Raw genomic sequence first — 121,896 nt, 5'->3', positions numbered from 1 at the left:
TCAGAGCCCCCGGGAGGACATTTCCTCCGCCTGTTGTGGCAACACCGAGCACAAGGCCCATAGGGGCCACGTGACCAGCGAGAACGCACCCTCGCCCGGCAAGGTGAGGATCTGCACCAGAGGAGTGTGTGCACCAGAACCTGCTGTAGCTCCCAGGGGCCGTCCGCACTGGAGAGCTGAACCAGCAGGTGCAGGAGGGCTGGGGGCGAGGGGGCTGAGGGAAAGGTACAGGCTAACAGCAGCCTTCCCCCGCCCCCGAGGTGGGACATGTGTGATATTGCTCGGACACCCCTGTCCCCCCCAAGAACAAAGGAAAGACGTTTAAGTGCTTGCCGTGGCGGTGTGGGAAACTCAGGCAAATGAAAAATTAAATTCCCTTACTGCCTGCAGCCCAGTGACGAGTCCTTGAAACAGGCAGAGTGACCTCCCTCTAGGAGCTCAGCTGCCTCGATGATGACACTTCGCTAGGGGCAAAAGGGAATCTTGGCTCACCATTATGCTGACCCCCCAGGATCCCATAAGTCCTACTTTAACATACAAAAATTCCTGTGGAAACTTCCCTTATCTCAACTCCCCCGAATATATGCTGGCATCATCATCCAAGCTTACGGCCCCTGATCGACATCTGAAGGGTCTCATGACTGAGGTTTTACTGAACGGTGATAAATGCTGTTTTCCTAACAACCCCAGCCCCTCAAGGTCCTGGAGACCTCGCTTCAAATATTCCTTAGAGACTTGCGCTATCCTTGACCCCCTCCCAACCAGAGGGTGTATGATGAGTTACCCGTCACGACCCCAGGGCAGCTCTTCCTGCCCACGGGTCCTGTCCCCAGGCTTTAATAAATTCACCTCTTTGCACCAAAGACATCTTCAAGAATTCTTTCTTGGCCGTCGGCTCCAAACCCCACGATCACCACCATCACTCCCAGACCCCATCGAGGGGGCCTGGGGCGGGCGTGGGGACCTGTGCTGACAGCTCAGAGGTGGGGTGGGGGCGCAGGGATGGGGACGAGGGGGCGGTGACCGGCCCGGCGCACCTGGTCACAGGTGCAGGGGTGGCACCTGCAGGGTGGACGTGGTCTCCAGGCGACGAGGCCGCACCTGCTGTCCCCGTGGGGCGCCCGGGCGGCAGGACGGCACCAGAGGAGGCTGGCTGTGAAGCATGGGGCCGGCGGTGCTGTCCGTGGCCCTGCTGGCCCCGCTGATGTGGCCGGTGCGGGCCCTGGGTGCCTGGGACCCTGACGTGCTCTGCGGAGGTGAGTGTGTGGGAGCAGCTTGGGGCACCCGGACGAGAAGGCCTCTGGGCCCTGACGAGGTCCAGGCCCGGCGCCTGCCTGGGAGCTGCCCAGGCCGTGACTGCTCCGCCCGCTCTGGCTCGCGGCCCCGGGGCAACCATTTCACCTCTTAGCCCCCTCTTGGGGTGGGCTTGGGGGTGCTGGGTCAGCCGTGGGGGTCGCACTTCGGTGACATCTCTTACAGCCTGTTTCGGGGATCCCTCAGCTGGCTTTCTGGCTGCAACTCTGGCCTCCGGACTGTAGAATCCATAGGTGGGCTTAGGCTTCCTCGCGTCCAGAGGACGCCTCGTTCCAGTCACTGGAAGGGGCGTGATCAGAGAGCAGCGGGTGACCCCCTCGGGGTGGGGACGGGGCCCTTGTACCAGAGAGGCCCCCAGGGCTGGGGCAGGAGCCCTGGGTGCTTCCGCTTGCCTTCTGGATTCTGAGTCTAGCTTTCTTCATGCTTCGTGGCCCCATCGCGTGGCCCTCGGGTCTCTGGGTGGAGACGGGCTGGCGGTGCCTTCCAAGCTCTGCTCTGACCCGCGAGGGCCCCCCTGGCCTGACTGTGGGGCGGGGGCTGAGGGAGAGGTGGGGAAGAGGCGTGGGCCAGGGGCCCTGCGCGGAGGGCCCATCGCCTCACCTTTCGCTGTGGCTTCAGGTTGGCCCTCTCCCCACCCCTCATACAGTCAGCGCGCGCCCCTGAGGGGGGGGGGACTCACGACGAAGTGAAAGATCCCCCTGACCCAAGATACACCGTCCTCTGTCTGGACCCGGTGCCTGACGTCATTCACATCCTCTCCGGAAAGTTCCCACTAAAGTGTAAACCTGCAGCTCAGCCTGGGAGGGACCACGTGCGCGTCCTGAAGGGACACAAAGGTAGCTTGCCCGGCGGCCCGGGGCAGGGCGGGGGTCCCAGAGGCTGAGGCACAAGGTGAGTGAGCTCTGACCAAGAGACAGGTTTTTGGACCCGTCTAGGGCTGTGGTTTTCAAACTTCTCTTTAGCAATAGGTCCCTCGTTTCCAATGAAATTGTGCCGCGAAGGACGGACGAAGCGGGGCCCCCGGGCCTGGTCCGGGGTCTCCAGAGAAGTGCGTGCTCGCAGAGAAGGGCTGGGCGGGGGGATCAGAGCTTCTAGTTCTGTACGTCTTATCCTAAAACCGTGCATAGTGTACGGGGCGCCTGGGGGGCTCAGTCGGTCGAGGGTCCGACTTCACCTCGGGTCACGATCTCACGGCTCGTGGGTTCGAGCCCCGCATCGGGCTCTGCGCTGACGGCTCGGAGCCTGGAGCTGCTTCGGATTCTGTGTCTCCCCCTCTCTCTGCCCCTCCCCCACTCATGCTCTCTCAAAATAAACATTAAAAAATGTTAAAGACCTTATCTTTTAAAAAAACACTGCATGGCGTATGGAAGTGTTTTAGAGCCTGTTCATAGAGACTCCCGTAGGCACGTACTGGGGGTGCCCCACACGCACCAGTGCCGGCTTGGGGACGCCAGGTAGGAAATGGGACGGGGAGTGAGGAAGTCTGTCTCCGGGCTCTGGGCACAGCTGTGGGTGCTGGGGGGGTGGAGCTGAGGCCCCCAGGCGTGGCTGCGGGTGGCTCTCGTGGGCGTCAGCGGCTCCCCCAGGCCAGTCCAGCTCCACTCGTGAAATCTCCCCCCGTGGCTGTCTCTCTTTTTTCTCCTCTCTCACTCTGTTTTGCTCTTGGAAAATCTCATTCAGAGTCTCCTTCCATTTGGAGCAAACTCATTTAGGGAGACCTGGGAGGGAACGTCCCCTTCCGTTCGGCTGAACCCCGTCTCTCTGGCACAAATGGCCCTGAACACTGACAGCTGACGCCGCGTGGCTGGTCTGTGCCCTGAAGCGATTCTCCTCGTTCCGCGGTGGAAAGACGTAGAATGCAGAAAACCTTCCCCAGCAGGGGGACAGGAAGCCACCTGCTTGCCCTCATTCTAGGAGTAATACTAGCAATAAAATGCGCGAACCCAGCATTCTTTGCCGCTGTCCCCCTCATCATTGTCCCTTCTGCCGGGAGAGGGGCTGTGGGCGGAGCGGACTGTTCCAGACTTGGCCTTGGTGCTCGAACGTAGGACTGGTGACCTTCCCCTGAGACTGTGCTTGGCGGGCTCTGTGGGAGAGCCACCAGGATGGAGAAATGAAATTCTGTCCAGCCTCTGTGTCCAGCATTTACATCCTGCCAGCGAGGCTTGGCACGGCCCACCTTACTCGGACCCGTCACGGCCCTGTGGGCCGGTGGGGCCGCCGACCTATCGGCAGGTACCCTGTCTGGGCCTCCGGCCTCTCCCGGCATCCACGTCACAGAAAACACGCAAACGGTGGGGCATGTCCGTGTTGGAATAAAGCTTTATTTATAAAATCAGGCGGCAGGCTGGATTTGGCCTGGGGGCCGCAGCGTGCCCGGCCTTCTCTCCACGGCGTCCTGGGGTCTCAAGGGATCCAGCCCCGGCCGCCCACATTGAAGCACCCTGTTTTCTCAACCCTCCGCTCTGCTGCCTTATTCCTTTATTTGGGGGGGGGGGGGGGGCTCGGCCGAACACCGGTGGGTGCAATTATTATGCTCATTTGACACAGGAGGAAACAGAAGCAAAACGCAGGTGTTTTTGCCTAAGGTCACTCCCCTGGGTGGGCCGGGCTGGGCTCGAACCCAGCGCTCTGGCTCCGCCCAGGTTCTTAGGCACCAGCCATCTCGCTCGCCAGGTGACTCAGGCGACCCACAGAGGGGCACCTCTGGGGACCGCACAGATAGGCACCGTGAATCGCTGTGGGGAGAAGCCACGGCTAAAACAAGGTGAACCGGAACTTTGACAGGTGTCAGATAAATGGAAAGGAAGGGACTAAATTCGGAGGCGGCAGGAACCCGTGCCCCCTTCCCCCACGGCTACCATGTTGCCAAATCCCGTGGGCCGTTGACCGACGGCTCAGCCGGGCTGGCAGAGCCCCCTCCTGACCTCTGCACCCTCCCTGACTTTGCTGTCGTGCCCCTGTTTCCTCGCCAACGCCCGACTGCTCCTCTCCCACTCTGCCCACCTCCGACGCCGGGGGCTCAGGCTTACGGCCTCTGGGTTCTCCACCAGCTTGGTACAAGGCGCTGGGGAGACAGTCGCCCTCATGGTGCCTTGACCTCTGGAAGCAGAAGCCACTTTGGAGAAGTAAGACCTTTGTTGACCAGACGACCCCTCGGAGCGGTGGAAGCCTGAGCCCTTGGCTGTAAAACGGGCTGATGCAATTTTATCGCAATACGACAGGGCGAGACATGAGTGTGGTTTTTAGTTTTTATTTATTTTTTACTTTTTTAAAAGTTTTATTTCACTTGGAGAGAGAGTAAGCGAGCACGAGCAGGGGAGGGGCAGAGAGAGAGAGAGAGAGAGAGAGAGAGAGAGAAGCCCAAGCAGGCTCCACACTGTCAGCGCAGAGCCCGACGCGGGGCTCCAGCTCACAAGCCCTGAGATCGTGACCCAAGCCGAGATCGAGAGTGAGACGCTGAACGGACTGTGCCACCCAGACGGCCCGCGAGTGTTTTGTAAATATTTGATCGTAGGCTGTGGTGCTCCGAGCCCTGAACGCCAGGACCCTGACAATGAGCTTGGGTGGCCTGACCCGGAATGTCCCGTCACCTTGGTGTTTAGGCTGCCGGCCCCCCACTGCTTGGCCGCTCAGGGTAGAAGGGAACTACGCCCGGCTGGCCCCACGGGGGCGGAGGGTCGGTGGTGCCCGCGGCCTCTCTCCGGGCCGGGCTGTGCCAGCACCACCCACAGCCCGCCTGTGCTGAGCCAGCGCTGCTAGGAGGGTCTGCCCACCGGGAAGGCCCTGCCTTTCTGCCGCGCTCGTAAGACGCCTCCCCTCCTTTCTCCAGCGCCAGCCAGGCCTGAGCCCTGGCCCGGATGGTCCGAAACTGTAACCCCGAACTCCCTCCTTCCCCCCCATCCTTGCGGGGTGCAGGCAGGAGCAGAGGCCCCCGAAAGGCTGATGCACCTCCACGGGTCTGCACAGCCGGGCTGTAGGTAAGGACGCCTCTCCTGGGGGGGGGGGGGTGTGGAGCTCACTCCTTTCTTCCCTGGAACCAGGAAGTCCTTTCTCAGGCGAATCCGTGCACCTGCTCCCTTTCCGTGATCCCAGCCAGGTCCCCGGCGTCGTTCGTCACGTAGATGCAGAGGGCCCCACGGTCCGCCTCCACACAGCCCCTTTTCTTGCGTTGAGAGTCGCGTGCACAGCGCCCACTGGGATTCCCAGCCCTCACGGTTCCAAATCGGACCTCCCCGCTCTGCTCCCGCCCACGTCACCTGCTGTCCTGTCTTCTCATTGAACGGCCCCACCTGCCACCCAGCGGTAGGAGCCAAGAACCAGGTGCCACCGCCTGTGACTCCTTCCTCTGCTCCCCTCCCAAGATTCACTCCACGGCCAGGGCCCGATGGCGCTGCTCCAAACGCGTCTGATGCCGGAACCCAGTGAAGCCACCCTCATCTGGCTCCTTGTTGGTCCCTGACCCGCTTTCACTTCCCTCCCTGTCCCTCCAGCCCACTCTCCACACAAAGCCAGAGTGACTTGCTTATATTTTAAAGTCTTCGATGGCTCCCTATCGCTCTTAGAATAAAGTCCCGTTGCCTGCCGTGGCCCGTAAGACACTTCATGACCTGGCTCCTTTGCTGTTTGGCCTCCTGTCCCGGCCGGGGCTCGGGGCCAGCCCACGGGGCCTGTGGAGAACGTCACCTTCACCACTGCTAAGCCTCGTAGCCAACAGCAAGCCATTCGTTCGGTTCCATTTACTATGTCCTCGGAGAGTTAAGGGTTTTCGTCGCGGATCCTTAGCACTGGATTCCTAAAGGGTGGGGTCGCTGCCCTAAAACGCTTGTCTTTCTGTTTATTTCTAGCTGGAGTATCTTTTTTGTTATTGCCGGGTTCGTGAGTTCTTTTCTTCCTTCGTGCTTTCTAATTAGTTCATATTAGTCCTACTTTCTTGTATAAACTTGTAATCAGCCGCTTTGGTGAATTCTCTGAGCGTCCTGGCACTCCTCTGCGGGCGGGTTCATTTGCATTTTACAGGTGTCATCTGTGAGTAAGTGTCAATGTGCTTCCGTCCTGCCAATGGTTCACACTTTCTAGATCATTCTACTTCTCCAGATGGACCTTCTCCCACTCTGACTGGGGTCCCAGCCCTTCACGCCCTCATCTACCCCCTTCCGTGGGTCTCCAGACTCACCCACAGACACCCCCCCTGCCACACTCTGACCCCAATGTCTTCCACGCTTCTGGCCCCATGACGTCCCGTGGCGAACTCCTTCCCACCCCGTCCTGCCCGCAGAGCGCGCGTGATGGGTCTTTAGGGCCCTAACCCTCCCGCAGACGTTGGTGTTCTTGTCATCGGAGACCAGTTCCCCTTCCTCCCCAAAAGCTGGGAAACGCGTAGCGGGACCCAGTTGGAGCGCTCCTCAAAGCAGCCTCCTTCCAGCGGGTGTGTTGGCCGCTGCCGGGGGGCCTGCCCTCGGGGACCGGAGCCCCACAAACGGCTGGCTTTCCAGTGGCACCCATCCCTGAGGCTCCCACTGGGCTGCCGCCACAGGAGTCATTTCTGCCCCTACTTTCTTTGTTCGACTCATTTGGAGGAGAGACAAAGAGCGAGTGAGTGGTAAGAACCCTACTGGGTGTGAGCGCAGAGGCACAACAAAGACCCTGCTCCTCCCGCCCTACCCCTACTAACCCGTGCCAGCCGGCGCGTTTCCTGACGAACCACCTGCATTGTCACCCCACTGTTCTCAGGACACCCGTGACAGTCTCCTCTTTCCCTCTTCTCCTGGGCGGCAGATTTTTATCTCTCTCCGCCCCTCCTTCCCCGCAGCTCTGCAGAGGGCAGTCCTCGGTCTCTACAATTGTCAGCAGACCTTCAGGCCCGCGTGTCAGCCGTCAGCGTGATGGCCTGCGCGGGCTATTGATTTAATGACAACTATCAGCGCTCGGAATTGATCTAATGTTTTCATTACACTAAAAATGCTTTAACAAGTTCATTCAGTATCGGGAGATGGTAAAGATCTTCTCGGGCCTGGCTGTGTCCCTGAACAAAGGTGAGTCGTAGGCGACCTTCTGGGACCGGAGCCGCCCCCCGTGCGGTGACACACAGCTGTCGCTGTACAGCCGCCTTCCCGAAAGTGACCGGAGCCCTCGCCGTCTCCGTCAGGACTCCACGTAGAAATACTCAGTGCGGCTGCTGGGACAGAGGGTCCTGGGCTCCCCATGGTCCCTGTCCTGGGGGCCCCGCCTCTTCCTCCCCCACCACCCGCCCCCCCCAGCAGGTGCCCCATAAGTCACTGCCCTTGAAAGAGCTCAGCTTCCTCCTCCGTCTTGCTGTCCGGCCTGGATATTCTGCATGTGGGGACTTCAGCCTTTCCTACCTGGTTTCCTCCTGCTTCCCACCCCAGCTTTGCCACTGTGTGTGGCCGTCAGTCTGAGCCCCGCCTGCTTCCGAGCCACGGGACTCTGTGCCCCAGGGCCCCATAGAGAACTGTGGGTGCGAGCACGTGTTCATAGGGCGGCCTCAGGGGGCTGGCACCCTGAGTGCTGGGGGAAACCATCCCTCGCACCGCCAGGCCTCACCTGTGCCGGGCTGGCGCCCCTGGCCGCGGGATCCCCAACTGGCTCTCAGGGCTGACTGCTGTGCACGGCCCAGAGCCGCGGCTCCCGCCTCACCTGGCCTCGGTGCCCTTCTCCCAGGCCCAGGTCCCCAGCCTGGCCTAGTACAGAGGGCTGGCTCTCCACTCAGACCCCCTGCTCGGAGCTGGTGGTCAGCTGTCGGTCACGGAGGCCCCACGACGGGCCCGGCTGTATCGTTGGAGAGGCCCAGCGCGCAATGGAGATGTAGGGTCTGTTTACAAATCAGTAAGGGCTACGGGGCGCCTGGGTGGCGCAGTCGGTTAAGCGCCCGACTTCAGCCAGGTCACGATCTCGCGGTCCGGGAGTTCGAGCCCCGCGTCGGGCTCTGGGCTGACGGCTCAGAGCCTGGAGCCTGTTTCCGATTCTGTGTCTCCCTCTCTCTCTGCCCCTCCCCCGTTCATGCTCTGTCTCTCTCTGTCCCAAAAATAAATAAACGTTGACAAATCAGTAAGGGCTTCCAGACGGCAACAGCAGACCGCTCCCAGGCCGCACCTGCCCCAAGGCCCTCCCAGCCTGTGTCCCAGGAACCACGGTGGTAGCCGCCTCAGGGGACGGGTGTCCCGGCCAGGAGCCATAGTAACAAGCGACTTCCTTATGCACGGGGCCGGTGGGGCCCCTGGTTCTGCCCAGTGGGGTCTGCTTCCCTGGAGGTCCCTTCAGTTGGGCAGGCCGGCGACCAGACCCACAGATCCACCTGCCAGCTCCGAATCGCACGGGGTCTGAGGTAGGTGACACCCGCGCACCAACGACCCCTGAGCCCCACATGCACGTCGCGCGGCCACCCCCAGGGTTGTGGGCGCTCAGAGCTGGGCAGGTCCCGGCCAGGACGCAGGCCGGGGCCCCAAACGACACCGGCGCCCACGCTCACAGTCCGCGGGCCAGGACGAGAGGTTCGCCGCCACCCAGAGCGGGGAATCAGGGAGCGCCGCCTCCCCGGGGGCCGGGAGACAGGCGGCTCGGGTCCCAGCGCCCTCCCCAGACGCCAGCCAGCGGGAGCCGGTGCAGGACATCAACATAGACCCGCCCCTTTAGCTACAGGAAAAGGCAAGCATTTGGGGGTCTTTCTAAACACCCGTCTTCCCTGGGCTGCTCCATAGTCTCCTAGACCCGGGAAGCAAATCGCAAAAACCCCAGCACCAGCCTCCAAGGTCTCGGCTCTTCCTTGACTTGGACACACATTTCAACAGAGAGGTTTTCCCAGACGTGACTGATGAGATGTCGGAGCTTCAGGGGCACAGATGAGGCTGTATGAGCCAATCCGCGTTCGTAACCCGACCTCCCACTCCTCGCCCCGCTCACACGCGGGGTCCATCAGCGGTTGCTGCCTAATCGCGAGGCTAATGGCGCGGGGCCCAGCAGGCGGTTGCAAGGGGCAGGGTGGGTCCACGTATAATCCGGACGTGGCCCCTTCTCCTCTGACCCACCGGCCGCCTGGGGCCCGTTCTTCTCCCGCAAGGGTCACGGGCCAAGGGGAGGCAAATGATGCCTCGGGGGCGCAGGCTCAGAGCCGACGGCTGTTGCGCCTACCACAGTCCATTGGCACGTCAGATGTCTGGGCCAGCGGCGAGGCGTGGGCCAGGACACCGCAAATGTACGCAGCAAACGGCACGGACAGAGGGCTGAGCGAATGGGGACGATAACCCAGCATGCTACGTGACTCGCCTCCTTCTCTTCAAATACCCTTCGCGGTTGACGGCGGGATCCCTCCTCGCCTGATGCTAACCTTCAGGCTTCCCTTTCGCCGACAGTTAAACCAGGGCTTCGCCATGTTGTCCCTGTTGCAGGGCCGCCCCTTCCTCACCCCCCTCTAAGGAAGACCGCATACTGGGTTCTGCTTACTTTTCACACCCCTTAGTTCCGGCAGGGGCCAGTCTCGTGTTCTGAGAATCCACACGGTGGGTACTCAAATAGCAGCGTGCATTAGTGTGGCGGCCGTGATTTGTGGGTCTTTCTCTGAGTCCTTGGCACCTGGTCGATCGATGGATTGATTTATCTATTTTTAAATCTTTATTTTTGAGAGAGAGAGAGACAGAGACAGAGCAGGGGAGGGGCAGAGAGAGAGGGAGACACAGAATCCGAAGCAGGACCCAGGCTCCGAGCTGTCGGCACAGAGCCCGACGCGGGGCTCGGACCCACGAACCGTGAGATCGTGACCCTGAGCCAAAGTCAGACTCTTCACCGACTGAGCTGCCCAGGCGCCCCTCGGCACTTGATTTAAAAATGTAAACCTGCTTTTACCCGGGTTTGCCTGTGGAATACACAAGAGACAAAAGCTGCCTGCTTTTAAAGTAGCTTTTTCCCTCCGATTTGAATCCTCACTTAAAAGCCGTAACGATGGCGTTTTAAGAGCGGAGATATAATAATGGTTCTTCACCCTGGTTGAAAAAAGAAACCTGCATGATTTTTGCTTTGTTTCGTGTTCATAAAGGGTTGGTAGTGGTGGGGTGGGGGGAGTTCCCTAAGGTTCTCGACCTACAGAGAATGTCTCATGAGGGGCTGGTTTGGGGAGTTAAGCCGAAATGCTTGGTGCAATGGCTTGCCCGTCCCCACCATCCCTCACTGTAAACCTTCGTCCTCCTTCCCTCTGCCCTCGGTTACCTGAGTGGACTGAGTTTTTGGTATCAGTGGAGGGTGGCTTTGGGCTGTGGGCTGTCGCAGGAGTTGGCTTCTCGTGCCGTTTGGGGGCAGACACGTCTTCAGCCAGCCTCTGTGGCCGGGGCCCCCGTGGATCCCGGACGTCTTCAGCGACGCTCACGCAACGGCCGGCCGGGAGGGTGAGTGGTTTGACCGAACGGGCACCAGACGCCGGCTCGGGGCCCGGCCCCCAGGGCACCTTAAAATGCCGGCATCGCCACCAAAGCGGGGCTTAGGAAGCAGTGGTTCCGTGGACCTCCTCCCTCTGCCCTCTACAGGCGGGTCTGTGCCCACGCGGGGAAATCAAGCCTGAGCCTTCGAAGAGCCGTGCACGTCACTCTCTGGAAATGCCAGCTCTGCAGCGGCCAGGTTCCTCGCCCCAAGTGGGACCGCCGAGTGGGATTCGCTGACGAGTGCTCCCTGGCTTTCTCCGTGGAGCCAGAGGCCCCCCTCCCGTGGGCAGGAGAGCCGTGGCCTTATTAGAACCGACGGGGGCATGTTTTGACTCTTTTTTGGGAAATGGCTTTCTTCCTGGGAAGAGCAGACATCTTTAGACGGAGGCGTGTAGGTAAGACTCCTGGCAGGACCGGAGGGGCCCCTGGTTACGGTGGGTCGCGTTGACCCGAGTGCTGGGGCTGGCCGTGACGAGATGAAGTCAGCCTGGGTGATTTCTTCCTCGGCTCGCTAGAACTCACGGCGAGCCCTGCCTTTCGGCTTCTTTCCACACCAGGCCTTTTCCAGTGGAAACGGTGGGCCTCGCGACGGGCTTTCCAGAGCCCTCGGGAGATGGTGTGGCCAAACGCAGGCTCGCTGTCGGCCTTGGAAGGCGCCCCACCTGCCGGCTGCCCCCCAACCCCAGGCGCATTAGTGCCTCTCTGCCCAGAAGGCGTTTGGGTAAAGCGGCGCTGAGCTCCAGAGACGTACCTGGTGTTGAATCTTGGCTCTTCAGGAGCCGAGGCACTTTCCAGTTTCCCCCTCAGCAAAACGGGATGACAACAACATTGCTCCGTGGGGGTCAGCGTCACGGCCTGTGGAGTGAGCGGCATGGCGTTGAGGCCGGAAGCGCCCCACGGACGAAAGCCCGGCCCCCCCGTGGATGGCTCCAGATCCGTGGCTCCAGGACCACGGTCCCCGGTGATCCTTCGTTCACGTGTGCTGGGTTTTAACTGACAGCGACCCAAAGGACGGGAGCCCCGCTCAGCGAGCTGCGCCGCATCACAATGGCCTGTTTTAAGCTTCTTCCAGACTCTTCCTAACGTTGCCAAGTCTCACAGAAGGAAGTCAATGCTCCAGAGGTGTCCGGTGGAAGATTTCGAAGAGCCGTCCGGTGAGAATCAGCTGAATCAAAGAAAGCGATTTTCTTTTTTTTATTTTATTTTATTTTATTTTATTTTTGGGACAGAGAGAGACAGAGCATGAACGGGGGAGGGGCAGAGAGAGAGGGAGACACAGAATCGGAAACAGGCTCCAGGCTCTGAGCCATCAGCCCAGAGCCCGACGCGGGGCTCGAACTCCCGGACCGCGAGATCGTGACCTGGCTGAAGTCGGACGCTTCACCGACTGCGCCACCCAGGCGCCCCAAGAAAGCGATTTTCAAGTGAGCCTCCGGTGCTGTTCTGGTTGGTTGGATCTCTGGTTTCTGAAGGCCGACGGGATACCGGTGTGCTGCTACTTCCAGAAATCTCTCGGCTGTGTGTTTGCCCACGTTCCTCCCAGGGTAAACAGCATTTGATGCTCTTAATTAGCTCTTCCCTTGGTGACTAAAGGCCATTATCCCGAACATCAAGGATGACTGAGTAAGAGTGTAGGTAAATAGAATTACAGCGCAACTAGAATATTCCCTGGAAAACAAACACCAGCAGTAACGAAGTCTAATATCGCGTCTTTTTCTTAAAATCATACAGATGGAAAACGCCTGTGGGGTGGGTTCTGAGTAAAATATTGTAAGATTTGCCTTTTTTTTTTTTTTTTTTTGTGCCATTGATCTCTCTTTGCCTCACGTCCGGAGCCTCCTAAAGTTGTTAGCATGAGTTCTCCTTCTCACAGAGACGCCGATTTTAGGCCTGGAAAATATAATTTGGGTTAAAACTCGATGGGGAGTCGCTCCCGCGGATGGGTTGCCGTGGAGATGTGCTGGCGAGGGGAGCCGGATGGCCGGCGGTATTTGCATGAGCCTCCGGGCTGGGCTTTGTCTCCCAGCCAGCTGGTGGGCCTCCTCCTCCCCTCACCCCTCCCCACCTGCTGCCTCCCTGAATCCCTGCCCGGTACTGACACCAGCCTGGAGTAGGAGGGCGTTTCCGGCAGGGGTGAGTGGGGGGGGGGGGGGGGGCTCTGGGCGGGGCATGTCCTCGCTAACAGAACCCAGATTTTGTGCAGCAACAGAGCGGCTCGGTCCTTGCTGGGACAGCGTCTCGCGGCCACGCAGGGGAAGCCAGAGCCTGGCGAAGAACCAGACCCGGAGACAGATGACCTTCGAGGTGCTGAGCTAACTGGTGCCGAAGCCGCTGCCCCGTGGCCGTCCTGGTTGTGGTAGCAAAACCTCCCGCCTTATTGCCGAGCTGTGCGCCCCCCCAATTCGTCGGCTGCGGCCCTACGCCCCTTGTGCCTCGGAAGGAACCCCTGGAGACAAGGTCTTTAAAGAGGTCTTTAGGGACCGTAACCCGAGTGAGGGTTAGGCTTGTGATTAACGACCAGTGAATCGTAATCGGTAACTCACGGTCCAGTGTGGCTGGTCTTGTAAGAAGAGGGGCTTTACACACAGACATGGGCCCGCACAGAGGAAGGACCACGAGGGGCCACGGACGGGCCACGGAGGGATACCCGGCCCGGCTGGTAGCTGATCGTGGACTTGTGGCCTCTGGAACCGTGGGAGAGGACTCTCTGCTGCGGGAGCCCCGTCCGCGGTCGTTACGGCCACCCTAGGAGACAGGACAGGCGTGAGAAGCAAGCCAGCGACATTCGCCCTAAGTCGAAGTGGCTTCACCCACGAGGAGAAAGTTGAGCGAGCCCGGGAGTAGAGCGACTCGTGGCGGTCTCCACACGTCGTTAGACAGCCAGGCTCTCCACCTTCCTGCTGGCCCCCTTCCTGCTGCACGGCCCACACTGCCTCCTGTGCAGCGGCACGGACGGGGCCCCTACGTGCCTGCGCTTTGTGAAAGAGAGGAAAGTCTTCTCCCCGGGTCTCGGCCAGAGCTCCTCCACGGGTGCAATCCCAGACCAGCAACTGGCAACACGGGTGGAATTACTGCGGTTGACCCGGGAGGGAGTCAGTTTTCTGACACAGGTGGCTGCCGGTAACCAAACAGGAATGCTGTGTCACCACCACAGAAGAAAGTGGAACGGAAATCCCACTGATGCTGCCTCCTACAGACCTCTCACAGTCGTCCACCTCTCAGCGTCTCCTCTGCGCTTACTGTGATTCCAGCCACAGTCATCCCTTGCTGGGACTGGTGCAGTAGCCTGTCAGCTGGCTCACCTGCACCCACCCTGGTCCCCTCCGCCTCTTCCTTTTTTTTTTTTCAACGTTTATTTATTTTTGGGACAGAGAGAGACAGAGAATGAACGGGGGAGGGGCAGAGAGAGAGGGAGACACAGAATCGGAAACAGGCTCCAGGCTCTGAGCCATCAGCCCAGAGCCCGACGCGGGGCTCGAACTCCCGGACCGCGAGATCGTGACCTGGCTGAAGTCGGACGCTTCACCGACTGCGCCACCCAGGCGCCCCCCCTCCGCCTCTTCTAACGACAGCCTGAATCGTTTCCGGAAGACACAAATCACGTCAAGCCACACCTTACGATAGTGCAGGGGTTCCACGTGGCTGAGGACAAAGACATACTTCCTCACCTCTGCCCGAAGGGTCTGCCTGGTCCCTGCCCACCCCGGCAGCCTCATCAGGCGCCGTCGTCCTCTGAAACACTCGGACTCAGGCCTCGGGCCACCGTTTTTGATCGTTCTTCAAATTCACCTTAGGCTCTTCCACTGCGGTGCTGTGGTGTAGACACCCCCTCTCCCGAGGACCAGCTCCCTCCACTCTTCGCCGGGCAGGTGTATCCTCACCCCCGCAGGCCTTCCCGCTCCCTCTGTCAGGGACGCCTCCCATCTTCCCCGACGGGGACCGCTGCACCGTGTCACCGCCCCACACCGGAGGCCTGGACGTGACCCGACTCTTCCCACAGACACGAGTGGCTCCCTGCCTTCGGCTGGCCTCACGCGCGGTCCCCCTGCCACGGCGGCTCCCCACCCCCCCGGGGGCCAGGATGCTCCCTCACCGTCTGGGGTGGGGCCCATGCTTCGGTTCCTTTCCCGGGAGGCCTCTCCTTGTTCCCAGACCGCAAAAGTGAAAACTGCGAGGCCCCCAGAACTTCTACGGAAGCTCCGCCTTGGGCGGGTCCCCCCAACTCGGGGCAGAATGTGGTGGGCGTGTCCTCTTCTCCCGCCCCCTCCCCGCCGGTCTCGGGGCACGGCTGCGCTCCTGTCTCCCGGACCCCGTCGTGGGGACCCTGGCCGTGGCCGTGGCCGGGACGTGGCTCTTCCCCCTTCTGTGTCCTCCCTCCTCCCCCCCTGCACCCTGGCCCAGCTCCTGGAAGAGAGTCAGGACACAAGTGTTTTGTTGAGCGATGGCTCCGGGTTAACTGGAAAAGGCAGCTGTGTTGCAAAGGAAGATAATTTTTGAGCCCACGTGATGCATTTTTAGACACTTGGAGCACCTGATGTGCACAGAGAGCGGAGAAAGCACATAGGAGAGCAGAGAAAAGCACGGTCCATCTACTCGGTGGGGTACGAAGCAAACATTTAAAAAGTCATCACAACGCGGCAAGTGGAGATAATGCTTAAGACATAATATGGAACGAGAAACAATGAGAAAAAGAGAACATCTTCTTATGATAATGTGTCCCCATCGCCCAAACACATCCCCCCCGGCTCACCTCCTCCTAGAGGTGGACGCTGGGCCTCCTCGGGACGGGCCCCTCTCGGTCCAAGCCTGGCCCGTCCCTGTGTGTCCTCGGGGCGTCTCTCTGAGGCCCAAACTCAGCACGTCCTGGTTTGTTCAGGCCTCGTCCCAGCTTCTGGCGGTGGCTGGGGACTGTTGGCTTACAGACCCTGCGTCTGTCCTCACAGGTGCCCTCCCCATATCTGTCTCTGCGTCTCTCCTCTTATAAAGACACCAGTCACATTGGGTTAAGCCCCATGTTTTCTTATTAAGAAAATTTTTTTTTTAATTTTTTTTCAACGTTTATTTATTTTTGGGACAGAGAGAGACAGAGCATGAATGGGGGAGGGGCAGAGAGAGAGGGAGACACAGAATCGGAAACAGGCTCCAGGCTCCGAGCCGTCAGCCCAGAGCCCGACGCGGGGCTTGAACTCACGGACCGCGAGATCGTGACCTGGCTGAAGTCGGACGCTTAACCGACTGCGCCACCCAGGCGCCCCTTATTAAGAAAAATTTTAATGTTTATTCATTTTTGAGAGACAGAGAGAGACAGAGTCCAGCAGAGGAGGGGCAGCAGAGAGGGAGGCACAGATTCGGAAGCAGGCTGCAGGCTCCGAGCTGTCAGCACAGAGCCGGATGTGGGTTTCAAACTCATGATCTGGGAGATCGTGACCTGAGCTGAGGTCTGACGCTTAACTGACTGAGCCACGCAGGCGCCCCGGATTGAGGCCCCACCGTAACGCGATCGTCCGCAGAGGCCCTATCTCGAGTTCCGTCACGTTCACAGATCCCGGGTGTCGGCTGTGGACCGTCCCTCTTGGAGCCACGATCGCACCGCACGGTGAGGAGCAGGGGAGGAGGACCCAGGAAGGAGGCGCGTGGCCGGGCCCCGGGTCGCTGTTTCTACGTGGGTTTGGCCGGGCTGGTGTCTCCTCCGCTCCCGAGTGGGACTGTCCAACACTCCACCACCCTCTGGAGGTCTTGGGCCCACAGCGCTGCGTACAGAGTCAGGTATCAGCCACTCTGCTCGTAGGAGAACGAGTGTTGCTGCGTCGGCGGGATGGGGGTGGTGCTCCCTTCTCCCCGACGTGTCCTCCCCGCCGTGGGGAGCAGCGGGCAGGGCTCCGTCTCCCCCTAAAGGCGTCGGGCTCCACTAAGCGGACCCGGGCGCCCCGGGCGGTCTTTGAGTGGCCGTCGTGTGGTCACAGGCGCTTGTCAAAGAGGCAGGCCACACCCCCAGCAGCGACCAAGAGCCTGTGACCGGGGCCTGCGGCTCGGCCCCTCCCAAGGTGGGTCTGGGGTTCCCCGGCACGTGCGGCTGAGGGACGGGCTGCCTGGCCCGGCCTCCCTCACTCGCCCTGCCTGCTCGAGGCGTCTGCACGCGTGTCCTCACCAGTGCTGCTCACGGACCCCCAGTCAAGTGTGGGTTCCTTCCAGGGCCTGGTCTGTGACCTCTCCCTCTCTGCTCCTTCCTGGTACCTTGCGCTTGTCCTTGAAGACAGCAGGAGCCCGAACACCGGTTGGTCCACGAGTCTCCAGGGCACGTGCAGGGCAGGGCCGGGCGGAGAGCGGCCGCGATTCCTGATTCGCGGCCCTTGCCTGGTCCCCTGCATAAACGCCCGCATCCAGGCGGCTCTCCGGCTCCCTGTGTCACGTGGCTCACTAACCACACGGCTGGGAAGCTGTGAGGCGATTCCAGAAGGCTCCGGCACCTGAGCTCCTCCGGGATAGGCTGAATCTGCCGTGACATCCACCAGCACCTCCTTGCCATTGCCAAATCTCACTCCGACAGAGAGAGAGAGAGAGAGAGAGAGAGAGAGAGGAAGGACGGGAGAAGGGAGGAGGCAGACAGACGGAAGAGGCTGGCGGGCCCAGCGGGGAGGAGGGCTCGCCCTCTGGCAGGCAACGTGACCCGCCAACCCCCCCATGAGGCTCACTCCTGCCGCCTGCTCTAATAAACCCAAAACTCCAGTGACTTAAGTGAAGATTTCAGATTAACATTTAAATTAACACCGGACTGGAAATCTGGAGGCCCAGGTCGCTGATGTGACTCTGTTAACTTGTTCTGTGACCTGGGGCAGAAATCTAAAATGATCTTTTCTCATTGAGCCGCCCCTCCATGGGGAGGCCCCCCCGCCTCCCTCCCAGCCTGTCCTAGAAGCTAGAGCCTTCCGTGTCGGGGGGGGGGGTCACCTCTGACCCTGGGATGCTCTGCTCGACCAGTGAGTGTGGCCCCTCCCACCGCACCCCCCACCCCAGGGTCAAGGGGGCAGAGATGCAGGAGACACGGGCCTCCCTGACACCAGGGGCCCGGCCATCAGCTCAGCCCCTCCAGGGGCCCGTCCTCAGGAGACATCCTTTGCATGGCTGTCTCGGTGGCCCCGAATCTTGGGCACTGAGTGGAAGGGAACAGGTGTTAACATATGACCGATGGCCCCGGGGGGGGGGGGGCCAGGCACACCCCGTACCCGCCACGTCCAGCCTTGTGGGCTCTCAAGAGCCACGGCCACCTTTGATCAGGCTGGACTCTGAAACCTGGGCCTGTGACACAGAGCAGCGAGACCTCAAGGATCCCAGGTGGGTCACCAGGTCAGGGTGGGATTCTGGGAATCGGGACTCTTCCAGAGGGTGGGCGAAGGGGCCTTGCAGGTGCCTGACGCCTTATCCCAGGTCGAGGGAATAAGCATACATCGGGCTGGCGTGTGACCATCTTCCCCGATTCCTGCCCAGGAGGCACAGGCTTACGTTCGCCTGGGATTTGGCAAACTCAAACCAGTGAGTGAGCACTCTCCCAGGGGATGGGGAATCGCTGTCCGGGTTGGCGGGGGACCAGCCCCTGCGGCCACTCACCTGCAGTATCTGTGGGCTGCCTGGTCCCCGTGGCCTGGCCCAGCTCATCGGGGCCCCCGTGGTGGGAAAGGGAGGGGACGACCCCAGGGCCAAGGGCAAGCACCAGCTCTCTCTTCAGGAAGGAAGGTCATGGAACACAACTTCTAGAACCGCCCGGGGCCGTACAGGTGCCGGAAAGGACGCGCGTGTTGTCTGAGGCTCCGCGTTCTTTCTCCGGGTGGGGGGAGACCCGCCGGGGGAGGCAGAAAGCGCTGAGCGGACGGCCTAGGCAGGGACCCACACACCTTCCATGCCCCGCTGGTGACGGCCTTGGGGCTGTTTTGTTGGGGGAAAATTATGCCCGGAGACTGAGACGCTCTTTGCTGGTCATCTATTTAACACAGGTTCATGGCGGGCATTATAATTTATAATAATACTCTTTCACAAGCCAGCAGCAAAGCAGATGACGTCTCCTAATAAGCCGATGACGAAATAACGCACGCCGAACCAACGACAGATGAATTCCACGATCGTTCCGGGGAAAGCGGGAGGAAGGCCGTCAAGACCAGGTTCAGCCAGGGTGCACTTTGCTACCGGTTGTTTCTGGGGAGTGTGAGTCCGTGCGGCCAAAGCGGGGTGCCAGCCACCCGCGTAGGTCCCTCGCTGCCGGGGCGTGTCGCTGGGGGTGGGGCGGGCTGGGCTGTTCTGGAGGGCGTTTCTCCAGGGGCCACAGCACACCATGCACCAGTACCCACGAGCAGGAGCCCCTCCACGGCCAGGCCGGGCCTCCCTCCCCCCGAGCCCGCTGCACGGTTTGACCCCACCGCCGACCAAGAGCGGCCTGGCCACGAGGGCACAGGTGTCCAGGACCTCCGGAGAGCTGTTCAGATCGGCCAGGAGCAGACTCGCCAGGCCGGACACGCTTCCCGAGTCCTCTCAGATTCTTTGAAGTTTCCAGAGACCGTGTGATGACGGCCCCTCCCTGTGCTCATGTTGACAAGCCCTCCTCAGCCCCTCGGTTTTGATGACGTCCCCCTGACAGCCTCCCCAGTGTCCGCAACTCCTTTCTTAGATCAAAACAGCCATCAAAACAACTTATGCAAAACGGGTCCAAGCCACCCACAGTTTGCCCCCCAAACGAGCTGGCAAAACACTTTGAAATCCCCGCCATGAGACGCGTGTGGTCCCAGGGACCCAGGAGGACTGTTGCGGTCGCGGGCTGTGCGCGTGGGAACACAGCTCGGTCCGCGCCAGGAGGGCGGCGAGCCCCCGCAGCGTTGGTGTGGGTCACCATCGGGACGGTTTGGCCTTTGTCGTCGTCATCGGGCCGCCTGGGCCCTGGGCCATCCCGGTCCCGTGTGCAATCAGGACACGGTGCTGGAACTGGGTCGGGTCTACGGTGCCAGAATTCACCTCGTGGGCGGGTAAAGGCAGTGCTGTCCCCACGGGGAGACTCGGAAATACTTGAGTCAGACAGAGGCTGCTTATGCGTCGTCCAAATGGGGGAGCTTTGTCTCCATGATGCCTCCACATCCCTCGGCCACGGCTGGGCGGAGACGGCACGTCCAAAATTGCTTTCTGCTGAGCAAATGAGGCTGGTGTTGGAGGCATCGCTTCATTTACTTGTTACTGGTGAGAATTCTCAGCTGCTGAGGCAGTGCCTGGAAAGAAGGGACCGAACCCGCCGTATAGCCCGTAAGAGGTACGGGTCAGAGGCTCCCTGCGATTTCAAATCCAGCAAAAGTGTGTCATTTGGGAGCAGGGCCCAGTTTGGGGCCAACCTGTCCCGTAAGGCGGAGGCTCCCTGAGTGTAATGAATGCGACCCAGGGAGACTTGGGGAATCCCTGACAGACTAGGAGCAACTGTGTCTTTATTCCTTAAAAAAGCATATTTTAGGGGCGCCTGGGTGGCGCAGTCGGTTAAGCGTCCGACTTCAGCCAGGTCACGATCTCGCGGTCCGTGAGTTCGAGCTCTGGGCTGATGGCTCAGAGCCTGGAGCCTGTTTCCGATTCTGTGTCTCCCTCTCTCTCTGCCCCTCCCCCGTTCATGCTCTGTCTCTCTCTGTCCCCCAAAAAAAAAAAAAAAAAAAAAAAAGCATATTTTAGGGGCACCTGAGAGGCTCCATCAGTTGAGCGTCCAACTTCGACTCAGGTCAAGATCTTGCAGTTTGTGGGATCGAGCCCCGCATCGGGCTCTGTGCTGATGGCTCAGAGCCTGGAGCTGCTTCGGATTCTGTCTCTCTCTCTCTGCCCCTCCCCTGCTCCCTCTCTGTCAAGAATAACAAACATTAAACATTTTTAAATATGCCTTCTTATTTTTTTATTAAAATTTTTTATGTTTATATATTCTTGAGAGAGAGAGAGAGACAGAGAGAGCACACGCGCACACACAAGTGGGGGAGGGGCAGAGAGGGAGGGGGACACAGAATCCGAAGCGGGCTCCAGGCTCCGAGCCATCAGCACAGAGCCCGATGCGGGGCTCCAACCCATGAACTGCGAGATTATGACCTGAACTGAAGCCAGATGCTTAACCGACTGAGCCACCCAGGCGCCCCCAAACATGCATATTTTAAATGAATACGTAAAACATACATGGTTTTAAAAACCACAGAGTACAAAGGGCCATACAAAGAAAATTAGTCTCAGTTGGTTCTGCGTTCCGTCTCAGTCTCAGACAGTTCAAACCTGTCTTTGAAAAGCTGCACAGGTTCTTTTGGAAAGTCGGGGGACGTGGATGGAAAGTCGGGGGACGAGAGTCCTTCCCTGTTGACGGGGACGCCCCGGCTGAGGATCGAGCTAGCGAACGGCTCCGAGCGGCCTTACTCTGCGCCTTCCGGGGATAACAGACGCTTCGTGTCTTGTCTAGCATGCAGGGCCCTGATGGACGAGGTGGAGTATGACGTCACCAAGGCTCGGCAGAAGACGACCAAGGTGGGCTCCTTCCGAATAAATCCTGACGGGACGCAGGAGAGGAGAAAGGTAGCGGAAAAGAAATTATGTGCCAGTGTATAATTGCGGATATGGGCAATTACCAACCATTTATCCAAACAGCAGTTGGTCTTAATCTTGTAACCTTCCTCTTGTTCAGGGTATCAGCTCTAAATTGCTTCTGAGTCCTGGGGGATCCAAAGTAATCTTTAAGCTTGAAATTGAAGTCTCTCTCCCAGCACCTAAATTTTGTGTCTTGCCAAGTCGGAAGACATTTCGGCACTATTGTTCATCAGGATAAAAATAGCGTTTCCATGGTTCTTGGGCGAGGCCAGCGGGGGGCCCAGAGCGGCTGGGGGTGGGGGGGCTGCCTCGAGCCCCCTAACGGGAGCACCCTCCCCCAGACTCCACCCCCCCCCCCACCCTGAGACCTACAGGTTTCTACCGGGGAGAGGGGGGAATGCGAGACCCATCTCCAGGACAGACGGGGGCTCCTGTGTGAGGGGAGAAGGATGCTGTTCCCCCACAGAGACCCTCTAGAGAGAGGCTGGCCCCGAACCCGCGGGTGTGATGGGTGGGGCCGCCGGGAGCCGGGCTCCTGTCTCCTCCCCCGCCCGGCACCGAGGGCCTAACGTTCCCAACACGCCAGCCGACAGTGATGTCATCCTAAGCGAGACACAAGTGAAACTGTTCCCTGACGTGGCCTAAGTCGCTCAGAGCTGAAGGGAGGCCACTTTGGGGCTTCTCGCCGCTTGGCCAGTGCACTGCACTCTGTCTTAGAACAAATCATCGAGGTGGGCTGTTTGCTTTTTCCACCTCTTTCTGGGGTTTTGTGCCCATCAAAGAGGGAGGAGGGCGGGGCCGGGTCCAGCCGAGGACTTCGGGGGGGGGGGGCTGCGCTGTGTGAACGCGACAGCCTTTACGGGGGCCGAAGCGTGATGCTCACCTCCGTCAGGAGCCCGCGTGCCTGCTGGCGAAGGGAGGCGGGGGTGGGGGGAGGCTCCGGTTCGCCGCGTCTTGAGGCCACAGACAAGGACAGGCCCTGAGGTCTCGCTGTTCACGTGCTTACCCACATCACAGGCACATCCGCGTGGCTCCTTTGCTGGCGGTGGTCGCCGCGTATCCCCAGCTGCCCCCGGCCCCACGCGGTCACGGCAGCCTGTAGAGGGGCGGCCCCGGGCCCCTGGCACCGGCCGGAACGGGGTCCCACAGCCAGGCAGGGCCGGGCACGGGCCAACACGGTCAAACATAACCGGGTGCTAGTATCATACAAGGTTACAATGCGGGTTACCTGTCGGGCGCCTGCCCAGGACGAAGGAAGACCTCTCTCTCACAGGGTAACAGGCCAAAGGTTACAGGAGACACCAGAGGGTCGCGGAAGGAGGGAACGAGGCAGGTGTGCAGAGCCTGGGGTCCCGTGGTGGATGGAGGGCCGCACGGGGGCTCGCCGGGGCACCCGCGGGCCCTCCCGCCTCCTGGCTCTCACCCAGGCCTGGCTTAGAGGCCCTGGGCCCTCTGGACAGGGGCCCGCATTTGCCTGGAGAAAAGGGGCCTCCTCTCCCCTCCTCCTCTTGCCAGAGGATATCCCACTTTGAGTCCGTCGACTTGAAATAACTTTTTCGACGTTTGCCACAAACCGTCGGTCCGCAGAGCGATTTGAAAGCCACCGTCCTGCGCATCCGTAACCTCCGAGTCCCGGCTACGAGGAGCTGGTGCGCCCTGGGTCTCGGGCTGGAGCAGGGCTCCCCCGCGGGCGTGTGGGCCAGTCTGTGGGGCTCTTTAAAGCCCCGCGTTTTGGAACCGTGCGGTTTTCAGCTCTGGGGTGCGGGTCGGTTTTCCCACCTCTGGCCAGCTCGCAGCAGAATAACCCCAAAGCCCTCATCGTTTCGGGAGCCCTGCCACCTTCCCCAGGAAGCTACCGGGGCCTGCGAAAACGCTCCCCTGCGGTGATCCAAAACCCCGTGGCGCTGTTTTCTTGGGCCGGCCGGCTGCTCGCCACACTGGAAATGCAGGGGGGCGTCACGGCAGGAAGTCAGGCCCTTCCGATGCCCGTCTTGGACGGGGGCCGGGCGGCTCTTGCCTGGTGTGGATCCAGAGGCATTTCTCTGCCCTTCTGCCGCGAGCCTGCAGGATGTGCGGGCTCAGCTTGGCGTTGGGCAAAGAACAAAAGCGGTGCCTGGCAGGACGCTGAAGGAGGAGGTTTGGACCAGCCGCCCTGGCGGGGCGAGGCCTCAGACGCCCGGGGCCTTTCCTGGGTCTCAGGGACGCGGCTGGCCCGAGGGACGAGACCACTCACCTTCCTGCGTCTTTCTGCTTTTTCCTTCCCCTTTGCATTCCGTGTCTCCGAGGATAAAAGGAAACACGAATCTGCGAGCTGAGGGAGCCGACACCCCAAGGTCCTTGGAAAACCTCCCCGTCCTCAGAGGGAGGGTGGGGGCGCTCCCCGAGAGAGCCCATGTTCGGAGGGGGACGGGGTGAAGCGACCCGAGGTGGCCTTGCACAGTGTGGTTGAGAGACGCAGGGCTCCTCACTGTGAATCGGGGCCCGCAGCGGGGCGGGCGTGGGGAGGGTGGCGTGGACGGGGGGCCTGCTCGGGACCAGTTCTCACTTGGTGAGAAGACCCGAGGGGGTTCCTGGTGCACGTTCTGCCCCCGGAGGACGGCCGGGGAGAAAGCTGCCCTGTGCAGGGCTGCAGATGGCCCCTGCCCCCACCTGTCCGCCGGCCCCACCTCGTCTGGTGGCCACGCCATCTCCCTGGCCCTCCCCGGCTCTGACCCGGCTTTGCTTTGAGTCCTGGTTTCAGCCTTTCCTCCCCCGACTCCGTGCGCACGGGAGCAAAAGGGGCTGCCGACCCCCGGGGTCACCGGCTGGCTAACACCACCGGCTCCCAGACGCAACGGCCCATGTGGCCACGGGCAAGATGCCGGGCGGTGGGGACGCTGGGAGAGCTGTCCCTCGGAGGACTGGGCGGGACTCAGGTGGGGTTGGGGGCAGGGCTAGGGTACTGGGGGGGGGGGCCGTAGCCGGTGAGACACCCCCATTTCTCCGGGGCTCCAGCCGACTTCCAGTGAGACCTGCTCTCTGCCCGGCAGTTCTTTCCAGCTGAGCAAGAAAGGAATCGACTCCCGGGGGGCAGCCCCCGGAACCGGGTTTTGAGTACTCCTTGGTACCTTCAGAGTACTTGTGAAGTATGCTCAGCGCGAAGGTCCCCCTCAGGCGGAATCAGGCCCCAGCTACTCCCGGAGAGCACAGCTTATCGGCCGCCCCTCCTTCCACAGCTCTGCCCCCTCCCCTCCCCTGCCTCGGGAGCCTCCGGGATGAAAACCCGACCACCCGGGGGCTGAAAGGCCCCCTCCGGGGACATGAAGGGTTTCTGAGAGCGCCTCCTCTGTGTCCTGCTCACAGATGTGAGCGTGGACGAGTGGGGGGTCCTGGAGGGACACGAGAGCCGCCAACGGCTCCCTACCCCAGCACGGGTGGGCAGAGGCCCCCGTTTGTCGGAGTTGTGACCGGCCAGGCCTCCCAACACTTGCCGCCCGGACTCGGTGGGCCCCCGACCCGACCCGAGCCTGCTGGGCTGAGCGGACTACCAGAGATTGACATGTGGGGCTGGGGTTTGAAAACGTAAGTCTCCTGGGCTTTGATGACATCATCCTCGAGGTCGCTCCGAGGCCTCCAGTGTTACCGATTTTAGGGACGGCCTATAAAAGCAGACGGTGCAGCAGGGGCGCCTGGGTGGCTCAGTCGGTCGAGCGTCCGACTTCGGCTCAGGTCACGATCTCGCGGTCTGTGGGTTCGAGCCCCGCGTCGGGCTCTGTGCCGACAGCTCGGAGCCTGGAACCTGCTTCGGGTTCTGGGTCTCCCTCTCCCTCTGCCACTTTCTCGCTCACTCTTTCTCTCAAAAATGAACAAATAAGCTTAAAAAAATACTCTCAAAAACAGATGGAGTGGGTCCCGGTGCCGGACCAACCCCAGAGATTTGGTGGCTTTGTTGGAAACAGTCTCCTTTCTCCTTTTCCTGAACGGACAAGTTCGGTTCGCGCACAGCGGCGTTTTGCCTCGGGCTGTCTCATGAGCCGGACGTGCTTGTCTTCCTGTCGCCGCCCGTGTCTCTGCAGCGGAGCGGGAGGGGAGGCTGGGGGAGGCACGCTCTGGGGGCCCCAGGGCCCCGGCCGGTGACCGCCGAGGGAGCCTCCTGCTGGCTGCATTCGAGGGGACCGTCGCCGCCTGATACTTCCCCTGGCTTCTGACAAAGCCGTGTCCGTGCACGTCAGCCTCTAGGTCACCTCGTGGTTTTGTGACGGTCGTAGTGACCCACGGTGAGCGGACAGCACAACACCGTCCGGAGGCGGCTGTTCTACGATCGCTTCGTAACCGAGTGTTCATCCTCTCCCGAAAAGCCAACAGCGGGCCTCCAGGAAGGGGCCGTGAATGAACTTGTGCTCTCGTGATGGGGACCCAGAGTCTGGGAGCCGGGGGGTGAGGGCTTACGCTTGCTTCTACGGATCGAAACCCCGAACTCGGTGCGCGGGACCCAGGACCCACTTCTCTGTCCAGTAGGTGAAGGTGGGAGCACGAAGGTCCCCTTTGCCGTGACTGAGACCGCGAAACTTGGAAAGTTCAGAGAGTAGATCTCATCGATCAAAGATGACGATGATTTAGACCAGAACGTAAAGCCTCTTTCGTTACATTCTTTTAACAGCTCTGCAAAGTAAATAAGGCCACTTTAATTAGCTCCCTTTCCTTTTTTTTTTTTTCCCCAAGTAATCTCTAAGCCCTGTGTGGGGCTCGAACTCACAACCGTGAGATAGAGTTGCACGCTCTACCGACTGAGCCTGCCAGGCACCCTTAATTACCCTCATTTTAGAAATATAGAAGATGAGGGGCTCCCGGGGAGCTCAGTGGGTGAAGCGTCCGACTTGGGCTCCGGTCACGATCTCACGGTTCGTGGGTTCGAGCCCCGCGTCGGGCTCTGTGCTGACAGCTCAGAGCCTGGAGCTGCTTCAGATTCTGTGTCTCCCTCTCTCTCTGCCCCTCCCCCTGCTCATGCTCTGTCTCTCTCTCTTTCTCAAAAATAAATAAACATTGAAACTTAAAAAAAAAATACAGAAGACGAGGCTCAGAAAGCTTTAGTGACTCACTGTTTTGGCAAATCGGGATTAATTTAATTTAATTGCTGATAAGTCCGTTTAGACAGAGCCACATCATTTGCTATCGATAGAGCTACCCCGTGCTGTTACATACTGTATAGCACCAGGTACCTGCGGCATTTTGAAGTTGTGCAGTGCACAACCTGTACAACTGTATGGGGGCCCTGTTTGCTAACAAGGTGACAGGTGTGGCCTTTGTAATAGGCCAGCTAGGAAGCAGAGGGGAAATTCAGTCCCTCCATATCTTTTCGGACTGTAGTCTGTCACAGATAGGTGTAGTGGGGTGAAACCAGCATGTAAAAATATACATAAAATATCAGAGTGCATCTTATGGCAAAGGAAACCGTTATCTCATGACACCGTGTAATGAGCTGAAATGCAAAAAGTGGGTCATGTCCAAAAAGCTAAAAGCCACCATAGCAGATGGCTGTTCTCAGCATGGGTCAGTAGCCTAAAGGTATTTCATTTGGGAAGATTATTAATACCCAAACAGAGAGCTGTAATAATTCCTGCCTCCCTCTACAGAAGCAGCCAGAACTTCTCTGAGACCAGATATCAGGGCAGAAATGGGAGCGTATGCTGGTGAGGTGACCCTTGGGGTCGAACCTTCAACCCCACCCGGACCTCTGGGAGGGCGGGGGCTGGAGACAGAGCTCCATCTCCAACAGCCAATGATTTAATCGACCATATGCCTACGTAATGAATCGTCCATCGCGGCGTTCGGAGCAGAGAAGGGGAAAGTTTTGTATTACGTTCCTTTTTTAACCCGTGGGAAACTTGTCCAGAAGCCCCACCCCCATCCCCGGAACATTTCTCTCCTGGGTCGTGGTCAGGAGAGCCCCAAACACCCGCTGGTGATCTCCCTCGCTGGAGACCCGAACTCGGGGTCTGCTGGGGGTGCCTGCTTGAGCACAGGCGGCAACAGGAGTGGGGGCTGTCGGCGGGAGGGGGCAGGGGGGTTCCTGAGGGCCGGGGACTGAGGAGACGGGCAGAAGCCAGAGCCCCCCTTTGGCGAGGCACGGGTGGGAGCCAGCCCTGCGCTCTGCCTTGCATTCCCGGGTCAGCAAGAGAGGGAAACGGTGTGGGGTTGGAGTGCCCGGCTGGCAACCATGCCTAGGAAGCAGGAATTGGGGGGGGGGGGGTCACCTCTAAGTTCGTCTGCGGACATTGTCAGCCCACAGACAACATTTTAATAAGTATGTTACTGGGTCGTCTGGGTGGCTCAGTCGGTGAAGCGTCCGACTTCAGCCAGGTCACGATCTCGCGGTCCGGGAGTTCGAGCCCCGCGTCAGGCTCTGGGCTGATGGCTCAGAGCCTGGAGCCTGTTTCCGATTCTGTGTCTCCCTCTCTCTCTGCCCCTCCCCCGCTCGCGCTCTGTCTCTCTCTGTCTCAGAAATAAATAAAAACATTAAAACAAATAAGTATGTTACTTTGATAACAATCATGAATAAAATTATGTTCCCAGGAAGCTGTAAATCAGCAACAGTAAAAAAAAAAAAAGAAAAAAAAAGTCAGAAAGATGTTTTCCAGTTTTTAAACGCAAAAAAGAGGTCATTAGCCAGGGTGTAGGATGACCCTGCGTGGACATGTGCTTGTTCTGGGGGGGGGGGGGGGCGTCCCAGAATACACATCACAGTGGCATTCATGGTTATCTTTGGTATTACTGGGTCTTTCTTCTCCGTTTGCTTATCTTTTAAATGTTTTCCATAATGAACACATTATCGCTGTAATGTTTTGCAAAGTGTGGTTTTTTTTTTGTTTTTTTTTTTTTGAGAAATCAAAAGAATTCCATGTCATTTCAAGAACTCCAATGCTAAAAAGTAGCGTTGTTCTCAGGGAGGTGGAAAGCCACACGGGAACACGTGATTTGCCTTTTTACAAAATTCCTGACAAAGAGCTACAGCGAGGCCTTCTCCCGATTTGTTCAGTCTCCGTTCCTGGTGGTCGTACTGGTCCTCCCTCACCGTTGGTAACGCGGTCGGCACACGCTTGTCCTTCAGACATTTTGAGAGGACCAGGAGGACGGGGTGGGGCTGGGGTGGCTTTCAGCACATCTCCGATGTGTCGCTGTCTTGTCTCCATCGCCCTCGCGGCCCGAGAACTTCCCCCGGGGGACAGGTTGGTCTGGTCCCTCGTCTGCAAGGAAATGAACAGGTATTTGTGTGTTCGGTACGAAATAACGCTGACTGGTTTACTTACACTCTTCATTCCTCTTCCTCTCGAGGAAGAATAAGAATGAATTCTATGGGGCGCCTGGGTGGCTCAGTCGGTTGAGCATCCGACTTCGGCTCGGGTCACGATCTCACAGTTCGTGAGTTCGAGCCCCACATCGGGCTCTGTGCTGATGGCTCGGAGCCTGGAGCCCGTTTCGGATTCTGTGTCTCCCTCTCTCTCTGCCCCTCCCCCGTTCATGCTCTGTCTCTCTCTGTCCCAAAAATAAACATTAAAAAACATTTTTTTTTAAAAAAAGAAAGAATGAATTCTAGTCCTCAAGACCACAACACTTGGGGTTCTGTGCACCTTGGAGAAAAATTTGGGGACTTTTATCGTGCATCATCTTTTATTTTACTTCTTTATTTTTTTTTAAAGAGAAACGCTACCCCTCAAGACTTCATTTATTTATTGTATTTATTTACTTTTGAGAGACAGAGAGAGACAGAGTATGAGCAGGGGAGGGGCAGAGAGAGAGGGAGACACAGAATCCGAAGCGGGCTCCAGGCTCCGAGCTGTCAGCGCAGGGCCCGTCGCCGGGCTCCGACCCACGAACTGCGAGATCGTGACCTGAGCCGAAATCAAGAGTCGGACGCTTAACCGACCGAGCCCCCAGGCGCCCCCAGGAAGGAATTTAGGCTTTTGGATGCGTCCACACAGCACACCCAGACCCCCAGGGAGCTGCCCCCTCTGCTGCCCACAGGAGAAGGGAGAGCAAGAGGCCGCGGCCCGGAGCAGCCGCATTAAATGCGGGACTCTGCTTAGCTGTCACCAAGGGCCCAGCAAGTGACTGCGGCAGCTGTGACCCTGCCCCCAGGACACGTCTGCTGGGTCAGCTCCCACAAAAGAAAGCAGCGGAAGTCCTGGCCCCTGCCCGGTCCTACCGCAGACACCCTCGTCCTGCTCCAGACCCGTGCGGGGTGCTGGGAACCGCTTTGGGAAAACCCGAGGGCGCGGACACCCCGACCGGAGGATGATGGCAGAAGAAGACTCCCCGTCTTCCCGGCCACGTGGGAGGACATCCAGTGGGCCCCAGAAGGAGCCCGAGCTGCCCAGAGGGCTGTGCTGTGTGGCGCCCCCTGCAGGGTGGTGGGAGGCGGTCTGTCTGGGAGGGAGCCAGTCGGCGCCCGGACTCAGGTGTGCGTCCGTGCATCCGAGTCCGTTTATGTCCAGTAACATAAGGTCATCTTACCCGGGTGGGCTCTGGGCAGCCTCAGATTCCTTCTTGGGCCCAGTGTATTTCCGTCATTTTGCCCCTGTGTCCCTTCTGCCTCTCCCCAGCTTTGGAACGCCTCCCCAGGGCTCCCGCTGTCCCGTCCCGGCGGGCTCCGCTCTGGCAGAGGCACGGACAGAAGGGTCTGGCCTGAGACTCTCGCCCTTGGCCCCGCAGCGCTGGCCTCCCCGGAGGCAGGGGCAGCAGGGTTGGGGGAGCAGGGGACAGTGGAGAGAAAGCTCGCCTTGGTACCCCCACAACACGGTGTGCCCGGATGTCCGCACACGGTTCACGCGCAACAGCAGGGACCCTGGGGGTGTGGAATCTGAACTCGGGTGCTTGGGGACAGCTCCTTGTTTGGGGGGGAGGAGCCTCCCCCACCTGGCGCCACACCCCCACCTCCTCTTCTGCAGCAGCTCAGCGCGGGGTGGTTCCCTCATCAGCCGGTCCCCCCCGGAGCCGTCTTAGCTCAGGAGGATCTTCCTGACCCGGAACCACCCGCCTCCTCCGACATCAGACTCTCTCACCCCCATCGCCCGCGGAAAGGTGACCCACTCCACCTCCCCTCGCCCCCCAGACCCTGCGGCGAAGCCTCCAGGTCCTTAGCCCTGCTTCTGTGGCTCAAAGGGGTGCCCTCCGCTCCGCGCGTGGCCGGGAAGGCATCTGGGCCTGCAGGGCCCAAGGCTGGGGTGCCTCCCCCCGTCCAACCTCACGCAGCCCGTCCTCGCCCTTGCCTCTGAATTGCCCGGGACCGTCCGGGGCTGCCTCTGGGTCAGCGCGTTGGGCCACCACCCCAGAGTGGAACCGCCCCTGCCACCAAATCTCGTCTGGGGAGGCCGGGGTGAGAATGCAGCCCTGGGGGACAGGAGCAGGCGTCTGCGGGCTCCGTGTGTGCACGTGTGTGTGCGTGTACGCACACAACACAGGCACCTTAGCCAGAGGTCGCCTATCACAGAGCAGAGAGCGTGAGCCTCGGGAAGGTAGGAGCTGCGGGGGCGGGGGCAGGCCCGGCTGGGACCCCAGGGGGACTGCTTGCGGCCCTGGGGTGGGGGGAGGGCACATCTCTCCTGCAGGACCGCGTGCCCCGGCGTGGGGGCGCCACTGCTCTTCCCGGAGGGGCCAGCAGGGGGACCTTTCCCCAGGCCTTCCCCACCCGGCCACTGCCTTCCCGGCCCCAAACCCGTCTTCCTGTGCTGGGCGTGCGCGGGTGGGATTCAGGCGTGATGGCACCTCTCCCCGTCCGGGTTTCGAACCGGCCCAGGAGGCCTGTCGCGGGACTCCCCGATGCCAGGGGCGGGGGGTGGGTGCTCCTTCTGGGGGCTGTTAGCTGGGTCGCCCGCAGCCTCCGCCCCGTCACTCGGGCATAAACTTAAAACTAAAGTGAACCCGAACACTGAGCTGCCTTGAGAACCTTCCGGGAAGTGACACAGACGTTCTCGGTCCCCCGTCCTGCTCGGACTAATCCGCCCCCGCCAGGAGTGAACACAGCTGCGTCAGTGAGGCCCTGACTTGCCGCCTCCCGGCCGGTCCGCTTGTCCCACCTGCCTGGTGCGGACCGGCCGCGGGCTGAGATTAGAAGTCGGCGCAGCTCCGTCCGGGGTGCGGTGGCCGGGGGGTGACGCGTTGCGGTGGGAAACCCCGCGTCTGCAGTTACTTATCTGCACGTGGCGTTGGAAGATTCCAGTCACCGCGTGCGTGTTAGCCCGTCTGGTTTATCCTCCGCTCCTCCAGCGGCAGTGGAAGGCCCCCCGCTCCCCGCCCCGTGACACGTCCGCTCACCTACCTGGAGGTGAGCAAGTCTGAATGGGTATCCGTTTGAGATCATTTGGCTGTTACTGAGTGAGAAAGAACTTGGCATATTTTGTTCTCTGATGAGGCAAGCAGCATTTTTTTAAAGAATCTTTTTTTTTTTTTTTTAAGTTTACTTATTTATTCTGAGAGAGGCAGAGACAGCATGCGTTGGGGAGGGGCAGAGAGAGAGAGGGAGGGACACAATCCCAAGCAGGCTCCACGCTGTCAGCACAGAACCTGACACAGGGCTCGAACCTACAAACTGTGATGTCATGACCTGAGCGGAAATCAAGAGTCGGACGCTCGACCGATTGAGCCACGCAGGCGTCCCGCAGGCAGTATTTGAGGGGGTGAATTCTCATATCGGGCTTGCAAGCTGAACTTTGTTAGCAATGTTCCCCAGGGGCTGGAGATGCCCGTGGGCAGGAGGAGGCACACAGAGGCCTGTGGCCAGGCTGGGAGGTACTCCATCGGCACGACTTTCCGTGTTTGCGACATGGCATCTTCTCATAAAGGCATAGTGGGAGTTTTTAACGCAAATTCTTCTCTGTTGGGTTTGATTTAAGAAAAGATTTTCCGAAAGAAAGAGAGAAAGAGAGAAAGAAACAAAGAGAGAGAGAGAAAGAAAGAAAGAGAAAGAAAGAGAAAGAGTGAGGAAGGAAGGAAGGAAGGAAGGAAGGAAGGAAGGAAGGAAGGAAGAAGGAAAATTCCAGCAACATTTTTAGGAGGAGTTGGTAGGTCACATAAAATAAAGCAATGGTTTATAAACGTGTCCTGTTTCCAAAATGGTGAAGAAGGTTCTCCGAGAATCGTTTCAAAAGACAAAGACCCTGGGAAAGAAGCAGCCTCGGGACCGTCCACAGACTCATCTCTTCTGAAATAACTTCCATTGTTAATTAATGGGCTTAAAAAATCAGGCTGAATTTTCAGAACCAATTTCTTTTTCCTCTCTGAATTTCAGTATCACTTTTGCTTATGGAGTCTCCTACTAGCCATCGATCTAAGTGAGCTATTTATTATCTTGGGCTGCTGTTTGCACATATTCTGTTCTATCCTGTCATCTGGAATGCAAGCCGACTTGGCTGTCACACTTGAACAGGAATGTGCAGTGAGAGGACAATTTACCGCGAGGAGGAGACCCCTTTCCGCTGAGGTCCTTTCTAATGCTTCTGGACATCTTGGGTTGATGATTCTCAGGGGCTCAGGGCTCAGCCCTCTGGGGAACTGACAAGGCGAAATCCCCTTCTCTGTTTCTGAGGCATTTCCCTGGAACTCTGTCCCTTTAGCTGTCACCACTCGCCCTGACGTCCTGTCTGGGGTTTCCTGTTGCTGGATTGTGTGAAGCTGAAATCAGCCAGAGCTCCCCAAGGCTCGGCTGAGCAGCTCTTTGGAAACAGAAATACCAATAAGGAACTATCCCATCTCTGAGTGCGGGCTGTGTGTCATCTGGCAAGGAAGTGCCCGAATGCTAGCCTGCAGAGGGAGAGGGTGAGCCGGGCAGGATGAACCCAGTAAAAGTCAGGGGTGACCAGCAGAAGGCTGCGGGAGGCTGTAGGAGGCCACGCAGAAGGCTGCAGAAGGCTGTGGAAGGCTGTAGAAAGCCAAGGAAGGCCATGCAGAAGGTTGTCAGAGGCTGCAGAAAGCCATGTGGAAGGCTGAGGAAGGCAGAGGAAGGCCACGGAAGGCTGCAGAAGGCGGAGGAAAGCCGGGGAAGGTTGTGGAAGGCTGTGTGAAAGGCCAAGTGGAAGGCCGTGGAAGGCCGTGGAAGGTCGTGGAAGGCCGTGGAAGGCCGAGGAAGGCCGAGGAAGGCCGTGGAAGGCCGAGGAAGGCCGAGGAAGGCCGTGGAAGGCCGAGGAAGGCCGAGGAAGGCCGTGGAAGGCCGAGGACGGCCGAGGAAGGCCGTGGAAGGCCGTGGAAGGCCGTGGAAGGCCGAGGAAGGCCGAGGAAGGCCGAGGAAGGCCGTGGAAGGCCGAGGAAGGCCGTGGAAGGCCGAGGAAGGCCGTGGAAGGCCGTGGAAGGCCGTGGAAGGCCGAGGAAGGCCGTGGAAGGCCGAGGAAGGCCGAGGAAGGCCGAGGAAGGCCGTGGAAGGCCGAGGAAGGCCGAGGAAGGCCGAGGAAGGCCGAGGAAGGCCGTGGAAGGCCGAGGAAGGCCGAGGAAGGCCGAGGAAGGCCGTGGAAGGCCGAGGAAGGCCGAGGAAGGCCGAGGAAGGCCGAGGAAGGCCGTGGAAGGCCGAGGAAGGCCGTGGAAGGCCGTGGAAGGCCGAGGAAGGCCGAGGAAGGCCGTGGAAGGCCGTGGAAGGCCGAGGAAGGATGTGGAAGGCTGTGGAAGGATGCCGGTGCCCCAACACCACCAAGTGCTCAGCAGGTCCTTGCGCCAACATATAAGCACCTGCCCTATTGTCCAAACACTTTTTAAACTTTCTGAATGTTCTCTAAACCTCCCAGATTTAAATGCCATGACCAGTCTAATTACCTACGTGTTCGATTCACATAATTTTGAGGGTAAGAAATTCTATCATTTAGCTTAGTATTAAGCAACAGGGGCTAGAGCCAAATACGGACACTAGTCCTTGAATTTTTCATTTTAAAAACTAAACATTGAACAAACAAGGTCAAACCGTCAAGAATTTTGGCACAGCATGACCCAGCTTTTTTCTTTCGAAAAGAGTCTAGCGACAACAAGAAGTCTTCTGACAAATAAACAGCCCCGTGCTTTCCGCACCGGCAGCAGCCGCCTGTCGGGCACACGCGGGCACCGAGGGCCAGCAGGCCGGACTGGGCCGGGCTTGTGGGCCTAGGATGTCAAGGCCAACAGCGCGACGAGTTCAGCTTGGGTGGCAGGGACATGAGATCATGGGCAGAGAGCCTGTGTCCCCACCAGGATGGTTCAGAGGTGTGCAAACAGGAACCAGGTTCTGTGATGGTTCTCAACTGGCGGGGAGTTTGCTCCCCAGGGGACATTGGGAGATGTCCCCAGACGGTTTCCACAGCCTGGGGAGGAGGCGTCGCCGTCTTGGGACTGAGAACGCCTTGCTGCCAGGGCTGGACCTTGACGGTATCAGATCCGGCTGGGAGAGGAACACGTCAGTAGGACACCGAGGGGCTGTGGGGCCCAAATCTGGTGAGGCAGTGCCCCAGAACCTCAGAATGGGACCTGATCTTTTAAATAGGATCTCTCCAGGGGCGCCTGGGTGGCTCAGTCGGTGAAGCGTCCGACTTCGGCTCAGGTCCTGAGCTCACGGTTCGTGAGTTCGAGCCCCGCGTCGGGCTCTGTGCTGATGGCTCAGAGCCCGGAGCCTGCTTCTGATTCCGTGTCCCCCTCTCTCTCTCTGCCCCTGCCCCACTCACACTCTGTCTCCCTCCCTCTCTCTCTCTCACAAAAATTTTTGAATAGGATCTCTACAGATGTTTCTAGTTAAGAGGAGGTCATCCCAGATTAAGGGAAGCCCTATTCCAATGATCGCAGCCCTTCCCAGAAGGCCAGCAGAGACACACAGAGGGGAGGTGGCCATGCGAAGACCGAGGTGGAGATTGGAGAGGCCAGGGTCACCAAGGATGCGGGGGACACCAGCAGCTGGAGCCAGGCCCGGAAGGACCCTCCCTGGAGGCTTCAGGGGAGCGAGGCCCTGCCGGTACCTCGAGGTCACACCCCCGCCTCCAGAACTGCGAGAGAGCACGTTTCTGCCGTTCGGAGCCACAGTGTGGACACGAGCCGGGTGGGAGCCCGGCCCCGGGGAAGCGAGCGGGTCCCATGGGGGGAGAAAGATCGGAGGGTTCCGCACATGCAGCCCCCACAACGTGGAAAACAGAACCGCGAGCCAACAATCGTGCGTGGAAGGTTCCCTGTCAACGGTTGTCTTTCTCGTTTCTCTGGGGCATCCGGGGACCCGCCCCTCGGGCCTCAGTCATCCCCCCCATCCGGCATGTTCCCTGCGGTGTCCACAGCCCCTCTGGTGGCCTCCCAGGCCGCCCAGCCCAGTGCTCACCGCTGGCCCAGTGCTTTCCTGGGTCCACAGCCCGGTCTCTAACCATAGCAGACCTAAAAGACCAAGATGTCACATGTTTGGAGAGAAATGGGAGCCCGGGCTGCCCTGTGGAAGGAGTTAGACAAGCTCCCCTTCGTTGGAGTTTGGCTCGAGATGAGGGACTGCCGTGGCTTGTACTGCCCGGCGCCCTGAGGGGGCTCCACTCCCCGTGCCCGACGTGAACATCCCTTCTCTCCGGTGCCAACGTGACCCACACGGTGGTGACAGCGGCCCATCCCTCCAGCAGAGGTTAACGTGGGACGGAGAAGGGAAGGTGACCTGTGACCAGAAGGGCCGCCATGCCCAGCTGCCGGAGACCTGGCCAGCCTGGCCTGGCTCAGGGACCGGCCCGTCCTCCCTGCCGTCCCGCCGATAAGAGGCACGGAAAGCCGTGGAGGGAGGCGTTGGTGTGGACACAGCTCCAATGGAGACTTTAAATTTTCTATGAACAGGGTCTTATTTTCCGGCCCATTGTTTAAGTCAAGTGCAGAAATAATGAGGCTCTTTGGGCCCCTTCTCAAGTCTTGGTCTGTGAACTTTCTGGAAACACCAGAGGGGGAGAGCCTCTCCAGCCACGTTGAATTGTTTGACCGTGTGGAGGGGGCTGCCTGGAGAGCTCTGCTCTCCCTTCTGTACGAAAACGTAGAGTGAAGAGTCATCTCTAATATTGTGGAGGCCAGTAGATTTCGCTGATAAGATCTTCTATTTAGTCAGCTCTCAAGCTGTCCCCACGTTTCAGGGAAGGCGTCGCATTTTGAGTGAAGGGGTCAGTGATGCCACCCAGGGGCTGGGTCTCTGTGGGCTCCCGGGGTCCCCCAAGCAGTGCGCCGACTGTGGGCTGGGGCTCCTGCTGGGCGATGAGCGGCCTCCAGGCAGGAGGCGGTCAGAGTAGGGACGCTTGTGTCCGATGCCCCCACTTTGGGTTTTCTAAGTTCTTTTCATCAAAAACGTTACATTATGAAAGTAACGCATGGTGATTTTAGCTGGAGGGATACAGGAGCTTTTGAAATCCACCCTTCCCAGCGACTCAGATGATCAGCGGTAGGAGACCAGCCCCCAGCTTTCTCCACGCGCACTCAAATTCTCGCAAACGTCCACACGTTCGGTATTTTCTGTTCTTGTTTTTGTTTGTCATTATAAATTAATAGCCTCTCTGTATTCCTCTGAAGAATGTGGAAATGTGAAATAAACTTAAGTGTTCAGCCTAGACTCCACGCTCTCGACTGGAGTGTGCAACGCCATCCATATGTCGAAGCCCTAACCCCCCACGTGGCCACACTGGGCACGGGTCGCTCATAAGGAGGTGATTCGGGTTAAATGAGGCCATGAGGGTGGGGCCCCACTCGGGTAGGACTGGGATCCTCGTGAGCAGAGAAGGAGGCATCTCTCTCTGTGCCGCGTGTGAGGACAGAGGGGGCTGTGGCCGCCACAAGCCAGCAGGAGGGCTCTCGCCGGGAACGGAACCTTCTGGCAGTGCGATCTTGGACTCCAGCCTCCAGAAGTGTGAGGGATACACTCCTGATGCCTAAGCCCCCCAGACGGTGCTATTTGTTATGGCTGCCAGAGCGGACGAGGACACCCCCCACTGTCAACCAATGGACAGAGATCCGACCCGTCTCTGTCCATGTCTGCACCCTGGTGACCACCCCAGCGACGGACGTACGGGCTGTGTCCAGTGTGTTATCACAACCCATCAGGGCTTCAGCAAGCCCCCTGGACGGCACGTCCTGGTGTCGAATTGCTTTCCAGAGCACAGACCCCCAGAAGGGCGGGGCTCAGAGGACGTGCGCATTTTCTTTGGAACCGATGTTGCCAGATTGTTTTCCCCAAAGGCTGTTGGGTTTTAGATCCTCACCAGCTTTCTTGCCTTGCGGCCGGCATTGGATCATATCATTCTTCGATGTTTGCTAATCTCGTAAGTGGAAGATGGTTATTTCATTGTCTCTCTGTTTCTTTAATGTTTATTTACTTATTTTGAGAGCGAGCGAGCACAGTGGAGGAGGGGCAGAGAGAGAGGGAGAGAGAATCCCAAGCGGGCTCCGCATTGTCAGTGCAGAGCCTGACGCGGGGCTCGAACCCACGAACCACGAGATCACGACCTGAGCTGAGGTTGGACACTTAGCCGGCTAAGCCCCCCCAGGCGCCCGGGATCGTATCTCATTCTTGTCCTCATTTCCCTTTCATGGGCTCCGAGTGAACGCAGCATATTTTCGCAAGGGCACCGTTCACTTAGATTTCCCGTGTTTCCAGTTGTTTATTTGTGTCCTTACCCATTTTCTGTTGGCTCGTCCCTCGTGTCGTTGTTATTTGACAATCCAGCAGACGGGGACACTGTGCCTCGCCGGCCGCACAGGAGTCTCCACGCGTGGTTTGTCAGTGGCCTCGCCCCCTTCGGCGCCCGGACGGTCTTTGATCTTGATGGCTGTGGGTTTCTCGTCCTGTTCGGGGACGCCTCCCTCCTCTTTGTCATATTGACGGCTTTCTGAATTTTCCCCCAAGAGCTTGTGCTTTGGTGTGTGGACATGGCATCCGTATGGAACGTGGTTTTGGATACGACGTGAGGTATGGTCCGGCTCCTCTCCTTCCGGTGACATGTGTCAGCCCTCGCTACTAAGGAAACCACACCCCTCCTCCCTGAATCAGGGTGACGCGTCGTCAGCTTTTTATGAAGAGGAGTTCGTTAGAAACTGAAATACAGATACTCCTAAATACACATTCCTAACATCGGATGTATTTTTGTAGCTTTTTCAGAGCATTTGCTGATTTCTAATCTTATTCTAGTTACGTGTATGCCGTAATACATCTCTGTCCTGAACTACGTCTTTTTCTGGCACCGCCCCCTCTGTATGTGCACAGCACGGTATTTGCTTCTAGTGTGTTCTGAATTTCTTTTTGTTTTAATTTTTTTTAATTGCTTTTTAAAGTTTTTATTTATTTTTGAGACAGAGAGAGACAGAGCATGAGCAGGGCAGGGGCAGAGAGAGAGAGGGAGACACAGACTCCGAAGCAGGCTCCGGGCTCCGAGCTGTCGGCACAGAGCCCGACACGGGGCTCGAACTCACGGACTGTGAGATCCTGACCGGAGCCGAAGTCGGACGCTCAACTGAGCCACCCAGGCGCCCCGGTACTGAATTTCCGTGAAATGAAAGAGGAAAAGAATAAATGTTTGCTCGATTGATGTAGCACTTCTCTATTGGTTCTGCGGGGTGTTTGGGGACTCTTGCCCTTATCTTGTGAAGACTTTAGAAAAGTGATAGAATGTCAAGGAAAAAAGGGGATCCTTCACCTGCTAACCTCCTGAGGATTTAGTCTGATGATAAGTGTCTGTGGCACCAGGTGCTGATTAAGCCCAGCGCGATATGACAAGAGTCTATGGATCAGGTTGGCGTTTCTAGACAAGACTCGGGAGCTGTGGCTTTGTGCTCGGGTCGGCGCTGCGTACCCAGAGGGCGGCTTCGCACAGCCAGCCTTCGGTCCAGGCGGTGAGCCTGTGACAGGTCCCTGCGTCCCCGGCACCGCCTTCTTCCCTGCACTGCTCCCCCACGGCCCGCCCCGGGGCCCCGCGGGCAGCAACGCTGGCCGCCGGCCGGGACTGACGTGAAAGTTGGTGACACGACGCATCTCAGGGGCAGAGGCGCGGTGTTTTCTGCTTAATCAAATATCCTGGTGCAGGGAGAAAACAGCAGCCTTAGCGCTTGGCCGTGTAGGAGGATTAAATGCTATACCACCCTCAGGGGGAAGAAATAAAACAGATGATTCAGTACCCCTGAGCAGAATAAAAATAATAATTATCAGAGGGCATAAAGTGATGGGAGAGAATTAAAGGCTGTAGCGGCTTAGCACGGCACAGGGTTAATTAACCAGCTGCTGGCCACGCGTGTTTCTTTTCATCACTACAAACAGGAGGTGTGACAGGTTGGGCCAGGCGCCCTCCCCCCCCACTGAAATCTTCCCTGGGCCCCCCGGGGGGACGGAGACCCCTCCTCTGGCCACTTTCCCCTGGCGGGGGGGGGGGGGGGACGCTCACAGCTCCTCCTCTCGCCCCGGGGGGGGGGCCGGGGCCATCGGAGCCCCCTCATTAGTTCCTCGTGCCTGAAACCAGACTGGTGTGTGTCCTGGGGCTGCCCTGACCAGATGCCACAGACTGGGAGGCCGGAACAGAGGCTGGAACAGAGGCTGAGTTTCTCAGAGGTCAGGAGGCGCGAGGTGTGGGCAGGCTGGGCTCCTTCTCGAGTGCTCAGGAAAAGCGGGTCCCCTGTCTCTCCCGCTTCTGCGGGTGGCTGGCAGTCCTGGAGTTCCCTGGCTTGGAGCTGTACCCCCAGTGTCTGCCTCGTGACCACACGGCACCCCTCTCCGGGGGTCCGTGACCCCGGTCACATCGGGTCAGAACCCATCCTAACCGAGTGTGACCTCGTCTGCGCTCATTACGTCTGCAGAGCCCCTGTTGACGAATAAGGCTGCATTCACAGGGACCAGGGGTTTGGACTGGAGCACGTGTTTTGGGGGGACACAATCTGACCCACCACAGGCTTTCGAGTTGGCGACCTGGAGCCTTCCGGCTGTCTGTCCGATCCCATGAGGCTGAGTGGGTTCTTTTCTCTGCCTCGGTGTCTCCCGGGCACTGTCGAGGTGGGGGTGCCGGAAGGCTGGTCCGGCATCCCCCTCGCAGCCCCCCCACCAGCTGCCGGGCCGGGGGGCCACCTGGTCGGGGCTGGCGCTTCCTACCCCTCACGTGGCCCCGTGGCGGGGACCGCGCCCCCTCCCTGCAGATCAGCAATAAAGGCGTTAAGGGCAACAGACCCTACCACTGGCTTCCACCGCCCCTCAGGAAACGCCATGCCCCCCTCCCCCCTCCCCCCCCCCCCCACGGCTCCTGACCCCCGTCTGGGCGTGCGGCTCACTGCCATTTACCCTTTGTCTCTGATGTTCGAGCTCATTTCCGGTACGTGAGACCGTTTCTCATCCAGGCTGGTTCAGACCATTTGGCAAGAATAATTTCGCAAGTCTGGTATTAGACGCTGCACAAAAGTCTAAATACATAATGCATCCTGTAATTCTGTCACACTCAAAACAAGCTGTCAAAACTGTCTGCATGACTTATCCTTAATAAATCCCTAGTCCCGTTAATTGCTCCTGATTCCACTGAATCAGGGTTGTTGGAATCCGCAAATCGGGTGAAGAAGGGACGGGGGACGGGAAGCGTTTAGAGGCCTGCCGCCGCTTCTCCCCCAGGACACAGGGGTGAGGACCCAGGTGGGCGCCGCGCAGCCCGCGTGCACGGAGGCCGGGTTTCCTGCGCGGCAGCTTGGAGTCTGGCGGGTTTCGAACGTTCTTTCCAGGGAGCCGTCGGAGGGAAAGCGAGGCCCCGGTTGCCTTCGAGAAAGATCGCCAGGACGGGAGACTGAGTCTGTGACACTAACTCTCCTGGAAACGGCGACTTGGGGGGCACGTGCTTGACGCTACGGGAGCCAGACGCGCTGCGCGGGGGGGTGCGCCCGGCGGTAGAGACGCACGCGCACAGCTCTCGGGAGGACGGCAGAGAACCCGGAACATTCCGTGAGGGCTGGGAAGCCGCCACTCCCTCTGGCCCCCGACACTCGGAGAAGGACTTTAGCATCAGATAGACCTGCTCGTCTTCTGGCTTCAGCGAATACACTAGTTTGTGACCTCGGGCCAGGGCCCTCCCTCACGCGCTGCGTTGGCTCCGCTCAGTGGCACGGGGCCGCCGCCCCGGGGGGACAGGAGCGGGGACCGAGGGTGCTCTGGGGTGGAGGGGGGAGGGGGTTGCTCTGGCATTGTCATCATGCCCTGGATAAAAATGGCTTTCCTCTCCATTCGGGGTGATGCAGCTTGCTCACTGTGTGTGTGTGTGTGTGTGTGTGAGCACACGTGTGTGCACATGAGTGCATGCATGTGTGCGTGTGAGTACACACGTGTGCGTGTGTGCGCGTGAGCACATGCGTGTGTGCGTGTGAGTACACAGCGTGTGCATGTGTGCGCACGTGTGCACACGCAGGTACATGTGTATGAGCACACACGTGTGTGAGTACGCGTGTGTGCGTGTATGTTATGTGATTGCACGCGTGCAGCACGACTACACATGTGTGTGAGCACGCACGTGTGTGCATGTACGTGAGCACACACGTGTGCGTGTGAGTATACATGTGTGTGCATGTGTGCGCACGTGAGTAATGCGTGTGTGGGCACACGTGTGCACGCGTGAGTGTGTGCATGTGTGTGAGCACACGTGTGCAGCGCGAGTACGTGCGTGTGTGAGCGCATGTGTGCACGTGTGAGTATCTGCATGTGTGTGAGTACACGTGTGCGTGCGTGTGTGTGAGCACCCGTGTGCACCCGGGAGTATGCGCGTGTGTGGGTGCACACGCGTGTGTCTGAAGCCTGTTTAGAAGAACTACTGCTGCATCTGGCAGGAGAGGAAGGCTGTTGACAGAGAAGGGAGGAGGGACACAGGCAGGGCAGTGGGGACAGGACCATGCCCTGCAGGCAGGGGGCCAGGAAACAGCAGGAACAACGCCACCTGCGCAGAGGGGCGGGGCAGCAGAGCAGGGCTGGGCAAGTGGCTTCTGGAAAGAGCCAGACAGTGAGTACTTGAGGATCTGTGGGGCCCCGTGGCCACGACTCACCCCTGCCACTGCGGCCGGACGGCAGCCACGGGCGAGATGTGTACGGACGGGAGTGGCTGCGTCCCAGGAAGCTTTATTGTGGACGCTGGAATTTGAATTTCCTATCATTTTCACACGTCACAAAATGGTATTCTTTTGATTTTGATTTGATTTGATTTTTTGCCACTTATAAAAGCAAGAACCGGTCTTGGCTCCCAGGCTGTGCACAAACAGACGGTGGCCTGGGGTCCCCAGCTCCAAGGGAGGGCTCCTCCCAAGGCCGATACGGCCCCCGTGTGACCTCAGGCGGGGGCCCAGGCCGCCGGCACCGGACAACGAGGACCACCTTAATTTTGTTTGCCGTGGCCTCCTCGTGTCTGGCACAACCCGGCATGAAGTAGACGTTCAACAAACAGCGGCCGAGTGACTCACTTTCACCGTGAAGGTATGTCACTTGCCCTAGACTCTCTCTCGGGCAGGCGTCTCTTCGCCCAGCCTCTCCCAGGGCTCCTGCAGGCGAGGCACCTCTCCCGTTCGGAGACACGCTTACTCTCCTTGCCATCAGCCCGCAGCACAGCGCTCAGTGCCCAGGGCTCAGCAAATGCCCGTGGCCTCTGCAATCGGAGGCCCAGCTGGCACCCCCCCGGAAGGCTGGTGCGCCCACAGCCAGGGGCCCCGGGGCCCGGAAGAATGGCCGACCACGCTTTCTTCTCTCCAGGAGCTCCAGGGGGAGTATTTCATACCCTCAATTTAGAAACAGAACCTTTCGGGGTGCCTGGGTGGCTCAGGCGGTTGGGCGTCCGACTTCGGCTCGGGTCGTGATCTCGCGGTCTGTGGGTTTGAGCCCCGCGTCGAGCTCTGTGCTGACAGCTCGGAGCCTGGAGCTGCTTCGGATTCTGTGTCTCCCTCTCTCTCTGCCCCCCACCCCCACCCCCGCTCGCATTCTGTCTCTCTCTCAAGTATAAATAAACATGAAAGAAAAAAAATTTTTTTTAATCTCATGCTTGTTTAAAAAAATAGAAGCCATAACCGTCTTTTACGGTCCAAGTACTAACCAGCAGAAAGATAATATTTACCCCAATCCAGGAGACTCAGGAAGGCACACATTTCACATTATCTCTTGGGACTAGTAATTTTTAAGTAGTGAAAAACCAATTCAGTTCCCACGGAGCAAAAGAGTCTCCTGTCTACGGACGTCAGAAAGCAGAGGCCACCGTGGCCGCGAGAAGTCGTGCGGAAGCTGGTGGTCACCGCGGCTCTGAGGGCCGCCTCCAGCGTGGGTCCGTGCCTCCTGCCGCGGGGGGAGGGATCTGAGCTCTGGGTCCCCCACCATCTGCTCTCAAGCTGGACTGAAGAGGGGAGACCGGAGGACCCTCAGGACGCGGGCAGCCTGTGGCGCCGTGTCCCCTCAGGGAAGCCATCAGAGAAGTCCAGCGAGTTGGCTCAGAGTTTATTTCTAGAGACGTCTTTCTGTGATTAGCCCAGCTGGGTTCAGTGTGCTGACCACACGCGGCCGGGTTGAGACGGAAACACGTGGAAACGCGTATCAAGGATGACGTCGTTACCCGACGTTTGGGACCCCGTCCTGAGAAAAGGATCCAGAAGCACAGAGCGGAGGAGTTACCCGTAATGTTTCAAGGGCTGCTGGTTCCCTCAGCGTCCCAAGGTCAAGGGGCCGTGAGACGGGCCGGAAGGTCTCACGGGACGCTCTGCCGTCCCCGAGCGGGGACGCGAGAGCGGGGCCACGGCCGGGGCCGGCGTGCGCCGGAGGGGGACAGGGTTTGCGGCCGCGCGTGGGTCCCGCGGCGCGAGGAAAAGCAGCGCGTTGCTGGACGTTTACCTTGCGGGAACGTGGATTGACGAAGGCTCGGGGATCGCCGAAGGAGGGAAAGCCAGCCAAGCCAACAAAAGCGCTTCTTTAACGAGAACCAAGTGGATTCACTACTCGTCTCCGTTTCGCTGCCACAGGGGTGGGCTGGGTTGGGTCTCCCACGCCGGCCCCGTTCTTTCCAGGCCAGAGACATGGCAGACGACTGGCGGCCCAGAGCCGCCAGATCGGCAAAGACACGCGGGAGTCCCTTCTGGCCCTGAGGCCTGGCGGTGTCCTCAAACCCTTGGGGGGTTTCCTCTTGACCCCCTGGCTTCGCGTCTAGGCTAGACCACGGGCGGTCACCTCCCCCTGCATGGCTGCTGGAGAGACCAGGTGTTTCGGAGACGGAACTTTCTGCGTCCAGTGGGGGGAGGGGGGGGCGGGACGGGGCACCCTCAGTGTTTCCAAGCCGCTTGCATCGGATGACTCGCAGTGGGGGCGCCAGAGAAAACGGCGCCTTCTCTCCTGCCGCCGCCCTTCCTCCCGCACCCCGGGCCCGCGGGAGGGAGGTCGTGCGTTCCGGCTCCCAGCCCCCGGGAGCAGAGCCCGTCTTGGCACCCGGCTCACCCGCCTGGGGTGGGTCTGGAGAACAGAGGGAAGATTAGAAATGCGTGAGAGAAAGAGCATGCCACGTGAGCTCAGAGAACGAGCTCTGCGATGTTCCGGAGAACGTTCAGCCCCGTGACTCAATGAAAGGTCCTGCCGGGACGACAGGCGCCAAGGATCGGTGATACCCTTCATCGCCTTTTGCCGCTCTCGGTTTCTTGGCGAAAGCGCTCGGGTCTGGAAGCGTGTTTTCGAATCCGCAAGACGGTGCCTCATCCCATTCGGCCCTGGCCGGGAGAATGGGCGCATCGGGCTCTCCCGGAGGTGCTGTCCGCGTGCGGTTTGGGTCTGAGGACAGAGGCACCTTTTTCAGGCCGTCCCACACCGCGTTTCTGAAGACACGCCTTGTAGCCAGACCGCTGACCGCGTGGCCCTCCCTCCCGTCTCCAGGGGGAGCGCGGCGGCGGTGAATAAAAGCCCGGCTTCTCTGACGCCAGCTCGGGCAGCTCTCTACACGCTTGTCTCCACCGCAGGCACCGTGCTCAGGACTCTGAGCCTCGAGGCCTCGACTTCCCTGTGCTGCTGGTCCAGGACCACGCCTTGAGCGCCAAGGGTCTAGACGCCCTTCCCGGGCAGAGCGGGACCCAGCAGGTCCGGGTGGGACCGGGGGCCCCCGGACACCAGTGCTGCTGGACCTTGAGCCTTGAGCGCCAAGGGTCTACGCGCCCATCCTGACGGCCCTCACATTCTGAGCGGACAGGAGGGGAAGCGGCAAGGAGAGCTTTGCAGAGGTCCGCACCGCCGGGGAGGTCACCCACCCGTCCTCCGCACCTAAAGGACTCGGCCCCCTCCCTCCAGCCCAACAGTAAGGAGAGCACAGAAATCAGTCTCCGCTCCTGAAGTTGGCGTCCCGCTCAAGAGGTCGATGAACTCAAACAGCACCCGCCGAAGGGAAAGTAATCATAGCTCTTTACGTTTATGTGTTGGGCTCTGGGAGGATGTCACTCCAGTCGCTTGACCTGATCAGAGACACCGCCAGCGTGTCATTTTCGTCCCAGCCTTACAGGCCAAGACCCTGGAAGAATGGAGAAGCCAGCGGCTGGCCGGGCCACGCAGGGGAGATGTGCGGGGGGCCCTGCCCACTCAGCGCGGCGACGTGACAGAGGGGGATGGGGTCGCTGGGCGCGCACCTCGTGCTGTTCAGAGCCAGGACCTCCTTGCGGTAGTCAGCCCGTCGAGCTCTCTGCAGATCTTCGGTTTGATGGGCTTGGGCTGTTGTAGCAGGACTTCAGGGTGGGGACCTCATGGTCTGTGACTGTATTTGCGGGTCAGGCCGCCACCACAAGGCACCGAAGATGGGGGGGGGGGTAGCGTCTCACAGTTTTAGAGGCTGGAAGTCCAAGACCGAGGTGTGGGCAGAGCCGGTTCCTCCCGAGGCCTCTCCCCCCATCGTGTGGACGGCTGTCTTGTGTCCTCACGTGGCCGTCCCTCTGTGTGTCTGTGTCCTGACCTCTTCTTCTTATAGGGACACCGGTCACACTGGATCGGGGCCACCCTGGTGACCTCATTTTACCTTAACGGCTTCTGCGAAGGTCCGGTCTCCAAATAAGGCCACGTTGTGAGGTCCTGAGGGTCGGGGCTTCAACGTAGGAATCTAGGGGACACAACTCAGCCCCAAAGAGTGCCCCTACCTGGTCACCTGGGGAGGACATGGCGTGTGGCTTCGGCTGAAGGTGGTTAGGGAACAGGCTTCCCTGAGGCCTGGCCGACCACGTCCCGTGGCTGGGTCCTGACCCCGGCTCCGTCCCCCCACTCTGCGCCTGCCCCCTCCCGTGACGAGAAGGGGGTTGGCTGCAAGGTCTCCAAGCTCCAGTGCCCTCAAGTCCAGGAGCGGGGGGATGGGGTCACCAAGGCCCAGCGCTGTGCCCTCGCCTGTGTACCAAGGGGACAGGGGTGCTCACAAATGCTCGTGACACACACAGACACACACACGTGCGACACACATTCACATGGATGTGCGGGGAAGATTCCTGGCCCCGGGGGAGAGCTGGGCCGTAGGGTCCCGGGTATCAGCCTCGCTTTCTACTCTGCCCTTTTGTTCCTTTTGAATGTTTGTGTTTTGTTTTTTTTTTTTCCAATCAAATGACTATGTTACTTTCCCTCTTAAAAATGGTTTTAAAGAAAAACAGCGCTGTCTTTCTGGTCCGTGGAAACCACTGTGTGTGCGTGGGCGTGTCCACATCTGTGGACACGGAACAACTCAGGTTCTCGTGGTCCCATTTCTCCGTCCCTCCTCCCCTGAGCCCGCCAACGCTTTCTAAGGAACTGCTACCATTTGCCCACAAAGCTGGGAAAGGCCGCCCGACATCCCACAAACGTGGGGTCTCACCTTTTCCCTTGCGTGACGGTGCTCAGAAACACAACCACTCAACCCCTTCGTGTTTTCCGTGACAAGGTAGTGAGGGAGGCAGACTTGGGGGGAGGGCGGAAAACTGTGAACCAGGAGAACCGATTCTGCATTTATGTGACCTTCAGCTCTGCCGACAGACGAGGAGTCGCATCACAGTTGGCTAGCGTTCGCTGGGCCTCTCCCGGGCACACAGGCTCCCCCAAGTACCTTCGTTTTTATTCAGAACCCCAGAGGAGGCCCCCTCCAGGCCTCGTGAATGACCTGGCTCGGAGACGGACCGGGATTCGTGGCATGAATGGACAGATTCGCATCTTACTCTACGAACGCCACGGTGCTCTCGTCTCCTTTCATGCACTTTTCCATTCCCTTTTTGTTGTTGTTGTTTTTTAATCTGCAAAATCCTTCCGGGGCACGCCGGCGGAGGGCACGGCTCCACTGTGGGAAGGGCTGATTTGTTTAAAAGATTGAAAAGTTGCGACATTTTCATATGGAGAAGTGCATTTTGTTTTCACTTTACCTAAAATGTTTGAAAATTAAAGTTTTTGGTTGAAGACTTTTTTAGGGTAGGAAACCAAGTGGCAGGGCCAATTTTGCATTTGCCAACGAAAGCAGAGCTTCTTTAAACTTCAGGAAAAGGTCAAATTGTGTTTGATGACCCCATGTGGAGTTCATCAATGATGGTGCATTAAGCAATTTTTCTCTGATTCTGTTTTATCCCTGGTAAGTTGGAAAAAGGCTCCAGAATTTAAAAAAAAAAAAAAAAAAGTGATCGAAACTCGAGCAGTTTTGAATTGTAGGAAAATTTACCCCCAAATCAAAATGTTATTTCATTCTTTCTATTTTCCTCCCAACCTGAACATATACTTGATGTAACACAATATGTCCATAAGTAAGAATAGGAAAGACTCTTTTCCTTATTCAAGTTGCGGAAGGTAAAATTGTGATGTTGTTTACGTAAATTTCCTGTGTCTTTGCGATAAACTGTGCCGAAATCTTTGTAGTTTTGTCCCCAAGGTTTTATTGATGGTAGAAATTCACCTGTTTTAACACTGAATTGATGGTAACTGGAAAAACTATATTAGTTCCGTTATCTGTGGGCTGGCTTCAGTTCTCTAAACAAAGGCTACTTGAAATCTCTGTTATTGATTAAATCCAGATGGAATTCACTTCTGATACACAGAACACTGGGAAATTTATCAGCTTCTATTATTCCTCATCGAAATGAGCTCCTTTAGCTTTCTAATTATATTGTCTAATAAAACTAAACAGCCAATGCTATCTGCATATTATATGAAGAATTGTCCTACAACAAACTCATAACAGTCAATTAACATAAAAGCTAATTATATATCTCATCATCTTACAAGTTTCCGAATGTATGCTTACCCTGTTGTCGCCTAGAGCAAAGGAGGCTTGAATTTTCACTTCTAAATATTGACTTTTAACTAATATCAGAAGCGATTTCAATATTTTTATGGATGGAAAGTTAGTGATTAAGCCAGATGCAATATTTGCCAGAGTGCAATTAAAATTTCGACATTAACTAAACCTCCAGAAGGGGAATCTTTGCAACAATGTGAAATCAATTATCAGTCGCTAAGCAGGTTAAGTCCTGGGTTCCTATCTGAGGAACACTCAAGATAACGATAAAGATAAGTGAGATTTATTTGAGATTGCCAGACTGTTATGAAAACCACAGACAGAGCACAAGGGCATTTCCGCGTCCAATCGTGCATCGTAACATAATTGTGTTCCTGCCTAATTGTGATAGCTATCAAGCAAGAAATTTGCTACAAGATTAACAGAGGCACAGTAATGAACGCGCACGGAGGCGCCCTGGAACCGTTAGGAATGTGGCTCACGGGGTCTGGAATGAACCCCACACTCCGGCCTTCCAGAGCCAAAACTTCCAGAGACTTTTTTCCCGCTTTCACGTTGGGATATGGGTACTTCCCTCCGCCCCCCCCCACCCCCGCCCCGTTTCATTGCTCACAGAATAAGCACATGGTCAGAATAAGCCTTGAGGGGAAAAAAGAAAAGTAGACACTCTTTCTACGTAGCGGGATTCAGAGTGGCAGGTAGGTTTCAGAAGAGCAAAAGTTAGGATTTACTTTGACCAGCGCGCTCTGAGATAGCGATGAAGTTATAACGGATCGCTTTTATATGTATCACGTATCCCAAGTGAGTGCCTGCGCAAAAGAAACGGCTGATAAGAAAACCGGGTGCCCGTGAATCGGTTTTCTCCCGATACAATGCTGGCGGCCTTTTTCATTCATATTGTAATGAGGTTACTATCTCTGAGACAGTCCTTCCGGGGTGGAGGCCACCCTCCCCTAAGATTACAATAGGAATTGCTTTATTGACAAGTACTATTCAAAATCTTCATAGTATAGAAAGAAAGACTTTGTTTTATTCCACTCGTCTCAATATTTATTGCACTCTTATAATCGAAACACTCTGAGGGGAGAAAAGGGCCCAATTATTCTGTGAACAGTCTTTAAATTTACCGAAGGCAGTTCAGCTAAGTGGAATCATTTTAAACTCCAATCGTGTGCGTCGTCGTCAATGTGCAAAGAGCGGCGATGCTTAGACATCTTTAGCATTTTCTCACAAAGCCGGATGCTTTGATTGAGATTTTAAAATCCTTTTTTTTCCTCTTAGTCTTCTGAAAACAGACCTCGTAAGTTCACGTTGGGTGTTTTTCCTTTACCTGTTTTTAGCGGAGATTGTGAGGAAGCATTTTCTGAGCTATCTGCAGGCAAACACTTCCTCCTATTAAAGAATGTTTACTCAAAAGAGCCAGCTAATGACGGGAAAACACACACACACACACACACACACACACACACACACACACACACACACACACCCGTTTGCCTTCAGACGCATAAAACCAACAAAATTCACGTGTTGATCTCTTGATATAACATATGTGTGTTAAAACAGTACCATACTAGTATATTCAAATATATATCATGACACTTTGAAAACTGGAAAAAAAAAAAATCCCGTTTTGGGGAAAGTTGTAAAGCGGGGACTGTTCTAAAATAGTGCCAGCCCCGGGAAACAAATCAAAAACCCCTCCAAAGTAAGTTGAGGAGGCCTTTCGGTCGCTAGCGTCTGATCTGCTCACGCGAGACGGTGGGCAGTTTCTGCACACGGCTGGGTGGGTGAGGTCAGATTTAAAAAACATTTTCGAGAGCGTCCCCAGTCAGCAGACAGTACTGGGATCCGTCAAGGCGGCGCTGAGTGTTCCCCCAAACTCTCCCAGACTCGAACCCCTGCCCTCCGGTGGCGACCACCCCCGCCCTGTTTACTTTTCCGCTGGGGAAGGTGGGGGCCGGAGGGGACAGGGAGTGCCTTTCCGGGTTTCAGTTAGCTTTTTTAAGTGAAAGCGTGGACTCATCACTGTAAAGTGAAAACCTGCTTTGCTAACATCCAGAAAGTACCATGAAGGGATCTCAAACGTATCAGATAAGGAAGTACACTTAAACCACACGCGTGGCAGGCAAAAAAAAAAACCCACCCCATAATCATGCAGCTAATGATCTGCTTGATTAACTGTAATTAAGAATTTACCTCTGTGTTTTATAACGTGCAGACCCAATACAGATTTAATCCTCAGCGCCTGTGGTTAATAAAACGGATTTTCAGTTTGTTCCTTAACCCACGCATTGCTGTGCTTTTTCTTTTGTTTTGTTTTTACAACTTACAGGGCTTGATTGGCATACTTAAAAGTGTAAGTGAAATGCAGCTTGTATTTGGAATGCACTTCAAGCCACTGCCTTTAGGGTCATTTCACTGTAGACCCGAAAACAACAACAACAACAAACCACACTGGCGAGTTTTTAAAAACTGGCTATTTTAGTGAACGGATAACCGTTGTGGTTTAATCCAGTTGAGTAAACGGTTTCGTTGCAAAAGGGAGCGCCCGGGCCTGGAGAGAATGCGCCTGGAACCGGGTTTTGGGGGAGAGGCGGGGACCCCGTTACCGCGCACACGGCGGGGGCAGCTGGGCGCCCATCGGCGGCGGTCGTCTTCGGCTCTCTTGCTGCCCCGGCTCCTGCAGGCCTGTGTCCCACCGCGCGCACTGCCCGCGGACCCCGGGGGCGGCGGGGACGCCGGCCCGGGGGCGGGAGGCGCGGGGACCCTTTGTGCGCCCGGAGCGCGCGCCTCGCCGCCGCGCGGTCGCCGGCACCGGAAGGGTTCACACTGCGCCTGAAAGGGGACAATGGAGGCCGGCTAGATCAACATCGCCGAAATCGAGTTCATTTGCGATTCAGCCCCTTTCACCACGGTTGTCACGCAAACTTCCTACTTTGATCAGCGGAGGGTGGAGAGGGAGAAAGCCCGCGGAGGCCCGGGCGCGGCGCGTCCGCGGCGCCCTTGGCGGGTCCCCGCCCCCTTCCGGAAGGAGCCGCGGGGACGCGGCATCCTGCACCTTGACCCGTCTAGACGGGCCCCGAGGTTTTGTGTCGGTTACCAGGGGCGAGGGGTGCTCTTTGACCCCCGCGCGGGGCGGAGGTGGTGGCCGGGGCGGGGTGGGGGTGGGGGTGGGGGGGGGGGCGTCCCCTGAATCCTCGCCGCATTCCGGAGGGACAGGGGCGCGCGGAGACGGGCGCCAGCTGTTCCCCGAGCCCGCGCCCGTGGCCGTCCCGCGCGCGCCCCTGTCACCCCCTCCCCCACCGGCGCCCGCGGGCGCCACTGTCGGCTCGGCCCGACCCGTCCAGAAGGACGCGGCGCGCTGGCCCGCGGTCTCTGCCTCCCTCCCGGTCCCCCTCTTGTGCTCCCCCTCCCCCTCCGCCCCTCCCCCCCTCTCTCCGGCTAGTAAATAATCACAGCCATTTTCTGTCCTCGGTGCCGTATTCTGCATGTGCAATGACTTTGAAAAGGACTACCTGTGTAAGCGCACTTTCCAGTTCCAATCTAGGGGTTTCCTTCCCGTCCACTTTCAAACACCCGCCCCTTTCCAAAAGCACAGTGTAAGCGAACTTCCCACGTTCTGTAAGTAACCTAACCGCAAGCACATTGTGCGAGGAAGGTCATGCCTCCCGGCGCTCCTGGGGGTGGCGCGCGGCCCCGGACGCGTCCGGCGCACGATCTGCTAAGACCGCGTGGACGTTAAGGCAGGTCTCCTGTCCCCGTTTGTCTCCACAGACCCCCCTAGCCCACTCGGAGGTTTTCCTAACAGACCTGTTGGACCAAGTGTGCGAGCGGATGAACCATTACCAGCTGGAAGAAGATTCCGTGACTCGGGAGAAGAAGTTTAAGAGATTTGCTCCAAGGCAAGGAGACAGAATATACAAAGAATTTAAAAAATTCCATTTTTATTCTGATGCTTACAGACCTTTGAAATTCGCGGTAAGCTCCCGTTCTTCGCAGGCGAATCCCACGCGCCAGGAACACCATTTGGGGTATTCTTTTTGGCCGTTTGCTTGGGTTGTGGTTGAGTTTCCAGACCTTGGACATTAAAAGGTTATCCGGCTGCTCTGGGGTCCCGCGGCGGCGTCAGTGTTGACCATGCATTTGGGAAGTTGCCTTTGAGACACCTCACGGGGCTGTGCAGACAGGCGGTGTTTTGCAGAAAGTGCTGTTGTAGCTCCCAGCGACTTGAAGCCCAGGGTCCCGCCTGCTCTGCCCCTGTGGGGCTCAGAGAGGGGTCTCAGTGGCCCCCCTCGCTGAGGCAGGTCTCTCCCAGGTTCCCTCAGAAGGAATCAGGGGTGGTGGCTCCTAGGTTAAAATCCAAATTAGAGTGAATGTCGTTTTCAAATATTTATAGCCAAATGATAGAGGAAGAGTGACAAACATCTTTTTTTTTTTTTTTTTTCCTTCTCCCCCTTCAGGCTTCACAGAAGACAGAGAATTTCCTTCCCGAGTTAATTCAAGTATTTTAGCACAAACTAAGTTAAACAAAGGCTTAGGTATGATAGTTGGCTTAATGCCAAACTCCCGTCCGGTGTGGTGTTTATTTTAAGTGAATGCTGGCCTCTGGCTTGCTAGAATGTGCCTGGCAAAATAGATTCCAATATATTTCGCTTTACTTAACGCTGTTGAATCAGACCAAGTGATGGCAAAGCCCGTTTAAAAAATGTATTAAGTTCACACACTGGCCGAAATGTCAGGCATGCTGACGCCCCGAAACAGGGGCTTTAGCTGACTTCTGAAGATTTCATTTTAATTAAAAAGTAAAGGCAATAACTCCAAGGTAAAAGTACCCTGGAACAGGAATTGCGATGAGTATGTGTGCTTGTATTTCACAGGTTTTAAATAAACACGTTAGGGGGGAATTTACATATTTTTAAATGCCATTGAAAAATGTTAAAGTCTTGCTGAATGAACTTGGACTGTGCTTTGCCAAGTCTCGAGCGAATGCCCTCCTGTAGCTTCACGGTTCCAGGAGCTGTAACCCTGTGGGTCTTTAGCACAGACGCGTCCTTCAGTTAGAATTTAAGATTTTCTTAATGCCCTGGGCGCCTTTGGGCTCCCTCTTCTCTGAAAAGTGAGATTTGGGGCTAGAAGCAAAGTGAAATGATCAACGGAGCGCTAGATGGTTTGAAAAGAAACTTGGCCAAGTCACTGCCAAGCCTGTTACCCACAGTGAGACCGACGAGGTTTGTTTTGATTGCTGAGAAAGCTTAATTGTTTTCACACTTCAGACTCTGTTTTAAAACCACAAAATGGATTGTTATGTTAAATCTGAGGGAAACTGGTTTAAGCGTCTCCAGGAGCCGGGTTCTTTGAAGGAGTCGAGAAAACCCAAACAAAACCAGAAAGCTAAGACTCCCCAGCTCTACCTAGGAGACCCCTTTCTTCCTTTTCTTCGCATTCCAATGTAACCAAGAGGCACAGATACAAAGAACTGCTTTCCTCCTCACCCTCGTCTTTCAACACGACTAATCGGTTAGTTAAGTCCCAGGAAAATGACGCAATTAACGTTTGGGGACGAGGCTCCATCCGAGGCGGTGAGGTCCCGAAAGCAAAGGGGCTGATGAAAACGGGCCACGGTGGTAACACGGTTTTCTGTTTTTAGCTAATAAAATGTTGGTGCGTCCTTCTCACGAGAGCCCCGTGCGCGCGGATCTATCCACATATGTTGTTATTACGTTTCCGCAGTGCGAAGCTATTATAGAGGAGCATGAAGACGAGATATTCTCACTTATCGCCCAGGAGGCACACGACCTCGCTGACAAGCTGTGCAGTGAGAAGGCAGGTACTGTGTCTGATGTAACATGTGTCTTCCGCTCGCCCACCCCCCTCACCCGGCGCGGCAGCATCTTTTTTTCAAACCGCCCTCGCTGCCTCCCCGCCACCACCACCACCACCGGCTCCGCACTGAGTCAGAAAGACCCCATGTGAGAGAAGACAAATAAACAAAACCACGGGGCTAGGTGGCTCTTCCGTGGGCGCCGGCTTGCTTCTGCGTTTGCAAGGAAGTCTAAAGATGGTAAAGGGGGCACAGGCCCATCAGAACCGGCGGGGTCCAAAGCACTTTCTCTTTCCGGTTTGCAAACTCGGAGAGGTTGGGTTCTCTCTCCCTCCTGGACCAGGAAGGAGAATCTCTTTATGACTCGCCTGGAACCTAAACTGATAGCAGGCGGGATCTTTATTTAGTACGAGATTTTAAAAGCTTTTTTTGTTTGCCGATTTGCGAGGGGTGCTGGGTATTTTTTTTTTTTTCAAGTTTCTTTCCCGGGATATCTTAAAAAAAATGTTTTTGTTTCTAATCAAGCATAACGTACCTTCCTCCACAGTATCAAATTTAGTGCCCCAGTCCTTGAAATAAGAGTTATTGCCCATCTGTGGAGAAACGTTTTCTGTCATCAAAGGTTATTAAACGAGAAAGTGACAAAGCCACATCGACAGGAAGAAGTTTTCTTCCTCTGAGTAGATAATGCGGTTGTTCTCTTTTTAAAATCCAGCTTGAAAAAAAAATAATAAAGATGATCCAGTTCGGTTGGGGGTTTGAAGAGTACCGTAGAAGGAGACACTCGGGGCTGCTCAGGGCCCGGAGAGCCGTCTCACTGAGCTCAGACACGAAAGGTTGCTTTTGTGAGCCTCCCATCAGTAAGTGCGTAGCCACGATTTTCCAAAGAAAGTAGTCTCGATATTTTCGAAGTTTTGCGAACGATTCAGAGATGGGCTCGTGCTTGAAGATACGAGCAAAAATGGGACGCGCGCTGTTGGAAATACCTGTTTTCCTATTTTTCTGTCACAGAGGGTCTGGACTTGTCACAATCACCTATGGCAAGGGCCACTAGTTTGCTCTCTAAACACCTGTTCGGACCTCACAGAAGGGCCTGAGAAAGTTTCACCAACTCTTCCTGGCAGCCGTGGCCCCAAATAATGACAAGATTCTGGGGAGAGACCCTCTTCCTAAATGCAGCAGTTTGACCTAATTTTAATAATAGTGACTGCCTTTTCATTGCTTCTGCATATGGGTCCCTGGAACTGAGCGTTAACGTTAGCCCCGAGAAAGCGTGAGTGTAAGGCAAAACCCTAAGATTTACGCAGGAAAGAAAACCTTAGCTTACGGAGTCTTAATAGCATTTGGTTGTTTAAAAACTGGTGAAGTATTTCCACTGTAAAGTGTCAGCCCCTCCGAGCTGCTGAGAGTACAAGGTGGGCCACCGCCTCGTGGCCGCAACGTAGCGAGCCTTTTCAGGGTCGTGTTTCCCCGTGAAGCATCCTCATGGCTGTTGTAAACCATCCATAAATTAAAAAGTGAGAACACGGTCACCTTACAAAGAGGCTAGACTCCCTCCCAGCCCAAAGTCCCCGCCGTCGAAGTAAGTTAGCGCCACGTAACGAGGTCGCCTTTTTCACACTTAAAAATTATCGCCAGAAAACCGAAAGCCACGCGTCAGTGAGGACGCTCGCCCTCGGTGACCACGGCGACAAAGAAGCATGTGTTTTCACAGGTTGGGAGGCTTCCGGATTCCCGTGGAAAAGGTGACACTCTCATGTTGTAGAAAAACTCCCGCGCTGTTGTCCGAAACTTTGCTACGATTGAGCTCCGTGATTTAAAACGTTTTAAAGACAGGGCCGTGTGTGTGTGTGTGTGTGTGTGTGTGTGTGTGTGTGTGTCTTGTGTGCTGGAGGCCGCGAGGCCGCATTCACCGGTGACCGTCCCCCAAGGCAGAGCGTGCTGTGTCCAAGGCGCTGCATTGACGGCTGCTGGAGTGTGTACGTTCTGCTTTTAGGGGGATCGGTGTTTTTTAAATAGATGGTTCTAGAACTAGACGTTTAATCGGAAGGGTGGCCCCTTTTTACACTTTGTATACACTTCACCTATACGTGCGTGCGCCTGCGTGCACACGTGTGTGTTATATGTGTATATATATGGATTTTGCTTTTCTCTCTCTTGACGGTAGATCGTTTCACCTTCTTGTGGGTAATTACGTAGGAGCCCATGAAAGCATGTTCACGGATTTTAAAGCCTCAGCCTTATTGGGCTTTGATGGGCGTATAAAACCGTAAGGCGTTTCACATGTGCACCGTGGCCATCTGATACGTGTGTACGTTGTGAAACCTTCTTCCCATCTAGTTCATTGACGCTGGACCCTACCAGGAGTGTCCAGTTTACTCCCCGTGCGCAGACCAGTACGTGGGGGACCATGGAGAAAACGCGTATTGCATTCGCGACGACCGTTTGGATTTAAAAAGGCCCCGTCAGTGAGGTTTTCGTGAACGTATGCACCCTGCCTTGAACGAATAAAGAAAACCTCGGTGAAAGACGATAGCATCGCAGGCGGGTCTGTGGACACCTCCTCACCGCTCTGCGCTGCATAAAAGAAAAGGCGTCAAATACATCCTGCTCTCGGGGTGTGAGACGGAGTAATGGGACTACCTGATAGGCAATCTGTCGTCGTCGTCGTTTTTCCCCAGGCAAAAAAAGAGAAGTGAGTGTCTTCGATCTTCCTGGTGGAAGATTTTGTGGCACTTACCCCGGCCACATTGTCAGTTTAACGTCTTGACGTCCAAATGATGCTTTCAAATCTGAGTAAGATAGAAGGTCATGATTAAAAGGGTAGCTGTGTCCCACGGATGGTGGAGGGTGTACCACTCTGGGTTGGGAACGGACGGATCCTCTCAGTTTTGTGGAGGCGTTCATCAGCTGGAGTGCGAGGGCCTAAATGTAAATACACGAACATATTCTGGGTACGTGTCACTTCTGCTCCGCTCCTAAATCTTAACCTTGAAACCGTGAGACTGAGGAATCTGACGCGTGATCCTCGTGAATGCGACCTATGGAGTAAAGGACCAGGTATCTTGAGATGTTCGGCTTCCGTCTAAAGAAAAAGCATTTTTACCTCTTCGTGCAGACTTCCCTACGCGAACGGAGGTGTCGAATTGTATTACACGAAATAGTTACTTTCCAACCCTCGTCCTTTTCCTGTTTTTGATAAATTATAGAGTAAAAAGAATCGTAGCCTTTCTGGAGAGGGCGGACGTTAATTGCTTCCAGTTGGCAAAGTGGAGCGTCTCAGAGCCCCCTCCTTGCCTCTCTGCTCCTTGGGTTAAATGCCAAGCGTGCTGCGCCTCTATTTAAGGCATTTCTTAAACACCCCCAAGGCCACGGGCAAAGTGACACGCTCCCTGGGCTTTGGTTTTAAAATACTCCGGGAAAAAATGCTGGAGGACGGCGGCAGAGATAACAGAGCCTTGGCAGGTGTGGAGGCCACGTTTGGGGTACCGGGGAGGAGGTGTGTGTGTTTGAAAATTTCCATGATAAAAAAGTTTTTAAAACGTGCTTCCCTCAAAACTGTGTTTCTTGCAGAAAGTCCGTGACTCACGCGCTGGTGTGAGATGGGTTAGTGATGCTATGTGACTTTTCTTGTTTGTTTTTTTTTTTTTTTTTTTTCCAGATCTCTGTGGAGCCTCTGCTAACCTCGCGGAGCTCCCGGATGGCACCTCTACCGGCTACTGAGGAGGAAAGTCACAGCCCACAGGTCAACGTCCGTGTTCCTATCTTCACGTTTCCTCACGAAAACAAAGTTCACGTGTCTCGTTTATACGGCGTTGTCGCACGTATGACATTGTGTTGAAAATCTGTTGTTTGGTGTCGCGACAGACCCGATTCTTTGGATAGGGGAAGTTGAGGACTGCATAAAACAAATTACCCTTGTGGATTCGGATACAGACAGGGTCAGGAGTGAAGCGTTTAAGTGCCCAGGAAGAAAAAACGGAAGGCATTTCATAAATGAAATAAGGATTTGATAACATACACAATATCTTATGCGCGTCTACACGTATAATGTTCTAGCTGACGAGGAAGAGCGTGATTTGAGTTCTTAAATGCTTGACTGGTCATGAAGGTAAGAAAGTATATTGCCACAAATTCCAGATTATGTCTTCTGGGTTCTATACGGTGATCGATTAAAGACACAAATTCCAGATTATGTCTTCTGGGTTCTATACGGTGATCGATTAAAGACACAAATTCCAGATTATGTCTTCTGGGTTCTATACGGTGATCGATTAAAGACACGAACTTTCTTTCCATCGGGAAGGAGATACAAAGTTCCAGAAACCTTCAGTTTAAAAACGTATGAATCTCTAAAATGTAACGGAATGTGTGAAAAAATAACGCTTTTCTTGCAAGCAATATGGTGCCTTTCTTCCGCATACCTTGTTAATCCAGATGAGTCAGAAAGTCACTGTACTGTTATCTCGTGTGTTCTTCAAAGATGGCACCAGTGACCGCGTTTTGTTTTGCCTCCAACTCTGTTGTGTGTGTGCGTCTCTGAAAAGACTTCCAGCTAACGCTTAGTGTGTGTATTTTACCACTAACTAATCTATTGTCCTCCCATTTGGGTGTGTTTGTAGGTGTGGAGACAGAGGGGAGGTGGGACCGGATGAAAAATTACTTTTGACCCCACTTAATACCAGAACGTAGTCGTCCTAGTACTCGGCTTGGATATTTCATTGTCTTCGTTAAACTTACAGTCAGTGACATCTGACTGCAATCGTTGCCGATGCCGGGGCATATTCTGTAACTTACTCTGAAGAAGAGATGCTCATTGTTGGTGGTGAGAATTTACTAGGCAGGGTGATATAAAGTCTGCCCCCAGAGAGCAAAAACCGTGGGCCGTGTGTTACGTCATTGCCTGGAAATCACGCCGTTTAAACCGCTCAGCTGATGCTTTGGGAAGAGACAATTCTGGAACTTAGGAAAATTTACCAAAATTCAGGAGAAGCGGTTTCCACTTTTTTCCGTCTTCCTCCCCACTTCTTGTCGTTAAGTTCACGCCACTTACTTACTGGGGGAAGCGGAAAGGCACGTGGTTTTTGGACGTGTCGGCAGCTGGCTGCGAGTCTAGACCCTGCCCAGGGTAGCCCAGCGAGCCTGCACCACAGCTGACACAACACAGAAAGAGGAGTTCAGAATAATTAGCACCGTATTGCAGTCAGGTAGCGAAAGTGTTTAAAACGCAGCCCGTACGTCCGTGTGTAAACCTACCTATTTAAGATTCGTTCAGCATCTCACATAGTGAGTCATAATCGTCTCCCTAACGTGGGCCTTGTTGGTAAGTGTGCTGCCCGGGGACTCGATTCCTTGCTAAGCACACGGCAGAGGCCCTGGCAGGAAGTGCCCAGTGAAACGGGAACTCTGTAATCGTGTGGCATTGTCTCCACCTCCCTGGCGGTCGCTACAAATTCTCAGAGACAGACGCGGCCGGTGCCGATGGCGCCGCTCAGGAGAATTGGGGCTCCCGTTTCCAACCCGCACGAACACAAGAGGTGTGCCTTCTGTCCCCGATCGGTGTCCCTCGTGGGTGTGGATGCTTTTGCTTTGAGTGGCGCGAACCACCCATCTTGCCTCTGATGGCGCACATCTAAGGTTCCGCCGAATACAGCTTTTCAGTTTTTTCTTATTTCCCGGTAAAAAATAGGCTCGTCTCTTACAAGACTTTTGATGCCCCACGACTTCTATGTACTTTTTCCTTCCAGAAAGTTTTTTCCGGATCCAACTTGCTAAACCCGTGTAAATATTTTGGCTTTGCGAAGTTACCGATTAAATGTCCGCTTGAGGGGTAGACGCGAACCCCCTGCATCTTTGGGCTGAGGATATTCTGGGGTTCCCAGTGGGGCACGGTCAAGTTGTGCTGCGTTTGCTAATGAGCCATAATGAGACAGAGCAGTGGGTTGCTTCAGCGACCCTCTGAACCACACTCCTGCCTTTTTAATGACGTTGATTGACCAAAACCAAAGACAGCAAAAAGCCTGGGGGTGGGGGCGGGGGGGAAGAGTCAGCACCCAGAACGTGGCACAAAAGTTTCTTAGAGTCCGTGAAAAGCAACCTAATTCTAGGTCAGGGAAATTCCTGGCGGGGAGAAAAAGGTGGGGGTGGGGGGTGGGGCGTGTGATGCTCATGAAAATACTGCGGAGGGTAGACGTGTTGGAGGCAGGGGTTTCGAGTTGTGTTTTTGTGAGGCCGGATCTTTGGGTCTCTGCAGAAGATCCTGCGCACCTGTTGTCCTGGAGAGAAACCAGGTTGCCCAAGATGAGCGGTTTATATTCTGTTACGTGGATTCCCATTTGCTAAGAAGCAGCCCAGGCCACTGAATCCATTTCACTGAGGACTGAAAAGTGGAATTGAGCCAGAGTCCCAAATGGGAGGGATCAATACTTTATTTACTAAGACAAGCCCTAAAAAATAGAGTCAGTAGCTGTTTATATTTGTCATTTGTTCTACCTGTTTCTCTGCTCAGGTTGATATTTATCCACGCAGGTGTAGCTTTAGCTACATAAAAAAGTTGAAGCTTTCAACCTTAAAATTCAGGTTACAGTGGCATATGGGAAAAAGCCATTCTTTGATGTGATTTTGTGGCCTGTGTTAAAATCTGACACAAAACTATGAGCTCATCTCAAATCTGGAAACCCACTCAATGGCGTTTTGCGTCGTTCTATCCCACAATGCGCTGGTAGCAAATTGTCACGATACCTGTTACGTACGAGTGTGTGTTTTGTTATGATTTTCTGCCCAGGTCTTAATGCCCCCTGCTACATTCCTTACGGTCCGCGGAGTCACTGTTCCAGGGCAAGGAACTACACAGACAAAAGATCGAATGAGGTACATAAAATTGAAATATGGAGTCATAGACCTACATCGCCCATAAGTCACCTCAGAAGAGGTGCAACGGACAGATGGTGATGTCGTCTCCAGACTTGTCCTTCCCGCCCCTTGGCCCCCGAACGTGGGTTTGCTGAGGAGGAGTGACCCACTCGTTCTGTCCGTTTTCAGGATCTGCCCTTCTCCACAGAGATGGTGCTTACAGTGACCGTAATAGCAACTCATCTGTCTGTAGGGACGTCACCTGAAAATCCGGCTTGGCTTCCTGCGGACAGTTTGTAGACGAGTCTGTGGCATCAGCCACAGGTGCGTGCCCTTCTGGGTTCTCTGAGGGTTCAGAGCGGAAACTTAGGTGCAGGCATACCGTCCCACGCACAAAGGTGGGCCTGTCGTCTGGGCAGGGGGAAGTCAGCTGACAAAAATATCCTGTCTCACGACAGCGAGATATTTACAAAACACATGCCATCTGTTAAGAAGCTTGGGAAACAAGCTATGGGGTTACACCGGAAATATGTCGGAACTGCAATATGGCTCATTAGTACGGAACACGCATTTTATTGGACCACCCGCGGGTCAACATCGTATCCCCCAAAACGTAATGGCACAGAGTGGAGGCCGGTACAGCGAGGCGAGCGATTAAATAGGAGAGAGAGCGCCGCGTGCCCCCAAACCACCGTGGAAGCTGCACCGCGCACTTGGCTGAGCTAAGATACCACTCGAGGCGCGCCTTCCTCGGAGCGGACAGAGAGGAGCTGCCTCCTCCTCCGGGAGCATAAACGAACCAATATCTAAGGAATGCAAGTTCCACATTGGGACGCCGGATGCCCAATGCCGGCTAATTAAGCCTGGCTCCGACTCGGAAAGATCCCGTAAGTGAGAAGTTAAAATATTAATCCCGATTTCGAACCGCACGACGAGAGAGGCTGGTACCTGAAGGGAGAGAACGTACTCCTGACGTTTTAGATTAAGGGTTCGCCTCAAAGCCGCTTTCCGAACAAGTGGGACTTTTCTCTACAGCGTATTCTCTGATACCGGCCGAGGAAGGGCGATGACAATCCTTGAAGGGACGCCACTGTCAACAGAGGGAGAGAAGATTTCAATCAGGTGGTTTTCATTGTCTGATAGAAACGATCTTTATGGCTTTGTTGTTCTTCATCAAAGCGCACTGATTAAGCACCTTCATGCCCTGTGGTTTGTAGAAGAAAGCACAGAACCAAAAAATAGACTATTCGGTCCCCATTAAAAATGGACCCTATTTAAAGCAACATGGTATTAACACAGAGTGAGGTCTAATACAAATGCAGGTTCAATAAGTGTTATTAAATTATTAGACCTTCAGGTGAAAATATACCCTTGAACTGCCCTTCTATGCAATCAGAGCTGTGATTAAATATTAATGCCCTAAGATTAAAGGGTCACTTGAGTGGATTTTTTTTTTTTTTTTTTTAGCAATACCCCACACGGTGGGAATTAGCTACATTTTGCATACTTTGTGGACACCGAAACTTCCAGACCGCAAAGCGCCAGGCTGGGGGCTCTGCTCTGGCCTGGCTGAGCCCCCGCCCCTGCGCGGTCTACAGTCGTGCTGACATTCTTTCCCACGGCGCTGCAGGGAGCTCCGTGGCCCCGTGTCCGTGGACCAGGGCTGTCGCGGGTCCCTTCTGCAGAAAGCTGGAGTCCGTTTGGAGCAGCGCTGGTCAGGGCTGGCTGTCCACCTGTTGGGTGTGGTGCTTTGAATACCACAGAAGGAAAGGAATATGTTCATACATATATATATATATATATATATATATATATTAAGAAATACTTTTCCTTCTGCTGATGACTGTCTAAGCCTAGCAAAGCCTTTGTTCCTCTAGTTCGTACGGCCCATCCCCAAAGGGGGAAGTGTTCTCTCACACACGGACCCAGGGTTAAGTAACCACACGGTGACCCGATGACTCAGGGCCAGAGCCCCCCTCCCCCCACCCCAGCCCCTGGGGGTGCAGCTGTGTGACCCACACGCGCGGCTCTGGCTGCCCCGGGCTGAGCCCCTCGGGGCAGGTGAGGGGCGCCAGCCCAGGTGGGGAGCCCTTTGTCCAGGGCCGTCCTGCGGCCTTGCTCTGACAGCCAGTGCCCTTGAGCCCGGCCGCCCTCGTCCTGGATCCCAGAGGCCCAAACACCACGGTCAGCCCGTCAGGCTCAGACAAAGCACTGGCTGCCTCCCGTTTGTGGTCTCGCTGAAGGGAACCCGGGCAGCACCGGCCCAGCGCACGGCTCCTCTCTCAGGGGGCCCCCGAGTCCGGCCGCGTGTCGTAGCTGAGAGCCAGCCATGGGCCCAAACCGGAGAAACTTCTCAGCCAGAGCCCCTTCCTGGCAGGCCCCCCGGGAAAGCGCTGAACGACGTCACGCAGCTTCGGCACTGCCCGCGTGGGGCCGAGGGTGCCCCCGAAAGCCCGCGCCCCCACAGTAACTGTCCCCCCTTTACGACTACTCTTGCTGGCCCACGTTTCAGCAGACGCCTGTGCGTCGCAAGGCCCCACGGTGAGAGGCAGAGGGGCGGTGGCCGGGGCCCCCTCTACATTCAATTTGGGACTTTTCCACGGGAAGGGGGCCGTGGGGAGACCTCGCCGGAGGCCTCGACGTGAACGCTGGTGCCCTCTGCGTGCTGGACAGGGACCGGGGTTCTCGTCTTCGTCTCAAAAGGGCCACCTCCTCCGGGGGCCACCACTGCTTTCCAGGTCAGTGGTGGGACAAGCAGACCCAGAAAAGACCCCCGCAGGGGCAGGTGGTGGGAAGAAACACTAACGTGGACGCTGTGGAGGAGAGGACAGGGACGGGGGGATGTGTTCCCTGCTGGGGGGAGGAAGGAGTCAGCGGGGAGAGGAGTTCAGAGGCTCCCAGGGTCTCCTGCGCTGAAAGGGGAGAGGCACAGAGACCGTGGGGGTCAGGGCGGCTGGGTGGTCCCTCGGCGCCCCTAGGGGGCACCTCGGTGGGGTACGGGGGTGTCTCCCAGGTTGCTGTGATCCCGGCCGAGACAGAGGATGACCCCCCTGGGTCAGCTCGCGGTTCTGCAGGCTCACTGGCAAGAACGGTGGGCCATGTATGCCCCCCCCCCCGCCCCGCCTCCACCGTGCCCGGCCGGCCGCACCCGGAGCCCCCCTCCTGCAGGACCTGTGTCACTGGGTCACCTGCCAGGGCCGGCTCAGAGCGTGGACGTTACCTGAACTTCAAGCCAAACACAAACTTGTGTTGTAAACGTAGTTCATCTACTTTTGCGAATTTTCAGTAGAGTGGAAAGCATTTCATTTTTATCGGCTCTCACAGTAAGGGGGGCGGGCGGTCGGGGCGGTGGAGAGCGGAAGGGATCCCTTGGGTCTCTCTAGAGTTTTCATTTATTTAAGTGCCTGTGATCGGTTTGCCTCCTGGTCACCTTCCCTCGGAAAGCCGTGGCGCAGGGCGTCTCCAAAGCGAGGTGGGAATTGAGGGACCCTGCTCGGCTGGGGGCTGTTTGTCGAGGTGACCGTGCGACTTCTGGGGGTTTATCCGCCGGCCGCCCCGCTCGGGCTCCAGTCCACTGAGTGGACCTCACTGGTCTTTCCCCCCCATCGTCCTCCGAAGACCCCGTTCCAGGTGGCCAAGTGCCCCGGGCCCTGTTCCTCCTGGAGGCAGGGCAAGTCGGGGGCTCAGGCGCCACACTGGGGGATCCCTTGGTCCTCCACTCAGCAGGTGCCGCTCAGGGCAGAGCAAGCTGGGCCCTGGACGGGCGGGTGGCCGGGGTCCCTTCAGTCTGCGGGACTGCACACGAGGCGCCCCGGTCTCTGCAGCTTGGATTCCCTTCTTTTAAATTTTTTTTTTTTTTCAACGTTTATTTATTTTTGGGACAGAGAGAGACAGAGCATGAACGGGGGAGGGTCAGAGAGAGGGAGACACAGAATCGGAAGCAGGCTCCAGGCTCTGAGCTGCCAGCCCAGAGCCCGACGCGGGGCTCGAACTCACGGACCGCGAGATCGTGACCTGGCTGAAGTCGGACGCCCAACCGACTGCGCCACCCAGGCGCCCCTGGATTCCCTTCTTTAACACCAGACGAAGCAAAATGAAACACACGCACGCAAAAACCCTACATTTTTTTCCTTATGGGTAAGAAGAAATACATGTACTTCAAAAAGAAGAAAATGACAATGTTCCCGGGGCACCTGGGTGGCTCAGGTAGTTGTGTGTCTGACTCTTGATTTTGGTTAAAGTCACAATCCCAGAGTTACGCGATTGAGCCCCAGGCTCTGCACTGACTGTGGAGCCTACTTGAGATTCTCTCTCTCTCTCTCTCTCTCTCTCCCTCCCTCCCTCCCTCTCCGTCTACCCCTCCCCCTCCTCCAAAAATTAATTAGGGGCGCCTGGGTGGCTCAGTCGGTTAAGCGTCCGACTGGCTCCGGTCATGATCTCGCGGTCTGTGAGTTCCAGCCCCGCGTCGGGCTCTGTGCGGACAGCTCAGAGCCTGGAGCCTGCTTCCGATTCTGTGTCTCCCTCCCTCCCTGCCCCACCCCTGCCTGTGCTCTCTCTCTCAAAAACAAACATTAAAAAAAAATCAGTTTTTAAAAGTCCTCAAGTCCCATCACCAAGATAACTGTTTGCATCGTATATGTGTGTGCACACACGTGTGTGTGGGGGGGGGGGTGGGGGGGAGTTGAGTGTGTAACCTGTGTTCTCTGACCCGGCCTTTCCCCTCAAAGCGCTAGGAGTTTCTTCTTCTGTCGTTCAATGTCCTCCTGCCACGTAAGTTGTCGCGGCTGCAGAATGTCTACTTGTATTTAACGGGCCTCCTACGTTAGGACCATTTAGACCATTTTCAGTGTTTGACCACTGGGAACGAGGCGGAGGTGAATCTCGGTAGCTGGATCTTCGGCGGATTTTCCCTGGCTGCCGCCGGCCTCGGCTGGGTTTCTCGCTGCCGCAGGGAGGTCTCGGGGGGCCCGTGGCCCCACGTCCCCAGCGGTGCCATCAGAGTCGAGAACAGCGCCTGCCCTCCCGACTGGGCACTCCCCCTGGGTGAGGAGTCCAAACGGTCCTCTCCTGCTTGGGAAATTCCCCGTCTTCTGTGCAAGGACAGGAGACCCCGGGGCAGCGTGGAGCCCGCCCGGCAGACGTCCCTGGCGTGGTGCCCAAGCCACAGGGTGAGCCCGCCCGGTCGTCGGGGCCCTCGGGAGCCCTCCGCGGCTCCAGTAACAGCTGTGCTGGCGACGCACGTGAGCGTGGCTTTAGTCCCTTCCACGGGTACCGTTTCACATCACCCTCCCACCGCCGCGTGTGGAACTACAATCTCGTCTCCACCGTGCAGATGAGGAAGCCGGGGTCTGGAGAAACACGGGTGACCAGGTTCAAAGGCCCCGGTGTCCTGACTGCAGCACCGGCCCGCCTCCGGCGGGGGGCCCCCTCCGACACGGTGAAGGAGGCCCCCGAGATGGACTGCTTGGACAGGACGGTCCCCGCGGTCCCGCGGGTGCTGACACGAGAGCATGACGGCGGGAGGACGGGGCTTCCGGGCTCGGTGCCTCGAGGGTCCCCAGAAGCCCTGTGCATGGAGCGTCGGGACAGAAATTTGCTGCACGGGGAACAGGGCCCCTGCGTCAGCCCAGCTGCTGCTCGGACGCGCGCCTGTCCACGGTGACATCTCCCCCAGAGATCGGGACGGGGAAATATGTGTCCGGGAGGGGCAGAGCACGTGGCCCCAACATGCGGGGCTGAGCTCGGGGCCGGGGGCGTTGACATCCACTTGCGGGGTCACGGAGGCCAGGCTCGGCCAGGTGGTGTGGCCCCAAAACCATCCTGAGGGACTGTCTGCCCTGAATACTAATAATTGAGGTGATGCCCCAAGGTCAGCCTCCTCTCCTCGGAGCTACTTCATTGATTGTTCCCCATGGTAATGACGCTGTTCTGCCGGCCCTTTGGTAAACGTTCGTTTCGCCTCAACGTCTCTCTAAAGCAGGGCTTCCTAACCTCTTCGGATGGCATGGAGCCTTCTGGCAGCCTTGGGAAGCCTTTGGCAACGCCCTTCTTAGACGGATACGTGTGTGTGTGTGTGTGTGTGTGTATAGACAGATCCATGCACAAAATAAAATGTGCAAGGTGACAAGGAACACAATTGGATTAAAATACTTAGAAAATATATTTTAACTGTGATGTGTTTCTGTACTAATATGTTAGATAAGACGACATAGTCACAGGTTGAATCAATGATTTTAGAGTAGTGATGGGCGAGGGCGCGCGGGTGGCTCAGTCAGCCAAGTGTCCGTCTCTCAAGGGCACCTGGGTGGCTCAGTGGGTTAGGCCTCCAACTCTTGATTTTGGCTCGGGCCATGGGCTCATGGTTTGTGGGTTTGAGCCCCGCATCGGGCTCTGTGCTGATGGCATGGAGCCTGCTTGGGATTCTGTCTCTCTCTCTCTCTCTCTCTCTCTGCCCCTCCCTTGCCCATGCTCTCTCTTTCTCTCAAAATAAATACATAAACATTTAAAAAAAAATTTTAAAGTCCAACTCTTGATTTTAGCTGAGGGCACGATCTCAGTTTGTGGATTTGAGCCTCGAGTTGCACTCTGAGCTGACAGGGAAGAAGCCTGCTTAGGATTCTCGCTCTTCCCCTCTCTTTCTGTCCCTCCGCTGCTCATGCTCTCTCTCTCTCTCTCTCTCAAAATAAATAAACAAACGTTAAAAATTAAGTAGCGACGGGCCGAAATGACGATCTGCCATATCTGCGACGACTATAGCAGATATGAAAATATCTGTGGTTTCGGCTGGCAAAAAGGCAGCTAGAGAGGATAAGGCTGAGCGAAAGGAGTCAGAGAAGGACCAATGCCACAGGATTTCCCTCATATTTGGAATTGGAGGAACAAAGCAAATGAGCAGGGAGACAAAAGAGAGGCAGACAAACCAGGACACAGACTCTTCACTACAGAGCACACACTGATGGTCACCAGAGGGGAGGTGGGCGAGGGGAGGGGGAGGCAGGCGACGGGGACTAAGGATGCGCTGGCCAGGAGCGCCGGGTGGACACCGAGTGCTGGGTCACTACGTCGCACACCTGAGATGAATATAACACCGTGGCCGCTGACGGGAACGAAAGTGAAACCTTTAAAAAGTTGCCAACAGGGGCTCGGGCAGGGTTGGCTCCTGCCGCGGCATCATTATGTCTGTCTCGTAAGGAAAAGAACGGGGAGGGGGCTGGGAGGCACCGATTCGCGGGAACAACAAGCATGCATGTTCCCGGCCCAAGTTCACGGAAGCCAGAGTAAGAGCTCCTGCCTTAAAGTAAACAGGAATGGGTCAACCTGTTCAGAGAAGAGACCGAGGCACAGAGAGGCTCGCTGTTTGGTCCAAGGCAACACAGCAGGTCAGAGCCCCACACGGGACCTTCTGCTGAAGGCACTGACCTTCAGTGCTGGCTCAGACGTCCTCCTCAGGAGCGTTCTAGAGATGTCATCCTGACGAGCTTCCACGAAGATCACTTGACCACATTTGCTATTCACTGAAGACGACTATGGACGAAATTTTAAGACGCTGAAAAGAGTCTCTCGGGAAAGAGTTACTGATCATCTAAAACCCACACCTGAACCACACACACAGACTTGCTCGGTTCGAGGGGGAACGAGAAGATTCATTTCGCTAGAGAAAAATCTCGAACTTCCAGTTCGTGGCCCTCGTTCTGGGGAGCGCTATAAAATTGGTAATAAGACTGCTTGAAGAAATCCTTCAGACCAAGTTCGGATTTAAAAGACATAAATACCCATAGACATAAGTTAACCGTAAGCTTCGCTTACTACGTCGCGGTCGCAATGGAGGACGTGGCCAATGGGTCTTGAGGTCCCGTGTTGCCGAAATTCTGTACAAAATGAAGCGCTCTGGAGGCAAGTAGCCCCCGAGAGCACAGACCAATGTCAGACGTTTCCAGAAATATATGGAAAATAACACCCCAAAGAATGGAACAGTACGTGGTCATTTATCGATTGAGCAAATACCACTTCCATAAACCAAAGGTCTGACTCTTCCTAAATCTCTCCCTTCCTCGCGTTTGTTTGTACATCCCGTGGCGGTCAGGATCACCGCGCCACAGGCACAGGGTCGCCGTCCTCTCCCAAAGACGCTCTCAGGCCGCCGCGGGGAGACTTCACCCGGGGCGGCGAGCCCACACTCCCTCTGGGTGGGCCTCACGTTTCCCCGGGGACGGCGTCTCTGCTGTACTGCTTCCCACCTTACGGCCCCCACCCCAAATCAGCCTCCCCTCGCGTCAGCTCCCGCCCTGGGCTCACCCGGGTGCCGTGGGCCAAGATGCTCCTCCAGCTGCTCCTCCTCCTCCCGCTCCTCCAGCTGCTCCCCCTCCTCCAGCTGCTCTCCCTCCTCCAGCTGCTCCTCATTCTCCAGCTGCTCCTCCTCTTCTAGCTATTCCCCCTCCTCCTCCAGCTGCTCCCCCTCCTCCAGCTCCTCCAGCTGCTCCCCATCCTCCAGCTGCTCCCCCTCCTCCTCCAGCTGCTCCCCCTCCTCCTCCAGCTGCTCCCCCTCCTCTAGCTGCTCCCTCCTCTTCCAGCTGCTCCCCCTCCTCCACCTGCTCCCTCCTCCTCCAGCTGCTCCCCCTCCTCCAGCTGCTCCTCATTCTCCAGCTGCTCCTCCTCTTCTAGCTGCTCCTCCTCCTCCTCCAGCTGCTCCTCCTCTTCTAGCTGCTCCCCCTCCTCCTCCAGCTGCTCCCCCTCCTCCTCCAGCTGCTCCCCCTCCTCCAGCTGCTCCCCCTCCTCTAGCTGCTCCCTCCTCTTCCAGCTGCTCCTCCTCCTCCAGCTGCTCCCCCTCCTCCAGCTGCTCCTCATTCTCCAGCTGCTCCTCCTCTTCTAGCTATTCATCTTCCTCCTCCAGCTGCTCCCCCACCCTCCAGCTGCTCCCCCTCCTCCTCCAGCTGCTCCCCCTCCTCTAGCTGCTCCCTCCTCTTCCAGCTGCTCCTCCTCCTCCACCTGCTCCCTCCTCTTCCAGCTGCTCCCTCCTCCTCCAGCTGCTCTCCCTCCTCCAGCTGCTCCCCCTCCTCCAGCTGCTCCTCCTCCTCCCCCTCCTCCAGCTGCTCCTCCTCTTCTAGCTGCTCCCCCTCCTCCTCCAGCTGTTCCCCCTTCTCAAGCTGCTCTCCCTCCTCCAGCTGCTCCTCATTCTCCAGCTGCTCCTCCTCTTCTAGCTGCTCTTCCTCCTCCTCCAGCTGCTCCCCCACCCTCCAGCTGCTCCCCCTCCTCCAGCTGCTCCCCCTCCTCCCGCTCCTCCAGCTGCTCCCCCTCCTCCAGCTGCTCTCCCTCCTCCAGCTGCTCCTCATTCTCCAGCTGCTCCTCCTCTTCTAGCTGCTCCTCCTCCTCCTCCAGCTGCTCCCCCACCCTCCAGCTGTTCCCCCTCCTCCTCCAGCTGCTCCCCCTCCTCTAGCTGCTCCCTCCTCTTCCAGCTGCTCCTCCTCCTCCACCTGCTCCCTCCTCTTCCAGCTGCTCCCTCCTCCTCCAGCTGCTCCCCCTCCTCCAGCTGCTCCTCCTCCTCCAGCTGCTCCTCCTCCTCCAGCTGCTCCCCCTCCTCCAGCTGCTCTCCCTCCTCCAGCTGCTCCCCCTCCTCCAGCTGCTCTCCCTCCTCCAGCTGCTCCCCCTCCTCCAGCTGCTCCTCCTCCTCCCCCTCCTCTAGCTGCTCCCTCCTCTTCCAGCTGCTCCTCCTCCTCCACCTGCTCCCTCCTCCTCCAGCTGCTCCCCCTCCTCCAGCTGCTCCTCCTCTTCTAGCTGCTCCTCCTCCTCCAGCTGCTCCTCCCTCTCCTCCAGCTGCTCCCCCTCCTCCTCCAGCTGCTCCTCCCCCTCCTCCAGCTGCTCTCCCTCCTCCAGCTGCTCCTCATTCTCCAGCTGCTCCTCCTCTTCTAGCTATTCCCCCTCCTCCTCCAGCTGCTCCCCCTCCTCCTCCAGCTGCTCCCCCTCCTCTAGCTGCTCCCTCCTCCTCCAGCTGCTCCCCCTCCTCTAGCTGCTCCCTCCTCTTCCAGCTGCTCCCTCCTCCTCCAGCTGCTCCCCCTCCTCCAGCTGCTCCCCCTCCTCCAGCTGCTCCTCCTCCTCCAGCTGCTCCCCCTCCTCCTCCAGCTGCTCCTCCTCTTCTAGCCATTCCTCTTCCTCCTCATTCTGCTCCTCCCCCTCCTCCAGCTGCTCCCCCTCCTCCTCCAGCTGCTCCCTCCTCCTCCAGCTGCTCCCCCTCCTCCAGCTGCTCCTCATTCTCCAGCTGCTCCTCCTCTTCTAGCTATTCCTCTTCCTCCTCCAGCTGCTCCCCCACCCTCCAGCTGCTCCCCTCCTCCTCCAGCTGCTCCCCCTCCACCTCCAGCTGCTCCCCCTCCTCCAGCTGCTCCCCCTCCTCTAGCTGCTCCCTCCTCTTCCATCTGCTCCTCCCCCTCCTCCAGCTGCTCCCCCTCCTCCTCCAGCTGCTCCCCCTCCTCCAGCTGCTCCTCATTCTCCAGCTGCTCCTCCTCTTCTAGCTATTCCTCTTCCTCCTCCATCTGCTCCTCCCCCTCCTCCAGCTGCTCCCCCTCCTCCAGCTACTCCTCCTCCTCCTCCAGTTGCTCCCCCTCCTCCTCCAGCTGCTCCCCCTCCTCCTCCAGCTGCTCCCCCTCCTCCAGCTGCTCCTCCGCCTCCTCCAGCTGCTCCTCTTCTAGCTGCTTCTCCTCCTCCAGCTGCTCCTCCTCTTCTAGCTATTCCTCTTTCTCCTCCAGCTGCTCCCCCTCCTCCAGCTGCTCCTCCTCTTCTAGCTGCTCCTCCTCCTCCTCCAGCTGCCCTCCCCAGGTGCCCCCACCCCATGCCTCCTTGTGCTGCCCCGCTCAGTCCTCACAGCCTGAGATCTGCCCTTCCCGCTTCCCGTCTGTTTGCTTCTTCCTGCCCTCGCAACACTGTTCTCGCTCCTTCCAGGCCTCTGCGTCCAGAGCTCAAGTGTGACGGAACGTTTCAGCAGCAGGCTGAATATGTCCCGAAAGCATCACCACAACAAGTGTAGTTACCGGCTGCGTGTGTGTGGTGAGAACTCGTGAGATTCGCTCTCTTAGCAACAGTCCAAACTCGGACTGCGGCGCTGCTAACCGCCGTCACCCTGTCGCACATGAGACCTACAGGTACGGAGTCATCGCGCCGTAGCACCTCAATAAGAGGAACGAGAGAGACTGAGGTGGGGGGGGGGTGTAAACAAACAAGGAAAAGCAGGCTGCGTGGCGCCAGGGAAAGAGCTTGCACCGGAGCGCCCCCTCCCGGACCCCGTGGTGTGACCTTGGGCCACCCCTCACCCTTGGCTTCCAGCTTCTGTCGTCCCTGGGAAGAAAGGGGCTCCGCTGGGCGGCCGCCAAGCCCCTCCGGCCCCTCCCGGATGGTGCGGCTCCTCAGTGACACACCGTAGCGACACAGAGCGCCCCACACCTACTCTGCCGTGGCCTTCGGGTCGACTTCCTCAACTGGCCCCTGCACGTGCCCCAGCGCGGCTTCCGCCCCCGCCCCTTCCGGTCCGGTGCACCTGCGCCCGCCCCGCCCCCTCCCGCCCCTCCCCCCATCGGCCTCATCTTGCGGCCCAGCCGGCTTTGCTGCGGCCTTTGTCGCTTTGTCTTCCCTCCTTTTCCTTTTGTGTCTGTGGGGCTCACTCAACTGTTTGCACACTTTTAGAAAAATTTCCGTCTTCCCCGTGAGCCCATTCTCTCCGCACCGAGGCCCGGCTGGCGTTTCCTGGAGGCCCCCCGGATGCCTGGAGCCACCATGGCAACCGCCGGCCCGCGCCCGGCCTCACCTTCCCCGGGCGGAAAGCGCCAGAAGGGGCGGCCCGGGCCTCGCAGGGGATAAAGGGAGAAGGTTCTGGACCCCGAGCCCGGAGTCCAGGTGTCTAGGCCGCTCGGGCCTAGGGCGTTTGGAGGCTGAGCGGCCCGGCGGGGAAACAGCGCCCTGCTCACGGGTGACACGCGTTGCTAACAACTACCAGGGAATTCTGAGTGTGTAAAAATCGCACATTAACGCCCCGATGGAGAAGAACGCCATCCCGCAGCCGTCCTGGCCCTGACGACGAATTTGCACCTGGCCGAGGGGCCCCAGGGCCGCTGCCCGCCGAGACCTTCTCTCTCTGACCTTTTCCCTTCCTGGAAAGCCCGCGCCCCGAAGTCAAGCCCTTCCCTGCCTGTCTGCCCGCGGCCCCGGGCCAGTGCCTCCTGGCCTCATTGTCCCCGCCAAGCCCTGCCCGGCCCAGGCCTGGCTCCTGATTAGAAATTTAAAAGAGTCTCTCTGGTGAGAGCAGATACCCCATCACTTCCCGGGATGTTCCTCCTTTTCTCTTCGGGCCTCAGCTCTTCCCACTTTTAAAGACGCGCGGCACACAGAAAGCGCAGCCAAGCGTGCAGCCCGGAACGGCCCCTTCCGGGGCCCTCGCAGAGTCTGGGAACCGCCGCCTTTCACCCTTTGCCTTCTGGTGGCTTCTGAACCATGACGTCCTGGGCAGTGGCGCTCAGGACAATCCCCGGGAGCAGGGGGCAGGCCGGGGGGCCGGGGCCCTGGGAGGAGCTCCCCAGGAGGGTGTTTCCTGATCCAAGGATCCCTCATTCTCGGCCGACCCGGGGTCGGGACAGGAGGCACCTGATGAGAACGCCCGACGATACTTAGTGGCAAAGGGTCGCCCTTCGCTCCTGGCGGGTTGCCACGCGCCTCGGTCACCCCAGCCGGCACTGTGTGGAGGGATGGGGTGCCCGGATGGGGCCTCGCTCGCCCTGGACCAGGGAGAAGGCGGTCTGGGCCCAGCGGGGACCCTTAGCGGGAGCAAGCCTGCCCTGCCAGCCCCACGCACCACTTTGCCCGCCTGCCTCTGCCCCCCCCCCCCCACCAGCCTGCGCTTCTTGGGGTTCATCCGCCATTGCCTTCCTGTCCCATGCGGGCCCTCAGCCCTTCTCTCCCGGCCTCCCTCCAGCCACCCTTCAGGGGCCACCGGAGAAGCCTCTGGTGGTTGGGCCCCGGCCACACTGCCCTGCACGGCCTTCCATCATCCGCAGAGGCCGGGCTCCCTCGCTGGCCCTCAGCCTTCATTTTCCTCCGCGTCCTTTCTGTGCCCAGGCCTGCAGCCGGGGAATGATCCCATCGTCCCTCGGGTGTGCCCTCCCCCGTCCCAAGCCTCGCGTGGCGTCTGTGCCATTTGGTTCTGGGACCCAATGGCCGCCAAGACCCTTCCCTGCCGTCGGGCGCTGGCCCAGGGGCAGGACGGGACGCAGCTCAAGGGAAGCATCGACCAGCCCCCCGCCCGGGGCTCAGATCCAGGCGTCCCACCCAGGTTCGCGTGCGCGTGCAATCCGGTTGCCTGACCGCCGGACGGGTCTGTCCACCCCTCGGTGCTCGGCGCATCGGTGAGGAAATCGTTCAGCCTGGAATCCCAGCTCTGCCCTCTGAGCCTCAGTTTGCCCTCCTGTAAAATGGGCGGGGAACCGTATCCGCCATACAGCCCTGTTGTGAGGAGTGGAGGAGAGGACTTTCAAGCGCGTGTGTAAACAGTCACACTACTTATAAGGCAACTGCAGAGTCTGTCCTCTGACCTGAGACCCCGGAGCAGGGAGGGCTCGCAGCGGCCGGCTGGGGCCGGGGCGTGAGCAGAGCACACGGGGGTGTGGGCCTCCAGCTCCCACTGTTACAGAAAACTGTTAGTAAGTACCTATGGGCTGGTCAAGTTTTAAGTGATCAGATTTCCCATTAGACAAAGTGGAAGAGAAAGGGGGATGGTCTGATAGACCCAGCATCGCTCTGGGGACACGAGGGATGGACGTGGGGCTGTGTCGGAGGGAAGGGGGCTTAGGGGAGGGCGCCGGGCTGAGCTGGCTCATCAGGGAGTGGGGATTCTCCCCCCCTTCCCTCTGAGGGTTGCTGGGGAGACGGAATGAGCCAGGAGCCATCCAGGTCCTCTGACAATGAAATGGGAGGCGCTCGGGCGGCCCTGAGTCCGGGGCTGGGGCGAGGTGTCTCAAGGGCCCCCCCACGGCAGCCGGGCCCCAAGAGGCGGGGAGCCCTGTCCAAGGGGATCAGAGAAAGATCGGTGTCCGGAAGGCAGGGCACCCGGCTTGCGAGGGGTTCCAGCGTCAGACGAGGAAGGACTGAGTGGGAGCTGAGCGGGGGGGGGGGGGGGGGGCCACCCCTGGTCACAGACCCCTGAGTGTGCAGTGACTGCCAGGGGCCCCTAGGCTCACCGGTGAGTTCTACGGACAGAAGAAACAGCGCGTGTCGGGTTGAGGTGGCCTGGCTCAGACTGACAGCTGTCCCCCATGCCCCTTTCACGGTAACTCGGGGCGCCCCAGATGCTGCTGCCCTCGGCCGGTCCCTTCCCCGGCCCCTTGCCGTGAGGAGTGGCCCTGGACTGATTCTCTCGAGCGTGAGTCGACCTAGTCCTCCTGCTGGGACTGCCTCTTCCAAGCAGGTCTCCCAGCGGGGACCGGGCCAGGCTGGGGGAGCTACGCTATCCATCACGGTGGCCGCCAGCCCCCTGGGCAGCTTTTTTTTTTGGCTTAATCAAACCATTTTAATCAAGTTAATAGCAGGCAGTAAAAGTCCAGTTACCTGAAGAGCCCATATTTTACATGCTTAAATTATTTTCCACTGTCTTCGCTTGTGAGGCATTGCAGGGGGGACCCACCTTTGCATCTTCCAATGGCAGAACGAGGCACATATCGTCTGGAGCGCCACTCACACCGAACGCACGGTTTGTCCAGACGAGTTTGCGGTTTGGTGGTTGGGGCGCCATCGGCCACAGAGCGCGGAGCCCCCGATGCTATCTGGGGGTGGGGGGCACCACGTTTCCATCCACATCCCCAAATGTGCTCTCGGCGTTCCTCTCAGGGGCATCCGTACCCATCGGTGACGGCCGGAAAACTGCGTGTTGTCCTCGGAGTATTTGTTTCCATGTTTGTCTCCCCACCCACGTACCAGGCCTCACATCGTGTGCCTTGCGACAACCCCACCTTGTCCCGCAGGCCCCGCCTCGCGGCTGCCGTGGCACCTCATCTAAGCGAGCCGAGATTCAGGGAAACTGCGCCCCACTTCCCAGCTGCACCGGCCGCGTCGCGAGAGCGCGACGGCCACGTGGGCTAGTGGCCGCCGTACTAGTGGGAAGGTGCACGAGCAGAACGTTTTCGCCACCGTGGAGAGTTCTGGAGGACGGCAGCCGGGAGGATCGTGGGTTTCCAGATGATCCCTTGGCACAGAGCCGCCCCACCGGCCGGGCCTGCTCACTGCAGAAGCGTGCCAGTCGGAGAAACGTAAACTTCTGTCTTCTCAGCAGAATACACTGTATTTGGGGCCTCTTTGTTACAGCAACCTACCTTTACGTGTATATTTGTGGGAGTATATGCTTATGTAAATATGTGTGGGTGTATGTGTTTATGTAAATATGTGTGGGTGTATCTGTTGATGTAAATATGCGTGGGTGTGTGTGTTTGTGTAAATATTTGTGGGTGTATATGTTTATGTAAATAGTGGTATGTGTATGCATTTGCATAAGTATGTATTTGTGGGTGTTTCTGTGTTTATAAATACATACTTGGGGGTATGCATATTTACATAAAGATACATTTGCGGGTATCTGTATTTTTGAATGTGTGTATTTGTGTGTATACATACATACACATATACATAGATTATGTCTCAGACCTGTGTGGGTGCTAATGTGACCGACAGATGCAAAGTTTTTGGGGTTTTGTATGTTTTCTCAGAAAGTGCTAAAGCCGTAATTGCCATCAGGTCATGGATCTCCAAGTCCATTTTTGATGTTTATTTATTTTTGACAGAGAGAGAGAGAGAGAGAGAGAGAGAGACAGAGTGTGAGCAGGGAAGGGGCAGAGAGAGGGAGATACAGAATCCAAAGCAGGCTCCAGGCTCTTGAGCTGTCAGCACAGAGCCCGACACGGGGCTCGAACTCACGAGCTGTGAGATCATGACCTGAGCCGAAGTCGGACGCTCAACCGACTGAGCCACCCAGGTGCCCCTCCAAGTCCATCTTTAGATGTTAAAAAGAGAGCCTTTTACCTGAAAAGGTGGAGAGTCACTGCCACAGCCAGAAGACCAGCCTGGCCAGAGCGGAGGACCAGACGGACAGCTGCCCAGCCTGAGGTCTGCACGCTGCTGTGAGGTCGTTGTGGGGGGCACAAGGGCCTTCGGCCGCTGACCCTTGGTCGCAGGCGAGAGGTCCCGGACGGGGCTCTCAGCGTGGGTGACTCGGAACAGGCAAGGCAAGCAGGAGTGTCCAGGTGTGTGACCTGGGGGTGGAGATGATCTTCTGACAGCCTAATGCGGGGAGCACCAGAGACAGGGAAACTGAGGCACAGATAGGCCGAGAGACTTTCTCATGCTCACATGGCTGGGCAGTGGTCAACTGGGGATCCAAGCGCAGAGTCCTGCTCCCGGCCACCCTGCTGTGCAGCCTCCCCAGAGGCAGCCAATGGAGGGAGAGTTTGGAGATGGGACAGGACAGGACACCCTCGCCCCTCCCCTCCCTCACCACCAGGAGGCCACCCCCCCTCCCCCGCCCCTCCGGCTGTCTCGCTATCTTCCCACTGGCCCGTGTTGAGGCTGTCACATTCCAAGCAACTGTGTGAATATGTCCCCTGGGAATTCATACGACAGCCAAGAAATTACTTTTGGATTGGTCACCCAACACTTTTTGCTGAATGATGACAAATTCTCCATCCTCCCTGTGCCTCAGTGACAAGGACACGTCTGCTTGGCATGATGTCACATATGCATGCCTCCCCCTCCCGCGGCCTTGAGGTTAGCCTGTTTGGTCAGGGGACCTGGTGGGTGACCCGCAGTGCTGGAGGAACTCTCCCAGGAAGACCCCTCCTTGAGCCCCTGTTCACCTTTCCATCCAAGCTGACGTGTGGCCGAAGCAGACAGCGGCCTGGGACGCCCCCCACCGGCGGGAGGGGCCATGGTGGGAGAAGGAGCTGAAGAATGTGCTGTGGGCCAGTCGGCAGGGACAGTGTCAGACCCAGGATGGGAGAGGGGTCGGCGAGAAGCCTGGGTGTCCTGCTCACGTGGGCCAGCTGGCCACGGGGATGGTTAAGTTCTGGTGGCTTCCTAAAGCCAAGGAAGGCCCAGTCCGTCTCAGAGGATGAGGCCCTGACCAGATACATCTGACGGGTCAGCACGTTTTCATTCCATCTGTGCCCAAAGGCTGGTGTTGGGCAGGTAGCGACCTGGAGCCCAGGCGGTAAAGGGGCTTTTCTCTTCCTGGGACGAAAATGGGGCCTTAGGGACATGAGTCCTTGGGTCACCGCTCAAGGAGGGGCGGATGGCTGGACAAAAAGACAGCGGAGCCCTGAAAGTCACCTCTTGTAGACGGTGCTCAGGCCTGGCCCTGGCCCTGCGTGTGGGCTCGCCTTGGAGGAGGAGGGAAGGGACAGACCAGAGGGGAGAGGGTGACAGCGGAAGCCCGAGAGGAGTTATTTGAAGACTAACATGTCCCAAGTGGAGAATAACCAACAGGTCTCAGCCGAGGGTCGGGGCAGGGGCGCAGCGACAACCAAGGGGTCTGGAAAGTGGCGGGACCCCGCCCCTGGGGCAGGAGCTGTGTCTCCCTGGGGCGGGGCGAGGCCCGTTTACAGAGCGAGAGGGGTGCGGAGGGAGGACGCCCACCTTCCGTGGGACCCATCCAGTGCCACCCCCGCCTTCCCGCCTCCACCCCGACTGGGTCCCCCCCCACCCCCGGGAAGTATTGGCTCCGCCCCCAGCTCCAGGAAGGGCCCTGATTGGGCGGGCCAGTCAGCACAGCACCTGCTCATTGGCTCAGGAAAATCACATGACCCGATTTAACTCAGCGAGGCTCAAACAGAGACGCGTTTCCTGGGCCTCTCCGCCCTTCTCTCTGGGATGGGACCGCGGACCGGGCTTAGTTTCCTTATGAACGTGCAGGAGGAAGGTCATGTCCCCCGTCTTTGCGGGAAGCCCACTTGTAGCCGTGCAGGGAGGAAGGCTTGGAACGAAGCTGACACCTTCCCCGGTAAAGGGAAGGGCAAAGGAAACCAGCCCCGGTGACTTTGACAAGCCTTGGTCAAGCCTTGCCTGATGCCACCGTCCTGGGAACCGTGGGGCCTGTCTAAGCCGGGTTGAGTTGGCTTTTACTGTTCCTTGTGACTGAAAGTGTCTTAACCGACACAACTATTAATTCATTTTATGTCGAGCAATTCCGACAGGCTGGAGAAATGAAGTGCGTCCTGTTTATACAAGTGGATATCTGGAGATGCGGTTGTGATCGCCGCATTTAAAGGCATTACTTAATTCGTCATCGTGCCTTCCCATTGTTTAATTTCTCCGCGAGCGGATGGTACAGGACGGCAGCCGTCGTGCTGCGTCCCGCATGTCCTGGATGTTTAAAAAGGCCTCCTGCTGATGGGAATCAACCAGACCAAGAGAGACCATTCGAATTTGGGCTGGAGGAAAAAACAGAACTCTCTACCTTTCAGGATCGTTTCCGCGTTTGATTTTGTCTGTCCTGCCCAAGGTTGGATGCCCTGTGGGCATAGCCGGGGGTGGGGCTGCCGATTCTCCTTCAGAGGTGGGTGTCCCCTTTCAGGCTGCCAGGCAGGGGCACCAGCCTGGCCAGCGTGCACTCAGCCGTCCCGCCTTGGATGCCCGGGTCCCTGTTAGCAATCCCAACGTCCCAGCCCTGCTGGCTGAGGGTCATAGGTTCCCCCCAGAAACAAGGTGCTCCTGACACCCGGCTGACTGCGGGGATCTAACCTCAGGTGCTCTGAGCAGCCGCCCGATGAGTCCCCAAAAATCTAGTGGGGAAAGAGGTTCTGTTCTCCTGTTTACTATATCGTGGTTTGATTTCAGGTCCCCAAAGCAATAGCATTTGGTCCCAAACCCAGCAACAGACAGAAACCGCTCCTCACATACACCTTACGCACCTGACATGCCGGTGTGCACGCACACACGTAGACTTGTAGAGTACACGTGCGAACGCACATGCACACACGTGTGCACACTCACAGGCACACATGGGTACGCATAGGATCACACACACATGTACACGTGAGCACCCACGATGCACACACACACATAGGTACACACGGGATCACACACGCACGCATGCACACCCACAATGCACACACCTGTAGGCACACACGGGATCACACGCACGTGCATGCGCACCCACGATGTGCACACACACGCACACTCGTGCACATGCACACACAGCCTGCACACTCACACATGGGCACGCACAGACATGCACACTCATCCACACATATGCACACATATGCACACCTGCCCCCCAGGTCAGCGTGCACAGATGGCTCTCAGGGAACATGAGCTTTCCTCGGGGCACACGGCCAGTCCTCTCCTGCCCTGTGCTCACCAGAGGCCTAAGCCGCTGGGGAAACGGGCCGGTCTGCCCTTCGCAGGGTCTGGGGCCCCCCTCACTCTACTCTGGGGACCCTCGGCTCACCTGGATCCTTGAGTCGGGGTCTCTGCCCACCCGCCTCCACCGGCGGGCTGAGGCTGTCCTCCCTGGCCCGCCTACCTGGCCCTCGGCTGGGGTCTGACCCCAAGACTCTACAGAGGCCCTCGGCCCTCTCACCCCGGCCGCCCCCGCCGTGGCCCCTTCTGCATCGCACCCTTGCACAAGGGCTCTGCAGTTCAGTGGGTAGGAGTGCTATCCCTTCGTGCCCGCTCTTGGTTCGACCCGAAACCAGCCTCCGCGCGCCCGTTCCTGCGTGAACTGCGTCTGCTGGGCACGCCCGCACGCACACATCTCCCACCTCCCGACCCGACCTCGCACATTCGGGCAACAGCCTCTTTCGTGGCCCCCGTGGACCTCCACCCCCGGGATGTGACCCAAAGGCCTGGGCCCCGTCTGCCTGCCCCTCCAGGAGGGAAGCTTCAGGCTGGCTTCCGGCACTCAGGTCTGGGAGGGCGACCTCTGCCCCTGCACCCTCCCCGGCCCCTCCCACGCCTGAGATAGTCGGGGTGCCGGGGGCCCATCCCGAGCTGCTGGCTCAGACACAGACCATGCTCTCCCCAGAGCCCACACGCACACCCTTCCGCCCCGAACAGGGTGTGAGGGACACAGCCAGAGGACAGGAGGAGACCGCCATGTGAACTGTCCCCTCAGATGATCGGGTCCAGGCACGGCAGGAAGGAGGCCCCAGCATCCCCAGCACTGTCTGCCATTTCCTGGGTCAGAGAGCAGCCTCCGGGTAGCCTCTCCGGTAGGACCAGAACTTCTCTAAACAAGGACAGAGGTCACGTCACAGTCGGGCCTCCTACCTGCAGGGCCAGGCGGGTTCTCAGCATTCTGGTCCTTTCCCTCCGTCAGGAAGAGGCTCCTCCCCGGGGCGGGGCTTTGACCGCCAGAAGCAGCGGGATGAGCCCTGGAACCCTTCGCCCCGAGCATGAGAGTTGCCTTTATGACCCTGTAGGAGGCCCTGCTGTCCTTGGCACTGCCGGGCACCCCGTGCCTCTCTGAGAGGGAGGAGTCCGTGCACGGGCACATGAGGGTCCCCACGTCCCCGGGCCCAGGTCTACCTGGGGGCCCCGCCTCTCGCCTCTGCCTCGGTGCCCCAGATCCCACCACCAGCCCTTGTCCCTGCGGTGAAGGCCGGGGGCCCAGGAGCCCATGCTGGAGGGGAAAGGCCAGTTACAGCTTGGCGAGAGGGCCTGATGCCCAGGAATCGGGAGGGAGGGGAGAGCAAGGGAGAGACAGGGGCATGGCTGGGAGGGCCTGCCGGCAGGACTATGCACGCAGAGACGCGAGAGGGAGACGTGTTCCCACCTTTCCGGTCTGGGCGTCCAAGAAACGGAGCAAACACAGATTCGGGATGGCCCTGTGTAGCCCAAAGTCTTCCTGTTCCGTCCTGGGGCGTCCCCAGTATCAGCCCGGCCAGCGTAGTGGCCAACGTTCGATGCAATGCAAGCCACCTCCTCCGGGGACGCCGGTCTCGCTGAGCCAGGAGCAAGCACAGGGCCTAGTGCTTGCTGGACGCTCAGTCCAGACCTGCCCCTGAACCACCGGCCCCTTGAGAGCGCCTGGGGCCGCCCTGTCCCACGCCAGCCCGGGTCACACACGGGGCCTGTTTAAGTGGGCTTGCACTGAAATGTGTTTAAAACCCTCAAAAACAAAACAAATCAAAACAAAAAAACCAGCCCCAAATTCTAGATGTGGGCAAAGAAGGCATTTGAAAGGATAGCCTGGGGGGCTCGGTCGGTTAAGCGTCCGACTTCGGCTCAGGTCATGATCTCGCGGTCCGTGGGTTCGAGCCCCACGTCGGGCTCTGTGCAGACAGCTCAGAGCCTGGAGCCTGTTTCAGATTCTGTGTCTCCCTCTCTCTGACCCTCCCCTGCTCACATTCTGTCTCTCTCTCTCTCTCTCAAAAAGAAACATTAGAAAGAAAGAAAGAAAGAAAGAAAGAAAGAAAGAAAGAAAGAGAAAGAATAGTGTTAGCGGTTCCCCACGTAGTGCGTGGAGCACTGCTGGGCACTGCGGAGCCCCGGGGCGGCTTGCAGGGGTGAGATCCCTTCCACTCACGGGTCTACAGGAGAACCCTTGTTGGGCTCAGCAGGGATGGGCCCTGGCCCCGTGCTTCAGGATGGGCGCAGGGGTGCATCTGGAGTCCGGGCTGCCCGCGGCCACGTCTCCTCACGGCCGATCGGCAGGGCACACGGGGATGCCGAAGACGTCTGCGAACGCGTTCCTGAGCAGAGTTGCACGTGGGAGGCGGTGGGGACAGCACTCCATGCAAGGAGCGGAGGCGGGGAGAGGGGAGTGGAGCCTCGCCGAACGAGATCCCCACGGTCAAGGTACCCGGCAGGGCTTTGTGTTGCTGTGGCTTTTGTTTCTGAGTTCTGTCTTGTCCACGTTGGGCGCTCACGTCTTGGTGACGTGTGGGTGGCCCCTCCCTGGGGAGCCTCCCAAACCTTTCTGGCGGGGCTGCTTCCGCGGTCTGTGTGCAAGTGCGAGAAAGCCTCTGCTCTGGGAGCCGCCGTGGACAGTCGAGCCCGAACCCCGGTGAGCGGGCAGCACGTTGAGGCAACCTAACGAGAAACAGGGGCGCCTGGGGGGCTCAGTCCGCCAAGCGTCCGACTCCTGCTTTCGGCTTAGGTCGTGCTCTCACGGTTGTGGGGTTGAGCCCCACATCAGGCTCTGTACCAGTGGCATGGATCCTGCTTGGGTCTCTCTCTCTCTCTCTCTCTCTCTCTTTCAAAATAAACATTTAAAAAATTAAAAAATGCACCCCTCCCTCAAGGTGGATACAGCCCTGTGCCAAGACATGGGGCCTGGCAAACGGCTCAACCATCTCAGGGGGCTGCCCTTGCACAGTGAACAACCTGTTCGGCTGTGTGTGGCGGCCTGTCTGTGTACCACTTCTGTCTCTGTACTAGCAAATAACAGGAAACTCCAACGTAGGTCAGTGGATGCTCCCTGAAAAGCAAGAGAAGACAAACCCCTCACTGCGTTCGCTTCTCGGTAGAGAACAAGCACTGTGTTTTGGGGTGAAGGGGTCATACAAGACAACCAATAGCATATGGTTAAACACATGGTTTTGGTTTTCTTAATGTTTATTTATTTTGAGAGAGAGAACTTGAACAGGGGAGGGACAGAGAGAGAGGGAGAGAGAAAATCTCTTGTCAGCACAGAGCCTGATGCGGGGCTCGAACCCACAAACCTATGTGATCATGACCTGAGCTGAAATCAAGAGTCGGAGCTTGAACCAACTGAGCCACCCAGGCGCCCCGAACATGTGGTTTTAAAATTTTTTTTTTTCAACGTTTATTTATTTTTGGGACAGAGTGAGACAGAGCATGAACGGGGGAGGGGCAGAGAGAGAGGGAGACACAGAATCGGAAACAGGCTCCAGGCTCTGAGCCATCAGCCCAGAGCCCGACGCGGGGCTCGAACTCACGGACCGCGAGATCGTGACCTGGCTGAAGTCGGACGCTTAACCGACTGCGCCACCCAGGCGCCCCCCGAACATGTGGTTTTAAAGGTGGGATTTTCTCCTATGAAGCTAGAGGAGATGAAAATGTAAATTTAGGGGTGCCTGGGTGGCTCACATGGTTAAGTGACCGACTTGGGCTTGGGTCATGATCTCCCGGTTCGTGGGTTCGAGCCCCGTGTCAGGCTCTGTGCTGACGGCTCAGAGCCTGGAGCCTGCTTCCGATTCTCTGTCTCCTTCTCTCTCTGCCCCTCCCCCGCTTGTGCTCTGTCTCTCAAAAATAAGTAAATGTAAACATAAAAAAAAAAAAAAGAAAGAAAATGTACATTTATTTGAGTTAGGCGAGTGTCGCCCAGAACCGTCATAAAAGAGGGCTGGGCATAGGAATAATACTGACGACGTCAGTCTTGAATTTTCATCATCCCGAGGAGACCCCAGGAATAGTGCGACTATCGACATATCCCATCGTGCTGTATGGGGTCCTGGACGGCGGGAGGCCTGTGGTGCTGCTCGGCGGCTTTGAACGCACCCCTTCACCCCGCTCCTTCCTTTCTCAGCAAATGTTCAGACGGGCCCTCTTGCCCTTTCATTAAAGACGCAGTAAGTGGTTACAGCAACAGGGGCGTGCCCTTTCTCGTCCCAGGGACCCCCTGGGCCCCATGTGTGAGCCTCAGTCTGCCTCCTTGCTCTGGGTCTGGGCCCCTGGAGGTTGAAGTGAGAAAGGACGAGAGTGGGGGTGGAAGGGCCAGGGCAGGGGGACTGGCTCGCCTCCATCAGGACCGGCGGGCTTTGGAGTCACGTCGTGATGTATACGTCCAGGGTGAGCCAGCAGCTCTGTCCCACACGGCCATTTAGGGACCCAGGCAGACGCGGGCCTCACCGCGCCGTGACATCACGGTCTAACCTGGGTGCCCAGAGCCCTGAAGGCAGAACAGAAAGAATGTGGGGGGACCCAGGCCCGCTTTTAGTGGCCTCGCACCCAAGGGCCCAAGTGGGCCACTTTGCCCCAAGATCATTGGTCAGTGCCAATCTGGTGTCCCCAGCCTACCTGCCGGGGAGGCTGGGGAGCACGCGGGTGCACGTGGAATGTTCGGGGAGCCCCACGTGTCTGCCACAGTGGTGACATGCCCTTCCCGCTGCGGGCAATGGCAGGCCCTGAGCGGACGGAAGCCGGACGACCCGGGACAGTGCCTTCAACGTGCGTTTGCGGCTGGCGTGCCGCCAGGCCCCTGAGAAGGTGGGACAGCAGGTCTCTACCTGACGCTTCTCCCCAAGGGCTCCGACCGGACAACGGCCGCCCGTCCCTCCCTGCCTGAAATAGAATCTCCAACCACAGGCGTCCGGTCGGGGGCCTTGCGCCCGGGCGCTCGGCCGTCTGCCATTCTGAGCGTGCCAGCCCCACACTTCTCTGTCCGCTCTGCGGGAACGGGACTCGCTTACACAGGACGGGCAAACGAGGGTCCGGGGTTTGCTCTGGAGCACCCGGCGGGGCCCCCGGGAGGCCAGGCGGTGGCTGTGGCGGAGTCCTCGTCGGCCCCGGGCCCATACGCGCCAAAAGCCACCCAGAGACGACGGACTTGCCTGGATCTGCCGGAGCTCCCAGACGGGCTCGGCTGGTCCCGAAGCCCGGGTCCCTTCCACTTGTTGTTCACAGAGCCGGGGACCCTAGAACACCGCTTGCGACTTACCTGAACCCGAAAAACCCAGAGGGCGGCACACAGGACTTCGTAGTTGGACTCTTAGGATGAAAACATCGAAGGTAACCTTGGCAAAGAGGAGTGGGAAGGCTGAGTCGTAATCTCCTCTGCTGACGCCTCCTGAGAGCTCCCCACGGTGCCGGGCTGGCGGTCCAAAGGCCTCCCGCCTGCCCTGTCGGTCACCCCCCCCCCCCCAGCCAGCCCCTGCGATGGCTTCTGTCGCCCCCTCTCTCCCGGTTTCACACGAGGAAGTCAAGGCACGGAGGGCAAGGGGGAGCATCACCACGTAGCTAGCTGCCTTGTGCCCTGCATCTGGCCAAGCGGATGACGAAGGCCATTCTCATGATTGTCTCACGGGAGGGACGGTGTCTCTCTGGGTCACACGGATGCGGGCTGGCCAGGCCCCAACCCAAGTCAGGGCTCGTGTCACCGGTGCCACAGACCAGCAGAGGAAGCCGGAGGGCTGCGTCACGCCGAGAACAAAAGCACGCTCACCCTCCGGGAGGGTCTCACCTCCGGGGTCCTCACCGCTAAGTGCTGGTAAGAGCAGGGTCCAGGGCGCAAGGCGTGATGTCACAAGAGTTTAGGACCATCTACGTCGAATGCCACGTCCTGGCTGTACCGGCTGCGTCCACGTCCGTGCACGAACCTGTGACTGTGGCCTTGTTTGGAAACAGACCCTCTCCAGATGCAGTCGAGGGAAGGGTGGGCCCTAAGTTCTCTGTGGCCCGTGTCTTAGAAGGGGGAGAGATTTGGACACAGAGGCACGCAGCAGCGGGCCGTGAAGACAGAGGTGGGACGGGAGGCCGGAGGAGGTCTGGGACCGCTCTGCCCTCGGAGCCCCGGGAGGAGCCCAGGTCGCTCTGCCCTCGGAGCCCCGGGAGGAGCCCACCTGACCTGCTGATGCCTTGGTGTCTGACTTCCGGGCTCCAGAGCTGAGACGACAACTTCCTGCTGTTTTAAGCCCCCAGCGAGTGGCTCTCTGCTATGGTGGCCTTGGGAAACTGAGCCACGGGCGCACACTAGGAGCCCCGTCAGGGTTGGCTGGGGTTCCTATTGAAGGCCGAAGGGATATAACAGACTGAACGTCTGGGAAGCAGGGCTGCTGGGGCAAGAAACACAAAGGAAGTTCTAGACTGCTTCTAAGGCGGCCACTAGCTAAGGGACACAACAGAGAGGGAAGGAGAGACCTGGCCGGAGAAAGAAGGGAGCATCCTGGGACATTCCTGTTCTGGAGTTTCTGGCCTCGGAACAGTGAGCTTCCCCCCGCCCCCCTTCCCCTGGTGGTGAGAGCTGGGACCCACGGGCTGTTTACAGTAATTACAGTGCACGGGAGGGAAACTGGGGGGGGGGGGGGGGTGTGGATTATGGCCTCGGACATTCCCAAGTCCTGGAAACCGGGGCGTTCCGGGGGCGGAGGCTATGGGTCAGCAGGATCCGGACAGCCAAGGCGGGTCTTTGGAATGCAGGGACGCGATGCCGGCTTTAGCGGGAGTCAGGTTTTATGCCCCAGGCAGAGGGAATTCTAACACACGCTAGAACAGCAAGACAGAAATTGCCTTTTAGATGGCTGCCATCAGCAATATTTAGCAGGTAGGTTCTGCAGGGTAGTTTAACCTTCTGTAACCTTACAGTTGAGTGCTCGCTCCGCTCCCTCTCTCTCTCTCTCTCTCTCTCACTCCCACACGCCTCCACGATATTTTACCTTGATGGTTTGCTTTGAGGGGGAGCTCTGCAGACTTAGTCTCTCTCCTTCGGTGCATAACTGCCTGCCTGCGTATGCACGCAAGCCCCCCTTACGCGTTCACATCTAGCAGGGACTGAGACTCCGAGGCACAAGCACCCGCAAGCTTCTTGTTAATCAGGGCAACACCGGATGTACAGTTGGAGCTCGGCAAATAATTAATAGTAATGAAAATTGACATCGTAAAAATTAAAGTGAGGGGGCTGATAGGGAGGGATTGGCTTGGTTGTCATACCTCGGGCCTAAAGGGAAACGGATTGCTTTGGAGAATCTTTTAATTAATTTCAGAGTTTCCCTGTTTCTTCTCCACCAAATGAGCGGCGTTCCTTTCTCGGCCGGCAGGATCCTGTGCAGAGAGAGGGAGGCCTGGGGATCAGCCCATCCCGGGAGCGTCCAGAATCCCGCCCCCCCCCCCAACCCAGCGGAGAAAGGTCTAGGTGAGGGGGATGCCCTCCGCAGCCCAAAGAGGGGTTCGTTTTGCAAATTTACTTTCACCACCTATGAATAAGCCAGGCGGTCTGCCCCTCATTCACAGCTAAAATAAAAATGGATCTCTACAGTCTGACCAAGTTCAGCCACTGAGCTGCAGCGTTAACTTGTATTCTAACAAGATTAAAATATATTTGTCCTGGGGATTAGCATACTAAGTCCCCTTTTGCCTTTTTAGCAGTGGCAGGGCACTTTGATCTGCCTTGCGTGGAGAGAGCGCGGCTTGGGCCCAGCCATCCGACTGCCAAGTGTGAAATCGGCCTGGTGTCATCATCATTCTTGCTCTTTTACATCTTCCACCAGTTTAATTATATTTCCGCCACAAAGGTCTGGCGCCTCATTGCATATTCAAGTTAGACCAGGAAGCATTAAAAAAAAAAAAAAAAAAAAAAAAAGGTAGGGATGAAATAGCCCCGTAGGGGGGAGGGAGGGGCTGCCCGGCCCCTCGCGCCCCTGGGTTGTGTGCCCCCTAGACGGGCCTACCTGCGTGCAAACGTGTGCCCCACGCGGGCCGGCTCTGCGCGGCTCCCGGCACAAAGGCCATGGTCACGCCCGCGCTGGGTTCGGGGGCCGTTTGGCTTGTGACTCCAGCGGTTTGTATCGTATTTATCCTCCCGACACGCTGGTTCCGTCTCCTGAGGGCCGCGAACCCACCAGCGCGCTCCCGCCACGGCTGAAAAGCTGCCCTTCCCCCTTCCAGGTGATGAGTCACCAGTGACTCGCCCCTGCAGTCGGCGGCGAATGAATTCTAGGGCACACCCGGTGCCCAGAGGGAATGTGTCTCGCTGACCTTTGATGGCCCCAGAAGTATCAAGCCCTTTCACTCCCCACCCAGACCCGAGATTCGGGCCCTCCGGCCCTCTGCAGATTCCCCGAACTGCCCCGGGAGAGGCCAGCCTGCTGGCAGAACAGGCCTGGAGAGGACATCCCAGCGGGGGACCTCTTAAATGACCTTGCCTCCCAAGCCACCGCCACCGGAGCCGCCTTCGGGTGGCTTAGGGGTGGGGGAGGGGAGGGAGGGGGAGGAAGGGGAGACGGTGACAGCCAGCCCTGGTCCTGCCGGCCCCACACGGGCCACCCCTCCCAGAGCACTAGTGTTTGGGAGAGGAAGTGAGCCAACTGCAGGGGCGGCTGGGGTCTGACCTTCACCTCAGCCCCCAGCCCCGGGCTCCAGGCTCCATTCACTCCCAGCTGGAGCGTCTCAGAGCTGGTCATTCTCGGTTTGGGGGGGGGGGTTCTACGTGAGGGACGTTGGGTGTTATTTCCACAAACGAGCTGGACAGAATAGAAATGCGGACGGACTTCCTTAGCATTTGAGAGCAGGTCAGCGGTGGGAGACGCTCGGCTCCGACTGGCCCTTTGTCTGAGCTTTGCCAGGGCTTTCCACTTTCTTGGGGGGACGTGGGGCAGGTGGAGGGACTGGAGGTGGGTTGAGCTGACAGTCACTTTTGCCACGTGGGGAAAACGGGGAGCCCTGAGAGGTCTTTTACAAGGTCCAGATTTATGACCATTTTCGTTTCGAATCAACACTCTTGTCAAAACGAGAGGTTAACAACACATTGCTTCTCAAATTGAATGATACAATTATAAAATTATCCCCACATAATTAACTCAGGATTATGTTTCATTCTGGTTAGCATGTAATCAAAGCCTGTTATGCTTTTAGCTATAGGAACAGCAATTAATTTAAAGGGGTTACTTTAGACCAAATAGCTCATCAGGCCATCAGGACGCCCACTCACGCTTGGAGGAAGAGCCACGGGGAGGGGGGTGCGCGGGGGGCGCGGGCGGGGGGCACAGGGAGGCTCCTGACCACAGGCTGGGCCCCACGTGCGTGCGAGGTGCAGCCTGACTTCTGGCCTCCCTCACTGTCCAGCGGGGTGCCTGCGTCCTGTGCATGGAGTCAAGTCTGAGTCAGGGTGATGGGACTATGCTGCTGAACGCAGTGACTACGGGATCGGAACGGAGAGCCGCGTGGCGTGTGAAGTCACCGGGCTTCTATGGAAACCGGAGCATCTTCCCTACTTTGCGGTCAAGAAACATGTGGGGGTAAATCCTGATGGGAAGGGGTGTGCCTGTGTCCCAGCCGGGCGGGAACAAAGCACACCCAGCAGTGCTCCAGAGAAGGGGGTAGTGTTTCTGGGGAGTGCGGACCAGCATCCTGAATTTCCTCTGTCGTTCTCAGCTCCTCTCGTGGTTCCTCTTTGTATAGCCGTGTGAACACTGTCTGTCCTAGTCGTGACCTCCTCCTTTTTTCCTTTCCCCGGACAACTAAAGCGAGGCCGCATTGCGTGGTAGCATCCAGGAAGGCCAGGCGCTCTACCAACAACGGGCACTGAGCTGTGGAGGGCACAGCCCGAGCCCAGCGCCACAGTCCCTGCCCCGTGATGAGTCACCCTCTCGCTCACCCTGCCCCGTTCCGTGCCAGGGGCTTTTATGCTCATTTTCCCTCGTGGGAAACCCTATGGGGAAGCCCATTAGATAGATTTTCTTTCTATAGAAGAGATGAATAGATGGGCTGGGGTTGGGGTGGGGGGAGCAGTTGGGAAAATTCCCTTCACCGTAGGACACTTCTTTCAGTGCTGAGTGATATTATGCGTTCGCAAGAAAAAAAAAATAAAAACAAACCCGTGCACCCTGGACTGCCTGAGCCGAGGTGTGCACGCCCAGACCTGGGCACCTGACAGCCAGCCGGGCCTGCTGCCCTGTACACGTTCTCCTCTCCCCCAACCAGCAGGTGTTTGGAAGCCAGCATGGGCACCACTCATTCGAGGGGCTGAGGTCTCCCATCTTTGATCCAGATGTTTGAGCATCAGAAGATACAATCTGAGACTTGTGGGTCATGACGGAAGCGGTTCAGCGGGGGCACCTTACTGGCAGCGGTAGAGAAAGGGTGCTGGCCCTGGCAGGAGTCGGATGCTGCCAAGGGCACCGGATTCTGCCGTGTGGCCTACTGCCTGAACCCAAAGAAATGCCATATTCCGGGGGGGGGGGCCCACATCAGTTGATGGAGAGTAAAGCTGCCAAAAACCTGAGGACCTAAAGTTTTGGCCTAAAGGGGAAAAGTCAGAGGCAGCGTCCCCCCACCCCCACCCCGGGCCACCAAATGACGCCAGAGGGCAGGGGCCTGGGGTCCCCGCGAGGTTGGAGGGAAGCGGGCCGGTCTGCGCTGGGAGGGGCCGCAGACACAGAAACAGGGCAGCGACTGCTCGCCGCGCTTGGCAGCTGGAGCCTGTGATTAACCATCCAAGGAGGAGAGAAAAGCGGAGGGAAGAAAGGGCAGTTAGCGGAGGGGGTAGAGGTTGGGGGAAGGAGGAGGCGGCGGAGCTGACAGTCCCCTTCCAGACAAAGGACTTGGCGGGAGGAGAGAACCCCGAAGGCGCGGCTGAAAGGCGCTGGGCGGCCCCTTCCGCAGGCAGCGCGCGCTCGGACCGCGCGGCCAAGACAGATGGGGATGAGCGGCGGCCCGCCCCGACTCTTCCAGACGGTCCGTGCACGCGGTGATCCCCACCGCTCCTCGCCGCACGGAGCACCCCCGGCCGCGCCAGGGTCCCTCCGCGCAGGAGAAGGCGCCCCGCAGGCCCGGGCAGCGGCGCAACGCACTAGGCCCTAGGCCCTCCTGCCCTGCCCTGCCGGGTCTCCGGGGGCCCGGGACGGGGGCGGGGAGCCTCTCTGGGACGCCTTCCAGGCAGAGGGGGCGAAAAGGCGGCCCGGGAGGCAGATCTGGCTACTCTTTGTTTCTGCTCCGAGCAAAGCGCGGGGCTCAGCCCCGCAAAGGGAGCAGCCAACGGGGGTGGGGGGGGGGGGGGGGGGGGAGGTGTCCCGGGCCCCGGACCTAACGTTCCCCTTCCCAGAAAACTTGCCCTGGCGTCCCTCGGGGACACGGGGGGCCTAGGAGACAGGGGACCCCCTACCTCCTCCCCGAGCTGTTGCGCAGGCCTTGCACGGGCCTGGGGCCTGTCGGCAAGGGCAGCGAGCTTGGGCCACACCCGTTCCGGAGTCGTTCCGCCCCGCTTCCTCCATCGTGGGGCTCCCCCAACCCCCAAACTGAAGAAGCAAGCGGCACTCTGGGGGCTGAGACCCGGGCTGCTAACAACAGCAATATTAGTAACTCTGTCGCCGTCATCAGCCTCACCAGCCGAAGCCCGCGCAGCGGACCACGCTTGATTAAATCTCATAATTAGGAACCACTTTGATGAATATTATTACATTTCGGGCGATTTCAAGAATGGCCTTTATTTTCCGTGGGTGTCTGACATTAACAACGCCGTGAGCAGCGGACGTGGGGCTCACGCGGCCGGGTTCACGGACCTGCGTGCACCCAGGGGCTCCCGCCGCCCGCACCCGCGCGCGCGCGCGCGCCAGGCCGGGCCCGCGAGGGGTCGCCCCCACCCGCGTCCTGCCAGCCCGCGGGGTCCGGGGGACGCGACGCTCCGTCCCGCCGCACGCCGCCCGGCCCAGGCCTGCAGAAAGCCTCGCGCTCCGCCCGCCTGGGCCGGAGACGCGCGGAAAGGGGGGTCCCGGCCCGGGGGGAGGGGGTGGCGGTGCCGTGCGAGCGCGGAGCGGGTGTCGGGGTGCGGGCGTGGCGCCGCGACACAGCTCCAGGTCGCCAGTCTCCATTAACCTCCCAGGGCGCCGCGCCTCCTCCCGGCAGGCTGCGGGTTTCGGCCGAGCCGGGATGGGGGCGGGGGACACCTGGGGAGCTGCCGGGGCGGGCCGTGACCGCGGAGGTCGGATGTTACTCCTGCGGACGCAGGACGGCTCGTAGCGGAGCAAGAGCCCGCAAACCCGCGGCCGTGAGCGCCTGTGCGCGTCCAGGGTCTGCCGTCGGTCGGTGGTGAGCGCCCCCGCGCCCCGCACACCTGCGCCGCGCGGTCCAGACGCCCCCGCCCGCTCCACCTTTGCCCTCAAGGAAAAAGACAAAAACCACAGTCGGAGTCCTCCTGGAGATTAGACGGGCGACAGCCGCGTGGCTCCGTCCCGGTCTGCCCCGAAGAAAGCACATGGCGGGTCCACCCTGCGTGACGCTCAGGCCCGTGCAGACCCGAGGGTCCGACCCTATTCATCTGACCACCTTTGGCAGAGGGAGGAGGAAGGGCCTCTGGGCCCCAGGGAGCCCTGCTAGGCCCCTCGGTCGGGCACCCCTCGCGGGAGCCTCTGCTCGGGCAGGGCTGGGGTGTGGGGGGGGGGCGGCAGGCAGCGATCCCCACCCCCAGCGAGGCCCCCGGGCCCCTGCCTGGACTCTGCCGGGCGATGGAGGGCTGTGGGCACAGCCAGGCCTGGGGGGTGGCTGCCGATTGGCTGGAAGGAGCAAGGACTTCCCTTATAAACGGGCGTTCCTCCGGAGAACGTTTAAGGAACCGGCCTCCCGGAGGGGCGACAGTCTGGCAGCGGTCCAGCTCCATCACCTCCTGGGGCTTCGGTCCCGGTCCAGATGCAAGGCACGCTGGGCCCGGAGTCCCGCAGGCTCTGGGTTCATAAAGGAGCACCGCCTCGCCTGCAGGCCTGGCTCTGGTCTCCACTTGCCACTGAGAGAGGGCTGGCTGATGCAACAGTGGCTCTCCGCGAGTCTGGAACTTAGGTTGCATGTTGAATTAAAAAAAAAAAAAAAGTAATAAATATAGGAGCAAAACCAGAATCTCAGCATTTCGAGGGTCTGGGGTTCATCCGGTCCAATCCCCTATCAGAGACAAAAAAGAAAAACTCCTCATGCCACTGCTGGCTTGATGTTTGCTTGCACTCCCCTGAGGACGGGGAACTCATTACCTTACAAAACTATACATTGCCCCTCACCAATGTTATGATTTGCGAACAAATTAAAAAACAAGAATGATTGCTTAAAGTTGTCGTACCGTCTTTTTATTAAAAAGAGAGAGAAGCCAATCGGGTAACAGAAGGTGTGCCCATGATTTTTGTTTAGTTTTTAGTCTAAAGAATCCTCAGAACTGTGCAGCGGAGGGGGGAGACACTTGGAATGGCCTGAGTGATGGGGCCCCATTGGCGATGACCCTGGGGCACTCCTGGGACGAGGCAGCCAGGGCTCCAGAGCTTTGTGGTGAGACCCCCAGCTCTCTCTCACTCAGTGTGTCTGTGCAAATCCCGGGAGTGGCCACTCTCCTGCCTGGAGGCCCAGCTTCTGCTTGGGAAGCCAACGTGAACGTAAAACGTCTAACCAGTCTCCTTTGGCAACAGACGGTTCTCGCTAGTCTCTGAGTTTCTTTTACTGGGAGAATCATCTTTTTCAGGCCGGGATAGTTTGGACAGAGATCAACCGGGCTCACAGGGAGCGCTCCCTGCCCGGCTGCCCTGGACGTCAACCCCCCCGCAAAACACTACCCCAGACAGATACCTCTCTGGTCAGCTTGGGCAAAGCCTGTCCTTCCCCACCCCCCCGCCCAGCCCATCTGTCCTGAGATGTTGTCCGTGACCTTTGCTTTGGAGGGGGCAGGAGTAAAAACAACAAAACACAAAAGAGGAGAGCCCTCCCCACGGGCCCAGCGTCTCTGTCCCTTTCGTGGGATTCGCATTCTGTGGGATTTTCAACAATTATTCAACGTACTCAGAGGACATCGGTGGTTCTGTACTCACACAGGAGATATTCTGAGTGTCTTCATTGTTTAAAAAAAAAAAAAATCGTACCTCTGGCTACAAAGACAGCATGTGTACCCCCTGCTCGACGGAGGCCAAGGCCAGGAGTACCTGAATGCTGTGGAGGTAGCCCAGGGCAGTGGGGCTGGACTTAGAAACAGGCTTAGAAAAACTAGTCATTCCACCTTGGACATCCAATGTTTTACAATAAAGCAGTTTTTTTGTTTTTTATTTAATGTAACTTTCAAGAATTGGAACACACAAAAAATGCAAGGGGAATGTTCACAATGCTGATAACCACAGTTGTAAATAGAAACATTCATTTCTCATAAGGTTATAAATATTTGATATCGGAACTGTAAAATGCACGTTTTAGAAACGAAAAAAAAAAAAAAAGAAATAAAAAAATAAAAACCCCAAAACTTCGCTTCCTGCTAAAAAGGCATTATCATTTCATTGAAGTTTCCTAAGCAGCAGTTGGTTATTTCACAGAATTTTAAATTACAGCTTTTCTTTTTATAGTTTCCTTTTGAAAAAGGTTTGCACTAGTATGTACAAAATAAAAGTGGTATCGCAGGGAAATAGAGGTTTAAGGCAAAGAGAGAAGTTCACCCTCTGTCCTCAGGGGTCCAGCCGTGGGTCTGCCTCAGCCACGGGCACACCCCCGGGGCCGTCCCGGCTGCCCATGGACATTTGGACACGATTCTTTTTCCATACACGAAACAGAAGACAGTGCAGAGTTATATATATAGATACTGTGTTTGTTTATATATATGTACTTGGTGGGGATATATTGAATATATTTAATTTACACTGGACCACACCGTCAAAAAATAAAATGTATATTAAAAAAAAAACAAGAAAAGACAAAAAGCGATAAGAAATGATTATTTACACATTTTTCTTCCTTCCTCTAGATCCTGGAGGATTCTGAGTTCCTTTGAAAGTCAAGGTAGCCACACGTTCGGAAACTGGACTCTCACAGGCCCGCTCGTGCACGTGTACACGCAATGCATAGATATGTACACGCGCATATGCACCTTGAAAGAATGCTCTCCGTAGCAGAAGCAGCCACTTAAAAAAAAAAAAAAAAGGAAAGGAAGAAAAAAACAAACAGAAAGGAAGAAAAGACCAACTCCCCTCTCGGGAGCCCTGTGCCCGCCCAGAGGCAGCAGACCTCTGCCATTTCTGGGGCCCACGCGAGCGAGCGCCTGGCGTGGCTGATGGAACCACAGGAGACTCCCTGGGCCTGGAGGGACGAGGGGCCTCTGGCCAGAGGCTGGGCCAGGGGTCCCCGAAGTGGGGCCTGGAGGCAAGAGAGCTGGCTCTGGCAGTGGGCGGCTGGATAGGGGACAGCGACACGACAGAGACTGAAGCATACACAGAGGTGCTGGCCAGGCCTTGGCGAGGAGGAGGAGGAGGGGGAGGGGGAGGAGGAGGGGGGGGAGGCGGGAGGAGGAGGAAGGGGGGAAGATGAGGAGGGGGAGGAGGGAGAGGAGGGGGTGGAGGGGGAGGAGAAGGGGGAGGAGGAGGAAGAGGAGGAGGGGGAAAGGGAGGGAAGGCAGGAGGAGGGGAGCCTGGTGAGGCTGGGGCCTGGGCTGCCCATCACCAAGGGCCCGCTTCCCAGGGCGCTCCTGCGGGGGCCCCTGTGCTCCCCCCAGCCCGGGGCAGGGCAGGGGGGGCTGCATACCCTCCTGCTGTCCTCACCAAGCCCACACAAACAAAGTGGCAGAACTCATAGACCAAGTAGGAGCTATTTATTCGGTTCACAGTCGTGTGAAATGCAGCAATAAAAATCTTTGGACTTTAGCAAGTTGTTTTAATTTTTTTTTTCTTCTTCTGAAATTAAAAAATAAAAGTGTCCGATGTCCCACCATGGAGCTTAGGGGATTAAAAAAGATGAAACCCTAAGCAGCCCCCCTTCGCAAAAAAAAAAAAAAAAAAAAAATCATAAAATTAGCATAATCTCATAAACACAGAAAAACTCAAAAAAATATTTTATAGTCAGATATTTTGGATTTTACACCACCTGTAAATTATATATACATAGAATATTGCAGAACCGTAGCGAATACACGATATTTTCACTATTAATGCTGGTATAATCTTTATACACTGGCCCTTTATGATTTTAAATTATTGCATTGTTTAGCGTGGCCTGAGACTGGACTCGCGCCCGCCCGCCCTACTCGCTGTCCGACTTGCCCTCCTTGGCCGTGGTCGAGTGGTTGTACAGGCCCTGTGCCATGAGGTGCACGGCCAGCGTGTTCTTGTTGCCCGTGGCCTTCTTGATCTTGGCACGCTTGTTCTGGAACCAAATCTTGATCTGCGACTCGTTGAGGCTGAGCTCCTGCGCCAGGCTCTGGCGTCGCTGCTCCGTCAGGTACCTGTTGGTCTGGAACTCGGCCTTGAGCCTCTGCAGCTGCTCGGCGGTGAAGGCGGTGCGCGGCCTCTTGTCCTCTTTGTTGGGGTTCTTCTTCTTTGGTTTGCGAGACCTGGGACCTGGGTGGGCACGGTGGACAGAGAACAGGGTTAGGACGTCTCGGGGCCTGTCTGCCCCCTCAGTGAGCCAGAGGGACAAAGAGATGAGGGAGGAAAGTACCCAGTCCCAGAGGGACTTGGGGACCGGGCTGGGACCCACACAGCCTCCAGGACCCGTCCCCCCCCCCCCCAAAGCGAGAAGATAGGCTGAAAAAAGTGTAAGTGTGAGAGAGTGAGTGGGGGTAAAGGACAGGCTTAGTGGAAGGGTCGCCAGGGGCGCTCGGCTGGCTCAGCCAGGGGTGCACGTGACTCTTGATCCCTGGGTCCTGAGTTCAAGCCCCATATGTGGCATAGAGTTTACTTAAAAACAAACACACAAACAAACGGGAAGGTCTCCAAGGAAAACTCCGGCAGGAAAGCAAAAATCCAAAACTTCCTAGCACGACCTTTTCTATCCCTTTCTGAGGTTCTATCCAGGAGTGAGGACAGAGTGGAGGCAGGTGCCAAGAGAGGGGCCACGAAGAAAGGCTGGGGGAGGGGAGGGGAGGGGCAGTCAGAGCAGCAGGAAGAGGAGCCCAGGGGACAGTGACAGGATTCCCACGAGATGCCCACAGGGGGTACCCCTCAGGTACTAGGGGCCTGAGAAGCCAGGAGGCCACAGACTCTGGAGAACAGGAGGAACCCCCGGGCTGCCTCCACCTTAGCCCCCTTTCGGTCGCCCCTAACTGGGCCTGTGGGCCCAAGTTCATTGTTTCTTTTCTGGAAGAGAGGGGGCACTCGCCCTGAGCCACTCGACCCCCCCCCCTCAAGTCTCCCAGTGCAGGAGAGGGGACCCGGCTCCCCCAGACTGGGGCTGCCTCACTGGAGGCCACAGGGGAGCCCAGCCGACCTCGTGCAGAGGGTTCGGGCTTCTGACCCCCACGCGGGTCTCCTGCCGCTGGGACCCCCTCCCCGCACCACTGGAGGTTGGTTTGGGGCAGTGCAAGGTTTCTCGGACCCGGCCATCTGAAAAGGCTCTTGTGAGGGGAGCGCTCACAAGCAGGACCCAGCGCTTTCTTTTTGTTTCTGTCAAGAAGTTCGGCCCCACGAGGGTGTGTTTGAAGGCCGAGGCCGCAAAGGCTGTTGGGGGAGAGGGTCCGGGCCGCACGTATGGGCTTCTTGGTGCGTGAAGGGAACCACCTTTGGGGAGCACCGGCCGCGGCCCCTTCCCAGACGCCCGCGGCGGGAGGCTGGACCCCCTGCCGGCTCCCTCGAGCCGCCGAAACCCCCGGGTCGCCGCCTGAGCCCACATGCCCGTCCCGCGGGGGCCAGGGGACAGCCCTGCCACCCCGCGCCGCGGCGGCGGCGGAGGGATCCCGTCGGGAGGTTTGATCGCACAGTCCCGACCCGGGAGGGTGGAGAGCGCGCCCGGGCCCCGGAGAGCCAGCGGCGCCGAGGCCCGAGGACGCGGCCGTGCGCTCCGGGAGAGGCAAACTCGGCCAGAGGCCGCCGCGGCGCGGGAGAGGGGGCGCCAAGGGCCGTTCGGCTCAAAGCCCCGGCCTTCTAGAATCTAGAGCAAACCCACACTCACCCCCGCGCCCCCGCCCGCGTCCCGCGCGCGCACACCCACCGTGGCCGCCGCGCGCTCGCCCAGGACGCCGGTTCCGCGCGGGCCGCCGGGCTTTGATCGGGAGGCTGCGGGGGCGCCCGCGAGGGGCTCGGCGAAGGCTCGGAGAGGCCTCGCGAGGCCCCGCACCTGCTCGGGCCGACCGCGGCCTCCTGCGCCAGGAGCCGGCGGTTGTCCGCCTCCACCGTCCCAGGGAAGCACGCCCCCCACCCTCCAAACTCCTCCGGTGCTGGGGCTCTTGCACCCGCGAACCAGCCGGTAAAAACATACACACCATTGTGCGGGAAGGAAATCTCCCTAAAATCAGAATGTTTCGTTCTCTCTTTGATTTTCTTTCAAAACGTAAACACTTAAAGAGTCGCAGAGACAGAACCAAAGCTCGGCAAGAAAACTCTCTGCGTTGCTTCTTTGTAAAAGGCCAAGAAACACCAATGTTACCTTATGGGTTTTTGTTGTTGTTGTTGTTGTTGTTTCGTTTTGTTTTGTTTTGAGTGCAAGAAGACCAGCGACTGGGGCCCGGCAGGGCTGCGGGGCTCCCGCGGGCCAGCGGGGCCTGGGGCGGCCGCGACTCGGTCGCTGCACAAAGCGGGGCCGAGACACCTCGCCGGCCGCTTTGTGAGCCTATATGTTAATTAAATATTAACAAAGGAGGGAGGCGAGAACAATGGAGCAAATTTCAGGTCTAGCCGGAGAAATTTGGATTTCATCAGAAATATACACACACATTTCTGCGGGAAGGCGGCCAAGGGGTGACTGGGTTGTGCGGTGATCTGGGTAAACCACCCCCCCCCCCCCCGCAAAGGCAGTTGAGGGTTAGGGGGGCAGAGGGGTCCTGTCTGGGCTACCAGCTCAGGGACAAATGGAGTCCGTCCTAATGGCGGTTTGCAAGCCCAGGACCGCATTTCATGCAACTGATGATCTCCACAAGGACGCGGATGTAGCTTTTCAAAATCCAGATCTATGAAAAATACACTCAGCACCTCTGCACACACCCGCGGGCCCCTCCACCGCACCCCCCGCCGAAATCTGCTGCTTTCCTGCCTGGGAGCTGCCCCACGAAACCTCTGGGAGCAGGTCCTTTCTTTGGGGGACTGCAGGCCTCCCTCCTTCTCCGAGCAGTGATCAAGATGGGTGCCTAAAACCGGGCGAAGAGCGCCTCTGTGTCCGTCCCGGTCTCTGTCCCCCGCTCCTCCCTCCTCAGCCCAGGCCCAAGGGTGGAAGGAAGAGCCGGGAGCCTTGCTGTTTCTTCCCCGGCTTGGTCCGGGATAACTGGGTCGTAGGGCGAGTCTAGGTCTGAGGTGGGCGCCACATGGGTCCCGGGTCTGGACTGAGTTGGAAGGTCGGAGAAGGGGTTAAGAGTGCAAGCTTCTAGGCCAGCCTTGAGGCCACCCCCAGTCTTCCCGAATAAACTCCAGCCGGGGAGGGGTGGGTAGGGACTCCGAGGAGTGGCCCCAAGGAGAGAGAGAGAGAGGGAGAGAGAGAAAGGTCCTGTCTCCTCCGCTTGTCTAAGAAATCGATCGTGCCCCTTCTCCCGGCCGCTGCCCGGTCCGGCGTCAGCCGCGCACAATGTCCCCGCTTGTGCGTCTTTGTGTGTGTCGGGGACGCGGCGGGGGGGGGGGGGTCCCGGTGTCTTCTCCCCCTGGGGAAGTTCCCGCGCCAGCGCCGCCCCGCAACCCCGCGGGCCTCCCCGCGGCGGGCTCACCTGAAGACGGCCGGTCGGAGTAGCGCGTGCAGTAGACCCAGGCCGGCCAAAGCATGGGCTGCGCGCCCAGGTTGGCGCTGGCCTGCGAGCTGTCCGAGTCCGAGCTCACCGACAGGTCGCCGCCGCCCAAGCCGCGGGCCTTGAGCGCCCCGTCCAGGGGGCCCCCGGCGTCGCCGCCTTTCTTGGCGCCGCCGTGCAGCGAGAGCGTCTTGGAGCCGCCTTCCCCGTCGCCCGGAGAGTCACCGCCGCCGCCGCCGGGAAGCGGCCCGCCCGCCCCGGGCGCCCCGGGCGCGTTCTGCCGGGCCTCCCGGCCCGACCCCAGGAGCTGCTCGGCGCCGCCCGCGCCACCGCCTCCTCCTTCCGCGCCGCCCGCGCCGCCTTCGCCGCCGGCTCCACCGCCTCTTCCTCCTCCCGCGCCGGCACAGCACGTCCCCGCGTCCTTTCTGCGGCCGAACTCGGGCCGCAGGATGTTGTCGATGAAGAAGTTGGTGATGCGGTGCGGGTGCTGGTGGTTGCCCGGCGCCTGCAGGACCGCGGGCAGCATCAGAGCCCGCCGGCGGCCAGTGTCCGCGTCGCCCGGGCTGCCGCTGCCGCCGCCGCCGCCACCGGAGCCGCCGCCGGGGCTGGATTCCGGCTGCCGCTGCCCCTCCGCCGCCGCCGCCGCCGCCGCCGCTTCGATGGGCTTGGGGTCATTCTCCTCCATGCTGTTCACGACAAATCCCAAATTGGTTCTCCGGGGACCCCCCCGCCCACTCCAATCAGCCCTCGGCCCGCCCGTGATGCGCACGGAGACACTCGCGGCCGGCTCGCGCCCCTACCCCGCCGAGTCTTCCGAGGGCGTGCGTGGCGGCCGCGGCCAGGGCCGGGGTCGTAGGAGTCACCGGCCGCGTTCGGAGCGGAGCCACGTTCCAATCCACGAGTTGAGTTTAGAAAATAGCAAGAGTCGCCCCGCGCCCAGACGCCGGGAGATTCAAAAGGGTCGGGTCCTCGTCTCTGCAGCGCACCCGGGCGCTAGACAGTCACAGAGGTCCGGCGGGGACCCGGGGCTCCTCCCGGGCTCCGCGCTCCTCTCCGCGGCCGGCTGCCTCCGGCTCCCGCGCTGCCGCCGCGGCCGCCCGGGGCTGGGGCCGGAGCTGCGCGCATGCAGGCAGCGCGCTCCCCCGCGCTCACGCCCGCCCGGGCCCGCTCGGGCCGCCGCCGCCGCCGCCGCCGCCGCCGCCGCAGCCCGGCCGCCCCCGCCCGCGCGCCCCGGCCGGCCCTCGAGGGTGCGGGGCGCGAGCGGTCAGCGCGCCCGCCGCCGCCGCCAGCACGCACATGGAGGCCCGCGGGCCCGCGCTGCGCTCGGCCGCCGCCCCGCCGCGGGCCCGGGCGCCCCACCGGCGTGCGGCCGCGCCCCCGCCGAGCCCCGCCGAGCCCCGCGGCCCGAGGCGCATGGGTGAGCGGCGGGAGGCGCGGGCCGGGCCGGGCCGGGCTGGGCCGCCCGCGCTCCCTCGCCGTCTGCGCGCCCTCGCCGCCTCGGCCTCGGCGCGGGCTCGGGCGGTTTCCAGGCCACTTAGCGCAACCTGAGACACTTTCACTCTGGATTTTTGTTCTTATTTTTAACAGAGCCCCCTCGAGTGACGTCGCGGGCCGGTCTCCTGGACACGTGCCTCGGGCCAATGGCCGCGGCGCCGCGCGCCCACGTGACGAGCCGGCGGCCGCTGGGTGACGGGGGCCGCCCGCCGCCCCTCCCCCGCCGCCGCCGCCCCTCCCCCCCTTAAAGCGGCCGCGTCCCCGGGCTCCGCGTGCCGGAGCCCCGGCCCCAGCGAGCCCGCGACCGCGCTCCCCGCGCTCGCTCGCGCTTTCCCCGGCCGCCTCTCGGTCCGGGGACCCGAGGAGCCCCCGCCACAGCCCCGCCGGGTCCCCACCCCCCCCCCCCCGGTGTGCCTCCGTGGACGCGCGCTGCGAGACGGCTATTTTTAACATTTCCATATTGTTTACCGTGGGGAAAAAAATCCCACAATTCCTTGCACAAAAACGCATAAATAATATTAAACGAGCCGCCGAGATACAAAGGGACTTTTGTGGTCTCCTTTCCTTGCTGGCGGAGAGGGAAATTGTCACTTACACTTGACTTTGGTAACCCGGCAGATTCCTGTCTTTAACGCAGAGCTGGCGCGCAGGACCCTCCTCCTGTAGACACTCATTGTAAGTGTGCATGTGTGTGCGTGTGCGTGAGCAGGGAGGCGCGTGCATACGGTAGGATTCCACCCGGGGACACCGGTCCTCATGAAACATGCATGTAGTCCCCGAAGAGCGCGGGAATAGGATTTGGGGCTCCGTGAGGGGAAAGAGGAATAAAGGAGCGTGGCGGGTTATAACCGAAGCCTGTTTCGGAAAGGAGAGCCCGGCCGACGGCTCAGCCAAACCTTAAAAACCGGCCCGAGAGAAAATACCCAGATCAGTCGCCTCCCCCCCCCCCCCCCGTTCTCAGACAATCCTTCCTCCTCCCCCACATCTCCGCCCCCACTGAGGGGCTACCAGGCCATTCACCTCATTTTCTTTGTCTTAAAACCTTTTAAACGAGCTCCTTAGGAGAGCAGAGACCATCTAAAAGGGGCGGTGGGGTGGGGGGTCCTTTTGGGTCTCCCCACTTCCTCCGCTTTTTTCTCTATCCTTTTCTAAACTTCCTTTCCAGTTGCTGTCAGAATGTCCAACTTGAACTTCTGTTTCCTCTTCTCTTCCCCCTCCTCCCCGAGGCTCCTTCCTGTTTGCCCTTCCCTCCTCCTTGCCCCCAGCTGCAGACACCCCACCGAACGCGGTTGTTGTTCCCTGGGCTTGCCTGTCGATCACTTAAAATGCATTTTTATGGAAATTTGCAAACTTCAGGAAGCATCCTAAAGGACGGCTCGGAGGGTTCCGGAGCACTGACACAGTAAAAGTACCCTCCGCCGAACGAGGGGTGGGGAGAGGGAGAGGAGGGAGAGCTGGGGCTCTGGCCAGCCCAGGCCATTTCAGGGTGCAGGCAGCTGAGACCCACTGCAGAGCGGCTCTGGGCCTGGGGCTGCCAGGGGGCACTGCCAGGCTGGACGAGGTGGGATGGGGCCTGGGCGAGCAGCCTTCCCAGGACGGTGACCCCCGGGCCACCTTGAGGATTGAAGGCTTCATCCTAGTCTGGCTCGGCTCTCTTCCGGTTGGTGGCACCTGGGGCCTGTCCTCTCTCTAAGCCAGCTCTGCCTACCCGCTGCAGGCTCCAGGGTGCAGTGTGGGACAGCGTGGGACAGTGTGGGACAAGGAGCAACAGTTACAAGGGTTCTGCTCCCCAGGAGATCAACCCTCGGAGGGGGGGCCTGGATGGGGACAGGCGAAGGTGCTGGCCTGGGTCGCCTGGCCACTAAAGCGGACTGAGGGCTGGTAGGCTCTAGTGGCAGATGGGGAGGCTCCTTGATCTTCTGTAGGACTCAGACAGGGCGGGGAAGGCACTTCTCACTTGGGGTGACCCACATCTCCTCCGTTTTCCTCCCCTTGGAGGGGTGCTTGCCAAATGATCCGGCTGGGCACACACCTGCCAGGGGCCCTCCCTGCGTCTCAAAAACTCAAACCTCCCAGTCTGCCTGCCCCTAGGAAAATGGGGCTGGTAAGGTTTGTGGGATCACCCTTTCGACACATGCCTATGGTCTTCTGGGAAATTTTCCTGCACCTCTGAGAACCCTAGTCATCACCAGCCAGCGAATGTCCAATTACTTCGGGCTCCAGAACTCGCAGGGAGCGGAGGGAAGGCCCAGGGCTGGTTTGCTTCCTGCAAAGGCATCCCAGGTTAATTTCCCCACCTGTCCCATGAAAAATCAATTAGGCCGGCTCCAGAAATATTTTCTAATTTCTTGGGAAACTTGGCCTCCGATTGCCTTAGCACTAAGTGAGCCCCCGGTGCTGGACTTCTGCTGTGTTCTCTCCTGCAACCCAGGCCCGGAGTCATGGCTGCAGCAGGAACTCTGCAAAGCAGCACATGATCTCCAGGCAAACCTAGACTGTTTGTGGGCGGTAACCTGAAGACACCGGGTCAATACACGTGGCAATAGTTCCCCAAAAGAGCACCCCTAGAGAGGGAGCAGCATCCAAAGGGCCAGCGGGGAGGGCCAGTGAATCTGGGCCGAAGCTGCACACGCGGAGGGGATTCTAAATCTTGCAACACAGACATGCGAACAAGCTGTTTCAGGAAGCTTGCGAGACGCGCTTGAGGCCCAGCCCCGGCCTCCCGCGGAATCCGGGACTCTGCCCTGGCCGCGCTTTGGGGGAGTGCGGGGAGTGGGCGTTTGTAAGATTCTCGCGCGGTCCCGGAGATGTCAGCCCTGCCGCCGCTCGGCCGGCCCCGCGGCCCGCGCCCCTGCGCCCGGCGAGCGGCGTTCCCCCTCTCGCCGGACCCTGCCGGCTGCGGCCGCGCTCAAGGTCGGTTTCTCGGTCGCTGCGCGATCGAGCGGACCACCGCCGGACCGTGTTTCTCCTTAGCATACAGGGAGGCCGCGGCCCGGGAACCTCGAACGTTGCTACTCTCCCAGGTGCGGGAGAGCCTCAGCAAGCCACCCGCTTTCGGAGAAGCGCCTCCGTCCTGCCCGGGCTAGCTGCACAAAGAGGGACCTGGAAGTGTGTCAAAAGGAAAGACCGCTGCTGGACACGTGGGTTTATAACAGCGACACTAGCATTGCAAATAAAACCTGCAGGGCTGTGGATGGCAGGGGAGCTCCTGGGGACGTTGGGTGCCCGGCTGCAGGTTCAGCCTCCTTTTTTTCTCTTAAAACGAGGCTGGAGGAGGGTGACGTTTCCGTGGCAGCTCCGTGGTCCCCTCAGTCTCCACACTTGGGTAGGTGGGCGTGGGGACACGCAGGAAGGAAAAAACGGAGGCAGTGAGAGCGGCGTTCTCCCCGAGGGGTCCCTGCCACTCGGCTGGTAGAGACGCCCCACAATTTTAGACAGCGAAATCTCAACCCCAGCACAATCAAGCTGGGAAGCCCCGCGCCCCTGGCTAGGAGCCCGGCTCCGAGCGGCCTGGCCCTGGGCGCTGGGCCTGGACGGGGAAGTGAGGCCGAGCAGAACCGCCTCCAGCCTGGCTGAGCCGCCTGCCCTGGGCCTGCAGACAAAGGCCGCACTGAAGAGGCTCCAGTAGCAGGGGAAGGATCCGGTGGGCCAGGAGGGAGGGAGCACGTCTGTGCCCACCTCCAAGGGAAGCAGGGGCCTACACACCCAGCGGGGTGACTTGGGGCCCAGGGTCCTGGAGGCTGGGCCTGGGGTCTGGGGCCTCAGCCCGGTGACCCCAGGAAGGAAGGGGTGAAACACCGCAGTGGCCAGCCGGGGGAAGGCCGAAGCCTGTGCGGGAGCTGAGGTGCCTCCACTCCTGGGCTCCAGGCCTCATGCCTCTCCTGTCCCAGGCCGGCAGTGGTCCCCCAGCTCCCCAGAGGTGCCTGAGGTGCTGCAGAGAGCCTCCTGGGCGGGTGGGTGCCCAGGCAGGCTCAGCTGAGGAGGGTATTTGGGCAGCAAGGGAGCCTTGCCTGTCTGCGCTCCGGTGGGGGCAGCCGGAGAAGCAGCAGCTTGTGCTTAGGCAAAGCCCCTGGGTGGCAGGGGGCACCATGTGGGTGAGGCACCCCTGGAGACTGCCCTCCTGTCCTGGCCACAGGGAGAGGTCCTCATTGGGCCGCTTAGCTCTAGCGCTAGCCTGGGAGAGCTGGGGCAAGTGTGGAGTGCGGGCAGATCTCCGGAGCTGGGAGACTGGCCTGCAGAAACCACCCCTAACCTGGTTTCTCCTGCAAACAGAAGCTTCTAACGGGGGATCTGTAGGCCGGCTGTACTTGTGCTAGTGAGCTCACCCCCGAACTCTCTCCTCGGTCTTGGCCCCAAGCTCACCCTCCCTTGACTTTCTCCAGGGCCAGGGGACTCTGGCGAGCGGATTCAGGAAGGAGTCTCTGGGAATCCCTTTGCGCCCCGGTGCGGGAGGGGAGGGGCCCTTTCCTGCTTTCTCACCTTGTTTCACTGCCGTTCTTAATCCCAGTCAAACCCGGACCCCTTTGGAGGTTGGGCCCACTTGCTCTCCGGACGGACCACAGGCTCTGGGGGCTGGCATGGATGTTTTCGCAGAGCAGCATGTACACAGAGAGTCATGGGCGGGGGCCGCACGGACTGTTCCAGGACCGAACGCCTCTACTGTAAAGAAAACGTCCCCTCAGAGGAAAGTGACGCATTCCAAATAATCCAGAGGAAAATAGGCAAAGTCGGTTTGGCAAAGGCATTTTGAAGAGCGGCACTTAGAGTCCGAGCTGAGAGCAGGAACGGAGTGAGACGACACAGCAAAGGGGAACGGAGTTGGGGAGAGAACGAGCCCCCCTCTCCGATCTTATGATTACTTACGAATAGTGGAAGAACTTTGCATGTCCAGCCACTGTCTTCCTTTGGGTCTTTGGAAGGAGAACGATATCTTCGAAAGGAACCTCCCCAAACACCTGCTTCACCTCGCAGAGCACGAGGTTTCTTTTCCTCTCTTTCTTTTCCCTCAAAGACACAGGTAACCGTGGAGAGGCTACCCACGTGTGCTGACTTTACGCTGCGTTTGGAAGTGTGTTTGAGGAGCTACAGGTCTTCAGAACTTTCGACAAGTTCAGGCTCAACTCAAGTCCCTGGACCCAGCCCAGCTCGCGAGACAAACCGCGCCTTCGTCTAGATTTCCACCGTCACCCTCACACGTCCACGACTGAACAGCGCCTCACTGGGCGGGGGGGGGTGGGGGGGCGCTCAGTAGAGTTATGCCCCTGGTTCAGCTGGGGGAGGGAGGATTTTTCAAAAACCTATGTTCAAGGTGATTTCTTTGTCCCTTTAGCAAACAGATCTCGATACTTGGATATAAAAGGGTGAAACTGCCTTGTGGTTTAACTCCAAACATTCCCTGTACTTGGTCGAGTTATGGATCAATTTCAGGGACTTCAACAAAGTCGGTCACCTCTTCAGCATGACGATCTAACTGGAGAACGTTCTCAAACGAACGGTGTATGGGAGCTGGGTGCATCCCAACCTGGCAAATTCCTGTGCTAAATACCGAAGGGCACTCGTGGGAAGCGTGGTTGCCCTTGACGGGGACAAAGGCTCCACGCACCAGCCTGGTGAACCTGCGAAGGGAGGCCGGGCACCAGGCGGGGGTGCCCAGTGGGTGCCTGCCTTAGCAACTCCCTCGGGGAGTCCTCACCAGGGCCCCGGCTGCCCTTCCCCGGGCTTTTCAGAAGGCTGTTAGGGCCGGGGACACCCTCAGAACCTCCCTCCACCCCCCTCCAGGAAAAAACCCGGGGCGCGATGTTTTAGAGCGAGGCCACGCTGCAGAACATTCTTTCTCCTGCGAAACTCTTCCCTCCCCTCAGTTCCTCTAACAAAACTACCCCATCCCTCCGCAGGCAGCCTCTTTGTGTTGCGTTTTACGTTATGGACTTCCAGCGTTTTCTGCGTGTCTCATGTCAGTAATCCCTTAAGACACAACAGCCTCTGCGAGGCCGGCAGAGTGCTGGGACTCTATGCCATTTGGAGTATTAGCGCAGGCTCCGAGAGAGAAATGGGATATGAGCGAGGGTTTCCCACGTATGTAGCTAATGCCCTTAAATTCCTCGGGATTTACACCTCCCCATGTACCGGGAGCGGGAAACGCGAGCTGTTCTAATTAACCGCCGACGTTCGTTCTCGGTCGGCATCGCCAGGGATGCCTCGGCGGCGGCGCCGCTTCTGGGTTACAGACGTTGGGGGCCCCGGGCGCCCGGGGGGGGGGCGAGCGGTCCGAGGCGGCCGGCCGGGCCTAGATTTGGTGCCAGCGCCAGGCCCACGCGCTCAGAGGGCGAAGCGCGGGTCCCCCCCCCCCAAACAGACGACACACTCTGGGTGACAATTAGGTTTTCTGTCTTATTTGCAGACACGAGTTCAGCGGCTCCTCGTGCCAAGCGGCCGCGGAAAGCTCAGCCTTGAAAACAGAAGGCGAGACCAAGTGGGGATCTGCTGGGAACCTCGCTCGGGTGCATTCCCCGCAGTCGAAGCCCGGAATGGGTTTAGGATCGGGAAGGTCCGCAGAGGGAAGCATCTCCCCGGGTTGGAGACCGGGCCGAACGCAGGCTCGCAAGCCCTCTGCCCCGGGGCGGGAACCTCCCTTCCGCCGTAAGAGAACAACTCCCGGAAAACAGAAAATCGAGCGAGTAGGAAAGCAGCGAGGCCGGGCTGGGCCGGGGCGCGAGGAGAGCTCCCTCTCCGGGAGCCAGGGCGCCTCGCCCTCGCAGGCCCCGGGGCGGGGTGGGGGCGGGGGGCCCCACCCCCACCCCCGGCAGCCCACGGGCGCCCGCCGCGCTCCCGTCTGCTCCGCCGAGCGGGATCGGGGAGTTGCCCGCGCACCCGCGGCGCCCCGGAAAGGCCCGGAGGTGTCTCGGGCGGGCACAGGCCTCTGCGCCCAGGGGCTGCGGTCTCGGCGGCGGCGGCGGCGGGGGTGGGACGCCCCGCGCCGGGTCCTCCCGTCGTGCGCCCGACTGGCGGAGCGGGCACGCGGGGCAGGGGCCGGCCGTGCGCGCGCGGGGGTGGGCGGGGGCGCGGGCCTTTGCTCGCTCGTGTGTGACCCGGGCCCTTCCTTCCAGGGGTGGCTGCCTCGGTCGGGGGCGCGGCTCCTCTACCTCCCCCGGAACTGCCCTCCCCACCTCGCGGCTGCGCGGGGTTGGGTGAGGGGGTCCCTCGCTGAGCTCCGACTGCGAGGCCCCCAGGAGGCCCCCAGGCAAGTTTCCTCCGCGGGTGCCCTCCCCCACCCCACCCCCCGAGCATCAGGGTGAGCTGAGAAGCCCGGGCAGGCGAGGTTTTCGGGGCGATTCCTCGTGACTTGCCGGGTGCCCCGCCACGCCCCGAGAGGGAGGGAGGGGGCGCTGTGGCTCCGGCGCCGGCCCTGCCCGGGTGGCAGAGAGGTCTACACTCGCGCCTGAGGCTCAGAGTAGGCCCTTAGGGATGCGCCCCAGCAGGGCTCCTGCCTCCGGGCGAGGAGGGGACCCGGGCCCAGTTGAGAGGGTCTCGGCTCGACAGCGGGGGCCCGGGGGTCGGGGGCCGGATCCCCGGGGAGGACTTCTCAGCCTCGGGCTTTCCCTTCTAGGTGAAGGCCGCCCCTCCCCCCCCCCCCTTCCCGGTAGGCGGGGAGGCGAGGGCGCGGCAGGAGCAGAGGCGCGGGGCCCCAGGCTCCGGCGCAGCGAGGGCGGCCCCGAGCGCGGATTTGTGAACCAGCCGCCCAGCTCTCCGCAGCTCACAGATCAGAGGGCTGCGATCGCTCCACCGACGTGGTCCAATGAGCCGCTGCAAAGAGCGCTTAGCGACAAAGCAGGCACGGCCCGGACTTGGCGGTTCCGCGCGGCGCGGGGCGGGACCGCGGGGGGCGGGGGGCGCGCGGAGGCCGCGACTTCAAAGCCGCTCGCCCGGCCTCAGTGAAAGGGTGGCGCTCGCAGCGGGGGCGCGGCCTGGAACTGCGTGTCCCTCACCCCCACCCCCGACCCTCCCGCTTCCTGCCCGCAGCGACCCTGAGATCGCGGCCGCCTCTGACCCACCCCGCGCGCGCCCTTCGCCGACCCCACGGGGCCTCCGGGCGCGCTCACCTAAACTCTCACCCCGTCCGGTCCGCGCGCGCGCGCGCGCGCGCGCGCGCGGGGCTTCCCCAAGGAGCTGTGTTTTCAAACGCCTCCCCCACTGCTCCTCCCAGCTAGCAATCGAGGCCTGTCGTGGCCTCGCCGGTGTTCCCCGTTGTTGGGGGTGGGGGCGCAGGCACCCCGGGGGCCGGGCCCAGGAGAGCCCCCTCGGGAGGGAGACCCGTCCGCGCGCCCGCCGCCGGGCTCCCCTTCTCCGCAAGGTGGGTCTCGCCGAGTCTCCGAGGCGGTCCCGGCCTCCGAAGCGGCCCCCCACCTGCATTTCAGTGAGGGAGCGGCCGAGAAGCGGGAAGGGAGGCAGGGGTGCGGGGGGCGGGGTGGGGCACTTGCTTGGAGGGAAGGAGAGCGAGGTCAGAGGTTAGAAAGGATTACGGCTCGGCTCGGCGACCCCTCTCATCCTCAGTGGCCCCGGGAGGGGATCACTGAAGCAGAGGGTCCGGACATGCTTTTAAAAAGCCCAGTTGCGGCGGGGGGTGGGAAGCGTCGGTCCAGGAAAGAGCAGAAGTCTAGAAGTCTTTCGTTACTTCCTCTTCTCCAGGAGCCCAGCAGAAGAGGCCAAGGCCGCCGCAAGCGCGCTGTGCCTGCAAACATACCCTGTGTCTCAATGCGGCCGCATCAACCATTTCTGGACACCGACGACGACGGTGCCCATTGCCATCTACGCCTCTGATGATTCTCTGTCCCTCGGTGACCAGGGCACCCCCGGAGAGGCCCCCCCCCACCCGCAGCAGCAGCGGGTGGGAAGATGCATTTTCTCCTTGGCTGCCCTGCAGGAGCAGGGCCTTGGATTCCTGGGCCAGACTCCCAGACTCCCCAAGCCGGGCCTCGGCCTCCCTGCTCCCTCCCATCTCCTGGGAAAGCCCTTCTGGCTTTTCCCCTTCCCCAGATTCCCGAGGATAAATCCTGCCCCCCCCCCAAGGGGGACCAGCTGCCCCCAGCCACAAGAGGGGCTCTGACATTTTCTGGGAGCTGTGGCAGTCAGGAGTACAAAGAAAACCTGAGTCCGGTATGTCCTTATCCACCTGGGTCCCCCCCCAGCACCCGGCTGCCTGTGATTACCCCCACCCCCATTTCCCAGCAGCTCGGAAGAGATGTGCCTTACCTGGTGAACAATCCAGACTTCTCTCCGCCTCTGAGCACGAGACTCCTGCTTTGACTGCCTCCTGGCCGCCTCCACTCTGAAGTCTACCAGCTCGGGTCCTGCCTTCCTTGTTCCCCAGTCTGCTCCTTCTAGGTTTCCCCCAAACACCCAGTTTCTCTGTCAAAGCCTCCAGGCCACCCTCGCTAGGCCCTGATTACCCCTCTTCTCTGTCTCCCTCTCCCTCTGCTGCCGTCTCTTGCCCCACCGGGACGGCTGCGGTATCCCTCCGAATAGCTTCCTACCCCTGCCGGTCCCTGCAGTCTGAGTAAGCCTGAGTGAGTGCAGGTCAGACACCCACAGGTCCTTCGTCTACACAGGCGGTTTCCAAGAATGCGGAGAATGAGATGCAACCCTGTAAGCGTCCTTCAGGACCCTGCGTGACAGGAGATGCCACTGGCCTCCCTCTGCAGGCCCAGGCACTCTCCCTCTCCATGCAAGCCACCCCCACCTCAGGGGGTTCTGTCCCCGCTGTCTGGAACATCCTTCCTGCGGATCCTTGGATACAGACAGCCGGCACGAGGCCATGCTGTCTAAAACCGTGCCTGACCCAGGCGTGCGTTCTTCATGGCACTTTTGGCTTCCTGAGGTTGTGTCAGTGTGGGTGCACTTGGGCTGTGCTGGGACACGCACGTGGGGTGGGCGGGGCCCTGTCCCTTGTGGCTTCAAGCCCCGTCCTACAAGAGGAGCTAGAACACGGCTACACCCAGCCAGCGCCCTCAAGCTTTGGTCTCCGAGCCCCTTAGTAGTCTTAAAAATTATTGAGGGTCCCAAAGACCTGTCTTTTATTTTATGTTTATTTCTTGTTTTTGAGAGTGGTGGGGCAGAGAGAGAGACAGAGAGAGAGAATCCCAAGCAGGCTCCGTACTCAGTGCAGACCTGGGCTGGGCTGGAATCAAGACTCTGATGTTTACCCAACTGAGCCACCCGGGTGCACCCCCCCCCCACCAAAGACCTTTCTTTATTTGGATTATACCTGCTGATATTTAGTTTAGTTTTAGTTTTTAATGTTTATTCATTTTGAGACACAGGGAGGGAGGGAGGGGCAGAGAGAGGGAGACACAGAATCCGAAACAGGCTCCACGCTCCGAGCAGCCAGCACAGAGCCCGACGTGGGGCTCGAACTCACGAACTGCGAGATCATGACTTGAGCCGAAGCCGGACGCTCAACTGACTGAGCCACCCAGGCGCCCCTGAAGTCGGATGTTTAAAGGATTCAGCCACCAAAGCGCCCCGCTACAGATATTTATTATATTAGAAATTAAGACAAACGTTGTGAACGTATTTGTTGATTCACTTACAATGACAATAAAAACCCTCCTCGTGTTTTCTTAAATAATATGTTTCAATGAACGTTTACTGTATCCCCTCAAACAAAACAAAATATTACACCAAAATTCAACAAGTGGTAGTTACGGGAAGGTTAGTTGCACCATGGGACCGGAAACCACATCCACGAACATTTCCTACTCTCTTGAACCCCCTTGAATTTGAAAGGACCTTGGAGCCATGAAAGATTTTGCACCACCAGTCACGGGTCAGCTCTTCCAGACGCGGATGCTTTCGTCACCCAGGATCACACGGTCACATTTGTTATTGTCACCGTCGAATTCCTCAGAAACGGCTTGAAATACTGGGAGGTGGTCTGGCTCGGGGTATTGGATACAGGGTTTCTAAAATTTTGTTTTTCACTTGGAAACTCAAATTTGATTCTTGGCAACAGCTCTGGTTTTCCTGGACATGCCAGCCTTGGTTCTTTTATTCTTGCGAAAACGTCGGTCAGATACCCGAGTCCGGATAACCGTGGTTTGTCCGGCAGCCGTCGTTTTGTGCAGAACGGAGTCCCAGGAACAGAGGCCCGCTTGGCTCGCAGCTCGGCCGGCAAGAGCCTCCCTGCTGGACGTGGCCACTTCTCCACCCAGAATGGTAAAACGATACGTATGTGCCCAAGGGCCAAGGTTTAATAAAACCGCTTTTTTTTTTTTTTTTTTAATTTTTTTTTTCAACGTTTATTCATTTTTGGGACAGAGAGAGACAGAGCATGAACGGGGGAGGGGCAGAGAGAGAGGGAGACACAGAATCGGAAACAGGCTCCAGGCTCTGGGCCATCAGCCCAGAGCCCGACGCGGGGCTCGAACTCACGGACCGCGAGATCGTGACCTGGCTGAAGCCGGACGCTTAACCGACTGCGCCACCCAGGCGCCCCAAAACCGCTTTTTTTAAATGTTTACTTATTTCTGAGACAGAGAGAGACAGAGCATGAGTGGGGGAGGGGCAGAGAGAGAGGGAGACACAGAATCGGAAGCAGCTCCAGGCCCTGAGCTGTCAGCACAGAGCCCGACGCGGGGCTGGAACTCACGAACCGCGAGATCATGACCTGAGCCGAAGTCGGACGCTTAACCAACAGACTGAGCCATCCGGGGGCCCCTGAACACATTTCTTAAATCACCCTTCACTCTGGAGTGAGCTGGGTGGACCGAGGGAGAGGATATAATGCCTGTTAAAGAGAAATGATTTCTATGACGCTCTACTTGTCCAGAAGTAAAAGTGACATAGGACAGAAATACTGTTTTGTAGGCATTCAGGTGCGCAGGGACCCTTCCGGCTCTTAACTAATCAAGCTACCTTTGAACATGAATACCCACCCGAGGGTCACACTCACATATATATGGCACCCAGGTGCCCCTGTTTGACATTGTTTGGAGGAACTGTCGCACTGTTTTCTGCAGCGGCTGCACCTTGTGCATCCCCACCCGCACGCGCAGGGTCCCAATGTCTCCACGTCCTCGCCAACGCGCACCATTTTCTGGCGAGAGGGAGACAGGCGGACCCAGCCTCACGGTTCCTGGAGGTGAGGCCCCAGGAGAGCTGGGTGGCGGGGAGGCTGTGCCTCCGTGCCTCTGCCTCGGTCTAGCTGGCTTTGTTGGGGGAGGGGTGTGGGAGCCCGGGGTGGGGACAGCTTGGGGGATGGGTCTAGAATTGCGCTCCGCAGCGGGCGGAGGCCGCGACCCGGGGCAGGGACGAGCGGACAGAGAGCAAGCGCGTACTGGGGACTCGGTGGAGCTGAGCCCACAGAAGGGCCAGTGGGCAGAAGGGCGGTGGCCCCGGTCCAGGGGAGGGGGGAGGGCTGGGGGGCGGCCTAGTGGTCGGACCCTGTCTCTGGGGAGAGAGAGTACGGGGCGTGTGAGGGAGAGTCCCCAAGGGCAGGGAGCGTGGTGTCTTGTCCCCGGCCCAGAGCAGCCACGGCAGGTCACGTCTATTGAATGATTGTTGTGTCCTGGGCACCCTTCTGGAACCTTCACGTGGAAGGATCCATCCAAAAGCACAGCATCCCCGTGGGCTCTTGCAGCAGCCAGGGCTGGCCAGCGGCCAACAGGGGACCGGTTTTACAGAACTGGCTCCCGAGACGGTGGTCGAGCAAACCTAAAATCCTCCGGGCAGGCTGGCGGGCGGGCGCTCGGGCGGGAGCTGATGCTCGTCTTGAGAAAGGATTCCTTCCTCCTGCTCTGAACACCTCCGTTTCTGCTCCGAAGGCCTGCAGCTGGTTGGACGAGGCCCACCTCACTGCGGAGGGTGATCTCCTTTCCTTCAAGCCAACTGATTGTGGGTAGTAACCACATCCACGAAATACCTCCAGAGCGGCCCCTGTGTATGTGTGTCCACACTGGGTATTGGGGAAGGGGCTGGAACAGGAGAGGCGGCCTTGACCCGTGGTCTCCAGAGGACGCTTTACGAGATCCGAGCTTGCTTCCCAGGGCAGCTCCCCGTCTGGCTGTGGCCTCAGAGGGCCGGGCCGAGGGGACGGGTGGGCTCGGCCCTGGTGCTGGGGTTTCATCTCAGGCTCTTGTCTGCGGGAAAAGCCCTCCTCGTGACGGCCCTCACCGGGAAGCCTCACGGGGACTGACGAGACGGACGCGTCGGAGCACACGCTTTGCTCAGTCAGTGTTTGTTTTGAGCAGGGTTTTGAGCTCGCGGGGCCTGGCTTCGGACGCAGGGTCACCTCAACTGGCACAGGTGTTTTTCTGTGCACCCGCGAGGGTTGGCTTTCCACGGGCCTACGGGCGGGAAGATGCTGTGGGCTCGTTTGTAACAACCGGAGCTGTTTGTAATCATAGGAGCTGATGAAGACTGACTTTCCCTGATCCCTAGGGGCTGGCTGCCAGGGACGTGGCGCGGTGTCCCCAGGGACTCCCTGGGTAAGGTGGCTGGCCAACGGGCGGCCTAACACCTCCCGTCACCTAGGGGTCGTTGAGAAACACCACGGTCCTTTTGGTTTCGTTCAATTTTGTTTTTCACAAACAAGCTAGTCACTCCTCCCGACAGACTTGGGGGGCGTCTGAGGGAACACACGCACGCACACGCACCCCACTGTGGCCTGGAAGGTTCCAGACTGGTTGACACGGTCTCTCTCCTCTCCTGTGGTGCTGGTCGTGAGACTGTGGCTGGCCGTGCCACCCAAGACAAAACGAGAAGGTGTCAACGCTCCTATTTAGGGCCGATAGCCTTGGTGCCTCCCCAGGGCAGTCCCCTGCACGCCCAGAGCCCCTGCCCCCTGGGCTCCGTCCCCGAGACCCCAGGCCCCCCCCCCCCTTCTGCCGCCTTCCTTCATTCCTGGCTAGGAAGTGAATCCAAACTAAGATCAGGGAGCTTGACAAAGTCACCTCCCCACCTCCCCCCATGTTCAGTTTCACAAGGAAAAGTGAACGGCTTGGTGCAGAGGCTGGGCTGGGGTCATCAGGCTGCTTGGTAGGAAGAGGGGGCAGCTGAGGGCTTGTGACTCTGGGGACCTCGGGAGGGTCCTCTAGCTCTGCCCCCCAACCCACCTCTCCTTGGCTCCCCAGTGCCTGTCATTCAGTCCTAGGAGGACAGAGAGCCCTTGAACTGGGAAAGGTCCCACCCTGGAGGTGGGGGCGGCCACCCATGCCTTCTCCCGGCTTCTCTGCACCGGCCAGGCTTTCCCGAGTTTTCCTTGGGAGGGAGGGGTCTTGAGCGTCCTGAAGCTGCAGGGGCTGGAAGTGAGCCTGCAGTGACCCCTACGGGGAACCGGGGCCTGAGGGCATGGGCGGCTCTCCCGGGGTCCTCAGCTGTGGTTTCCACACGGTAACACGAGTCTTGGGCTCAGCGACCTGAGAATCAGATAAACCTGTGCCAGGGGGTAAATGATGTGCTGTATGCACCTGCCGTGGGAATCCTGAGCCCGTGTGCACGTGGAGGTCCATCCCTGTCCGGTGTGGGCACACCTGCGTACGAAGAGCCGGGGGACCGGTGTCGGTGACCCCCACACGCAGGCTCGGTCCTGGGGCCTCACCATGGCTTCTTCCTGGCCCGCTCTCTCGGCTTCCTTCCCAGGACCTCAGGGGGTCACCTCGCAGCCCGGAGGTGGGGACAGTGTCCAGCTGCTTGCCGAGGGCAGTGACCTAGCTCAGACACGCAGCCGGCCCTCTGGGGAGCACGGGTGGGCGCAGGCACCCGGTGCCGACAGCCCTGCCCCCGAGCAGGCCGCCCACTGCACCCCTAGCGCGCGCCCCCAGCTTGCCCTCGCGCGCGCCCCCAGCTCGCCCTCGAGGCCTGTTTCCACACTTGGCAGGGAGGTGGCTTGACCCTGGAGCTGCTGTGTGTTCTATCCCCAAGGATGGAGCCCACCACAAGATGCTCCAAACGTCTCCTGATTACCTTCCGGAATGCGTTTCCACCTGTGATACTGGGGGGGAAGGTTCGGTGCCCGCGTGTCCCGGTCGGGACTGGGTCCGCCTGCCGAGGGACGGTGCCCTAAGTGAATTGCAGGCTTCTGGTCCTGTCCTGTGGAAGGAGGCAGCGCGGGGCTGGCGAGGTAGGCGTGCCCTCCTGGGGGCGGGGCAGCTTCTCAGAGACAGAACGAGGCCAGGCCGGGTGCACGCAGGTGGGAGCCGGGGCACGGTTCCATCCGGGTCCATCCGGATTTACTCACTGGGAGGTGGATGCGTTTCCTCCCTCTGCTGTTTAAAACAAGTGTGCGGGGGCCTAAAACAACCCTCACTTATTGCCCTGCCGCTCTGGAGGTCAGAGTTCTGAAGCGGGTCTCAGCGGGTTCAAACCAAGGTGGTGGCCTCGCTGATTCCGCCTGGAGGCTGCAGGGGACGGTGCGTTTCCCGGACAAAGTCCGGCTTCCAGCTACATCTGCAGCCCGGCTGGGGCCCCGCCTCCACGCCCGGACCCAGAACCACAGCCTTGGCTTCTGACGGGTCCTCTTTCTGCCTCTGGCCGTCCTGCTTTCCTGTGATAAAGACCTTCGTGCGTCCGCTGGACCCACCCAGGGGATCCGGGATAATGTCTCCATCTCAAGATCGTAGTCACATCTGCAGAGTCCCTTCCTTCTGCCGCGTAAGCTCAGGCAGCCACAACAGGCCCCAGAACGGGCCGCAGAAATAGCCCGGTGGCTCTGGAGGCTGAGAGTGCAAGAACGAGGTGCAGACAGCTTTCGCGTCTGGTGGGGACCCGCTCCCCTGTCCACTGATGGCAGCCTCTCTCTGTGTCCCCAGCGGCTGAAGCGGGGAGGGGGCCCTGTGGGGTCTCTCTCATACGGGCACTGAGCCCATCGTGGGGGCTCCACCCTCGTGAGCCAGACACTTCCCGAAGCCCCAGCTCCTGACACCGTCATATTGAAGGTGAGCTTCCAACACGTGAATGTGGGGCTCGCAAAGTCCCCACCAGGAGCACACGCGCAGGCTCCGGGGCCTGGGACGGCGGCATCTCTGCGGGGCCGTAATGCTGATGCAGCAGGTCTGCGGGATCAGGCAGGGATGTCCCGAGAGCTGCACACCTCACCCTCTGCTCCCCTGACGTCTGCACCTCGGAGTCCATCCAGGATTCACCTGTGCGTCTCCGGACGGCGGGCCCAGCTCTCTCTAGCCTGGTGTCTCTCACCTTGCGAGCGAGGCTCACCCGCCAGAATGCTGGCCTCGTCGACATCTCCTGAGTCAGAAGCTCCTCCTGGAGGCCAGGGTGTGGCTTGGGAATCTGTGTTTCCAACAAGCCCCTCGGGTCATTGGCACGCACGCTAAGATCTGACCATCTCTTAGACGCAATGAGCCGTTGGCTAACAAACTGGGAACCGGCGAAGCTGGGACCTCCCCGTGGCCCCCGTGTCTGGCCCCCCCCCCCCCAGGCCTCAGTGAGCACAGCCCATTTTCTTGCCCCTCTGCCTGTGTGTTCTGTTTGTCTCCCCCACCAGACCGGGTTCTAGAACTGGAACCCTGAGGCAGCGCCTGGCGAGGGCTCCGTGAAGGAGCTCCCCGGCTCCCTGGCCGCACCCTGTAATTTTGGGTGGCCGTGGCACCCCCCGTCCCCCCACTGACCCAAAGGGATTCAGGAAACAGAAACCGGTTACGATTTGTATTCAGAGCCTTCCCGAGGTTGGGATTCAAAGTTAAAAACCTGCTCGGTTCCTTTTTTTTTTTTTTCCAGCTGCACTTACAGATATTAAATGTTCTGCACATAAGCCCTTCGAATCTGCCTCCTGGGGGACAGGGGGTGCAGTGAATCGGGCACTGGGCTGGGGACGGGAGGGGGTGCCGGTTCCGACCATCATTAAGTCGCTGAGCCGCTCGGGGCGAATCTCCACACCTCTGTGGACTTCCAAGATGAAGGTTTGGGAAGAGTCCCCTCTGCCACTGCGATCTACGTGGGATTTCTCCTTCCACAGGTGGCCAGGCGAGGGGATAGTTTCTAGGCTAATTGAGCATTGCCCCCAATTCCACCCTATCAAAAAAAAAAAAAAAGAAAGAAAGAAAGAAAGAAAGAGGCTCTTGATTATTCACGTATGAGAACACGGCTTTAAATAGCACCTCAATCTGCTTCCTCACCCACCGAGCCAGGGTCTCTGCGGGGAAGCAGTTGCCCACGGGAACCTTCTCCAGTCTCCATCCGAGAGGAGTGTGCCAGGTGGGAGCCGCCTCCCCCACCAGGGAGGGGACCTGCTTTCGTCTCATCTCCGCGTGCTGGTGATTCTCATGCTATGACAATTAAAAAGATGGAGAAAAACCATTTGCATTTTTCCTGGGTGTTAATGACCTTCCAAGCCAGTGTTCAATTGTCGAGTTTAGAACAGTGGAGCGCAGACTGCATGAATAATTCAGCCGACCCTGAGCTCTCCACGCACAGGGTAAAACCTCATTTGTGACCTACTTCCTAAAGTTGAAGCCGCTCATGTAATCTCTACACTCGGCTTCCGTTTCTTGAGGTGTGCGTTATTTTACTCAGAGATAGCACAGCCTAAGTAAACTTGCTGTCAACGTGTGAGGACTTAAATCAATGACACAGAGACCTAATTTATTTTACATCACCTGGAGCCGTAAATTTAATTAATTCTCCGTCTTGGGCACGGATACACCTCGTGGCTCCCTGGGATCTGGCTCCGGTCGGCTTTGTAAACACACAGACCGAAAAGGAGGCACAGAGGGGCGCGGGCGCTCATGGTGGCCTCAGGGAGTCGAGGGCCCTGGGGGTCGTGGGCCGGGGCCGGGGCCCCCGCCGGGCTGTGGGCTGTCGGAGCCCAGAGGGTCCTAGGGTGACGGTGCCGAGCAGGTGAGCCCGTGGCTCCCGTCGGGCCCTGCTCGTTTTCCCCGGAGCCTCCGATCTGCAGACGGAGGCTAATCCTCACCCAGCACGTGGCGGGGACGCTTCTGGCCCATCACACGGGCTCTGCTGGGTCCAAGTCACAGACACGCAGCCCCAACCCCGAGGCCATTAAAGCCGGATTTCAGGGCCGGGGGTTGGGTGTGCTTACTGCAAAGTGCTCCCTGGGTGTCCGTGATCCATATTACTGTCCTACGGCTGCCTCGCAAACCACAAACTTGGGGGCTTCAAACCACGCAAATGCCTCCCAGTTCTGGACGCCAGGGGTCTGAAATCAAGGTCGCGGCAGCGCCCTGCTTCCTCCGAGACCTGCGAGGAAGGGGGAGGGGGGTCCTTCCTCCCTCTTCCGGCTTCTGGCGGATGCACACGGCCCCTGGTGCTCCTGGGCTGGCAGCTGGCTCCAGCCTTTGCCTTCATCCCCGCAGGGCCGCCTCCCTGCGCGTCTGGCTTCACGTGCTGGCTCTCCTTGGCGCCCCGGGCACGTTGGAGTAGTGCCCCCCGCACTCCGGTCTGACCTCGTGTTACCTAACCGCATCCCCGGCGACCCTATTTCCCAATAAGGCCGCAGTCACAGATGCGGGGGTCAGCGCGTTCACACGACTTCTCGAGGCTTCAGTTCAGCGGGTAGCAGAACTGGGAGGGTTAGAGACTGGGAGGGACTCGTCCACTTAGGTCCTAAGAGAGTACGAGCTTGGAGAGTATTTCTTTCTTTCTTTTTCCTTTTAATTAATTAATTCATTTTTTAAATGTTTTTTTTTTTTTTTTAATTTTTTTTTTTTTTCAACGTTTATTTATTTTTGGGACAGAGAGAGACAGAGCATGAACGGGGGAGGGGCAGAGAGAGAGGGAGACACAGAATCGGAAACAGGCTCCAGGCTCTGAGCCATCAGCCCAGAGCCCGACGCGGGGCTCGAACTCCCGGACCGCGAGATCGTGACCTGGCTGAAGTCGGACGCTTAACCGACTGCGCCACCCAGGCGCCCCTAAATGTTTGTTTTTGAGAGGGAGAGAGAGAGAGAGAGAGTGCGCGGGAGGGAGAGCACGAGTGGGGGAGGGGCAGAGAGAGAGGGAGACACAGAAACCGAAACAGGCTCCAGGCTCCGAGCGGTCCGCACAGAGCCCGACGCGGGGCTCGAACCCACAGACCGTGATCATGACCTGAGCCGAAGTCAGACGCCCAACCCACTGAGCCCCCAGGCGCCCGAGAGCTTTTCTATTGCTTCGGCTGCTAATCTGCACCCACAGTAAGTGCTTAGTCGGGTCCTACACTTATTCGCACTGGGTTTCCCACCCTGAAAGACTGATTATCGAGTGCTCCCAGGCTGGAGTGAGCGAGGGACGGGGAGACTGATACGTGCCACTGTCATTCACCTGGGCTTTGGGGGCACATTTGAAAAACGTCTGACCCACCATAGGGTGCTGGTGAGGGAGGGAGGTGTTTTCTTTATTTTTTTTTAAGTTTATTTCTTTATTTGTGGGGGGAGGAGCAGAGAGGGAGAGAGAGAGAGAGAATCCCGATCAGGCTCTGCACTGTCAGCACCGAACCTGACGTGGGGCTCCGTCCCACGAACCCTGAGATCAGGACCTGAGGCAAAACTGAGAGTCAGACACTCAACCGACTGGGCCCCCCAGGCGCCCACAGAGGTGTTTTCAACGAAGATTCATCTTCCTAAGAAAACTCCGTGTGTAACTTGTTCACGCCTCTACCGAAATACTCGTTAATACTATAAAGAGGCTACCCTGCTGGGGCCCGGACCTACTGAATCCCCAGATACACACCTTGTCGTTTCCCAGAAAGACCAGATCTTTCCGACAGCCCCCTGCCCGCTGAGAGCACGGCCCCTTAAGCAGTCCCTTAACAACATCTCCAGCCTTTCCCGTTTGAACGGTTTGATCAGCTGGGAGTGCGTTTGCCTGCAAGTAACAGGAAACCTAACTCACGGGGACTGAAGCCAGCCCTTTCTTCCCTGCCAAGAGGCGGGCAGACACGGTATAGCTCTGTGTCCTGTGGCTCTCTAGGCCTTTCTGTCATTTTCTGTGCATGATCTCCCGGGCTGCTGTGACAGAGCACCACAAAACATC

The 121,896-nt window shown here is 58.5% G+C and overlaps 2 protein-coding genes and 3 long non-coding RNA genes across 9 annotated transcripts; 1 reads left to right on the top strand and 4 right to left on the bottom strand.

Annotated features, from left to right (window-relative positions):
* Positions 1–12,544: 12,544 nt before the first annotated feature.
* Positions 12,545–24,181, bottom strand: LOC123607167. 2 transcript variants are annotated; one of them, XR_006716680.1, is made up of 3 exons: positions 23,551–24,181; positions 13,286–13,487; positions 12,545–12,632 (listed from the first exon to the last, which is right to left on the bottom strand). It is a non-coding gene; the product is annotated as an uncharacterized LOC123607167 (long non-coding RNA). The 2 variants fall into 2 exon arrangements; XR_006716679.1 differs by lacking the exon at positions 23,551–24,181 and having other exon boundaries at positions 13,286–14,069.
* Positions 16,169–58,435, top strand: CNPY1 (canopy FGF signaling regulator 1). Of its 4 annotated transcripts, XR_006716677.1 has the most exons (5): positions 21,207–21,305; positions 52,250–52,453; positions 54,206–54,302; positions 56,637–56,991; positions 57,958–58,435. XR_006716677.1 is itself a non-coding variant. In XM_045496280.1 (4 exons), the coding sequence occupies exons 2-4, from the start codon at positions 21,207–21,209 to the stop codon at positions 58,135–58,137; spliced, it is 483 nt and encodes a 160-aa protein (XP_045352236.1). In that variant the 5' UTR covers positions 16,169–16,508; positions 21,193–21,206; the 3' UTR covers positions 58,138–58,435. The 4 variants fall into 4 exon arrangements, 3 of the variants coding, with proteins under 3 accessions (XP_045352236.1, XP_045352237.1, XP_045352238.1); XM_045496280.1 differs by lacking the exons at positions 54,206–54,302; positions 56,637–56,991 and adding an exon at positions 16,169–16,508 and having other exon boundaries at positions 21,193–21,305; XM_045496281.1 differs by lacking the exon at positions 56,637–56,991.
* Positions 58,436–61,683: 3,248 nt separating this feature from the next.
* Positions 61,684–72,699, bottom strand: LOC123607166. The gene is made up of 3 exons (XR_006716678.1): positions 72,446–72,699; positions 68,568–68,672; positions 61,684–62,238 (listed from the first exon to the last, which is right to left on the bottom strand). It is a non-coding gene; the product is annotated as an uncharacterized LOC123607166 (long non-coding RNA).
* A 14,929-nt stretch (positions 72,700–87,628) lies between these two features.
* Positions 87,629–88,996, bottom strand: LOC123607720. The gene is made up of 2 exons (XR_006716868.1): positions 88,511–88,996; positions 87,629–87,884 (listed from the first exon to the last, which is right to left on the bottom strand). It is a non-coding gene; the product is annotated as an uncharacterized LOC123607720 (long non-coding RNA).
* Positions 88,997–96,350: 7,354 nt separating this feature from the next.
* Positions 96,351–101,122, bottom strand: EN2 (engrailed homeobox 2). Its single transcript, XM_045496279.1, has 2 exons — positions 100,405–101,122; positions 96,351–97,117 (listed from the first exon to the last, which is right to left on the bottom strand). The coding sequence occupies exons 1-2, from the start codon at positions 101,105–101,107 to the stop codon at positions 96,801–96,803; spliced, it is 1,020 nt and encodes a 339-aa protein (XP_045352235.1). The 5' UTR covers positions 101,108–101,122; the 3' UTR covers positions 96,351–96,800.
* Between the last annotated feature and the right edge of the window lie 20,774 nt (positions 101,123–121,896).

The sequence above is a fragment of the Leopardus geoffroyi genome, chromosome A2 (assembly GCF_018350155.1).
Source record: "Leopardus geoffroyi isolate Oge1 chromosome A2, O.geoffroyi_Oge1_pat1.0, whole genome shotgun sequence".
Lineage (NCBI taxonomy): Eukaryota > Metazoa > Chordata > Mammalia > Carnivora > Felidae > Leopardus > Leopardus geoffroyi.
This window is presented reverse-complemented; position numbering and strand designations above follow the sequence as displayed.

What these genes read in the sequence shown, in the direction of transcription:
- EN2 (XM_045496279.1), bottom strand. Translation starts at nt 101,107, where the DNA reads ATGGAGGAGAATGACCCCAAGCCCATCGAAGCGGCGGCGGCGGCGGCG. An exon ending in CTCCGACCGGCCGTCTTCAG is followed by an intron (nt 97,118 to 100,404) that starts GTGAGCCCGCCG and finishes GTGCCCACCCAG; the next exon opens with GTCCCAGGTCTCGCAAACCA.
- CNPY1 (XM_045496280.1), top strand. Translation starts at nt 21,207, where the DNA reads ATGGACGAGGTGGAGTATGACGTCACCAAGGCTCGGCAGAAGACGACC. An exon ending in GGACGCAGGAGAGGAGAAAG is followed by an intron (nt 21,306 to 52,249) that starts GTAGCGGAAAAG and finishes TTGTCTCCACAG; the next exon opens with ACCCCCCTAGCCCACTCGGA. An exon ending in ACAGACCTTTGAAATTCGCG is followed by an intron (nt 52,454 to 57,957) that starts GTAAGCTCCCGT and finishes TTTTTTTTCCAG; the next exon opens with ATCTCTGTGGAGCCTCTGCT.